This window comes from Temnothorax longispinosus, chromosome 5 (genome assembly GCF_030848805.1).
Source record: "Temnothorax longispinosus isolate EJ_2023e chromosome 5, Tlon_JGU_v1, whole genome shotgun sequence".
In the NCBI taxonomy this organism is placed as follows: domain Eukaryota; kingdom Metazoa; phylum Arthropoda; class Insecta; order Hymenoptera; family Formicidae; genus Temnothorax; species Temnothorax longispinosus.
The window spans coordinates 14,063,561-14,179,972 of record NC_092362.1 but is presented as its reverse complement, the minus strand read 5'-3'; the positions used below and the strand labels follow the sequence as shown (position 1 = coordinate 14,179,972).

Here is a 116,412-nt window from a genome sequence, read left to right as displayed (position 1 = left end):
CTACAAAGTCTCGTAATTTTTATAATGATTCGTCTATCTAATAAATGAGTAAACAATGGGGTCCATACCCGTGCTTAGTATTATATTTAACGCTGTTTATAGTTAAAATAACTACGTTAAATAATGCTAAGTTAAAATATCTATTATTGGCCCTTTTTTCATTTCTAGATTGCACTGAAACGTCAAGGAAATCGCTGAAAGCGGAGTGCTTCATTAATGTTCCTCAGGACTCATGCATGCCGCAGGGGAGAGACAGAAAGAGAGATCCACGCTGTGCGAGCACGAATTAAAGAGAGCGTCGAGAACAAGTGATGAGAGAAACCGGGCTCGAATATCGCGACGCTTCTGCGATACTAATTAGCCAGACGCCGAAAGCAATTAAGCACAAAAGCAGCAATTAGATTTCGTTATAGCAGATATATCCATTCTGTACGACTACGTGACCCTGGCCGTAAGTTGTTGAAAGTCACGGGAAAGGTAACGGTCACCCGGCGATTGTCTCGAAATCGCGACGCTCGACTCGGTTAAGTTCAAGGTGGTACCAGGTACATCTTAGCCAATGTATAAGCCAGTGAATGCATACGTAACACCATCTTATAATTGCATTGCCGGCATGTACCAAGATCGTAGACCGTCTGACCTGCCAAGTAAAAGTGCATTTTATGGATAAAATTTATCTCATGCGCGAGAATATTGTAATTAAGATTATCTAGATACGCAATGATAGAAGAAAGTAGATAAAGCGTAATAAATTTTGACTCGTAAATTTGGAAGATTGAACGATTTGACTTATAAATAAGTAGAATATGTAAATAATATATGAATATATACTTTTATTATATTTCTAACATTAAACAAGTAGAGTATAACCAATAACATAAATTATTCAAAATGTTTTAAATTGCTAAGTGTCTCGCCGACGTTGCTGAAGAGAAATGTTTGACTTGCTATGCAAAATGACAAAAAGATCGGTGTTCTATGCCAATTGACGGCGATATGCGAATCTAATAATGACCTAAGAAATCGACCTATCACTAGGAAATCTAGTAACCCAGTGACGCATGAGAAACTCTCGAAACTAATCGTGACGTGAGAACCATACCTGGATTTAGATGCGAGTAAAAGACGCGATCGACACGGAACTTTACGACTCTCTAATAATGAGACGATCAACGCTTAGCGCTATCAACGCGGAGAAATTCCGCTTTTGTGAGCTCGAAGAACGATTCTATTCATCCGTTTGCATATCCGTAACATGGGTCGCAATTTTCAGGATTTTTTTTATTCGCTCTGTGCACTGTGCATTTTACATCACATAATTGGAAGAAATACTATTTTTTACTTCTAAAATCTTTCATGTAGGTACTGCAGATATTTATAACTTCGTACAAAAAACTGAAGTAAAATTCTAATCAAATGACTGAAATAAGTTATCACGTAATAAAAATGACTAAAGATGTACAAATATGTGGTAACATAGATTTCTGTTATTGTAATTAGGAAGAATCTATGAATCTAAATAAACTAAATCCAAAACAGATATATCTCTTACATATAATGAAGAAGCTTAACTAATAATATAAATTTTTGTATTTTATTTTCACAACTGTGTATATTACTTTCTTAATTTAAAATTTGTTAGGAAAAAAGCATTTGTTCCAATCTTATATATATATATATATATATATATATATATATATATATATATATATATATATATAATGGTATTAATATAGGATACCACGTTGCGCTCGGCTGTATTATGAATGAAAGTAACTCCTCTTCCTCTCGAAGCAATTTCGCGTCTTTTTCTCCGTTGTCCTTCCCGCAGCCATGTCGTGGTCGTTGTTATTACAGAGGAGCGTAACGAAGCATGACAATCGCCTTTTTGCAACAGCCAGTGCATCGCTTCTCTTTGCGCCGTTCTTATATGCTGCTCATACAAATAATTCGTATTTTATCAATCGCACCTTTCTACATTATATTAATTATTGCTGTCCACACCGTCGTAGCGTGTCCGCATCGTATCGTTTTAGAAAAGATGATGTTATACCTGCACATATACCTATTGCCGAAGTAAAATTCTTTTTACTGCGTCCAGTGGAGTTTTAGCGCAGCGCGAGGAAGAAACGCGTCATTTTGTCTCAACCTCCTTTCCAGCTATTTATTTTTCTTCTATGTGGGACTTAAGGACATCCGTCTCGAGAGATTTAGTGTTGTATGCCTATCCTCTCGACCCGATTAGGAGTGATGTACACGTGCCGCGACCTCTCCTCGACCTCCGGCTACCACGGATCGAGGAAACAATCGCCTCTGCCCGGATGCACCTGAGACATGCACTTTCCCCTGCAATCGTACGAGAATGCCGAGAGTCAGCCGGCATTTCCATCTCGTCGGCTCGGTTTCGAGCGACCGCGGCCGCCGACCGGATGACTCGTCAAAGAAACAGAACACTCGCGATGTATTAACGATTTCGAATGTGCTCTTTATGCAACGCGGCCGCCGCGAAGAGTTTCGCTCGTGAGAAAAAAAAGAATGTTTCGGACCTTCCTGGAAGACTGGAAAGTTGCCGCTGCCGCGGTCGCGGTGATTTCTCTTTTTTGAAGCTTCTCAGCTGGCTCATGAATTTGCCGGTGATTTGCGTATTCGGCATTAAAAATAAGAGCAATTATCAACAACAAAAAGAACTTCTTTAAATTAGTCGAGTTAATTAAATCAAAATTGATTATGATTTCAAAATTGAAACACTTTCACTGTTGTATTGCAGAAAAGAATATCTTGTAGAAAAGAAGAACGAGATAATTTGAATTGTGGAAATATACAAATAAAGAAGGGATTTTAATAATTAACACATTCGAATTTTTAAAATACTATTAATGAATCACATATTACAAAGCGTACAAATTCGCATATAGCTTAATATGTTGCATGTACATCGTATTAGACTAGATGTAACTATAAATCAACTGTGATGAGTGAGTTCTATTACAGATTGTGATCGCGCTAAAACTCGCGCTAAAATCACGATGGAAAATCGTAATATATATATATATATATATATATATATATATATATATATATATATATATAATATTGCGTTTTGTAATTGACAAGAGTTACGTCATCACCAATCGTACATATTGTGACTAGTCTTTCAGTTTGATTACAGTTTATCGATCTATTTGCATACGGATATGCGAGCGAATGTTATTAAATATTTAATGTACATCACGGAAGGGCCAAATACCCTATTCACTATTTAATAATAATAATAATAAATAAGAATACATATTTCCATGATCGTGAACAATGGAGGATCAGCGTAGAGCTTGAATCATGTGACTTCCGCTGACATCCTGTTTTTCCCATCGCCCGTTGTTCAATGAAAAAAAAGAAGGAAAAAAGAGACGAGAGAAAAAATTATCAACGATGGTCACTAGTGATGGTATCCGGAGTATGCCTGGCCGTGCGCGTAATGAGGATCTTCCCAACCGGAAGAACCACCACTGGCCGGGCTGGCCCATCCACCGGATACGAGATTGGACCATCCACCACTGACAGGACCTGACCATCCACCGCCGACGGAACCTGACCAGCCATTATTATAAGCGGTGACGTCATGATGGTAAGTTTTGCCTGACCAGAATGTCTTCAAAGCGATGAAGGCAGAGATGAGAAGAGAAATGAAGGACACTTCGATCGCCTTCTTCGCTAAGAATCCGATCGCGAAGTACGCGACAGCTCCTAAAAGACCAAGCTTCACTTTTGCGGCGATCAGGAGGGGCAGGATTGCTTTCAGACCTCCCTTCTTCTTGCCTCGAGCTAGAATGTTAAGAGAGATATATTAGATTAAGACTAATAAAATTAAGTTATTCGTTTAAATAATTGTAAGATGTAAATTGTCAATTTAATTTTGTCCTAGTATATATCGATATTATAAAGATAAGTATTATATCTATCAATCTTAATTTAGAGCTACCTTCAACAATCTCGTCGACAGCCTGACGAATTTCTGCTGGAGCAGATTCGCTGATGGTACGTGCTGACTCGTGGATTTTTTGGAAAGCAGATGCAAGATTGATCTGAAAAAAATTGATAGTTTAAATTTAATGCCGTGCCTCTAAGTGTGAGAGAATGAAATGAAAAGCTTTATTAATCGTCAAAGCTATATTAATTGTCCACACCAGGCCCGGCCAACTTCAAACTGCGGATCCACGACATTTCTCCCTTTCTTCCACTCTTCGTGGATGGAAAGCTCGAAGTTGACCAGGCCTACACTCTATGTAATAGTTTTCAAGTTTCAGTAGTTTTTTTTTATGTACCCTAAGACTGCGACCGGTCAAAAACTGTCCAGCTTCATCACTAATGAAATTCTCGAGAGAGTTCTGTCTTTCCGCGATGTCATTAGCAGCTTCCATCTCTTGATCGTAAGCAAGTTCCTTGCCAGATCTGGCATCGGTATTACTCTTCACGAGACTGACTCCATTCACAAGCTCCAGTTTATCTTTAGTGAAGAATTCCTTAGCGGTCCTGTATAGGGTCTTTTGCACACAGGATATGCTATCTTGCTTCAAGCATTCGTCAATGCTTTGTCCGGCGGTGAGAACAACCGCGGTTGTCAAGATCAAGAATTTCTGCAGTAGCTTCATGACCCCTTGCAGTTTCCACAAGACGTGTTACAAAATCTGATCGCGGCACGACGCGTCCGTAGGAGATACGAGAGATTCGTAGATACCGATAGATCTACGAACTCAGGGTGAAGCCAAATTTCGTGTGGTCCATAGCACAATCCGGATAGCTTATATTCGGCGGGCCCCTCCTTTACGGTCTACATCAGAGACTGCCCCACCGGCTTCTTTTTTTCCTTATTTGGCATGCATGAATGCGTGAACGTCCTACGTGTCGTATATGTATTGGTATATATGTTCGTTTAACTGTATATGTGTTCACCCAATAGACGACAAGTGTACCTATGACCGAAGTTCGACATGCTGCCTACCACGAACCACGATGCGACCCGCGACCTACCTACGACAAAACAAATAGAGACCGGGCGTATAGGTGCGAAAGACAACGCCTCGAACGCTAGTAAAATCGCTTTCTTCCAACATTTTCTTAAGCATACTGGACTAACTTTACATTGTGATATGCATTACACAGGATATGCAATTTTTAGTTGAATGTAGTATTATAGATGTGAGATATTGAAAGTTCCGGCCAAATGAATGTAGCATAAAAAAAACAGATTACACAACACGCAATATTACATTACTGGCAATATATTACTCCAATGCTGTGATTCAACACAAGATATCATGCACTAGATATAAAGTATGCCTATTTTTATACACAAGGCGTAGTAAGTAATTTTTCTTTACTTCAATTTAAAGCTTTAATTTCACTGAGCTTTGTAATATGAATTTAATAATATTTGTGTCATAATAGAAATAATAATAATTTAATATACTATAAAACCACAAATAACTTTATATTTTTAATATCATTTATCTCTTACACTTAAATAATGTACTTTAGTAGATTTTTTAATTTTATGAAACATATACTATATATCGAAATAATTAATTTAATATATAAATATTTAATTCATGTACGTGCTGTGTAAGAAAATGATAAATTATGAGTTTCTAAAGACAGGCTATGCTCGCTCGAGTTCAACGATGTATGTTTCTAGTTTGTCCTAATTATTTTACACATTTACATATTCAAAATCGAAGAACAGATGGGACCCGAATTTCAAGAATGTGTTAAATCTCATGTAAATAAACTCTCGAGAAAGCTCTTTCAATGATCTTTTAAACTCCAGCATTAATACTAATTGATTTTGGTTAATGTCAGTTGCATTCTAATTTATTAATATTGTATTGATATTAGTCATTTTCTTCAGTGAAAGACTTAATGAGAAATAATAGCTCACAATCAGTGTATCTATTCATTTTAAGCTACGAATATAACTTCAATTGAGTAGAAAGTGTATATGAATACGTAAACGTTGACAGATCCAATTGCTAAACTCGCGTGCAAATAATGCATTCATTATGATTTCTACAAACAGCAACAAACCGTGTTTAATAAGCTTAAGTTACAGCCTATTGTGTGTATTATACTTCTAAGTAAAGAAAAAAGAAAGACGATAATAAATGGAACAGCCGGACAAATAATGCAATCTTTATGTCTGATTAAATCCTATAGTCTTACTACTAAAAACTTTATTTGTGGAAACACCACTAATTGTAAGTCGGGTACACGAGGCTCGTATAAGCTCGTGTAAGCGAATGGTAATGTAGCGAGTGATAACCCAAGTAGCTCAACTAACTTCTTAGCGGTGACAATCATCGTTGCAGTTCAAGGGGAAAAGTCTTAAGACTGCCGTACTCTCTCCTCATAGATAGGTCCTTCGTGCGTGCGTCGTTGATTTAAGGCGCGGATACAGGACACGATCAGCATGAATGAAAGAAAACTGGTATAGATCAAGTTCAAACATCCCGGATCCGACCTTCATCGCGGCGCACACGGACACCACTTTCTATTCTGACCCTGCAACTCTCACGGGCCAACGGATAATGCCGCTTGTCATTTTCATTTCATTCCTTCCTGCGGCGAGTGTAAAACGATACAATGCAACAATCAAGAAAACCTTCGCATTCAACAGGCGTATATGTGCGGCGTGGGTTTGAATTCCGAGAAAGTAAAACCGCCAATAGTCTAACACTAAGACCATCAATGCGTCGAAAACGTGTACTTTAGTAACTGGTCAAAATTTCCAATTTGCAGAAATGTAATCAGAAATGCAACAGAAATGCATGTAAAATATATAATGTTCACCTACGCTTTGGAAAGATAGAAATACATGAAAAGTAGGATACACTTTTTTACTTAGAAAATAAATACCATATTAGATCATTTCTATACAGAAAGTTCTCTCTCACTTTCTCTCTTTCTCTGTACATTTTTTCTATCTTTAAATCTGTTAAAGATATGTAACTTAGAACTTTAAAATGAGAAACACGTTCTACATATTTTTATAGTACACAACGTAGTATTATGGAAAATATAAACATCAACGGATTCTAAATTTGTAAAACTTTCCAGCAACACTTACTTTTGTCTGAGTATCAGGTTGCTTCTCTCTGATGAAGTAAACTAAAATATTCACGAAACGTCAGAATCAAATAGACAATTCACGCGGCTTTAAGCCGGAAACCAAACTCAATGTAACACTTTTTTCATCGTTTACGTATTACACGTTAAAAAATCATTACTTTTCTTTACTACTTACATATTCAATAAAATGAAATTATAAAGTAGAAAAGAGGAAATGAAAAAATTGCATGCATTACACTTTGTACATTCTGTACTATTATTAAAGATCACGCGCGCGTGCGTGCACCTCTTTGTTAATTCATGCACATAATCACATTAGAAGTAACGTACGAAGGAGCACTCTCGTCTTGAACTCGGTCAACGAATCCTATCGTCATAAGAAGGGATTCAATGAAAAGCAAGTTTAAGAACAACACAGTTCCCATCCCCAATCTTACGCCAATGCTCATTCATCCTTTCTCGGTCATTGGGTAGCACTCAGAATCCTTTCATCGATCCTTCACTCCCAGCGGAAGAGCAAGCCTTAAAAAGTAAAACCAAAGTTTCTCCTGTATATACAGCGACAGCAATGATCGCTAAACCGCAGGCACGCCCGTCGTGGTAAAATTACTATGCTTTATGCGAATACGGCGTTGTAAATCCGCCATATGATTCCGCTCAGTGAAATGTAGATTAGGAATGGGTATTTTAATTAAACAAATTACGTCAATTCTCGTTCTTATCACGTGGATTATTTTTAAGGTAATTACTATTTTTAAAAAACTACTTGCTCGACTAGCTTCTTATTAGCGTTAATTGAGTAAACAAAAGTTTCAAAGTTTCAACAAATTATGTTAAAGGCATGCTGCATGTATAAAAGAATGAATAATTTGTTCTATTTAAATCAATAATTACATTATTTTATTACAAAGACCGGGAAAATTTATATTCTAGTTTTGTCGGTATCTTTAATTTTCTCTCTGTCTCAATTTTATTTTTACAGCGATAAATTAACTTATTTTATGTTAAAATAATTATTGTTGATTAAAATAATTCTAAAGTTATAAGTTTTAGTAAAAATTAAAATATCATAAACACGGATTATTAATTTTCAAAATTTTTCTCGATAAAGTCTCATGAGAAAATTTTATCGTACATCTTTTACTTACTTTTTCCATAAAAAAAATTATCCTCTTTTCGGTTACACTACCAGTTAATACATGCAAATGTATAGAGGTCATTCACCGACTTTCAGAGGTCATGGAATTTTTCTAGACCAATATGCCAATGAGTCGAGATATTCCCACGGTATCTAGAATTCCGAGTCCAAAGACAGAGTCATTCAAAAAGCGTATCGATTTAGGACAGCAACGTCCATAAAAGCGTATCCAGCAACTGTGTTGCGTTTCCTGTCCTAAATCAGAAAGAGCCGGTGGTCTTCGATATTCTAGCCTCCGAACTTGTCGGTAACTGGTTTAATGTCTGTCAATCGACTGTGCTAGGAATTTCTGATGCAATGTTCGATTAATTCTACAATGCCTCAATGCCCATTGGCCATCGACATGCGTATGACCTGAAAAATCGATCCGGCGGTAGCCAACCAAATCGAATTTGAATTTTAAATTTCCTTACGAGGTTTGTAATGAGCGTGGAATGTAACGGGGAATGTAACGCCACTCTTCCGCGCCCAACTGGTTCTTCTCGTCTATGGACCATAACGCGGTTGCTGTGCCAGAAAACGCGGTATTAACCCTTTCAATCGATTATAAGCAATAGATCATAAATCAGTTATGTATATTTTATATTATAGATAGTAGAAGATTTTATATTAATACTGAACATTAATGGACATAGGAAACCGTCTAGGTCATATCTCTAGTTAAATATAAATTAATAAGACGGGACAAGACAGGAGTATCGAACAGAGTAAAAGATAATCCAGGTGACGATGGATACATTACCCGTTCGTTCCTTTGCACGGAGTTGTAAAACTTATCAAGAAGGATCAAAGAGAAGAAAATGAATCGTGCATTTCCATCAATCATCGCGCGTTGACAATAATTGCAATTCATTGCTGCTTTCATTCTTATTAAATATAATGAATCCGATTCGGTTATTCGTGTGTTATCTTCGTTCTTTCTAGTCATTAGGAAAGTAGCGCGATGTATTACGGATAATAAAATTAAGCATATAAGCGTGCAATTAAATTGCCAATGTTGGATTTAGTGAAGCATTCGATTTGCGTAATATATACCGCAACGAATTATGAATTGATCGATCCAGCATTCCATATTATATGAATATAAAGTTGCAGCAATCGCGGACTGCACACGCTGAGAGGCGACCAGCTCCTTTCGGGACTGCATCGCCGAATGAGCTGCTTTCAGCGTGAGCCTCCACGTTTTATGATATTCGAAACGTAAAAAAGGAAACGATCGGTATGTATGCCAGTGGGTCTTAGCCGGAGCTCTTCCTTCCCCTACTACGTGGAGAAAGAAGAAGCCAAGGACTGTAGTAGGAGGGATCCAACACAGAGAAGAAGCGGCGTAGAGACTGCAGACTGTAGAGAGATGCGTGGAGAGAAAGAGGATTCGTTCCTCTCACACCGCTACGAGCCTTTCTTCCAACGCACCTCTCCTCTACCTCTTTCTCCTTCGCTGTTTTTCCTCCCATCGAGCTCTAAAATCCGCTTCGGGCTTGGATCCACGTGCACGCACACGGGAATGCCACGGATAAAAACGAGCACCGGCATTTGTCTCTACGGACGTATTCTCACAATTCATCTTTGGATCTGAAAGACTCAAATTGATTTCCTCGAGATTCAAACCAAATTCCTCGTACAAATTGCCACAGAGTCCCGCTACATTCTAAACTCAAACGATTCTAAATTTCTTGAAATATGATCTTGAATAAGCAAATATAAAAAACGCATAATGTGATGTCAGCAGCGCGAGCGTTATTAATCAAATTCGTTGCATACTGCCGTACAGGCGCGCGCTTAACTTTCGATGCGCTATCGCCATTAGTCCACTTAGGTGGACATTCGCGCCAACTATTATTAGCTTTGCACCTTGCGCGCGTTACGACGAACGTTAGCTAAGTAAACGAGCATCCAGTAAACGCAGGTGAATATGCGGCACGGTAGGTCACTGGCACACTTTCCTCATTGGCTCGATTCGTTACCTCGTTCCTGCGATTTTCCAATGTTCCGTGTGCAAGTAAACGAGAAATATTGGCGGGCTCGATCCAGCGAACCATGTCGCTTCATTTCCAAGCCTGTTATACGAAATGTCTTATTAATTTCTACTTATAGTAAGTAATAAACGATGTTACGCTGGCTTGTCCGAAAATTACGTACTAAACGCTGCTTCTGTTTAGACTAATTTTGTGATTTATAAAAATAATCTAGCAGTTTCGTTATAATGTAATTAATATTGTAAAAACTTGAAGTCGCGTACCAATTGAGATGGTAATAAATGCAAACACGATATTTCGCATCTTCCAAATACGAATGCTTTATTAACATGTGTTGCACAATAATAAATATGTGGGTAAAAAAAAAATAAATAAATAAATAAAAAGACAAACAACGTACTTTGGTTTCTTCGGTGCGTGTCTGTGATTTTCACTGAGAGTCCTGTCAAAGTGGCAGACCAATAAAGATCAATTGCCACGTTTCTCGTGAGCAAGCATTTGTTAAATATCACTTTCTACCGTAGCTGTCGATCAGTACCTCAGTCATTGTCGTTTCGTCGATGTCACTGTCACTGATCTTGCGTCGCGTCACGTCATCAGTCATTTTCCAGCGTCCATTAACTCTCTTACCGCGACTGACGTTTGCAGTTTTACGAACTATAAAGAAACACGAAAGCCACGTTGTGAAAAAGGTGCACGTTACGTTAAATGAATGTGACGATAAGAGGACAATGATGAGGTGATTGAAATGCAAATTACATAAGCGCAATGTCAATGTGCAATGCCATTGTCAACGTTCATCTAGCCGTATCTATCTGAGAAAAGCTTTAGTAGCGATAAGAGAGTTAAAAAGGCAAAGAACCAATTAAATCTCGCGGTTGGTGCAATTAACGATCAAAAGCATCAAGACGACCCCAAGTTAGCGTAAAGATGGGCGTATCCTCTGTAAGGTAACTGTGTGGAATCGACGTCTTCGATTGATCTCTTCTTGCGATGATGATGGCCAACTTCTTGCGCGTAAACGACGTGGTGGCCGTGATCATCGCCGCCACTCGCTAGTTTCTTCACAGCTACGATCAGTGACAACATCAATGCCAATGCCGAAACCATTAACGCCTTCATGGCCAGAAGACCCAATGCGCCGAAGCCCATAGCAGCCATCATCTTGCCTAAATAAGTTTAAAAACGTGAGTTTTTTTTTAGATTAAAGTGAAATTTTAATTATGATAAAAATCGAATGTAACGTAAAAGTATATAAAAATCGTAATAATTACAAGATACGCGTATAATGACAAATAAACACAATGATACGCTTATAATTATGCATTTGCCATTAGATATAACTGAATAAATTAAATATATAATTTGGAAAATATAGTATAAATTCTTAAGCAATGTACATTTATCAAAATGAGCAAATATAATACTTAAAATCGAAAATGATATTGATGAATTATTTAACGTTTTGAATATTGTAATAAAATTTACGGAATATTTGCGGATAAAGCAAGACATTATATTTAACGTACAAATAATGTGTAACGATTACTTTCACATAATTGTCTATTTCAATTAATCATCTCTTTACGTGATAATAATTATTCACGAGTACTTACCCATCATAAGTATTAGTATCATGTACCCGCCGCCACCCTTCTTGCCGCCGCCACCGCCGCCGCCGCCGCCGCCTTTGCCACCGCCGAAACCGCCGCCGCCGCCGCCGCCGCGGCCACTGACGCCGAAATCATCGCCCCTTCCTAAAAAATGTAAATTTCACAAATTTTCGTAAATTTCTCCCGACACCATTTACATCGTCGGGAATAACCATAACGAATTACCAACCTTCAGCTTCGGAGGGCAAACTCTCCTTCAAGGCAGTTTCGATATTCGGTGGGAGTAAAGACGGTAACTTAACTCTCAGTTCTCTACCTTCCAAGAATTGTAGGAAGGGTTCGAGGCCTCCGAAGCCCTTCAAGACTCTAGCCTTTCGAGAAGACCCGCTTCCAGGCACCTCTACCAAAGATACACCGTCGAACAATTCGATGTTCCGTTCCTTGCTGGTGGTCTCCAGGAGCTGCTGTACAATCTTCCGTACGATTCGCACTCCGTGACAAGAGACCGACGCGTTCTTCGAGTCCTCCGACGTGCATGACGTCGAGAATCCGGTCCATGTGTCCTTGCTTTCGTCCGTGGCGGCGTCGATCGTGTCAACGATTAAAAACGCGCAGATCGCCAATGCCAGAGCGATGTGCAGACGCCGGCGTTCGATTCCCGGTATGCTGTTTATCCAAAGCATCGTTTCGTCGTGGAAACTTGGGTGTTTCACGAAACAAAACAATTGGGCTCCGTCGAAACCACGGCGGGCCTTAACTCTGCGTTTACGTCGTTAAACCACCGCGCGACAAAACTACAAAGGAACCGTGAAGCTGCGGAACCTACGGCGGAGGTCCGAGTGCTGCAGCCTAAGTGCTTGCAATTCCCATTTATATAGATCTACGTGAGGCTCGGTGATTGTACTAAGAAAAAAGCAAGGAGAGCATCGGGCACGATGGCTGCCGTTCTCTGCTCTTGCTGTGCATTAGCCGGTAATTTTTCGTTCACTTAGATGCCAGTCTCCTCGACGATTCGTTTAATTCTTGTTTCCGACGCGTTTCAGAGCGTTACGGCGCGGTCGGCTTGCGAGAGCGAGGTTCCATCATCGGCGCGGATGACGCCTTCACGCACCTTCCTCCGCCTATTTCCTTTACCTGCTCTGCTAGACGTAATTCGCGTCTAGCGAGATCTCACTATTCTAGATCATGTACTATCCGGCTCCCGGATCATTCGATACCGCGCCGCGCCGCGACTCTCTTCTCGCGGGCTCCGGTTCTCTTTCCTTTCTCTCTTTCCCGGGCTTTAGTAGAGCGGAAGAGAACGTACCGATTTCGAATCGTGATCGCCGGTATCGATCGTAACACAATCGTACGCATCTCCGCTAAATAATAGATGCGAGCATACCGTGTTTGAACCTAGCCCATGCGAGATACCAACATGGAATTTTGCCCCGCCAATCGCCATGGCGCGTGCCTGCGCGGCGGAGCGGATTATTGGCAATCTTATTCCGATATAGGTGCCTAGATTGTGTCAACGTACGCAGGACGACGAGGAGAGGACGACTCCTTACGTAGGTCGTAAGCGGGGAATGTGAGAAATGCGAATGTGTATGTGGAAAGGGGCAGGGTGTGAAAGAAAACGAGAAAGAGGCAAAGACGCCGGTGGCTCGCGAGGACGAGGATGGCGAACGCGTGGAAGGAAAGGAAAGAGATGACTATCCAAATCTAGTTCATCTCCACGTGCCTTTCTCTTCTGTTCCACTTCCCCTCGCATGCCCGACACCGCGGTATATACGTAGCAGAGGCTGGTAGGTATAACTACAGCCGGTTCGAAATCATTCTTCCGTTCCACGACACGACTCGATCGCATACGGACACGATCGTGATCGACTACATAAACCTTATCGAAGCTCACGAGACTTTAAAGACGGCACTATCTATTAGAATTAGATTATATTAACGTCCTCAAAAGCAGTTGCACTATATCGCGTGTACTCGCGAAATTCATACTTACGTTCATACAGAATGATAATTTTAATTAGTGCACGCTAAGCCGTGCTCTGTTTACTTTGAAGCGCGGATATTTACGACTGTATCTGTTACGTATTTGCATTGTATTTTAGTTCATTCATAAGATGGAGGTTTATTGCGAATTTATCTCACGCAGTATAGTGTTCGCATAAGTATTTAACGAACCGTAACATAATCGTGTTATCGTAACGTTGTCGCGTTACGAGATTTTCGCATTTAAACGTCGTCTTCTCTCTCGCCATATTCTTTCTGTAGTCTGTACCTCTATCTTATCCCATTTATTATACCTACTTAATTTTGTTAAAACCTGAGGAAGTATCAACTAAAATACAAGAATTTGGTAAGTCCTAAAAAATTTGAAAACTATTTTGACTAATTTAATAAATTTCTAATTAACATAATGATAAATTAACTATACAAAAAATTATTAGTTTTATTCGATTTTATGCTGCTGATTCAGTTAGATATGATAATCGCAAAAATCTGAAATAATATTAACAATTTGTAAAGTTTTACTGTTATGATAAATTAATATTCGATATAATTTTTAAAACCAAGGAATTAGGAAGACTTTCTGACATTTTAAAAGAAAACATATTAAATAAACAGGTACCGTAATAATTACGCGATAATAGATCTTTCACATTGAAATTCAAAGCAATTTTACCACTTTGCTCCGTTAATATATCTCCGATCTAGATAATTGCTTCTCGAATGAGAATTCTCGAAGAATCCAGGTTACCGGCAAAGATCGACCTACATGTAAGAAATCAATAATTAATTCCATTTCCATCCACTTGTCATAATAATTTTTCGATATCGATAGCGCTGATTACTCGCCTGGCGATAAATAGTAAATGATTCGGGCATCACCTGCAAATAGCAGATGGTAACAGTTTGTAATAACAGTAATTGAGTCAGGTTTAAAAAAAAAAAGTATTTATCAACGGACATCGGTATGTCAACGATATCCGTATACGATCGAGGTTTCGGACACACCAGACCTCAAATTCTTTCTCCGCCACGCGTGCGAACGCTTTTCGAAAAAGAAAGAGAAAGAAAAAAAGAATATAGAAATTGGGTCAAGTCCGCGATGCCCCTGTACGTCGGAAATCGAAAGTTGATTTCCTGAATGGTACGAGACGAACGGTACTCTCTTTCTGCCACATCGCGTCTGTCTTATCTCGCGAATATCTTCCTTCGGATCCTTTAAAACCGATCAGGATGGAGAAAGCGGGCATTCTCAAATGGAGGTCAACTTATTTGAATGAGAAATGCCTGACGTATCACGTGGTCCAGGTAGTTTTCCCTTCGATCCAATCCCTCTTCAAAACATAAATTCAAATTTTTTTATCCTACTTAGATAAATATTACAGATGTATATATTCTATAGATATGCATATATACATATGTGTAAATTGAAAAATAAATTATAAGAAAAGTGTACAGAAATTAATGATTATCGATATGACGGATATATTGTAAGTTGCAAAAGAAAAGATTTACGGTTTTTAAAGAATATACGACATACAACCATTTGCAATATACAACAGTATATTATAAGGATTTACAGTATCAGTTACGTCTGTATCAAACGCAGACGCACATTACGCCATACACACAATGAACTAGTAAAAATAAAGCGCCACAAACTTGACGCTAAAACCGCTCTAAAAATCGCAAACCAGAACGTTGCATTTAACATTTAATATAAAAAAATATCTTCGATGATTTAACTGCTAAGAAAAATTCGTCTTTTACATAAGAATCTCACTAGTAATGTTAATGTAATAATGTTAAATCTCTTGTTAAACTATACAAAATGGAATTCAAATATTAGCTATAAATTCTTTGAGAAAGGTACAAAATTAATTTTTTACTAATTTTACCCTTTCATAACGTTAATTTAGTAACGTTACATGTTTTAATTATTATTAAACTTCAAATTTTCTATCGCACACACTCGCAACTTTGTTTTGTTAAGCAGCTAAGCTAAACTATCGAAATGAATCGCCTGGATGTGAAATCGCGGTAACTTTTATTCTCATATCCACACGATGCGCGATGTTTTGTTCTATCCGGTCTACAAGTTATCTTAAATAGACCACAACTAACGATCGTGACTAAAATACTTGTAGTGCCCAGTATAGTTCGCAGGGATTTATGTTTAGCGTAGTCGAGCGTATCCGTCTCGATTAACTTGAAAGTTGTTTTTTCAAAGACATCAGTCATCACCATTAAAAAAGGAGGACAACCTTAAATATTAAATCTTCTCCACGATTTTATTCCAAAATAAGTAGTGTATTAAGAGATTGCAACAAATCACTAGCACTCGCTATTATCTTTACTACGTTTTACAATTGAGCAACTGTGAGCAATTATAAGCAATTATAAATAATTATAATCAAGTTTTATTGTGAGAAATAAGAAATAAAGATTGAATGTTCAGTAGTCTCTCAATTTGTACAATATGTATGCGAATCAAAGGTACTCTGAAAAATTTGATCATAGATAATAATAATTACTTCAGTATTGATGTCTTGCTTTGAATAAAAATCTTGATTTAATTTTTATTTTTATTCGTTGAGCATATTATGATATTTTTTAGCTGTAATAATTTAGTTATATATAAAAAACTATATTATTGTTATAACTAAAGTATAAAAATAAAATTCGTTTATAATATTTCCATAATTATAAATGTGACAAATAAACAAAGTTCTATAAAAATAATAAATAATTTATTTTTGTTGGTATAAAAAATAATATAAAAAGTATTACTATACATTTCACAGTCTTGTTAATCAGACAATCATAAATTAAACACATATTAATTTAAGATATTAATATTAATATAAATAAAATATACATGCACTTATGTAACTCATTGTCAGTCATTATTTTTCGTCATTCTGGCGTTGTACGTTCAAGTTATTCTTCTCTGTTAAAGAAGTGTAAACGTGTATATCTATATAAACTTGTCCGTCCGTTGTGTCAAGTGAATTACTACAGGACTCTCTGTTGAAAATGACAAATTCCAATTTAAAATACAAAGTAATCGGCAAATTAATTACACAGTGTACGTGTAATTGTTTTACTATTTACTAATTATTTACAAAAGTAGAGAGAATTTTATAACTTCTCTCTTCACGATTCATCACGCTAAAATTACACAGAAATATTCGAAAAACCGATGAAAAGAGCTTGGAGGGCTTTTTTGAGCTTTTAATATCATATCATTTTAATGATAATTCTCTTAATGTTGATCTCATTTCAACATCTTTTGCCCTAATTTCGAATAACATTTAACGTTAAAAGTGATTACCTTTGATAAATATAAAATTCTTAATTTTAAAAATAATCTTATAAATATAAATAAATTATAAATATCAAATAAACAATATCAATAAAAGATTCTCTCATATTCATTTAACCGCACATTTAACGTCAAGTATAATTATAGTATAGCCTCCAAAATTAATCGATCTAAATCTAGAATAAAATTCAATATGAAATGAGACAGTTATATCTAGCGCCAAATCTACGGCAGAAATGCGAGAATACAAACTGAAAGTAGAGTAATCACGTTTAACGTTTAATGCATGTTGTAAACGTAATCCTAAGCTCTTGAGATATCACAGATCTAAATACTGTAATGTGAGAAGCGAGAAGAATATAACGCTCGTGCATAATTTAATGTCCTAATGACGAGAGTCTCACAGTATCTGTGATTATATTCACAAGTAGAGTCGTGAAAGTAGGTAAGATTCTTGTGATGCGTATCCTTCATGCGTACGCATCCGGAGAATCTCCTGCCCACCTGCCTACGTATCCGTAAATCGTGACGTGACATCCTGATGTCGCCGTTGCGTTGTCATAAACACGTGCGTCGCTGTGTGTCATTGACGTATTATATAATATTCATGCGTCGTGCAGTCGTTCGGAGGTATATATAATAGTATCAAAGAAAAAAAAAGAGGATTAAAGAGAATTATAGCGTTGAGGATAAAAGAAACGAGAGAGGAAAAAGGACGAAGTAAAGTGGATAATTATGGATAGAAATAAATATTTTGTAAATCTAGGAATGATTCTCAAGAATAGGTTTGGTACGGATCCAAGAACGTCGCACTTCTCGTCTCAAACGTCGATCTCGGCGATTTTTGGATCCTGCTTCGAATGATAGGAATCAATCACTTTACGTGCGCCGCATAAGCCAACTCGTGGGCGTCTGGCTGTCCAGGAATCGACGTTTGTTCGTGGAAGCTTCTCGCCCAACCGCTAGAGTAACTATCACCACCATGGCCATGGTCGAACGAATGGCTCGAGCTGTGGTGAGGATGTGCTACTACCTCGTAGGTCACGTGTTTTCCCTGCGAGAAGAGTTTCTTCAGGCCTATGATAGTAGCCAATAGAAGCGCGATCTTCGACAAAAGGAGAGCTTTGCCGACCAGGAGGGCGAGAGCCTTGAACGCGAGACCACCAATGAGACCGATCTTTAAGACGGCTGCGGCGATCAACGGACCCATACTGTTACCCTTTTTTCCACGGCCTACAAAAGGTGGAACGAATTACGCTATTATCACTTTCGGCGAGTTAGTCAAAGAGAAGATGAAGAAACGATTTTACAGATACATAATTAGACTTTCCATAGAGAAAGCAATAAAGTTCGGTTATGAACGGATGAATGAGTAGATTAACGAACTAAAGGTGAAAGCTATTTGTTTAGTGTAGTCGGTGACACAACTTTACTCACTGTGAAAACAACGAAAATTGAAACCAGAGGAAAACTGACACCGGACACGTTATTTAACTATATAAGATTGTTCGATAATATTATAATTTTGATAAATATCACACTAGTTATTAAAATTATTTTGTCTAATGCTGGCATAATTTTATAATAATAAAAATGTTAACATATCTATAACTTTTGAGTAATTAAAGTAAATGGAGTTTTGCAAATTAAAAATGACGAATAGATAATAATATTTTACATGCTTAACAGAATTTTAATTCAAAGCTTAATTATCAAGTTTATTTATATCAAATCTTTAAAATTTATAAAAGCATAACGTCTGATTATATAAATTTTAATAAACTAAATTAATTAATTAGAGTGCGTTTGCTGTAGCTTATATCAAACATAAATTAACGTTTAATTAAATACTTAATTCTATTTAAAATATATTTTTAAAAATTCTTTAACAGAATAGTGTATAAAAGTTATAATTACCGTCTTGAACAGGTCTGTCGGCGCGCTCAATAGACAGACCCAAGTTTAGCGCACCGGTCTCGTCTTCCGACGCGGATGCGACAATGTCGTCTTCGGGTAGAAGTCTCCATTTGATACTTCTCGATTTGATGAAGGTGTAAACTTTATTCGCGACGAGATCAAGGACCTGAATCTCATCGTCCTTGCTTCTGCCGGCCTCGAACGTGATCACATCTTCCGACGTCTGGCTCGTCTTCCTGATCTCGATGTCGTCCGTCAGCTCGATCGAAGCCTTCTTCAGCAGCTTATTCATGTACGTCACCAACTTCAACATCACGCAACTGCTGATGTCGTTCTGGGAGCATTTCGAGTTGAGTTTACGAAGAAGTTCCTCCTCGTACTTAGCTCGATCTGTTAGCGTCACGGTCTGCTGCTCAACGACGCTTATTTTTTCCTTCTTCTCCAAAGGGTTAGCCAAACATACCCCAAGGCCAAACAATATCAATATGAAAGTCGTCTTCATGGTGCTTTTCTGCTGAAAAATTTCATGACGCAGATCAGTATAACGAAAGATCAATAACCCACGAAAAACAATCACAGAAAGCTATTATTTAAGCAAAAATACAAAAAATAAGTAAAAATTATATATCTTGTATCTTTGCTTAACTAAAAGATTTAAAATAAAATAAAATTTAAAATTTAAAAATCCAAAATAAATAAAAAATTAAAAAAATAAAGATAGATAAAAATCTTAACAATATCCACCAAATCCAGAGTGAAACTGAAAAGCAATTTAATGTATATAAATATAACAATAAATATAAGAAAAATAAGATTTGATTCACAGTTAAATTATAAGAACAAATCACAACAAGTCTGAAATAAATGCTCAACGCCCGTCAAGAACATGCCATATGTAAGGTAAGGTACAATTGTCGATGCGCGTGCCTTCGAGCGACATGCTGATGATCCGCGAATAATGAAAATGATAAATTGACCTACCTGTTGGCCCGAAGCCTTAAAAGCTACAGAAACGCGAGAAAGGGGTGACCGAGATGTGCGCGCGGAGGCAAAGTGGCAGTTCTTTTCTCAATTCGCCGATCAGCTGGTCGATGTCGCGAAGAGTTTATCTCGACGCGCTTCTCTTCCCAATCCCGGTACGTGAATCGAGGAGTAGCACAAGACTTCTGAACTCGCGTCTCGCCCCGACGCGTTTATATACGTAGATATCCGCCTTAGTAGATACTAAGGTGTGCACGATGTCGTCGCACATCGACCACCACCTCCCGCGGGTAGTATATAGGGGCCCCCTGCGCGAGACGATGATGACGCGAATGGCGAGTGGCGGGTAGCGGGTGGCGATGGCTATGGACGAATGGTAGTGGTACCCACTTTTGCCTTTAATAAGGCTTTGCGAACGGCCGCAATGGATCTGCCACAGTGTGCTCAGGCTCAGATAGTCCTTGGTGGTGGGATGAGTCGCTCATTCTGTTTTGCAAGCGCGAAGAGAGAAAATCAAACTGATATCGAAGTTAAAGCTTGTCGTCCTTTATTCACAAACTGGTATTTCCGCGATGCGCATACCTATACATACGATGCCCGGCGACGCGCAAAGGAGAACGACGCCAACGTATCTCTTCTGAAGGGGAGGAGAACGGCGTCGTCATCCTCGAGCGTGCGCGCAAAACTGGTTCCCAGCGATGCACGATGCACCGGCACCGGCACCGGCGTCGTAAACTCGCGAAAGAGTAGCGGCTCATCACTCGCGTGGCCTTGTGTGTAGGTGAAGAGCAGTACGTACGGCTCATGTATGTAAACAGCCGCAAACACGCGAGCCCCTATAGTTCTGATGGACCATTACCCGACCTGCCCGCCCGCGAGAACCGTGTCACGGATGTAGAGCACGCACGCCATCCATCCCCAGCTCGCAAATGCGTAAGCGTCTACCTTATACGCGAGCGTGCGACTCGTGCGGCACGTTAATCGCGGGCTCTAGCCGCGTCGTTTCACGACGAACCTTCTCTACGCGCTCATGGACTTTTAGGGTAGAGAGATGAGACTCGACCACAAGCGATGTTTAAGAAGGAAAGCCGAGATACTGGGAAAGCTGGGATAAACGAGTATAATTCAAGAGAATTACTGGAGCAGAGGAGTTCGGAGAAGAAGCGTTCATGCGTTTTAAATTATCTCATTTAATTTTATTATTTTTTCGAAAATCGTTTAGAATCAATATATTAGATATATATTAGATTAACATACTTCAGCGGTGGCATGCAGATATACCGGATATACGTTTGTTCCAGAATGACAAGGATGCAGGGTGTTGAAGAGAAACTCTAACTCGTATCGGTACATTCGCAATGCTGATACATGTACCTGCCTTATAGACAGCATTATATCTAATCAGTAATCACACGTTACACACGCGCGCGCGCGCGCGCGCACACATACATCACGTATGATCTGATGAACAATCGAGCGACTCGGATTCGATTAATTTTATTGCTTCCGTTGTTCCCGATGTTACATCCTTATTGAGGAGTAAGTCCTATCGGATGTGTTCACTCGTCATTCATTAATTCGCTCGTAAATCTGCCTACGTCACTTCGATTACAAAACGAAATCAAAGTGCAAACGTGTAGAAAGCAGCGATGCATTACAAAAATTCCGAGGAAAGTAAAGACAAGCAAAGAGACGAGTGAGCGAAGGTATCGTCAATTGCATATTTATCGCATTGCATGTCACATGTGACGGATATACGGAGTTGAGTGCTATTTAAACACCATTCAGAAACATTTTCCAATGAGTAAAGATCATTAATGTTTCATCGGACTTGTAATACCCGTTACAAAGCTAATCTATAATAGACGAGGTACGTGTATAAAGTTAAGAAATTATTCTAGAAGGTAATAATTTACAAACTAAGCATTGCGATGCACGTTTCACTGCCAAGAAATATGCAAGCTTATTATAAGTCAAATTTCAATATTTTGACAATTAATCAAGTCGTACACATTATATGATTTAATTAAACCAGGAGTTCTCTCTCTCTCTCTCTCTCATAAAAAAACTATTATATAGGAAACTATTTCTCTTCAAACTTGTCTGGCAAAATACATCTTTCACGAAACAAGTATGAAGTTATATAATGCATGAAGAAATATTAATACTTATTTATGTCTACTTCGTAATGAGAAGTGCACCTAGTTTTTATTAATTACAAAAAACCCCGCAGACTTCCGTCTAAAGTATTTTGTTGCAATAAATAATCACCGTAATTATGGCAAACAGAATAAGCAATGTTTTACTATCAGATCTGGTGCCAATCTTAAAACAATTATCTCAAATATTTATGTGTAATATTAAATATTAGAATAATTTTCACAATCTCTCAACATTTACATTATGTATATATACTTATGCAAATATAAAATAAAGACATAATATAGCCATTCAGTTAGATGTCTACGTGAAATAGTATTTGAGATTATAATTGAAGATATCTCTTAAATAAATCGAATACTGTTAACTGGATGGATAATGAGGCGTGGGGAAGATCGAAGAAAATGGGTATATCCGCCTCTCTCGTTCTCGAATTCAGCCCGTTTTCTCGTAAAAGCGACTTTCGCAGTACAGAGGTTAACGTCGCGATCGACCTAGCCGCGAAAGCTCGTCCGTATATACACGTTAGCCGATCTTTCCCCACGCAAACTGTACCATCGTGTGACCAAGGTACTCGCGAGAACGAACGTTCTGGTGCTCCATGAACCGTTACGTCGAATTCCGAACGGGTATTTTGTGAGGATCCTGAATGTGTGTATACGCGTCGTTCGAAATAAAGAAGTAATTACCCTATATAGCATGCAAATATAACTACATCTCATATCACACAACATCATTTTGTCATTATTTCGATTTATGCTGCGTTAAAAAGTTACTGTTTAAAATTGCTTTTTTTTTTTACTTATCTTCTTTAAATTTATTGTATCTGATTATGTATTTTTATAAATTTTATAAAATAATAGACGTTAATGCAGCAAATGGTACCGCAAGAAGATATACGTGACTCAATAAAATAAAGGCTTGCGTAAATGACTTCTTTTTAATTTGCATATACACGTAGGTAAGCACATCAGCTGTGTAGATCCCACACTTATAATATGAGATAACTCGAAACCATTGTACGATGATGAAAGAAGATAGCACGATTCAAACTAAAGAAGTGCAACATTAACGATCAGATTTAAAATAAAATAATACATTGGCAATTATTATTCAGTACGTGTAACTGTACTGTCGTACAACATTGCTTACACAGTTAAAACGAGTTATGTGCTTTATAGGAAATGAAATCGGTCATGGAAATGTAGAAAGTATAGATACAGAAAATTTTCAAGTATATTCCTCGCAAGGAAACTTAATCTCTGGCAATTTAATAGAAAACATCCGAAAGCCGAAAAGTCAGATGGCCTATTTTATTTGCGGGCATCGCTTTCGCTGTATTGCGCTTACTTACATTACGCGTGAGCATCCTAAGTGTTCTTAGTAATTCGACATAGATATGCTTGCATATCTAGGAAAATTTATGTTATTATAAATGCACTAGTTCGCACGTACTACTGGATTTTCTTTGCAGCACGACGGTCAAATAATCGTATTGTAATGTCGAGCTTGTTCTTTATTTATAATCTTTCACTCACATAATCGTCAAACACAGGAAGATTAATTACCTTCCTTGTCAGATACAAATTATTGATTTGAAGTATCATGCATTGCATTCAAAAATTTCTCATATAGCATATAAAGATATCCTTTATATATATATAGTATTCTTTTTATTTTTTACTTATTTATTTTTATCAACATAAATAAGTTATAAAAGATATAAATACGTAAGATTTGTGACTATTCCAATGTAATTTAATCGCTATTAATTGCGCCAATATTGCAGTGTATATAATTTCATTTTTCTTTGTCCGTAATTATAAAAAGAGTGATTTAACATTCTAATACAAATAATTCCAAAGGGTTAGAACTGACGTGCATTTCTATCAAATTGCTTTCCATATATCGCGGGGTGATCAGCCGCTTCCGGTCTTCTCGACAAACGGGGCCACTTGGTCAGCAGGTCCGTTCTATCCGATTCTCTGGATCGCGAGTGAGAATCGTATCAGACCGGTTTGCGTACAAGATAGTTCCTCGTTGTGCACCTGAGAAAGAACCGGTGTAATATCGCGCACAGCATTTTCACGGAATTAGAGAGACGTTTCGACAATAATGAACTATATATCTACGAGTGATTTAGATGCAATCAGACATGTAACTAATATCTTTAGGTAACGGTACATCTTTTGATTAAATTTAAAAAACCATAAATTTATATTTTATATATAAATTTTGTATGTAAATTTATATCATTATTATTATACGCATCAAGTGCGTATCAATCAAGTTCCTAAATTAAAAATCTTTGTTGCTGTTAAAATAGTGGTTTAATACAACCTAACAATTTTTAATTTTTCATTAAAGCTTTACAACTTTTAACCTTATTCAATTGTAATATAAAACTTATATATTTTTACCTACTTATACTCTTTATATAAAATTTTACATTTACATACAATAAGTGTGAAAAATTAATAAGCAGCTTAGATGCTTGTGTTATTAATGTAAATCTAAACGGTTTAAATCTAATTCAAACAGTCATCATGAAAACAAATATGAAATGTGTTGCATAAGTAAACAAGCCTATTGATGATATATGTGGAATCGACTCACGCAAGAGTCATAAACGTTGTTGATTATAGTGTGAATCTTTCTCTAGAGAGAAGAGACAGACAGACAGACAGACAGACAGAGGAAGAGAGAGAGAGAGAGAGAGAGAGAGAGAGAGAGAGAGAGAAAGAGAGAAGTTTTGCTTCTCAATAAAAATACATTTCTTAGATGTTTCAAAATCTTCGATATCAAGGAACTGAACATTAAAAATTACATAAAATATCAAATATATAATTGCAATATTTTAACGAATTTATAATTAATTTTTTAAATACAAATTAATACAAATATTGAAATAATATTTTTAAAATTGTTTATTAACTTGAATTTTGTACAAATTAAACTCCAAAGGAACAGAATATAAATAAATATCATAATTTGTTCACTTAGTTTTTATTTTATCAATTTATACACCAATATATATATTATTATACATATATTATTTAATGCTATATAATGCACAGACTGCTATAAAATCTTATATGACTTATGTTACTCTTTTAATGACAGTTTCTTGGATTAGTTTTCACCTAGAGGAAATTTTGTAGAAAGCTTGTAATACTAAAGAACGTCGTTTTCATTTTAATAGCGAATCAGAAAACAATTAAGCGCGTTCTCTCTTGCTTAATTTTATATCATAATTATTAACCCAGTTGCGATAATTCTTATAATCTCTGTGAACAAATTAATCACATCACGTAAACATGTTATACATCGATTCTTGACATTGAGAGCATACCTATATCATAAAAGTAGCGCAAGAATAATAGGTAGAAACTAAGACAATAAGAAAGCCAATTGTACTCTATTATGCATGCACATACCATATATAGAAAGATTCAATAATTTCCAACAATAAATATAAACAGAATATCTTTAAATATATGTAGATATATTTTAGATATTGACAGAAACTTAATTATACACATCTATATATATAATTAACATAATGTAACAGAAAACAGGTTGCTATATAATAAATATAAAAATCAATATTGCAGAATTTAAATAGTAAGTTTTAATTTTATTTTTATTCAAAAAAAGAATATATGAACGCACATTCACGCCTTAATTATATGCACAATATATTCATATATTTTTAGATTTGATTCAAAAACTTAATTATATACTTAATTAATATAAATTAATAAAAAACAGCTTGTCATACAATTTAAGAAATATTCAAATCGATATAGCAAAATTAAAATAATAAATTTATATTTCAATATTTTTATTCAAAAAGAGAATATATAAACTTACACATTCATGCTTTAATTATATATACAACTATATATATTTGAGGCACATATTTGAATATATATACAACTTAGTGAATAAAAAAAGTATGCTTTAAATTTTTTATTTATTATTTAACTTAGTAGTAAAATAATTTAAACATTATAATTTAAGACATCAATAATCAAAATAAACATTTCATATATAAATAATAATCTTTGTAAACTAAAAATTTACTTATTAGATCATAATCTGTTTTTTAGAAATATAATGTAATAAATAAATCGATAGATTAGGATTTATAATGCTGATATCCGCGATATGCTAAATCGTGACTATAGGAATCTACATTTCCATAATGATCACCATGATAATCAAAATTCGAATGTGATTCGTAATGAGGTTGAGCAACTCCGTTTTTAGTGTATACTGGATAATAATGTGGGTACGGTTTGTAAAGCTTAAAGAAACCTATTAGACCAGGAATGATGATGGCCAAAAATCCAAGGAACTTCTTGAATGAAGCTAGTCCCAAAATTAAAGGCAATAATAATAATAGCTTCACTTTGAAGAGCTTTACGATGAGCAAGAACGGTATAAGAAATTTTTTGAGTCGATTACGAGCTAAAACAAATTCAAAGTTTGTTTTAATACATTATAAATTTTCATTTAATAAACTTAAATAATTTAAGTAACCTAATTTTGCACTTTTAACCTTTTAAATAATTTTAGCTATTAAACAAAATTAAATAAAAACAATAGTTAATTTTTAAATTAAATTTATTTATTATTAATTAATTGGTCTATATAATAGGTCTATATAATATAATATTTATCTAGTAAAATGTTTAAAAAATAAAAATGTGTATACTTATCAAAAATAATATTTATATTCTTAATATGTATAAGTAATACTTAATAAAAATATTAAAAATCCTAATTTTGCGTATAAAATTGTTTTATATTTTATTAACATAAACAATCTGACAGAAAGAATCTTTATAAATAAATTAAATAAAAATATTATCTTTATTAACATTAAATCATGAAATTAATTGACTATAATGCGCAATGACATTCTATTAATACAAATTATACATAAACGTGTCACAAATTAATACTTAAAGATTGCTACAATAAAATTTAAAAAAATATATATATATTTTAAGATAGATTTTCATAAATAATTTAAATTGACCAGACATAAGAATGGATTTGCGAGCGTCCTCATAAACATATATCACGCTCTTGAATTTTTAAAAATATTTTCTATTATTAAAAGAATTTTCTTTTGTGTAATAATTTTAAATAAGTACTTACAAAATAGCGAATCCTTCTTGTTCTCAAGTGTATCGATTTCATCAGCAATTTCATTCAAAAATCTCGGTTTATAAACTTCGTCAAGATCAGTTTCTACTTTAGGAATAGTTAGTTCGAAGGACATTGTTTTAACAAACTTTTCCATCTTCCTTTTCATGAAATTGACCATTTGATCCCATTCTGTTTCACCGGACCTATTTAACATATTTTATTTTTAATTTAGAAGGCACAGTACTTATTATATTTTATTAATAATTCAAACAACATATTTTTCGCATTAATTATCAGAACATTTAGGAAAATTATTTGTGCATTTCATAATTGCATAAACACCTTATGTGTAAAATATACTTTCGTATCTGTAAAAATAATGACATACCTAGGTTCATTAGAATATTCGTATGGCTGCCGATATACTTCCGTTATTACTTGATCAGACATTCGCTTAATTTGGACATTATCATTTAAAGAATATTCGGCATGATCGAAAAAGTCTGAAAAATAATTTAATGCTCGTGATTTGAAACATTCAGCTAAATCACCAGTTAAGCAACGTTCATTGACTTTTGCCAAATACGGATCAACATTTCGTCCAGTTCCAAGACCAATGTAACTGAATAAATCTTCTACATGTTGAACAGGATTAAATCCTCTCTGTTGCGATGAAACTTCTTTGAGATTCTCTGAAATTATAAATTAACATATAATTCTAGTTTATAATTTTTATTATTTTAAACAAAATATTACAGTTTAAAATTAAAGAATAAATTATAATAATTTGAGATATCATAAAAATATGTATAGTACTTTCTTTATTTAAATTATGTAACGTCAAGAAATTAGACGTTTATGAAAATTTTAAATATTATGCAATGAATTAAACATATAACTGTTAAAAGTTATTATTAAAAATTTATTTATACAAATAATTTCAAAAAATAAAATATCTTACCTTGTTTATCTGCTTGGTGTTCGGTAGCCGTATCCTGAAATGTAATTTTCCCGGTAGACTGACAACATGCCAACAAAGATAATGCCAAAAGGACTCCTAGAATTACCAACAACCGCTGCAGTTGCATTCTGCTCTTCTATTTACACTACCTGGCAATCACGGATCTCTATATTAGTATTTTAAAACAAAACATGTGTATATTAGAAATTGGAAGACACAAATCATCATATCGATACAATTGATTAACATTTATCTGCCGTCCCTAAAACGACATGTGAACTACCGCAAACTACAAATTTCACCGTTATATTCAAATATTTTTGTTACATTTCTAACAACACTGTTTTATTTTGCATTAACAAAATCAACGTTGAAATATTTTGAATACACGCATCTATTTAACATAAACAGTTATATTACTATTAACACGGAATCAACCATATAATTTATGTTTTTTTTGTTTTTTATCAAAATAGGAGAAAATATATTTAAATATGATCAAATATCTCACCAAACTATCCAATTATCCCGATTCGATATTCCTTACGCGACATCCTTGTCAAAAGACGTACTCGTGGTGATTCTCAAACAGCACTCACAGGTTTTCGCGATCGACTGTTGGCAGTCGACGCGCTGGTTCACCAAGTGCCGTTAGATGAGCGTACCAATCAGAAGCGAAGAATAAAAGTAAGCGGATTTCTGATTCCAATTCTGATCACGCGCACATTCCATTTGAGTGATAATAGTAATATATATCTCAGAGTTATTTTTCTGACCACAAATCTTTCAGTTGAGTTGTGAAATTGCAAAATAAATTGTTGCTCCGTAACATATATATGTATATATATGATTAAAAATTGTAGCGATATTAGCGCGAGTTTCTTTTAGATAAAACAAAATAAGCAGCCCAAAATCTTATAACTAAACAATAAGTAAATAAAAAACTAATAAAACAAATTAAAAGAATTTAAAAGATTAAAATAAATTTTTAACTAGTTGACAAAAAAAACTGCTAAAAGGGGATAAAAAATTAAGAATAATTTGAAATTTGTTAAATTGTCTTAACTTACCTTACTAATTAGAAACTAGAGCGTAAAAGAAGAGTTAATTTATATAAATTAAAACACCGAATGTTTCAAAATCACTTCAAAATACTGATAGACTAAGAATTTGTCAATACGTACTAGGCACAGTTTAAGCCGAAAGTTATATGACGCCTTGACACGAATTATCTTTGTATTTATATGGCGTACCATCAAGTTCCGAGAGGGGATAGGATCCGTAAGTCATTCTTAGAACGGCGAACAGAAGGATTTACAAAAATTGAAAGTGAAAGTGGTATCCGGAATAAGAACCGGAACTAGGTAGACTTAAAAGACGAAGACGGAGACGGAAGGTACATCGTTGTAGGAGGGATCGAGGAAGTCAATGTACTTTCATCTCCATTTTACACAACCCAACCTACGTCATCGCCATATTAGAGGGTACGATTCTGCCTTTCGTTACTGATGCTCTTTTTTTCTCGTGCCGTAATAGCGGTTCTTGAATCATAAATCACTTTCCTTTATATGCGAGATAACATTTACTATATTAACAATAAGAAACTTATTTTTCGCTCGTTTGAAGCAAAGGCTATAATGAGAAGTAAGACCATTATACGAGCATTAATAGATGTTACGGAAAATTCATATCTAATTTTTATATGTATTATTGTAACATATATATATTCCAACTATTCACTCCGATCACAGCCGGACTTAAAACACAGTTATCATTAGAACGTTAAAAAAACCCTTCCATCCCCCCACAATTAAATCGACACGATTTAATTATTAAAAAACTGTAATTTACTATATTCTTTGCAACGCGCACTCTGTTACGTATGTAATTTCATTCGTTACAAGATTTGATTGATTTATCACACTGTTCTATGCATATGTTTTTAATAAAAAAAAAACTCCTTTTTTATTCTTATCGCTTTATGTCTTAAACAGGATTTTGATTACATAAATGATTATGTCGTATGCTGACGCATTGCACTGCCTTACTTTGGAGAAACCCGCGTGACTAACGTCATGAATCTTTTATTGGCGTACATCAATTTATAAATATAATGGAATAATCGCAAATTTTAAATAAAATTAGAGTTAATCTAAATACACATGTGCTTTGCGCAACATGTCTCTAATTCGGATTGCATAAATTAGCATCTTCATCCTCATGTCACATAAATAAATATGCAAAATCACTATTAATCATCACAAGATTAAATCTTGTGTACATGAGAGAGATTCAATAAATAAATATAAATTAAATATAATAATTTTAACATTATACATCATATTTCACACAACTCATCAAATTAATTATTTATTTATGTCTTTATAAATTATTTACCGATCATTCATTTGTGCAAATACCTATTTAAGGATATTATTGCATTAAAATTCTTCTTTAAAATTTGCAACAGATTTGAGCAAATTAAATCTGATGAAAATATTCTTTAGTATAATTCTTGAGCGTAAGCTCCACAAGATTACTCTTATAAAAAATAAATTTCTCTAATAATATTTTTATATTAAAATCATAAGCAGCTCTCATTTCTATTTTTAAATCGCTTTGTTACGTGAGAAGTAGATTAAATCACATGTACCCGTCTCGTAATCTAAAGCGAAATATTATGTAAATCAAGAGGTTCTTGATTATTTAAAACAGTTTCCACTTTCCAAGATGCTTAAAAAATAATACTAATATTGGCTTGCCCACAATTATGCCGGCATCAAATATCGCTCTGTTCTAAACGTTCCTTGTTCTCACAATGCATTTTCACTGGATGTAATAGTTGATTACCTATATGCAAGAAAGTGCGTTTGTTATTTTTAACATGTTTTAAAACAAAAATATTAATAACATAGTACGCAATGAAAAAATATATACTAAAAATTTCAATAATTTTAAAAATATGTATAAATTATTATGAACTTAATTCTGTGTTTTCGTAAAAATAAATCAATAAAAGTTCTGATAACGAATTCGGTTGGACGCATTAGTGCGCACTGATGCGTAATAAAGCCGTTGTTAAACACTGATCTAATCTAGAAGTGAAATGTAAATATCTCGACTAATAAAATGCCGAATACATATTTTACGAAACAACACATTGAGGGTTTCGCGATTTAACCCGTTTACATATTTATATTACACACATATACACATACACACAGACGCATCTTTACGCTGACTTGTATGCGACGGCTTTAATGTGCAACAGTGCGCACTGATGCGTTCAACCGAATTCGCTATGAGATTTCACAGGTTTACATGTTGCTGTAATATCGACATCGAGCCAACACTTGCTACAAACGATAATTTAGGAAACTGTGTATGGTACAAGAGCTTGTTACAGAAGTTGCAGATTCGAATAATGGCGGATTAAGACTTTCTCAGAAGCTTCAAATGCAAATCAATTTCGGATTCTCTCATCTAAAATGCTATCCCAAAATTTAAAATTGAGACTGTTTTGAAAACTTTTAAATATTATTTTTATTTTAAAAGTTCTGTCTAAAAGTTAATTAAATTTTTGAGAGAAAGAAAAATCGTAGTTTTGCATCTTGAAGCCTCTCGAGCGCCTCGCGTGCGACCGTAGTAATCCACCACTAAAAACGTCTACAAACTTTAATTATGCGCAATATCTATGAACAAATGTTCAATCATTAGAGCAAACGTTAAATCTTTTTAGCGATTGCACTAGTGCTCCCAAACAGCGAACTATAAGGCCACTGCTCCTAAAGTTCACACATTCGACATGAGATGCCATGTGTCTTCTTTTTTTATTGCGTTTGCAATTATAACTTAACAGCAGTAACAAAAGTAAGTTATGACGTTCTCAAACCTTTCTGGCCTGAACGAGCTTATTAATATCTTGGTACGTCGCGAGCATCGCCTGATTTTGCTTCAGGCTTTGATCTTCGCGAGCGTTCGCACAATTCGAATATATCTCTTCGCACTTGACGCCATCCTGGCCGTCCTTCGCAGCTTTCATATATCTGAAGAAACGTAGAACGTCGGGATTGTCGCTGCTGGGTTTCCTCAGCTCGTTCAGCTCCCTAGACAGCTGGGCAGAGACCAAGTTCGAGTATGGCGCGTAACGCGCAGGACTCCGATACATCGCGCACACCGCGTACTCCCTGCAGCCTTCCGTGTTGTGTCCAAGGCGAGAGAAAACGGCATCCAGACGTGACAGCAGGGGCGAGTAGAATGGGTCGTAGTTCGTCAAAAGCAAAGAGCTCGTCGGGATCTCGTGGAAGACCTGTCGCCAATAATCAATATGCGTGTTTACAGCTACGTACACTTATTAATGGTCACGGTATCCGTTACGCGTGCGACTAGGCCCCGAACGAGTTAAAACGAAGCAAACAAGGAAGTGGGTCGCGCGAATCTCAATGATCAATGTCAATATCCGAATAGTATCAAAAGTGGAAAGCATGTCCATCTCCGTTCGTCGATGGTTTGAAAAAGTGTCAAAGTAGGAAAAAAAGACGAATATTCTTATGGCATACTTACCCAGTTCATTATTGGATCAAACATTAACAAACACTTGTTTTGAACTGCGCGCGACTGTTAATGCGACAGCAATATGTACAAATCAACGTGCATTTCCCATCAGTTGAAATCATTCGGTAAGAATTATTACTATTACGCAATCAAAGATCCATTAAATATTAATAAGGAAAGGTAATTTATAGCTTCATTTAAACTTCCTCGTTAAATATATGGATTGCACATTATCCGAGTTCAAGAAAAAAAGAAAGTGGTGCAGCCGCTTGAAAGCCATGCGTTTATTCTGTGACGAGATAATATACGAGATTTGCAAGTAATTGCGCATTCGAAAAGCTCACCTTAAAATCCTGTTTCTTAGAAAGTCCGTGTGCAGCCACGTGTCGCGTGTAGTAACGATCCGAAAGCGCATTCGCATGAGATATTCTCGAATCAACGAATCCATAGCGCGACGCAATATCCGGAGTTTTCTGCGTCTGCATCATACTCTCGTCGTACATGGCGGATGCTGGTAACGTCCCTACCGGTTGTCGCGTCAGATAGTCATCGTTGTAAAGATCAGTATTATCCTTGAACTCGAAATTTTCTTCCGGTGCCGCCATGGGCGCGGCATGCGAAGATTGCGCAAAGGAGGAAACACCTGTAATTTGCGCGTAATATGTATTTACACTTTTAGTTCAGGATGCTTTCCTAATTAAGAATGCAAGAGACGGAGAAGCCATTTTTTCAACAAAGATCTGATTTCCACATTGTACGCTATTCTCCAATTTTTAACATTAACTTGTCCAATTTTTCAAATTTTAAGAGATTTTACGTAAACAAAATCTATTAAAAATTAATTGAAAGTAATTAATTTATATTAAAGTTATATCTCTGAAGCTACTAAAATTGCTAAAACTTATTAATTTTTAATATTAAATACTGTCATAAATATTGATGTTATTTAAGAGTTAGACACTTACCGTTTACTACAAGTATTTATGGCATACTTTTTTTATAAAGAAATAAATATGATCATGATTACTAATCAATACAAATTGTTTCAAAATATTTCTATTTTCTAGTAAGATTCACTAAACGCAAAGCACACATACCTTTTCCAACGATATTACCAATGCTGCCGATGATACTCGGTAGGAAGAGAGCGAGTAACACGCTCTTAATTATTTGTACGCCGAAGAACAAGGGTAGCAACAGTTTCTTCAGACCAAATGCTAGAAAACCAAGTCCGAATCCTGTTAAAAAGGTACTCTTTCCCTGAAAGACGGCTGAAAGCAAAAGTACCAGCTCGTTAAAGCCCTGCGGTTAGCCCTGAAAGCCATGCTGCAAGCAGCATCTTTTTCATATTCTAGCTCTCCAACTCCACGTGCCACGCGCCCGCGTTTTGCTGAAACACTCCACGTATAAATAAAAAATATTCACCGTAATTATAATTAATTTGACTGTTTGCATAATGTTACACGCCTCGTCTTTCCTCATACCCGTTTTATTGCTGGTTTAGTTCACATTTTTGCCAATTAGCATAGACCCAACCTCGTTACTTGATTTAACTCCAAAAAGCCAATTCATGAAGTTAAGCTTTCTCTCACACCTCTAATTTTATTTATGCCAGTTCGTGCTTACGAGTGTACTAGATTTGTCGCTTTTCAAGTAAAAAAATTGAATAGTTTATTCTTAAAAAGAGATAAATAATTTTCAAAAAAATATTTGAAAAGACTACTTTTCATAAAAAATATTATAAAATTATTTTGAAAATCAAGTTGAAAGGTGAAAATAGAAAAGATTGCATCATTTTATTCTATAAGAACTATTTTCCTTGCTAGTGAACTGCTCGATTACTCTCACTCCGCACAATTAGCGATTATGCAATTGCTTTACGATAAGCATCATACTATATCGATGCTATGTCGCTCAATGTATGATTGTATCGTAGTTTTCAGAAAATCTCCACCTTTCGTGTCAACAAAAGTAACGGCACTAGTACACACGCGAGAAAAATCTGTCTAGCAAGCGGTTTAGAAACTCACAACCGAAGAACGTCCTGGCTTTCCTGGCGAGACTCAGATCCTTATTCAACCGTATCTTCATCATATGTGTCCTGGCGTAACGATGAACCTTGTCCAAAAGATCCAAATTCGAATCATCATTTTTTTCTCGATCGTTGCATGCGACGTTTGGTTCAGGTTTTCTTATTATTTGCACGGATTCTGTTACATTGTACGTGTCAGCCCTTGAGAGTTGATCTAAAAATTTCAAGAAGTCCTTCCGTATACAAGAGACTGTCAACTTCCCTCTACATTCTGTCAAATTTGACAGAGACTGACTGATCGTTGAATTCATTTCAATTGGATTAGCTGTGACATTGGCCATCCTCGTCGGTTCGATCTGATAATCCCCTTTATCGTCCACGTGAAGCTCAATATCGAACTTTGTTGGTTTTCCATGCATATTGTGCGGATGATCACGTAGGAATTCGTCGGTTTTGTTTTCAGATTTATGAGAAAGTGGCACCTCGTTCTTCTCGATGTCATAATCGTGGCGCGCGGTCTCGTTCAAGGACGCAACCTCCGCGTGGATCTTGACCCCCACGACAGAATGAAGGCGAGCGATAGACAGAAGCACAATTGAGAATATCGCGGCTGCTCTCCCTTTTGCCATTGTCCGACCCATCAAAAGGCACCGAGCTCTTGTTTATTGGCTAGCTATGGTTATTACGAAAGAGGAACTGCATCTCGACCAGCGGCTTCGTTCCCTGAAATGAGACACACAAATTAAAACACATAAGAATTTAGGGGTTTTTAAATCGAATATGTAAAATAAAATAATTTTACAATATACCTAAGTGCAAAAATGTAACGCTAAATCTGTAATTGATCGATAAAGAAAAGCAGAGAATTACAAGACGTAAATTCTAAAAACTAAACTCTCATAGACATATATAAAATAATTTTATATTGCTTCTTCTTGAAAACAATTGTGATTTTATCATTTTGAAAGAATTACCATTCTATCAATTTATATTTTCAAGTTCTTTAAACTATCGATTCATAAAGAAAATACGTAACAGTACTATATGAAAAAATATTATTACTCATTATTACTCAAATTATTAAGTAAGCTAGTAATAATATAGTATTCCATGTGGTAAAGCTCGATTATGCTAGATCAGTCTTGCATGTCCTTCCTTTTTCAAGCAGTCAGCTGATTCTTTCATCCATGTGGATTGTTGACGCAAAAATCTTACTAAATATTTGTGATAAATTAACTAAATAAATTCTATTTCTAATAATCTTGTCGACATCTGTATAACTGTTTGTTATTTTTATTTTTTAAAAACTTATATTTTAATTAGATTTTTCTTTTAAGGCAATCAATAATTAATTATCGAAAATTTATTTTTTATTAACCTTAAATATTGTACATATACCGTTATGTTAAAATTAATTAAATTCTGTATTATCTTAATTACTTGCTAATACATATTTTTTAATAAAATTAAATAAAGAGAAAGATTAAATCAATTTAAAAAATCTTTATCTTATAACGTTTCACTTTGTCAACAAGTTATATGTGTATATATACATAATGCAATAAAATATAAAAATGAAAAAAAACTCAAAGAGTATGTTGTATGTGCATACATTAATCTAAGTCATCATTTAGTCTTTGAAGATCCAACTATGCGCACGTGTGCAGTTAGAATTAATAACCGGTATATAAAGTGTTACGGTTATATAAGTGTCCTTTCACCAATCTATTCTAATACAATCTCATTAACAATGAGATGTTCCATCTCTACATTTGTCCACGTGTGCATGCTGAAGATAATTTCATTCACTGATCAAACACGTCACAAAGATCTATAGAAGACTATTAGTCGGTACTTCTTGTCGCAAATAGATCTATACTCACTTTCACGGTATATCTCTGACATCAGCAACTTGCTCACATCTAGACCAAACGATTGGCGTCAATCTCAGCAACTAGATGACTTCTTTTAATATTGAAAAACGGTCGGGAAACAGTACGCGCCTGAAAGATCAAGCGGCCAGAAAGTCGGAATCGTGTACGACGTCCGATACCATACTGGCAGCCGGTCTCCGTAGGATCGGCTCGACTGACCCGATCTGGGTTACCCGGCCATCCGTCTGTCCGTCCCTCTATCCATTCCTTTCCGCCTTCCTCGCTCACCACGTTCGTTCATTCGTCCGTTCGTTCCCGCCATTTGATTTAGGATCTACCCTTCTCCTAAGGAAGAATCATCAAATATGTTAGTCGAGGGGGAAATTGCTCCATTCAAATCAATCGAATTCATCATAGGTCTATAATTACTGAAAACACACACTTCACACGGACGATTTCACTTGGCGGTATTTCGGCGAGTGTCCAGATCAGTGAGTTCAATGAGCCTGACCGGACGCCGCCCAATGACACAGAAGATGATTTTCTAAGAGATCGTTCATGAATAGATCTTAATTTAATCGAAGAGAAGGGGGAGAGAAAAAAAAGAGAACAAGAGAGTGGAGGTAAATTATATATAAGGGAATGATCAAGATAAATCTTAAGTTAATCTCTGAGAACTCCCAATTGGTTTAGTATATTTTTCTTTGAGAATACCTCTCTCTCCTCTCCCCTCCTCTCCCCCCTCTCCTCTCCCCCTCTTCTGGCTCTAGAATTAGTCCTTCCTATTATTTAAAAAAAATATGGGATAAATGCACAATACAAAAAAAAATTAAAACTTTTTCCTGGATAATTAGAAATTGTTAATGAATCTGTCCACATCCTAAATGAAACTTCTCAGAAGGAGGATACAATGCACCCTGAAGGTTTCTACAACCAAGTCTTGTAGCAAGTACGGTCTTTTATGACAGCAAGGAAATTAAATATAGATTGATTAAGCAAGATTACTCTTTCATATTCATTTAATCGTCAAGTGTAAGAAGCAGCGATTTTTACTAAATCTTTTTTGCATGATCTACTTTTCATATGGAAACTATCTTCGGTTATGACGTCAGCAAAGATCACTCGTTCAAGTCTAATCGAATTAGTCACGAGTTCAAGCACAATTGCACACCTTTACGAGCGATTTCTCTTATGTTTTCTCGGAAGTCTACCGATCCCGAATAATATCTGTGACCTCCGAAAAACTGGTTTACCTGTTTTCAGGTTTCGACATGTCGGCCAGCCTTTCTTTCGTCTTAATAGAACTGACAGATGACTCGATTACTACAAAATGATTACCATTCACATTTGACATCACGGTATACATGCCCCATGTTTCAAAGTGCTATTTACTAATGGGTTAGAAAGAACCCGTTATAACATAACGCGAAAAGAATCTTTACGAGAACGTAAAATATTATCGATATTATATCAAACAAAAACGAATTTTTCAGGACTTTATAGCCGACAAACTTTGCATCGTAAATCACGAAGAGACCGTAGAAAACGGTACATGAAATAAAACAGTATTTCAATTTTTTTATAGGAATTGGCACATGTGAGACAATGCCAGTGACAGACCGTTCTTTAAAATTTAAATACAGCTTTTATGTGAATATTTTAAGTTGCAAAGAAATAATTGATCGTAAAATGGGCAAATTTCTTTCGTCTTGGAAAATTCATAATATAATTTCATAGAAATATATGCTTTTTTACTGGGATTTTGCAGTATACTTATAATTCAAGATTGAAAATTTTTTGACCCAATTTTCTTACGCAAAAATGTGTTCTTCTTTAAAAAGAGGGTCATACCAGTATGTCACTTCTTTTGGTTTAAGTTTCACATTCAAGTCAGTGACACACCTATGGAATCGTTTGACCGTTTCTTAAAAACATAAGTCGCATAACATTCTCCATATTTTTATTTTTATTATACTATTCATAGAGAAAAAAAGAGAAATTCTTTCCGTGTATTGCAAGTATTGGTATTCATGTCTGGTTTATCATGTATTGAAATTAACCGAGAAAAAGCGAACAAGGTAATTTATCTTCAAACGCATGGAAATAATGACAAAAACTTACATTTTTACAAATATTTTTATATTAACATGTGAAATACGTAACAAATGTAATGTAATGTTACAATCTTCTATCAATTGGTCTGTTAACAAAACGTCAAAGCAAAATTCTTTAGAATATTGTAATGTGCATTTCAACTGAGGAGAGGAAAGGACACATTAACTATATTTAATTATGCTACAATTTTATTTTTCTTATATAACTATAGTCATACGCACACGCACGCACACATATATATTAAACACGCAACTCGTTTTCAATAAACGTCGAGAAATTTCGAAGAATAAAAAATTAAAATACCAATAATCGACATCTGAAACTGACTTCTCCCATTTATTCTTACTTTATTAAAAACTGTTCAAATACGTAGTATGATAGTCACAAGCGGTATTAAAATCTGACAACATAGTATTTCTTATTTTTTATGTGACATCCACAAAATTAAAGTTTTATCTAGATATCTTTTATCAGAGGGTCAATCGTTCATCATATTGTATAAAGATTGGCTTCCGCAACAACAATTTTCATTTCATCATTGAGAAAAAAAAGACTGCTTTATTAAATTTTATTAAGTTAGACCTTCAATTGTTCGTGCGGCTTTGCTTTCCGCGAACTTTATTTGTGGCACCTGGCTTCCTGAGAAGCACCTCCGGTATTTAACATACACCGCTCAGAATTGTCTACGTCATACGCGCGCATGAATCAAGCACATATGAATCGTACAATGTGCAGGAAATACGTTCGACGTAGATACGGATACGCAAGTCGAACGCCGTGACATGGACGATGGTCCGTTACATTAATGCGACTTTTTCGTTCGCGTATAACGTAAGAACGTAACGGTCGAGTTGCCGCGGACGAGTGCACGCTGTGTATCGATTGCCTATCCTGTAGCAATGCGCGATGTGTCGCTTCCGATTCACATTTCCTATCGTGCCGTAGAGCCCAAGTATCGTTGTCACTTTATCGCTCGCCATCAGACTCTCGCACGTCTTTTTATTATCATATCTATAATATATTTCTTATGACAAACAAATATCTTGCAATAGAAAATACTAAAAATTGTAACAGTACGAAAAATTAATTCTTTATGAAATAAAAAGGTTAGTCAAGGTAGCTAAGTCAAAGTAGCAGTTTCAAAGACGCGCGTTAGAAAGTCCGATGAAGAATACACGCCGGGAACTAAGATTAATCCTATCGATGAACACGTGGCGGGTCGAGAAAAAGCGTATCGAAGAAGGGAAAGGGTGAGAGCAAAATTCACCAGTTATAACCGTCATCTGGGGCCTAAAATATGTGTCGACGACAAGTACGATGACTGGCCTCTCGCCGCGCCGTGCACTGTCCGCGAGCCGATAACGGTCTTCGATCGGCTCGTGCATGGGTCATATGTGTGTATACACACGGACATATCGGTCAAGGTAGACGCACGGACGCATAACAGCGACACATGAGTTGGCTTGTGAACGCATTTGAGCCACAAACCGGGCGCTTGTCCAAATCTGTCAGTAGGTCAGTAGAGGGGCCATCGTACTCGGTCGAGTGACCTTGACCACGAATGATCCTCCTCTGCCCTGGTATAGTAATCTTTCCGATTTTCACTTAAAAATTTGAGAAAAGATAGCCTGTAAGAAACACAGCACAAGTACGCCAAATGTTCGTATTATAGTATCTAAAATCAATAGACTTTGCACTATATCGTATCAATATAGTGTACTTAATCATATATTTTATTGTCACATTTAGAAAACAAGCGAAAATTATTGGACTTGAATTACCTGAACGAATTTTATACTTGACATGCTGTAATTCAATTGCTTTGGAATAAATATTTATAATTTGATAACACCCCATTAAAAATAGTGTAACTACACTTTTTTGACATTTTGAGTTATATTCAGATGTAAGTCATGTATAAGTAATCCTCTAGAAAAATTGCAATTTTTTACAGCAGTTAAAATGTCTTTTACTAATAATGTCGAGTTATAAGGGATAGCTTGTCGGCTATCTTTTCTCATTTATGTAATAAATCTGCAGAGCTAACTGGCAACGAACATATCTCCGATATCATATCCTCATGCAAAATTAGCAATAAATAATATAAAACGAGATATAGAAGATAGAAAATTCTATAAATTAATATTCTAAAAAATTAAAAGAGACAGGTATTTTAAGCTCTTTCACGCATTCCAGTTTGTTTAATGCGAGTTTTAAGAAAAAGCCGGATGTATCATTAACACCGTGCCCTTTCTCAAAGCCCGCAAGCTGCAAAGGTTAAAATATATCGACACATTCCTCAAATAACGGTAAGCTATGTGAAAGTTATTTCGTGAGTGTTCTTTGCTAGAACGGGCCGAGATAAGCGTAGTGTTTGGCGACGTTCATTCAGCGCGTATCAATACACCATAATTGCCACGAGCAATTTTACAGGAAATTACGCGATTACTGAGATTACACGGATCACAATTAGATTAATCGTAATTGTACTACTTGTCAATTATTTCGCTCGCGTGCCTCAATATCGTTGACTCGCATCTATAGCTTCGTCTTCGGAAAATAACAAATTCTCGTCGATGATCGCGATACTAATCTGCCAAGTTTTCACCCGTAAGGATTGCGAAGTATCTGATAACTCGGATATCCCAACTGGTAATCGTTTCTGTGCCAATTACCGTCATCTTGTCCTGCAAAGAAAATTTCAAAATGCATATTACAAGTTTACGATATGTTCTTAGCAAATAGGTATAAAAATCCTTATTTAGATGTACAAATTTTGTATGGGAAAAGATTCAAGAATATTGACATCAAATATTCGTGACACGCAACATGACATAAGAGATTTTAAAGGAAATATTGAATGTAAATATGTCAAACACAAAACACTATCAGAATGTACATTGACAGCTGTTTCAAATCTAATACTTGTCGCTGTTGGCTAACATTAAATATATTTACGCCGGCATAAATACGACATGTGTATTAGTTTGCAAAGATGTATCATCTGTTACAGTTGAACGACTCTATCTTAACTTAGCCTACATAATATATAATTATGCAAACTGCCATGTGCTAGTTACTTATGTTTAAAGAGATTTTAGAAGAAAATTTATTTCATATATTAGCATATATGATTCAACGACATAAAATTAAACGCATGACAAATTTTTATTGCAAAACAAAGTAACACATTTTTTAGACATAAATATCTATAATAAATAATAAAATTATAATTTTAAAATTTTGTTATTCTTCGCATTCATTCTCTCCGTAAGATTTTATGAAAAATAATAAATATATACCTATCTACATATTATAATTTGGTATATAACTTGCTTGTAATAGCACGGTATTTTCAATCGTCAAAGAGAAACAAATATTTCTTAAATAATCTTACCAGTTGGATAATCTGCTGCTGTGTCTGCTGCAGTGGACCACAAATGGAAAGGATGCGAATGATGTGCATGATGAGAATGTTGCACTTTGCAAATCTTTAAATGTGCCAATATTGATGGTAAAATTAATGATCCAAGTACGAGAAGCTTTTTGATAAAATGGACTCCTAAGAAAATTGGTAATAGCAGTAGCTTTATTTTTATTACATTTAGTAATATAAGAATCGGGACGATTATAGACTTCTTCTTTTTAAAAATTCGCCAATCGCCTGTAAAGCGAATAATTTATTAATTTTCTCTTTCTCAAAAATCGCCAAATATTATTACAAATTATACGACTGTTGACATCCGTTGCCGTTACAAGAAATACAAGGTAGTAAACTCTGTCATTTCGCGTTCATCGCTTTTTTCAAATATATGGAACAATATCGTAGATTGCATAGCTCTTGCAGTGATAATACTTGTTACGTGTAACGTTCACCGTTACCCGAAATAAAGGGCAATAGAAGCTATAATTTCGCTCAGACACATCAGAATTTGAGTGCAGCACAATTCGAAGAATTCGAGTTCCGTTATTATATAGAACAGTAAGTATACCTTTTCTTTGTTATTGCTAAGAGATCAATATATCATTACAAGAACTTCAAGAATTTTTCAAGAAAAAAATATTCTCTGATATCCATCAGTTTATTATATTTAACGCAAATTAACGCAAGAACATTTAACCAAAATAATAAGGAATAAAATTGTAAAAAAACAATGTAAGAGAAAACATTGTCAAATATTTTATTATTCGGCAGATCTATTACAAGATTTTACCTTCCTGTTCTTTGCTATCCTTCAGCCGCTCAAGTTCATCCTCATCCACAAACATCAGATTTGAGGAGAAGTCTCTGGTAACTGCCGAGTTGTGTACCGTATATACAATGGCACGTTTTGTCAATAAATCTTCTACACTATCTCTAACGAAGTTCAGAGCTTCCGTTATGCCGCTTTTAAATGCTCGAGAACGTGGCAAATAGGGCAAAAAGGATTGCTTGTAAATCGATGGTATCCTTATTATTTGAAATGGCCCATAACTAAATTCCTAAATTATAATAATTTGCTTTAATAAAGTAATTAAACAATATATATAATTATCTCTTAAAAATTAGAAAATTTTAATTATAGAATTACATATTTACAGATATTATTGGTGTAATATATTTTATCAATTTTATGTATAGTATTTTATTCATATCTAATTAATTCTTTAGCTTTTATCATAATTCTATTAATAAATATAATACATTTAAATGCAAATAAAAACAAACTTATATAAGTAATATATATTAAAATTTGAATATTTCAATAATTTATTATAAAAATAAAAACGCATAAATTAGTAAATTTATTTAATCTCATTCATTGCAGTTAGCATTATACAATGTGAATTATTAATTCCTAATTGTTTTTAATATAATCAAATGTTACATAAGATCATAAACAGCAAACACGTACCTTTTCTCTCACTATTGTGTTTAACCACTTTACGACTTTATATTTTCCACAAGTTGTAGTATCTTTCTTTAAATTACATTCTGTTTGACATTTTTGAACAAAAAGATCCGTTGTATTATCAAAAGTTAACGTATAAGTCCGTCGAGAACAAATAATCAACAAGATAAACATCCAGCACGACATATGAGTCTCTCTTGGACACCCAATTTTGCAAAACCACTCGATAACTCCGAAGTATCCGCACTTCATGATTTAGGTTAATGATTTTAACTTTGCACTATTGATTTGGATTTTTGTTAGTTTTGATCAACCGGTTTATATTTCATTGTAAACAGTAGTGACGATCACCTGTCTCGCTTCGAATTCTTGTATAGTCATTGTTAACCGTGAAAATTGCATCGACTATACGAATCATCGAAATGCACCGCATCGAGAGAGAATTTCGAGAGAGTAATTCAATAATTAATCAAAGGAAATCATAAGTGATGTTATAAGATACGAATGATTACGCACTCTTTTCACAGAATGATGCAAGATGATGCACGTTGCAGAAAGGCGAGATTAGGTGCACACGCTCACTGACAGTGGTTAGAAGGTGTTCGGACCATTTATACGGCGTGCATTTAGGTCGGTGGGGGTAACGGTCCATGGCTTAGATAATGCTGTGCAGAGATTGCTGCTGCATTCTATACGATACGACGTCTCGAGAGACACTCGAGAACTCGCTGACGGTTACTAGCTGGTCATGGAAATTCTAATGACAATGGGACAAACTCATCGCACCATAAAATTCGTGATACATTAAACGGGATATTTTTAAACTGAGGAAAGAGTGCCAGAAAGATCATCTGATAGCTTCGCGAATATACTTTGTGGTAGATTCATTAATATTCTTCGCTAATCATTTTCATGCTTTTTTATATTTGCGGAAAATTAAAAAAGTATTTATATAATAAATATAATTTGTACATTAAAAAAATCAAACTGCCTTAAAAACCTCAATTTAATCATTTTGTCCAATCGATCCATTAGAACCAAAAGAAGAAGATTATCCTGAAAAGAATAAGTCCTTATTTTTTACTAAACAAGAATATAATTTTAACGGTATATCGCAGCTGCACGACTTGTAAGTTGTCAGCCTAATAGCCTACCAGACAATCAGAAAGATATTTCACGAAGGCTTCAGGCTTAGCTACAGAAACAGTGGTGGACCGCACTATATTAAACATTATATTAAACACTACATTTTCGTTCTATATTATGTGATTACCAAGCGGAAAGTTTCTATATCGAATTTGCAGAAAGGGAGCAAACGACGGCACATGCGGCAATGACCGTGATAACAATATCCTTCCGTTAGTCATTTTAAGATCCAGCGAAGGGTCTTCTCCGCGACATTCTGTTCCATGCGTAATTGCGACATTCCTCGCGGCCGGTGGAAACACTACATTTTCTGGTGCACCCACCCGCAACGGCCGCTCAGTTTTTTATCGTAGATAATCACAGGTAACGTTATAATTCATAAATTATCTCTTCATAAAGCGGAAATTAAGTAAAATTGGGCGTACAAATTTGTTTTTTGAGAAAATGTTATCCTGCTAGGAGAATCTGAAATCAAATCCCATACAATCCGTGTGACCTTAATATCTCGTAGATTCCTTTCTTAACAAAAAAAATATCGAAATCCCAATAATTCTTCCTGTTCTAAACTTAATTGAAAATTTAGAATTTCGCATAAATTCAGATTCAGAAATGCAATTTGAGATAATAAAACATTAATTTTAGTTTAATTTTAATTTAAAACTTCAATTTAAACATCATCAGCTGCGAAGATGTCGAGTATTAAAAAATGTGAAGAAAAATGATGTTCTCCACGTACCATAAAATCACGATTCTAAATTATTCCAAGAACAAGGAAAAGTATAAAGAAATATGTAATGTTATAAATTGAGTGTTATATAATAGCCAGCAAAACACGGCACAGGATAACAAACAAGAAGCGGATAGAAGGCAATTGATTGACCTATTAACGCCATTGCAGCATTCAGATGGAATCAGGATATAATGTATGTACACACGTGTGAGCGGCGCAGCCTCTTTTCCGTAACCGGTTTACACGACAGTCGTCAGCTTTACTTTGGCCTCGCATCGAACTGTTTAAAAATCCAGTGCGATTTTTAGAAACTGTTTTCCTGCCTTGATCAATATCTGATCTTCTCTGCTTGATTTGTTTTACAACATTTATAACATCGTTCAAGCAATATTACTATAAACGTGCAGTTGAACAAGTAGGAGTAAGTAAATAGGAATAAAAAGAAATAACTAAACATATCTATCGGTGACTTTTAAAAATCTAAATATTTGTATTATGCTTTAATTTTGTGATTTTTATAGACGGCACTCTTAACTTAAAATTATAGAAGATATGAATTAATTTAAATTGTATTTATATATCTATTTTTTATATTGCTATGGCGACATACTTGCTGTCTACCATTTTCTACTAATCCAGTCAGGTCAGGTAATTCACCAAAAACCGTTTAGATTATAAGTTCTGTAATTTAGATGGTGTGTTATATCGCATAGAAGAATTTACCTTAGAAAGTTGCAAACTGGAAAACGTACGCATCGAGCGTAAAAGCTGTAATTATTAATTTTATTTTTTTATTCATAATAATACATTTGCTAGACATATCTATGCGATTTCTGATAATTCGACGTAATGCGGAAGCTAACTCTTAAAACCGGAAACGCTCATCAAATTTATTTTTTTGGTCACAAAAGAAGCGCGATTCGTTATAACCCACTAAACCCGGGCGAAAAGTTTTTCTTTTCACACAAAGCTGGAAGACATCAACTTACTCCACTGGCCTGGTGATCTATCGCATCTGTATAAGGAACGTCACCGAAAGATCTATTTTCGCGCGCGACATACGCGGACGGGGTTGCAAGTTGCAAGACAATTAGGCGAAAAACGGATAACAAACGTGCCATTCTTCGGGTAGGTATGTCAAGCACGTATATGCGTGCGTGCTTTCACTCACGGTTACGGGGCAATGAAAAAAGGACGCATAACGAAGGCGCCTGTCGTTCATCGATGTCTCTACTGCGGATTATGAGGCAAGAAGAAGTCGCGCGATGGTCAAGCCGAGTGGGCGAAACGCGCGCTTGTTGGCTCGTAATATAACCTGTTTACCCCTTTGCCCGGCTGACCCAGTACGGGACGTCGACAGGATATGAAGTGGTAATATCGCTGCAACCGATTACCGATCTCGATATTCCTGCTTGTTACACATTCCCAGCCGGAAAAGAGATTCTTGGGGAGAGGCGCAAGAAACTGTCTGCGAGATCAGTAGCCTCTTTAAGCATTACAGATATCATCAATCACAGATTTTAAGCGCTACATATATCATCAATCACTGCAGATCGAATTCTGTTAATTGAAGTCTGGTGATTGAAAATTTATCAAAGCGTACACTATGTAGAATGTGGATTCCTAGTCGTTTATTTGAGAAAAGAGATGTGAAAGAATTTATGAATAATAAGAGATCTAAAAAAATTTTCAAACAAAAAAAGACACATTTTTAATATCTAAATATAATTCTCCAGCAAATAATTATTTCATTAAGATTAATCCTGTTATATATCTTATTGATAAAATGCAAATAGGAATTTGCAATCCGAATTATGTTGTCAATACGATTTTATAAGATATAGATAATAAGTTATATCTTTCTAAAAATGAATAATGTATTCAATTTCCTCAAATATATCTCTGTTTGTAAACGGAGTTTCTGCGGTTATAAAGTGAGTTATTTACTTTAGCGTTATCAGTAAATCACTTCGACAGCCTCGCAACTACAATAATCAAGATCTGATATCAAAAAATGAATAAAAGGTGAACACGAGCATATGAGACTTCACAGATATTAACCTTGATGCAGGTGCACGTTTACAATAATGTTACAAGCAATTTATTTTACTCTACGTTAACAGCCGCAACCAATCGTTAATATCCACCCTGGAGGCACGAGATTTATCTTAGTGGCTTAGTTACGGTTACTTTGTGACATTTACGGTCTATTTCATGAAGATTGCACTGTTGCATAACAGTGCCAGACAAATGTTGCGTGTCACGTAAATGATATTGTTCAATACTCATTTATATTCGAATTATATTTATATTCGAATAAAACGCGTTGTTTCAAATGTCTAGGAAACATTTTAATCGATGTGGAAAAATTGCGAAGATACTGATAAAACGTTAATTTATATCAAAACATAATATTTGTAAATATAAAACCGCTTTTACATATTTTCGCGAAAAAATTATTTTTATAAAACAAATTATTTCGTGACAAAGAACCCCTCCATATTTTATATCAGACAGAGTAGTTGTACGTTGCAAATATAACTGATATCTATTCATACTGTGTCACACATCGTTTCGAATGAATATTATTAATTCACATTCAACTCAGCAATTCACATAAAGACGTATTTGGTGTAACCTACAGTGGCTAGTTCGTGACTGGAGAAATGTCTCAAATTAACCCCGAAGAGCATCGATTAAGGTCTTTGACTGTCATCAACATTGCGAGATCATAAACCGCAAATTGTCGCACAGCAATCACGCACATCATAAACAAAAGATGCGCATCATTTTGTCTGAGTTCCCACGATTGAATCAAAAAATGAATAGCACCACATTAATAGTTGGAAGTAAATAGGTTCATTTTCTAATATGTTATTATATATATTTCGAAAAATGAATCTCCCCAAATAAACACACTTTTTGAACACTGTTTTCTGTGTTTATCCTATAAATTATAAAATTAATTATTAATAAAATAAACTTACAATATAAATAAAATACGTTGAGAAATAATATTATATATATAAATTCTTTATATCGTTTTTGAAATTATTTACAAATAACGAAAAAAATTACGCTCGATGAAGCAAACAGCAAAGACAATTAAAAAAGGCCAAATTTCGAGCAATAATGGGTGTATAAAATTTATATATTTAAATCACAAATTACAAACAAAATGGTTAAAAATGTGGAACGCTTCACGATTTTGCGTGTCATCCTTGCGCAGGGGCCATGCTAATCTTCTCTGTATCGTTCCAATTTTAGTATATGTACTGCCGAAGCAAGGATGACACGCAAAATCGTGAAGCGTTCCACATTTTTAACCATTTTGTTTGTAATTTGTAATTTAAATATATAAATTTTATACACCCATTATTGCTCGAAATTTGGCCTTTTTTAATTGTCTTTGAAATTATTTACTCTGGAAGATATATCCTCTTTAAATAAACAGACTAATTATAAGAGTTGACGTCTATATCTTCCATCAAACTCTTATAAATATGGAAAGAAAGTCATCTATACTTACATTTATACTTTCGATTTACGCTTATACGATCAATCCCCATTCCACAACTATCATCACTGATGAAATCAATTCAAAGATTAAATTAAAAGATTAGATCGCTCGACAAGTCAAATTCTTTAAGGGGGTAGTACCCTCTGGCGGCCGAAAATGAGGTTCAATTTCAGGATTTATTTGTGACAAAGTGGTAGGCCAATCAGGTTCATGGTGTATACGATATTGAAGTACATGTTTAGGTGCATTTACAGTATTTTTTATATGGACAAATATTAAGAAATGTAGGAGTTATGAGTCATCTCTTCGCGCGCGCGCTCGACTACGGTGTACGTAGTAGCTCCTGTACGGCGTGCCTGAAAGGAAAAACGCAAAAAGGGTATTAAATTTAAATGTATTCCCCACAAGTTGACGTTCGAAAATTGTAAAAATGTTAAAAATTGTGAAAGTTATAGCACTTAACAAAAAGAAGTTGGCAAAAAGTTCATTGGCACAAAATTGTTAAGTGCTATAACTTTTACAATTTTTAACATTTTTACAATTTTCGAACGTCAACTTGTGGGGAATACATTTAAATTTAATACCCTTTTTGCGTTTTTCCTTTCAGGCACGCCGTACAGGAGCTACTACGTACACCGTAGTCAAGCGCGCGCGCGAAGAGATGACTCATAACTCCTACATTTCTTAATATTTGTCCATATAAAAAATACTGTAAATGCACCTAAACATGTACTTCAATATCGTATACACCATGAACCTGATTGGCCTACCACTTTGTCACAAATAAATCCTGAAATTGAACCTCATTTTCGGCCGCCAGAGGGTACTACCCCCTTAATTTGCTTCAGAACAACGTCTCATGTGCAATATAACTTTAAAAGATATAGAATAAAGTGTCACATAATATTAAACTCGCCAAGTTTAATATCGTGTTTATTACGATTTTTTATATATGACACAAATAGCGTAAATATTAATTTCATAATATCTGGTCAAACTAGATCTGTTTATCAATATTCGTAATAAAATAATTGGAATTGTCCGCGTTTTAGCATCTGGTATCGCATGAAATTATTAAAATAGAAACTATGCCACTGTCATAGAAAATATCTTCAGACGCAATACGTCAATATAAAAAGAGACATAATTGCAGTCGCTTAGAAATTCTTCCTCGTAAAGAGCGCGAAATTCATGTTCGCTGCGTGTATCGATGTTCATAGTATTTAAGATGAGGCAACTAAAACCGTAAATATAACATAGTGGAATGATTGTTGTAGTGGAAAGAGAAATAATCATCGTAATAACTTTTTTTTCAAGTCTAAGCTATTGAATTTCTAACAGGGAACATAGATATAGAGCACCACATAGTACCACACCTAGTTTAATTACCAATAAAATTGCACATTCAAAGCTGTATACGATAAAGCGATAAAGCTATATTTGATTGGAAAGAGAAGGATATTACGTATTATTGTACTCTGTTTGATATTATCATTCTAAGATCATACATCATCAAATGGAGCAAACCGCTGTCAACGATCACATAGAAAATAACAATTATCCTCGACAACAGATAAAGTAATAATATGAGAAGTCAGACAGATATTGATGTCAATAATCTAAACGTGATTATTAGTACAAAAATAAAAGAAAATAAAAATAGAAATCGAAAGAGACAAAATAAAAATTAATCTTTCATACTAGTTTATATAAATAATTCACATTTTTTTCAGGTATACTATATTATAATTATTATAATGTTTTATGTTATAAATAATAATTATTTTCATATGTAGTATGCTCTTATGCCATGCCTTAATACAATTTACCGAAAGTTAAGACCAATTGAAAAGTACTATATGCTACAAAATTTTAACAGTATTGTGACTTTGATTATACAGATATCTGTATACAATGTGTTGAAAATATTCTCATCAGTAGTATTTCAACGCAATGTTGAATCTTCAATAGACTGTACACGTAGGAAAATCTGTTACGTTTCGCATGAGATGAGATACTTATCTGAAGATTGAGAATAGCGTGACGTGCATGCGTCTACAAATAAATACATCTTGACAATATATGTACTTCAATGACTATGTACTTCTGCAATCTTCCACAATCTTCCATTCTATATATTTCTTTCACCCATTCTTTCATATTTCCGTTCCCTCTTCGCACCTTTCATTTTCAGTCCCGGTTCCATACTCAAACATGTAAGTAGGCTAGTAGTACATTTCTGTTATTATCATCCTGGTATTAAACGTGACACAAAGAGAAAATAAGCATTAGTGGAATAGTTGTATCTGAAGACAATTTACTCGGTGCTAACTAAACGTTTTGCAAATTATCACCCGGTCAGTTATTGCATTAATACATCAATATTATTTCTTTCGGCAAGTATTTTCCTGGGTTTCTTGTTAATGGCGCAAGAATAAATTCTGCTGTAACAAATCACTATAGAATATAATAAATTAAGCATGTAGGGTAATTTTATGACAAATTGATTATTTATTCTCTCAGATACGTTGGCACACAACCATCTAATCGGGGATGTATATTTTATTAATATTTATGCTCCTCATAAAATATTGGTGCACAGTGGTTTTGCATTCTATTCCACAGTGAAGAGGCATGTGGCATACATACATCGGATTAATTAGAGCCCTGCAGACATTAAATTATATTTTCTTATGAGGAAATATAGTAGATTCGTCTTCTAGTCTGGAATGCGGGTTAGGCACGATTAGATGACATGCTTTGATACGTGTATTTCACACATGGACACTTCAATTAAAATTGATCATAAAAATTACATAAAAATTATTCTGGTTTGCATTAACAATATCGATAATTTAAATATAAATTGTAAAACTTATATATGTATTTTTTATTTCAAATATAAAACGCATTGATTTTGTGAGAAGTTTTTTTGGCATTTCGGCCATTGAAATTGCGATTTGATTGCGGTCACCGCATTTAATTAGCGCTGATAGGATTATATGGTTTAGCGGCACAGTCTATTTCGCAGAAATCGATTCACTAAAAAATAAAACATCGCACGCAATCATCTGACCTATTTTTTTGTACAGAAATGAGTTATTTTTTAATTACGAGATGACGCTATTATGAGATGACGCTAATAAAGTATCAACGTTAAAAACTGCATTGTTACTGCATTGTACCAAAAATTTCAACAAAAAATCCCAGTTTAATCAATACATATAGCATGCTTGACTAAAATTTATATTGGCTCACAATTATTGTGCCACAGTTGCGCGCAGATAGTTCCGGGATATTCTAAATTAAAACAAACAGAAATCGATAAACATATCAAATAATTAAACTAAAGACAGAAGGATAATAAACTTAAATTGCGCCATTAAAATTATATCAAGTCATATAATACTTAATAAGTGGTTTTAGAAAGCTCGGTGAATGATCGCGTATTCGCTGAAACGTATAGCGTCAAAATTATGCCAAACAAATAATAATATAAAGTCATATATAATTTAGCGTTTGACCTCGGCGATTGACACAGTACTCTTGCTAATAACTGAAGAAACGTAGCTCTATCGTATCAACACCAAATTTGTATAATAGTGGGATATAATTCTATATAATTTAAAAGATTACAACACATTGTACATTTGATCTTTCTATGCTTTATTCATTTTATTGTTAATCAGATTCGACATAGATTCTTCCTTCTTGTTCTTCAATGCAAAATATTGGTTTCTAAATTGGTGTCAGATATTTACATATATAGTATAGTGTTTAATTCTCGAATAACTACACTAAAAAAAAATGTTCTGAATTTTAGTAAATATTAGTTCGCATACAACTGTGACTCTATTTACTAAAATGAAGAAAATTTTCCTTTTTATTAGTATATGTGTATATTCACTGAGAAAAAAATATACTAATAAAAAGAAAATTTTTCTTTATTTTAATAAATAAAGTCACAGTTGTATGTATAAATTAATATTAACTAAAATCCAGAACATTTTTTCTCAGTGTATAATAGAAATATTTATTACTGGTCCATAATATTCATTTATTATGAAAAGAGAAAGCAAATAAAACAGAATATCATATTAACATTATATATAGATTTTTACATACAAACATATCTTTTTAAAAACTCTGATAATTTTAAAAAGTGAATAGAAAGAAAAGCAAATTTGTTTTGAGCTCTCATTTATAATGTGTTATTTGTCAAGTTATTGATATAAGTTTCATTTAGATTAGATGTCATCAATCTTATATAATTATTATATAATTAGATAATCACTATCTTTTATAATCATTAAAAGATTATGCGCCAGATGTAAGATGCTCTGATGTAAAATGCTTATAAAAGATACTCATAAAAAAAGAAAAATTATTCTTATTAAACGAATTATTATATACCATTATTATTATTATTATTATGCTACGCACTTATAAAACGTTATGAAGTTGATTTTATTAATCATTTATATGTTATATGGCCGATTAAATTAGAAGAAAGGAACGTTAATATAGTCTTATAACGTACAAAATATTCATATATTTGATAGAAACGTGATCCTATTATTGTAAAAAAATGCCCAGCAGTAAAAAGTTTCTTTATTATCACAACTATGCGAATTAGTAAGGTCACTTATAGCGATATTATCACCTTAAAAGTGAGTCTTCTGTCCCATAAAAACTCATTTGGCAATCAGATGCGCAATTTAAAAATTTAAGCACATCGAATAGAAAATTTAATCACACTATAACAATGCTCATTCATCTGTGCGATACCCACTTGAGAAAATAAAAATGTTATAATCTTGTAATAATATTTATAAAAAATATCGATAGATGTATGCGCATGTGGTATGTAATAAAATTATAAGTTCATATAAATAAATTCTATCCAAAATGTAGAGAAATTATATTTTCATTATAAAAAAGTTAACATTTTATTATATATAAATGCTTGCCAACTTATAAGCGTTATATTTGTAAATCAGAAATATTAGACATACATTATTTTGCTTGCATTCTCTTTTCATAATCAATGAATATTATGGACCACTAATAAATATTTCTATTATAGCTATTCGAGAATTGGCAATTACGGTTAAATAATAAGATACTAAGTCGTGAACTTGACCTGTGTAAATATCGCTTACTAATTAACCAATATTAATATCTTCAGTTATTATTGATAAATTTTCATCATTTTACACGAAGAATCTTTCTGTGTGCCACCATCTCGTGGTAAATCCGCCAAACGCAGATACTGCTGGGACGGTTTGTGCGCACGCACCAAGCCTTATCGATGAGAGTCGGCAAAGGCAAAGCCACCAACGATATAGTCGATGGATCGAAAAAGGGAAGGGGAGAGGAGGACAAAACGGCGCTGTGCGTGTGGAAGCGGAGCGTGGTAGAGAGAGAGAGAGGAGAATCAGTGGCTGGACTCTGGAGCGAGTCAGTCGGCTGGGAGCTGGGTGATCAGCCTGTCTTGTGAACGGTCGTGAGCTACATCACGTATGCCGTTTCTCTAAAGGCTGACAGACTCCCAGCAGGTGTGTAGGTGCAACGAAAAGGCGACGACGATTCGCTGTCACGTCGTTGTGACGGTGAAGTGGGGAAGAGCACGTGAACGTGGTGAAGAAGAGAAGGTACAGGACTGAAGGTCGTTAGAAGGGACATCCCAAGAAATGTCGGGAAGAAAGGAAATCGGAGCACAAGATAGCGCGCCGAAAGAGATAGACATTGATAAACCATACTGGGATCAGAGCACTTACCGAGGAAGGGCATTGCACTTCCTGACAGTAACGAATCCGCTCAATGTCTTCGCCACGAGTCAACAGCTTGAGCACGCGCGTGATGTCGTCACGAAATACAGGTAGTCGTCGCTATAATTAGTATTTCTTTTCCTTTCTCTCAGTTGGAATACGTAATCAACACGGTGACGTTATATATCCATCATACATACATAAAGAGGTATGTGTTGTATGTGTTAGCATTATATGTATATAAATGTTACCACATTCTGTTATACATTTGTTTACGTCTTGAGTTGGAGTAATTTCCGATTACTACTGATTTACTTATCACGCGTTAACTTTATCGAAGAAAAGATTGCAACAAACAATTGTCTAACACACGCCGTAATATCTTTATTATATATTTTTTACGTTTTCTAAATCCTTATCTCTTCTAAATTATCTTTTCTACTTGTATGTTAATGTGACCTGTGTATTTTTATTTATTTATTTGTATAAGTATGAAATAATAATCCGTATACAATTATACAACTTTGATGTCGTCGCAGACAGGGCGAGGCCTTGGAAAAACAAGGAATCACTGAATACGAATTATGGAGATGCAAATATCTATACGACAGTGCCTACCACCCTGATACTGGCGAGAAAATGCTGCTAATAGGGCGTATGAGCGCGCAAGTTCCCATGAACATGATGATAACCGGCTGTATGATGACATTTTACAAGTACGTAATTGAAATTGTTGACACACAAAAACTTAACGATAACGTAACGATAAGAACACTCACAAATACTATGACTTTCAATGCTTTATAAGATATCTTAAATATTATTAGTCTTACAGTAATATTTCGATAATTGGCTTTTACATTTTTCGAAACGGGGTCAAAATTTTGAACAAAAGTAAATAAAAAAAGATTACTTAAATTATTTCTCAATTATCACGATTATCTCCTCGATTATCTCTCAATCTCGAGTAAACGTTTAGAATAATTGAAACGTTGCAAGAAACCAGTTTAGAAAATTGATGACATTTAAGAAGTCGTTGAAAAGATTGCTGATTATTCTCTCCGTAATAGTTGTTAGAAGTCCGCGATTATATCGCGATGCATTATTTATAAATCTCTTAGATCAACGCCGGCTGTAATTTTCTGGCAATGGGTCAATCAGTCGTTCAACGCCATAGTGAATTACACGAACCGTAGCGGTTCGAGTCCGATTCCAACGGAAACGTTGGCGCAGAGTTACATCGGCGCTACAGGAGGCGCGGTGATAACGGCGCTGACCCTGAACCGTCTCGCTCAACGTGGACCACCACTGGCAGGCCGATTAGTGCCATTGGCGGCAGTTGCCGCAGCTAATTGTGTGAACATCCCTCTCATGAGGGTCACCGAACTTCAAAATGGTATTGAATTACAAACCGAGGACGGCACGAAAGTCGGGCACAGTAAACGGGCGGCTAAACAGGCGATCGCGACTGTAACGTTATCGCGAATACTTATGGCCTCTCCGAGCATGGGTAGGTTTCATTACACTTATTTCATTAATCAAGTCTCTTAATGAATTTGACACTGAGAGTCGATTACGCTAACTTTAATGAAATAAAGTTTTTTTTTACTGCAGTCATATCACTATATGCGGCATACTATTCATAAGAAAAAGTTGCATAAATAACTATATTATTATTATATTAACTATTTAAATAATTCTAAATTTGTTCTAAATAAATTTCATCTCTTTTAAAACAATCAATTAAGCTCGGTGTAAAGATCATTTATGAAGATATATTTAAAAATGGTTTTATTTTATTTTATTTCATTGTTGCAGTATTGGCGCCGATAGTAATGAATTACCTAGATCGAAGGCAGCTATTGCGTAATGCGAAATGGGCTGCTGGACCAATTCAAGTTTTAATTTGCGGAGTGTGTCTCACTTTCGCAACGCCGCTTTGCTGCGCACTTTTCGCCCAACGCGTTCCTATCTCGATAAATCAACTGGAACCCGACATACGAGAGCAAATACGATCACACGATGCCGGTCTGGAAACTGTGTACTACAATAAGGGCCTTTAAACGATATAGAGCAGACCATCGTGCGGCATATTTTTACCCGCATATTTTTACCGATCCGAGAACATGGCCTATTCTTGAAACTCAGGTATACACGAGACATTTCCAAACACAATACTCGAAAGCACATATTATTATCGCGGACTTCCAACGATTGCGTAAGCGATTCGTTCTTGTTGGTACTTAGCGCAGACAGACGAGACACGGTCCTATTCAAGTATCGCTATCACTGAGTGCGCGTAGCTTTGTGTAATAAAAAATCGGCAGGGGATTATAAATTATAAAAATATAAAAATAACTTACCGGCCGATGCGCAACAGCGGAGTTATAAGTTGTGACCCTGCGTTGATCTGTAACAGAGAAATATTTTTACATTAAAGCAGGGTTAGATATCCAAGATATAATCGACGCTTGAAACGCTTGAAATAAATAATTATATCGCGCCCGTTAAACTGTTGAAACATTATTTTATTTAATAGATATATCATCCAAATTCTAATGCAAGAAGCAATCGCGGCCGCCGGCGCCGCGGCCGTAAGCAGTTACATACTTCCACATTAACTAATTCGCATAATTAATCCGCGAAAATCCGCAAATCGTGCGCAAGTAATATTACGACCGTGCCAATAAGAGAGACGCGACGTTCGCGACGTAATAATATGCGGAGATCGGAGATCGAACTCCGAAATTGCGAAATTGCGCCGGAGTTAAACCTCGAACGAATAATGAGTATCACGTAATATAATCAAGTCGCGCCGCGTTTGAGAAACTGAATCCACCACAGGACTGACAGGATAGCAAAATAATAAACAAATAATTACTCACCCCACGGTTGCTCCGCTGTCGCCCGATGCCTCCCAGGCCCCCTCCTCCTCTCTTTGGTCCTCCTTCGTTGTCGCATCTCTGTCGGCGCGCACTCACTCACTCACTCACTCACGACGTTCACGATTTTCACGAAAATCGACGACGATATCGACGCTCATGATCGCGCGATACTTTTGACACTTTCGACACTACCGGTATTAATCTCGCGACGCGGCACGTACTTGTTACACGGCGACGGAACAATTACAAACAAAACTGTACGATAATACGATTCACTTGACGCTCGTGACGCTTATTCACGTCTCGCAGTCCCCGCAGGTAGACACGGCGCGGCGGAGAGAATTTCATTAATCCATTAAGAGAATTTCATTAATCGCGCGGCCAACTTCAACTCGCCAGCAGCAACTGTCGCGAGGACGTTACACTTGTCGCTTGTAAAGCGATTTTAGTTAACCGCAATTAAATCATCGATTTATGAACACGATGTCTATCCTCCACGATATCCAAATATCACACGAGGTTAAACGACGCGACGTTAACAGAGACTATGTGATTAAACACGTCGCGGAGTTACTCGATTTAGATTTTAAAGAGCCACTCGTATCCTTTATCTGTGTTCCAAAAACGACGGCAACTTCATTCTGAAGCCGTGCGACACGACGCGAGACGCGAGTCAAGTCCACGGTTGAGAAAAGCGAAACCGATTATTCGAAAGAATGTAATTGAATCTCGGTATCCGTATAAATTCCGCGTAGCACATTAAATGTACACTCGATATATCACAGTTTTTCACAATCTAAACAATCCGACCCGGCGATTCATGTATTTACTCCGCGATACGATACGGGAGCGGGAGCGCGGGAGCAACGACGTCACAACGAGTTACGAGCCACGGCCGCGCCGGCTGCGAGCGCCTCGAACGCCGCGGTAACATGAGTAGTGGGGATAGAGTGGGGGTAGAGTGATTACACACGATGCGCGTTCCTGCGTGTGCGTAGTCAAGTCAGCCTATCCCGCTCTATCCCTACTGCTCCATGTTACCGCGGGCCCGCAGCCCGCGGCCCGTTTCGACGTTGCTCTCGGATCGCATCGCGGAATAATATACGAATGGTCTCTCAGGGCGGATTGTTCAGATTACAAAAAACTGTGATATATCGAATGCTAATTTAGGCCGTTTCTACGATCAATCGTATGTCAAAGTCGATCAATGTCGGAACGTAACCGATGGTCCAATGAGAAAAATTCGTTTTCTAAAAAGAAATCCTCTCATTGGACGATTGAACCATCGGCTGCGCGACATACGATTAATTGTAGAACCAGCCTTAATACAATATGCTTCGCGGAATTTATACGGATACCGACTACCGAGGTATATCGCATTCGATAATAGTGACTTTCGATTATATTTCTTCGGGTGATCGCGGTCTCGCTTCTCTCAACCGTCAACTTGACTCGCCTCTCGCGTCGCGTCTCTCGCGCGGCTTTAGAATGAACTCAGAATAAAGTTTTCGGAACACAGATACGAGTGGACCCTAATGGCCTCGATGGACCATCGCGCAGCGCGATTACGTAGCGCGCGACAAAATCGCGCTGGTCTGCCGACTGCCGAGGTCATAAATCGAGTAACTCATCGACGTGTTTAATCACAGACTTTGTTAACGTCGCGTCGTTTGATACACCTCGTGTGATATTTGGATATCGTGGAGGGTAGGCATCGTGTTTATAAATCATTGATTTAATTGCGGTTAACCAAAATCGCGTCACAAGCAGCAAGCGTAGCGTCCTCGCGACAGTTCGGGCAGTTTCGGACAGTTACGCCTGACGAGTTGAAGTTGGCCGCGCGACTTACGAAATTCTCTCCGCCATATTAGCGTCTACCTGCGGGTTGCGGGACGTGAAGCGTCACGGGCGTCAAGCGGATCGCATTGTCATATAGCTCCGTTCGTAATTCTTCCGTCGTCGTGTAATTAAGTACGCGCCGCGTCGCGAGATTAATACCGGGAGTGCCGTGCAAAGTGTCGAAAGTGTCGCGCGATCATGAACGACGATATCGTGGATTTTCGTGAAAATCGTGAACGTCGTGAGTGAGTGAGTGAGTGCACGCCAACGGAGATGCGACAACGAAGGAGGACCGAGGAGAGGAGGAGGGGGCCTGGGAGGCATCGGGCGACAGCGGAGCAACCGTGGGGTGAGTAATTATTTGTTTATTATTTTGCTATCTTGTCAGTCCTGTAACGGATTCAATTTCTCAAACGCGACTCGATTCACCTATTACGTGATACTCATTTATAAGCTGGCGCTAGACTATGCGCGATTCACGGTTCGCCATTCGCGCCGATTCGCCAGCGGGGCGGTTTTCTTCACGAAATCAAAGAGATGAAATTCATCTCATTCGAGTCTAGCGCCAGCTTTTAACTCCGTTCAAGGTTTAACTCCGGCGCAATTTCGCAATTTCGGAGTTCGATCTCCGATTTCCGCATATTACATCGCGAACGTCGCGTCTCTCTCTTATTCGCACGGTCGTAATATTACTTATACGATTCGCGGATTTTCGCGGATTAATTACTCGCGGAACGAATTAATACGGAAGTACGCAGCCGGTTGCCAGTGCGATATAATTATTTATTTCAAGCGTTGATTATCTTGGATATCTAACCCCGCTTTAATGTAAAAATATTTCTATGTTACAGATCAACGCAGGGTTACAAGTTATAACTCCGCTGTTGCGCATCGGCCGGTAAGTTATTTTCTTATTTCAATGTCGAAATGGATTTATCAAATTACATTACAAAACGTAAATATAGGATAAGAAAAATGAGATATAAAAGAATCACGAACAGTCTAACAATTATTAAACATGATGTTAAAATTTTTATTTACAATGTTTAATGTAGCGGTAAAATGTTCTAAATTTCTTAATCATGAAATATTTTTATTGAATATTATTTTCCATTTATTACAAAAAAATTAAAACATTAAAGATAATATAAAGGTATATTAAATGAATTAATATATTATAATATATTAGTATGTATCCATAAATAATCGACGTTCATGGTTGTGAGATGGAGATTTACAAAAACTATCGTATCAGGGTGTCTATTCAAATCCTGAAAAAAAAGTTTACTAAAAATTCCCTGATTTTCCTCGTATTTTCGTTCAAATCTTCATATAAAAAGTTTTAAATTCCAGTGAAATATCCTAATCTTTTCAGACAAAAACAAATTACTGAGAATTTTTTAAATTTCTTAGGCTTTTCTAGATAGTAGACAGTAGACACCCTGCTTACGAAACGAGTCTCTTATTATTAATTATATACGTCCAAACAAATACATACATATCTCTTCTTTTGCGGCCTGCGTACGTATGACGAACATTTTAAAAAACTTAAGAGATCTCTAAATGTTCTTTCTTGTCAAATGAGAAAGGGTAACGAAGACAATAAAACACTTCAAAGTTGAATGTTTCAAACGAGCGTTTATTATAAACCTTAACTGCATATATCTACAACCGCAATTTATCCGTGGGATAGCTTAAGCATTGTGACAACTATTCAAAACAAGAACATTGGGAGGTGCCGATTTTTCATCGCCAACGCGTTGTACGCGAGGAGGCGGTTTGATTTTACGGCCGAATCTACCAGTTTTGCGTTGCCAGAGACCGCTCCTCGGTCGATTTCCCAATTCCCGATTTTTTCCCGCGCTACCAATTGGCGTGGAATCGTGCTCGATATTCGATAGTCGACCAACCGTAGCCATGCACGCCTCGTGCAAGCTAAAAAGTTTCTTACTGGGCATTTGTACTACCACGCGATCGCCGTCTCGCTTCATAATTGTTCCGACGGTACCGGCACCGTGGATGAGGAACCCACCCAGTCCGGGATATTTCTCTACGCAATGAACAGGGGTTCCCGTGGGTAAAGCACCGAGAGGATAGGCGTCTCCCTCCGAGGGTCTCACAGGATTACGCGGTATTCCCTGATGGGTACGTATTATATCGCCCGGCTTCATGTTCTCCGTAGCTAAAATGTACTTGAGTTCCCGACCGGTACCGACTAACGCGACAAAAGACGTTCTACAACCGTCTTTAAAGACCTCTAGGACTTTCTCTTCCTTTGGCGGCTCATTAAGGTCCTTCGGTCCATCCCTGATCCACTTGATCCAATGAAACTTGTGCTTTATGCCACCCCCGATACCCTTGGCTACTAGTCTACCTGTTTTAGTAACACAAAAGCGATTTATTTTCCTAGCGGTTACAGTTAACTTTGAATAAGATGCTTCAGCACAAAATATTCATAAGTCACATATTTTTGAAGGAAATATTTATCTCGATTAAAGGTATCGATATTAGATGAAGATTGAATTAACTTTAATTCACAAAAATTGTCTTTTCTAACGTTGCGATTATCTGTCATACGAATGACTATTTTATTTATAAATCTTATAAAACAAATTATATCTATACGATACGTAATACTATACGATATAAAAATTATATTGTATAAATATGTGTACACATATCGATATGCCCGTAATAGAAAAAAAACCTTCCTCAACGAAATAACGTGTGCTTGTGCCTAATCTAAGTCGATACGTTAGTTATCTGCATTATCTTCCAGTAGTTTTCTATTTTATATCAGCACTCAGCACTATCAGCAGAGGTTACTTGCTTTTAACGAGTAACAATCGATCTATATATACACGGCAAGTTGCCGTCGGCAACGCACATATCACGCACATGTACAGCGTTCGGTTGAATAAGTTTCATTCTCATTAATTTGTAAAAAAAACTACTAGTAAAAGTAAGATACTACGTATATACAATCTAAAAAGGAAGATAACGTTGGAATAACGATTTTATCTCACGTACCTGTGACAGGATCTCTGCCTGCTAGATTCGTAACTTCTAAAGGCTCCACCGTATACTCGTCCTTGTAATGGACAATTCTTCGGAAGGCTATGCCGGTGCCCGGTTCCGGTAGCTTCACGAGTTTCCATTTGTACCTTCTTGGCGCCTGGGACAACACCGAGACCGTTAAACCGACGAAATTAGATATTTGTTGACCGAAAACGCGACGTGTCAATGCCACGGCAGACATCTTGGATCAGATTGAACCACATGTTATGTATACATTCGGTATTTCAGCTAGTGGTGCCATCTTTTCGAATTCAGCTCTCGTCGTAGCTCCAACAGATCTCGCATCTTGCCTCACCGTCGGAAAGTAAAGTAGATATTAGCTGATGTTGTTTAATATCAAGCGTATTAGCTGTAAGCTTCAAGAATGATCAAGAGAGTTCACCGCTGGTTTAAAGTTTATTTTCGTAATGCACGATGCAATATAATCGTTTAAGATTTTTATGATACAATTTTTGGACAAAGATTATTATAGTATTTTATATTTTCGTATACATATATTATACTGATATACTCGTATTTCATATTCATGCTAAACCGAATGTGGCAACACTGCATTTTTGAGAGAAAGAACAGATGTTAATTATATAAATTAAGCAACCGATTTGAAAAAAATTCTATTTTTTTTTACTTATCATGACTTGCGAAAAATTAATATATCTTCAAAAATATTTATAAAACTAAAGAGACAACTCTCTATCCATATATTTTACAAAAATTTACTACACAGACTTTTATTAAATAAATTTAGTAATTCTTACACACAATACGCGATTTAATCTTATCAAAATTTTTGTCGCACCGTCGAAATCGACGCAAAACCGCATGATCAAAAAAGCGTGTCTATAACTGCGACGATAATAACGCTGAAGTTTAGTCGCGCGAACGCGCATAGATATAACGTGCCAATTAGTCGACATCTCTTAAGATTTTGGTCACGCAGAGCGATAACGAATAAACGCTGAAATAACGTGCCGCATTATTATATCGGCAAAGGCCGCGCATCGTCCATGGAGAACGCGCACGGGGTCCCACATAAAGGAACGAGCGAACGGCGTAGAGGGGAACGCTTAATTGGCCCGGGGTAATTATTTTATTAAGTGAGAAGATGGCGGATGGAATGCTAAGAGAGAGCACGCTGGTGCGGTCTGCCGACTAGGGGACGCCGACGGAAACGGTTCGGGGCTCAGGGGACGGACGGGAAGAAGGGGTGAAAGTGAGGAGGTGGCAGAGTCGGGTAGCGCGACAGCGGTGCGGCGCGGCGCGGCACGGCGCGACGCGGCGGGTGACTGTGTGGAGAACGTTTAAATACCTACGTACCCACCGACGATTGTACTCCGTCAGAGCGACAGTTTTCCGTGTAGGTGAAACGCGGCCGCAACTCTCGGTCGTGTACGTATACATATATACATGCCTTACGTGCACGCGCAATTCTCACCGTCACGCACGTTCATGCGCCTGCCTCCCCCGGGCCCTCGTTCCCTTGTCTCCCTTTGTCTTGCTACAGAGAGAGAGAGAGAGAGAGAGAGAGAGAGAGAGAGAGAAAGACGACAGCAAGGGAAGAGGCCGCGAGATAAAGGAGGATAGGGTACGCTTTTGCGCGCGCGTTCAGCGTCTCCGCGTTGGTCGTGAAGGAGGAACATCTATTACCCGGTACATAGACCGGAAGGGGGGTCGGAGGAGGTGGAGGTTGGAATCGTCCAGGGAGGGGTGCGGGCAAGAGTAGTCGAGCGGCAAATTGTCCGCCATCTTACCCACCTTATACCTTATCTCACACCCTCGCCCGTAACCACCCTTATCCACTCCTTCCTCCGCTATGCTTTCCTCCAACCAGACCCTCTCACCCTACACATTCCGTTCTCTCCCGCCCTCCCGCTTAGCCTACCTCTTCATCGTCCTCTTCCTCCTTCTCTCCTTCTCTCCTTCTCTCCTCTCTCCCTCTTACCTCTCCGTCTCCCCCCCCCCCGCCCGCCCTTTCTCTCGACAGCCCCCGCTGCGCCGCCGCCTCCAAAGCTTTAGATTACCTACCCCTTATAAGCGCTCGTGTTGCCCATTTATTACCACGACTCCCGCGACTACCACGACCGAAAGACCAACCGCCCCCACTTCCTTCCCCCGAGCTCCCTTTCATCCTTCACCGTTTTCCACCGTTCATCTCTCCTTCCTACCTCCTACCACCTTCCTAGCACCCCGCATCTCGCGTATTTCCTTCGTTTCTTCGTTCTGTTCTCAAGCACCGCCGCGATCCTTATTAACGCTTTAACGCTACCATTACATAACTACGCGTGCCCGCTCCCCGACTCGGGTGGCTCGAATAACACGATTAGTCGAGTTTACAGAGAATTACTCATACTAGGAACTATGTCTCCCTGCAGCGCGTCGCTATACGCTCTATTCGTCTAGATTTAACAGCGATCGAGCGGCTCCCGAAACAAGCGGCAGTTAACTAACCAACACTCTCGTATTGTGTTTATGTGTTACCGCTATCACGACCAACGCGACAACTCCATTATACTTTGTTTTCAGAGTCTTCTTCTTAATCTTTCTTTATCTTAATCGCTATCTTTTCGTTTTTCATTATTCTCGCACTTTCCCCTCGATGTTGTTCCTCGATACTTATCTTCCAACAGTTTTTTCATCTCTTTTCTTTCGTTTTCCAACATTGCCCCACAGTCTCTATTATTCTACGAATTATACATGTCAGAGGTACATCTGTTTGAAACGTAGCGCTGCTTCCTATCTACTTCTCAACCACGAATAATATTAATCATATTTGCAGAGAATTACGAATACGAGAGCCGCAATTGTTCAGGGTGTACTATTATTCCCTATTCGCTTAAAATTTAAAAGAACGTACGATTTTCTAAAGAAAATTATGCTTGTATTTATGTTGTTCACGCATTAATCAGCAAGTTCGAAATTCTTTCTGAATAATTTTTGTGAGTGAAATAGATTGCCAAAATTTCCTCGCACATTCCTTTCTCTATTCTCTTTTTTATTTTGTTGTTTTATGGTTTATTTTCACTTAATTTTCAACCACATCTAACATTTCCTTTGTTTCATACTATTCCCGAGCACCTTATTATCTTCAACGCGTACTATTATATACCTACGCTCGCGGTTTACGGCGAGAGACTCAAATAACACGATTAAACGAGTTTACGACGAATTACGTGTATTAGAGCTATACGTCTCTTCAAAGTGACTACCGCTTTTATTCATTTAGATACACAAACTATCGAGCTCTTCTTCACAATGAGAAACTACAAAGCGATATTGAAAGGTCACGCTTTGGAAACGTATGCAACAATCCTTGTCAAACATACTAATTTCTCCTGAAAATTATGGCTCTAAGCTCTTCCATTATCTCGTACATTTAACACTAAATGTGTCAGATTCCATGTGCTTTATGTGCTTAATATGAAAATCGCATACGCGCAATGTAAATAGATGAAATGGGACAACGCAATGAGAATTAGACAGCTACATTTACCGCTAAATGTGCGTTTAAAATTCAAATGTGTTGTATACTTCTGACGTAACTCGCGCTAAAGCTAAAGCTCGTATATTTATTTTGCAACAGTGCGATAATTAACTTGTACATGCCTGCATCACGAAAAGTCACGGTATTGTTCGCAAGGTGAGCAGCACACTCACTTTTCGCGACGCGTGCTATTTAAAATTAACATACTACTTTATTCTAAAGAGTTAAAAGTTGCAATTGCTACGTTATAAGACAATATTTTTTATATATAATATAATGAGAAATAAGGTTTGACGTGTTGTGCTAAAGCATAATATAGCATACAATTATCGTGCTTTAAAATTTTTATTCTTAAACAAGGTGTAACTGCAACGTTGTTAAATACGGTCGGTCTCGCGATAATGGCACGCAAGTTATCCTATATTGATCACAAGCAGCGGTATTTAATGCGTACCGCACGGTAATTTTCACGCGGGATTTTCGCCGGCTGAAAAATAACCCTGATATTAGACACGCGAAAAAAGTTTGAGGAGGCGAGAAAAAGCCCGAAGGAAAAAAGCCGAGAATGGCGGTCGATGAAACGTTTCCGCTGGGACGAGTTGGAATAAACCGCGCGCGGAAAGCTGCTGCGGGGGAGGAGCAATGAGCGAAAGAGGAAACGAGAACAAGGGTGGGAGAGCGGAAAAAAATTGGGCCCGCGCGCAACCACGAGGAAGATAAAGAGAGAAAAGTAGGAAGGGAGGTAAAAAGACAGATAGAGAAAGAGTGAGCCGAAAAGTACGACGCAGGGATGGCATTTCGCATTGTAAAGTTTTCCGGGCGACCGCAGGAAAAGGGGAGGACAACAGGAATAAGGACGGCAGAGAGAATGACGCGGATACACGAAAGACGAAAGACGAAAGGAACGAGAGAGGAAAGTGGTCTCGGTTGACGGGCGGTTGCGCTTCGGCCCTGTTCTCGTTCGTTTCCTCTCAATTCGTCGGCCAGCGGCAGCAGAGAGAGATCTACACACGGAGGACGGGGGGAGGGGCGGGAGAATGGAGTCGCAGGATGACGCGAATCGAGAGAGTCGGCGGTGGGAGAGGGAAAGAGATCCGCGTGACGAGAAGGGGAGTACAGGAGAGAGCTGCGAAGCATTACGCAGGATGGCACGACTACGGGGATGCTGCGCGAGAGGAATAAAGAGCAAAAGAGAAAAGGGGGGAATGGAGAAAGAGAGAAAGAGAGAACGGAGGCAGCCACGCCGCGCCGGTAGGATGACGGGACTGTTACGAAGAGGTGAGGAGTCAGGAGGATACGACCGAAGGAGGGTGCAAATAATAACAATAATCATATTTCCCGGCAACATGGCCGCTGAAAGAGGGTGGCCGCCTGGTATACGCGCAGGAGGGAAACGAGAGGGAGAGCGAGAGCGAGAGAGAGAGAGAGAGAGTAGGAGAGAGGAAGGCAGCCAGGCGCAGGCAGGGAGGGTTATCATAATATTACAAACCACCGCCGCAGGGACGTATCTATACAACCCCTCACCCTCGTTCGCATTCGAGCCCTCCTCGCGCTCATTTCTACCACCGCTCGTTCTCCCATCATTCCATCCTCCTTCCCCCGCCCCCTGCCCGCTACTTGCATCCTTCTCGCGGAGATTCGCGTACACGGTACCTAAGTTCCCCGCGCGCAATTCGCACGAACGGTCGCATCCGGCAATTGTCGCGTTATATACCCCCAACCCTTCGCTCTCCATCGCCTCTCCTCCTCGCCGCCTTCTCCTCGTCCTCCTATGATCCGCGATCCTGCGCGACCGCCAGTGGCTCTTCCTCGTCCTTCTCCCTCGCGCTCTGTCTCGGTCTCCGCTGTGTTCTCCGTGTACACGATCCCGTAGAAAATGTACGCCCGCGTCCGCGACACGATCTGGCTTTAGTTTCCACGCCCAATGGCAGTCGCCGTTCGACGCGGATTCTCGCTTGACGAGGTTCATTCGCAGCCCCATTACACACCTTTCCCCGCGCTACCGTCTCTTCCTCGTCCTCGTCCTCGTCCTCGATACTGGCGAACGGGCCGTACGCTTGAGAAAAATAATTACCTATAAATTCTATGCTGGCGAGGTTGATGCTTTCGAACGTCCGCGCGTTTCGCTCCAATCGACTCTCTCCTCCTCCTCCTCCTTCTCTCTCTCTCTCTCTCTCTCTTTCTCTCTCTCTCCTGTTTGTTCTTTTTTTCTACTTATTTTTTTTCGTATTTGCTCCCGGCGAACAGCGCATTGTTCACCATTGGCGTAATATCCGGACGCGAAACGGCGGACTTCCCTATCGACGATTGTCTTCAGGCACAGCAGTGTTAACGGCCGATTCTCTTTTGTTTTCTCTTTTCCTTTTTTTTTGTACGGTAGCCGCGAATATGTCGAAGCACCTCGAATACTCGTCGCCGCTGCCGCGCTTTGCCGTTGCCGGGCGTATTTGTCCGGCGCTCGCTTTTAATTGTACAGCGCGCGCTCGAAACGCACGGGAAAAAATCCCGCTGGAAATGCTGCGCACTGGCAAACGAGCGAGAATATCAAAACTACGGATAACTCGATGGAATTTTAATGCCGCTCCGCTCACGCTTATACGGTAAAAAAACCGTGTATTTATAATCCCGATTTTATTAAGACATTATGGAATCATATTTCTGTATTTGATCATTTTTTAGGTGAATTATATTATTTGAGTTCTCTCGTTAATAGGAAATTACTATTTGCGGCGCTCCAATGGGATTGCCAACGAGGTGTAGATCGTTAGTCGACGCGATTGTGAGAACACCCGTGTCACAAATTTCACTACCTATTCCAACGTTTGTACGTTCTTAAACGCTACGTACACTAATGCCGTTTAATTTATGCCTCATTAATTAAGTAGCTTGGTGAAATCTGAAGCTAATCTGAGGATTTATATTCCTAATTCTTAGATTTTTCTCTAATTGTAAGTCCACGTTCCTAATCATAATATATGCATTGTGCTCTATGATTAAATCGGTTAAAATAATTTTAAACATTATTATTATTATAATCAAAATGTTTATACTTTCAATTGTATTGGAAAATTCAAATAATTTCTGTCAGTGACAAAGACACATGTCCGAAATTTTCTTTATTTCTGCATTTTTCATCGAAGACGATCACATTTAGCACCAATAATTTCAATTTAGAAACGTTGATACAAATTGTGTTACAATGTTATGTGATTAAGAGACTATTAATGTCATATCAACGGGATATCCTCCCTTTTCATATCTTTGCTACTTTTTCCGTTCGGAATAGGAAACCGATGCGGATTTTAAATAAATAGCGATGGGGACAAAGAAATACGAAACTGTCGAAACGCACCGGAGACAGCATGTCTGCGGAAGAGAGCCGCTCGACTTAATTTCATCCAGATGTTCGTGGGCATCTTCGAACGGTTCGTTGACTTTCCTGCGGCAGCGTCCCGGCATCACCCCTTTTAATGGCTTCCCGAGATGTCCTTGCCGACAAACTTGGCGCTATATCGGGTACACGCGCGAACACAATTCCGGCATGTAAATAGGGTACTTGGCGGGATTATTTTGTGCATCGCGCGAGAGCAGGCAAACACGGAAAACTAGCTGCCATGCAAGTAATTTTGCTCATTCGCGGGGGTTACATCGGGTCGATCCGCGCGCGTACTCATTCAGGGATAATTATGTCATTTACCGGGCACACAGCGTGCCGCTACTGCCGCTTCGCGCGACTCCGACCAGTTGCGGAAGTTACGAGCCTCGCGTGTAGTAATATCATTGCAATTATGAAACTCGGCGTTTCAAATTTGCGGTAGTAATGCTCTATTTATGATGTAACACGCGCGTTATGTGACGCGCAGGGATCGACAAATTAACGGAAACGCCATGGATGCTGGAAAATTCAAGCGGAAATCAAGTCAAACGTTACATCGTGCCATTTACCGTACCTAGATTCTAACTATTTGTTAAACTGCTTACGACATTTTGATTAAACAATTACATTTTTTAACATAATTGTTGTCGCGAACAAAAGCTTTAATTATAAAATTGCTGATTGGACGTAAAATTGCTGTAGACGTCATAGTTTCAATAATTATTAATCGTTAAAAATTGTAATTTGTAGCCGTTTATGAGAAAAATTATGGTGTATAAAAAACTATTAAGTATACGATGTCTGTAAAGCTTTTAAACGAATAAGTGATATTTAATACATTAACTTCTTTTCTAAAATTGTCACTTTGGGCACAATTGTCAATTTGAACGTTTACAGCTCTTTTCAAGATTAAATCTCAAGTTTAATGTACATAGCACAGCGTAATTCCCTTCTGATATCAGAACACTGTTCTCGTGTACTCATTACAGCGCATTCAATCTGAAGCCACTTAACTTTCGCATCGCTAAGGAGATTAACGGCATTACGTTAAGGCGTCCCTCCCCCTTTTTTCTCTTTCTCTCCCCTCTTTCTATTCATCTATCTCTGTCTCTCCCTCGTAGAAGCGGGGATTAGTAGGTGCATACGGAAAATTGCTAAAAGCTACTCGGCAATATCCTGGCACCGAGGACGACAAAGAAGAGAGGAAAAGAGAGCGAGTCGTATATAGATCCTGAAGTGGCACCGCGAGCACGTCGGTCTGATGGGTAGCCGGGGGTAGAGGTCGAGACCGAGGATCGGCCCCCGGGTAAGAGCGGCGGAGTCGTGGGTGGCGGCGACGCGAGCGGGGGGGAAAGGAAGCACTTAAAGAATTATCCGAACTCGCAGGAGGGATGGGATTCCTCGCCAGCACGTGCAATCGTTCCCAGGCCAACACCTAATACCTACTAATACCGTGCCGTGTATCTATCTACCCTTTTACCGCTCTGACGCGAGTCCTACGAGGCCAGGACTACGGAAAGAGTAAGTAGGGTCGTGTTTATAAGTGGATACCTACGTAGTGGCTGGCTGCGGACGCGACCCCGACGACCGAAAGGTTGATCGGATCCTCGAATCTGGACCGCCAGAAAAAAAAGAAGGAAGGTGCACTTACAACTCGCCGACTCGGCCTAGGATATATCCGTCTAATTGTCTTCTCATTCGTCACTGTGTCTCAAAGAAAATCGATAATCATCAAAAGCTATTTTTGGAATATTTAAATTTTAAACGAAACATTTTATGTGAAACGTTCTATATTTAAAAAAAATTGAAACAGAAAGTATTCTCAAGGATCTTCATGACACCACACGGTCTTTAACTCGATCTTACCTACCGTTGTTCTATGCAATAGATAGTGGCCGTGAATTGATAAACCAGAGCAATATATTATGGTCTAATAATGCGAATAAACGTTCAGCTCTACCAATAGATTCTAGAATTTCAATCCGCGCGTGAATGAGAATTTCTCAAAAAGATAAAGCGAAATAAGCATAATCACTCATCCATAAAGAGATCTATTTGATTCTGGTAATTCATAGCAGAAGAAATTCGCGCAATATTTAATTGATATTCATATTTAAAGAATATATAAAATAAAATCTACGATATGTGATCTACGATAACGCATTATAAAAAAATACTACAGTGATATAGTAAGCTTACATAGAGATGTATCATAATATGAGATAATGATTCAGAAATATCATACGTGAATTGTTTTTAGAAACTGCTTTATTTAGCTACACTTGCATAGAAGGTTTATCTAATTTATTGCTATGCTGATATATAAGTTTTTAGCAAAAAATATATATAGTAGATAGATCGTGGTTAGGACGAAAAGTTTCTACGAATTCAGGATTACTCATCTCCCTCGCATTCAATTCGGGGTTCTCGTCTCCCAGAGCAGACTGCGAGCCTGCTTTTTCGACGAAATTCCCGATTACTCCGACTAATTATCTATTCTTCGAAATAAGATCTAAAATAGGATCTACTTCTACTCGTCTGTATTAAAAGAAATTTGTGTTAAATAAAAAAGTTTCAAGCATAACTTTTGACAAGAACGGGAGTCCAAAATATACATCTTCGATTGTGATGTGATAGTTAAGCTACTATAAAAGTAGAACGTTAACACGTATATTAGTTTTACTGTATAATTACTCTGATCGGATCAAGATTCAATTTTTTTCTTTATATTATTAAATCGATGCTATATATACATTTATAAAATATGAGATTTGCGTGAAGTTATCCTTCAGCAAACTTTTATCTTCATTAAAAATAGAAGGTTTTCATTAAAACGACTCACGTCTTCCAACCAAGCTCACTTACCAAAAAATATGTATCTTTTGACAAGGGTCAAAACGTTGAACGCATCATCGAGAAACATCTACGGATCACTTCACTCTATGATCGAAAAAGGAACTCTCTTCCCTCCAGAGGAGACTGCGAGTCTGGCCCGATCGTTCTTCTCGCCGAACGCCTAATTGCCTTTTTCGGGGTACTCCATACGATGGCCCTCTGCGTCCCGCCTAGATTTCATGGAGGTTTTTCAGAATATTAATCGTTGGACGCACGAGACCGAGAGGGACAGAGGGGGAGGTCTTACGAGTGCCACACGTGTTGCCCCAACGCATTCCCCGACAAATTGACTTCAGACCTCGACGCGCTCCGCGGTCGTGCATTCGACGTTCCTCCTCCCACTCTTGTCCTCTGAAAACGATCCTCTCCTCTCTTGTTCTCCCTCTTCTCTCTCTCTCTCTCCCCCTCCTCTCTCTCTCACTCACTCATCCTCCCTCTACCACAGACTCGACAAACCGCCAGGCGATGCTCAACGTACGACGACTCCTTTATTATTAGCCGCGGCGAAGCTAGTTAACCGAGTTAGTTAAGTGAGAATTATTATTTAGCTGCCACCCTCGGCCCCTGACGTCCCCAACCGACAACGTCGTGTGTCTTCGTGTCTCGCTTTCTCTCTCTTTCTCTTACCGTTTCTGATTCGCTTGTCCTCGTCTCTCTTGTTCCCCCAAGCTGAATGGAAAACGACCGAATCTCGGAGCTCTCGTCGACTCCAACATGTCTCACGTCGTCCAACGACGCGCCACTCGCTCGCGTCGTTCCCGTCGTCGTCATCGCCGTCGTCCTCGCCTCATCCTCTTGCGCGCTGTCTTATTTGTCCAGGAGGACTGAGGTGTCGAGCACTTTACGATTTCCGACTACTTTTCCATGCCGTTTCGTTTCTTTCGTGCGCCGCGAAGCGTTCAAGCTACAACTTACCTCTCCACTAGCGCGAAAAGCAAAACAAACGAGAAGTAGTTATCCGATGATTTCGTTGATGACATTTCGTATGGGTATTGGCTCTCATGTTTATTCTTGCATAAAATGTTTTATACAAACAAATTTGCGAGGAACTTCTTAAGTGTATCATCTGCTAAATCCAGGGATAGCTTGTAGCAAAAATTTATGCATTAACAAATATTTCAGTGAAGTGATCTTTCGTAAATTATCCCTTTATATTTTTATAACATTGAACATTTCAGTAACTTCAGATTTAGCTTAAGATTCTTTGAAAAAGCTCATGTAAGAGCATTGAAAACGCTTCTGATTTAACAGTGTTATTTGAAGCTATCACAGTAAATAACCGAGAAGAAATTTTCAGAAAAAGAAACAAGATAGCGTATTTCCGCGAAAGTGTGTCTGTCTAAAATTCAAGTCCGGTAAATATCACGTACACATTCGGTGAATCGAATTCGCCATCCCCCGCTATCCAATACGAAGATCCGCCGAATCCTGAGCGGTCACGGTTCATCGAGGATCGTCCGCCGCTTTAGGAATCTACTCCAGATATCTGAGTCGACTCCAAGGAGAGAGAATCCAGTAGAACTGTATGCTTTTTGGAGTTACGGATAAGGGAAACGAAGGGACACGATGGCGAAGAGAAGGAAGAGGGAATCGAGGCGGAAGCAGCCGATGCTCTTATCTGTCTACGGTACGTCGTAACGATTACTCGAGGTTGGTCTTGGTGTATATATAGATATCGCAGAACGACGGAGGGTTCGCCATCCTCGCGTCTCGAATCCTGGGGTCAGGACACGTTGCTAGGTCGGTGGAATTTTGTTTCCGCTAGAGTTGCTCCCCGACGAGCCGCCGAATGGAACCATTTCTTAATTAGCTCTTAGGCGAAAGGTAATTCGTGCTTGGGTATAAGCCCAAGTGCAAACTTCTCGCTACGCTATTTTAAACGTTTACGCAAACTTTGAATCCTAGCCGCATCTCAATGAGATCGCCACGGGTGCAAACTCCGTTTTCTATCTCTTTCTATTTCTTTCTCTTTCTTTTTACTTCTGTTTGAAAGCGCATCTCAAAATAATTTGAAAAAAAATCTGAATAATTTGAAACTATTAATGACAAACAGCTATTGCAGAATTGTGATTATACCGACATTAACAAGAACATGCAACTTAAGTAATTAACTGAACCAAATTCAAAAGGCAAGATTAAAATAAAATAATGACAATCTTGAATTTTTGATATACAGTTAAATTGTTATTCTGCATTACATCGCATTTATAAAATATTGCAAAAAATTATGTAATTTTTTTAAACCAATTATACTAGCGCAAGCACTGACAAGAATGAAAAATAACGATAACGCAAATCACTATCGAAATATTAAAATACTTTATGAATCCTAGCGATTCATAAGCAAGCGATTTCAGATTACAGTGCTGTGTCGAATTAAGCTTTACGGCTAGGAGAGGATAACCTCTCGCATTTGCCCTACTCGCAGCCGATTAATTAAACGCGACACGGTTCATGGCAGAGCCAATTTACGCAATTGCCACTTTTTGAAACGCGGCGTGGTTCATCGCCGAGCGACGTGTGTCTGTAATTTGATCCGTCGACAATACGGGCGAGCTATTTCACCCTATCAACCCGGCCGAACTATCGCAAAATACTCGATTGCAATTTAAATGACGCGTATGCTTATAATTAACTGATCCGCGCCGGTATACGGTTGGGTGGACGGGCGAACGCCGGAGCGTGATACGTCCCCGGAATATGAATTAGCAAGCGGACGATAGCTAATTCACGCTTTCCAGTTCGAGTACAGGCATGTCGGCTTCTTCGACGTTGAGAAACATCAGGGGGAGGGAGGGGGGGTGAGAAGCACGATGACGATTCGTGCTCGTGGTCGGGCGCCGAGCAAGGAACCGACGCGCAGAGAAATGTGGCAGAGGCGACGGAGGCGGTGGCGGTAGCAGCAAGAGGTGGGAATAGGGATTCCATTATTTAACCGAGGTAGTTTAGGCGAGTATTAGGGGGTTGAGTTTATGACACCCCTCGGCTGTCCGGATTGCCTATTAATACGATATGAGCCCCGCGCTCTACGGGCGCGCATCCGCGCGCGCGCGCCATCGCATTCGCATTTCCTGGCCAAGCTTGTGTCGCTCGATTTTTTGCTGTTACGTTTTTTAGGGTTGTTTCTTTTTTTTTTAGAATGCGCAATGTCTGTGAATCGCAAGTGTTCGTAGTTTCACGCGCGTCAAACCGACGATGTTCGGCTATGAAATCTTTGGTGATACTATGATTTCGGTTGAATTTCGCACCTTTCCTTTACCTCTTCGTTACTCCACATGCCGCAGAACAAAGCCGGCTCTCGATTAACTTGGCCTTTTGTAGCGAGTTTTAAACTTGTATCGAATCGCTGGGTTTCGCGCACTATTATCTGACGTAATCTTACGGCTTGGCGCGAGAGATTATAGTGATTTTATAGTACTCCATTAAATTACCGTGTCTTTTTACATAGAACCAAACATTTGACATACCTACTCTTTTTTAGCACTGTAATTGGTATTTTTAAATGGCAAACATCTCATTTAAGTAGTAGAGGTCGAGAATAATGATCCGGTAAAGAATTGATGCATATTTTGACAAATAAAAGAAACTTAAATTATAATCTTAATTTGACTTTAAAAACTAACAATAAAGTAATACGCACTAATAAAATAGTAAAGACTTTTGAAGATAAATTTCATCCGTGAACTACGAAATTATGAGCTTATGAAATAAAGGGGTACATCGCCAAGATAAATACATGGTAGGATACATTGCCAAGTTTAAAGAGTTAACTATAGCATTCCGTTAATAAGAGGCTATATCGACGCCTGGCTTTATACGCTTTGGCTTTATACACCGGATCCCTCGTGTTATTTCAAGCAGAACGGTGGTCGGGACTGACTGCGACCACTTGCTTGATATGGGCTCCAGCCTGAGCGCGTACAACTTCCCTTCGGCGGGTCGCTCGTCGATGGTTTTCTAATTTGGCGAGCAAACACTCGCTTTACGGCGAGCAAGCATCGATGGCGAATAGTTTGGCTGAGCGCAATCCGCAGCGGGTCCCGCGACGGGGGTCCGAGCGAGAGCGTTTTAAGTAAGTAGCGGCAAACGATCATCCTCTTATTCCGTCCTTCCCTTCGTCCCCTTTCTCGCTGATTTACACGCGTTACGTCGACGCGACGAGACACGTACCCCGGGGCACGTGCGTATATGATGCGCGTAAACGATCGCCGCACGGTCCCCCATGCCCCGTGCGTCGCGCCGGGTCCGGGTATAGCTCTTGCTCCTCTCTCTCTGCCCTTTCGGGAGTTGCGCGCCCTACGCCGCCCGGGTTGCAACGGCAACCACGAATGACGGTAGCCTCCGATGGCGCGGCGCGGCGCGGCTTTCGTCGACGTGTCTCGTGTCGGTGTGCAATGCGCGTGTATCGGGCCCCCGCTGCACGCCGGCTAACAGAAGGCAGATCTCTCCCGGGAGACTCGACGCTTGTTTGCGCTGCTTATCATCAGTTCCCATTAATATTAAACCGCATTCAACGAACGAAGCCCGCGCCCGGCCACCCCACGGCGGCCGCCCCGATGTGTACATAGGTATAGAGGCGCGCCGTATACCGGGTGTCCTGCGTTAGCCACAGATTTCCTTGCGTCTATAAGTTTTCTACATTAATATGAAATCGAGCTTTTCCTAGCGAAAAGACTTTATTTGGCGCCAACGTTTTCAATGGTCTTGTAACGTTCAGTTTTGAATACCGACTTTGTAATCTACCTCCAAGTCAAAATCCTGTTAAAATTTGTTTAAAATTTTAGGTAATTTAGGTGAAAGATGAGATTCCATTTTGTCTTATTCTTGAATAATGATTAATAAAACATTAATGGCATTTTTGTTAACTTATTTTAAATTGGATCCAAGGAAAGGTAGATCAAGTAAAATGCAAATAGTCCAGGGTACCCCGTATATGTACGATATGCGCTTCTATCGAACGCACATACATGCGTACTCGCGCACATACACACTTTTCGTTCACGTGTACACACGCAGTGGTTACTCGAGCGTGAGACCGCTATGTGTGTCGATATACAAGAGCTCGTGCGTATACGTGTACGCGCAAATCGGCATTTTACGCAGGCACGGTCGATTGTGTTGCGCGGGATGCGTACCGAGATGTGTGAATACTCACGTGTGCACGTGTATGTCGAGCCATAGTGTGTGCGTGCCACCCGTCGACGGGTTCACCGTCGGCACTGAGTTGAGGAGGGGGAGGGGAGGTTTTGCTCAATTTTCACCCTTTGTTTAATCGCCGGCTACGGAGTCGACTACATTAATTTAATACCCACGCGTGCGCGCCGGCGCGCACTCGATTCTAAAAGGGAAAGATTTCGGGGAGGGCGGACACAATCCCCCCTCCCCGCGTCTTACAATCAACGAGTGACGCGAATGGAGCGAGCGAGAAGGTATAAAATGACGGTCTTTAATAAGAAAGCTTTTTCGTAACACCTGTGCAAATTGGGATTCTCAGTCAATTAGTCGAGTGTGAGCAAGCATCGATTGAGATTACGTGATAAACGAATAATTTCAACCTCTAGCCAACCAATGACTGCATCTTCAATAAAATTTGCATATTTCTGTGTAAATATTTCAGTATGCGATCAGCCAAAAAAGCGAATTTTTTTACGAAATTCTTTTCTCAGGCATAAAGTCATACATAATGCGATGAACGTGAGAGGATGTTTACATATTCAAGCAACGAAAATTTAAGAAAATATCTGTAGCTTAATATATGCATTTTCGAAGTGCATTTGATGATATATTACATTATATATGTTTTAAAAATAAATATATTACACTCTCTTAAATATATTAAGATATAAACTCTTAAAGAGAGGAAAAAAAGGAGAGCATATTTATATAGTCGAAAATGAAAAGTTGTAAATTTACAATTCTAAAAGTAATGGAAAGTAATTCTTGCAATTTCTTGAGGGTATGAGCCGCTCAATCGTAAACTAGCGTTAAAAGTTCAAGCTCTACTTACTCCAAAATTCCTGTGATTTCGTCTAGATTTCGGTCGTTAAAAGCGCAATGTAGTCGTGAATTCTACTTTCCCGTTACGGAGAAAGATCGAATCGATTGCGTTTAAAATAAGACTAGTCGTTTGCCCGGAGGTCTTCACCGGGTGCGCATAATAGAAGCCTGGGAGGGTGAAACGTCTCGCTCGTCAGCAACACAGTGGGCGGGCAGGTCTGCGATCGCTTAGAGGCCAAAGGACGATTCAATTAGTATCAACCAGAGCAATCCTGTACTTCAACCGGTCCCATTGACCGTCCTCTCGACCCATACCGTGTAACTGTACGCGATCGATCTGCTGAAATCTCTTCCTACGATTAAAAGCGCATCCCTAAGTTTGTTTCTACCCGAGAGGTGAGGCGTATCGCCGAAAACGCGCTACTCTATTGCGTTTAATAAATTTTACTGAACGATATTTTTATAAAAGAGAAATTTATCGCACCGCTAATAATTACTATGGTGGTAATAACGGCGAATTGACCATCCATCGGCCATAATAGTAGATAAAAAACACGATGTAAACAGAGACCGTTCTTTTGTGTGGCAATAATGCTCGTCGATCTAAATTTTTCAACGATATTTATGTTTTCATTCTCGCGAACAATTTGTGCTCTTTCGTTCATTGCTCATTATTTGAATATTTCATACACGTTTTATATTTTATACCGGCGAACGTTTTGAAACGCACAGTCATACTGATTAGAAAATAAATACGAGGAATGTTTTACACATTATCCGCGCCATTGTACCTTTATTCGTATGTTTTTAACTCACTCGAGTACGATGTTTTATAATTATTATTACATCAAATTCTAATTTGAGATTGATCGTTTTCTAAATAGATAGACTGTTTTTTTCGCTAACTGTTAGTTACCTATATTTTCAATTTAAATATCTTTATACAATAGTTTTGGAAACTTTATTTATACAGATAATATTTGAAATATGACAAGGGTGTATTTATCGTAAATAATTACTTGCATCCAAGAATTATTTCGTGCTACAAGTTGTGTATCACTTTTCATTTTATATTACTTATCTCACATACACGAAATGAAGAACTATATAAGTAGAGAAAGAATTTCTATTGACTAGAATTTTGATTGATTAAAATATTCGTCGGAATACTTGGTCAGAAATATGTCGGCACGAACTGAATTCTCAAGAGACATTCCTAAGTGATCCGCCAAAACGATAATATATCCATATAAGATTCTCATAAAAGAGAGGATTCGGGAGAATGAGTGGGACAGGCAATATCTGCTCGATCGGTTTCAGGGATGATCGTTCGCCTCCTTACTGGCCACATCTCAACGCGCACGGACGGGGTGACATCTCATTAAGGAGACAAATTGCTTCACCTCTCGACTCTATGCGCTCTCCCCCTGCTGCCCTTTCCCCCATCTTGTCGCGCGTGTTCCCTATCACGGGAGCGCGTGTGAGCAGTCTCTATAGAGATAGACGTCAACCGCCTCCGAGTAGCCTCCCTTCGCCCGTCCGGCCCCCACATAGCTCCACGTGTACGTGGCGCGCGCGTTCAGCATGTGCGTACATGTAAACGCAAAGACACAATTTGAGCACGGCCGCAATCACATGATCGCCGTTGTCATAGTCGTTGATGACGACGACGACGGAGTCCTTTATAAGTACTGCATCCAGACCACGTTGCCACTATAACCGCCTAATATCGAGCAGCGGTTGAGATGCGCAACGAAAGCCGAGAAGAGAGAGAGACGGAAACGCGATGATCGAACGGAGGGAGGACAGAGCGAACGAGAATCGCAAGAGAGTGGATGAGAGAGCGAGAGGGGTGGAGAAGAGAGGGTTGACAGGCGGACCGAGGGAGAAACGCCTGCGGCTGGTAGTCGCCGCCGGCGTGGAAATGTATTAGGGCTCGCATAGCTAAACTAATTGGTTAAATCTGTTGGGCCGCATAACTGGGAGGCTAATTGGGTGATTTCCTGACAAATTATATCCACCCCGACGACTACGCCTACTCGGTAGCGGGACCGTTTGTCACTTGACACTTTGAAGAGGCAAACGTCCAAGAAGCGCGAGAAAAAGGGGAGGAGAAGGGTGGCTGGGAGGATGAGGGGAGGGAGAGAGCAGAAGAGAACAGACCCGAGAGAGTGAAATAGAGAAAAAGCTGATTTCGGCTGTGTGCCAGAAACGTCCGAGTTTATTCGCGCGGCGGAACCGACGCGGACTTATAGACTCGTTCGTTTACATTGCGCCGCGTCTTCTCCTCGTCAAGACGCATCGTGTCGCAACGAGCGGTCGTATGAGACGTGTTGCAGCCGAAAAAATCTAACCAAGAATACAGAACATGTACTACGTACGTGAAAACTAATTAAACTTAAGTTTCTGGCTCTCTCTCTCTCTCTCTTTAGGGGTATTTCAGTTTTATAATTATACATTCCTTTTGTAAAATAGAAGAAAAGACAAATTTTTTTCTTTTATCCTTAACTGACATCTGCAAATTATTTGTTTTACTTTTTATAAAACTTTATCAAATCTTATCGTATATGAAGAGAGAGAGAGAGAGAGAGAGAGAGAGAGAGAGAGAGATTAACAGCTCTCTCTTTGTCTTTATGCCCCTTCGGCGATCTTCAAACATTATCTTCTTCTACTCCGAAAGTTCAGTATCCGTCCCTGGATACAGCGAGCCATCTGTACGGTCTCTCCGCCCTTCTATCCTTCTTCGCCGCGGCGTCGCGGAAATTATTTTTGCTAACGAGCCGCGATCGGACACGGCCGTAAGTTTTGCGCGAAATTGCGACCGACCGCGCCGTTAATATGCGCGCGGCCGTTTAGAATTCAGCCACCGAGCGTCGCAACGCTGAAACGACAAACGGAATCGTGTGCGGATCGAAACTTATGAGGTTGCCTTTGCGTGAACAAGCGCGGCTCAGCAACGACAAGCTAGCTCTTTTCGACGCGACGGGACGAGACTTTTCCGACGTTGCCGCAAACGAGCTACTGGAGCGTGAATGGGATAACGAAATCTTATTTTTCGGTCGATTTCAAGTGGGTCGTACTCTAACAGGATTTTAATCACCGAGCGAGTTAAGGCTGGAGATCGAAAAATCGTGACCTATGGTAAACGCAATTAATCTTTTTATGTGGCAGATGTATGAAAAAGTAGAGTCTAAATTTATCTCAAGAGGGAACTGTAATAAAAAAAAATTTTTTTTCTTCTGCCTTTGTAAATTTAATATATAAAAAATCCTGGATTTTTTAATTGTTTCTTTTAGAATACGATTTATGTTGACTCATATGTGAATATATGAGAAATAAGATATATAGATTAAATTAATTTAGAACTAAACTGCTAAAATTTATAATGTAAAATTAAATATATACTATTACTTGTATTTTTGTTTGACAATCTAATCTAGAATGTCAGTCTCCTAAGAATATTCCACAAGGCCCGTACATATGTTAGATGTCTGAAAAGGGTTAATGCACCCCGGGATTCGCGCCAAAGTCTTAAAGCACTGTTAATTAGTTAGTGTAAACACTTGACAAATGTGAAGTATGAATTAGCATCATATATATATATATATATATTACACACGTATTAATACATATACATATATGTTCCTATCGAGCGGAACTCCTTTTCAACAAATTTCGCAATAGCTTGAACTATTAGTCGTCTATTCGCTATCACGACAAGACTCCGCCCGACGTGTATTTCACAGTCGAGCTCAGCCACTTTGCGGCGTTTCCGTCAGAAAGACGTCTGGCACGACGTAACGTTTGGCAAAGTCATATACATTTCACGTACAAGTTCTTCGCGCGAGCTGCATGCGATGTCGTTAAGTATGCGGACAGCCGTGAATTTCAGTACGATGCACCGCACCACTCGTATCTGCTATTAGATGTGTCACTAATCGCAAATTAAACGGGACAAATTTGCTCGATGGATACCATGAGATATTACTAATATTACGCGAAACAATTTTTATCTCATACATCTATAATGTTTATATTATATTCTCTAATGAAAAGAAATTAAATTATTACAATGAAAGATATAAAGAAAGTATGATAGAATTAGCAGATATGCTAAAATGTTCAGAATTAACGAGAATTAATTTCTTTAGGTACATTTATTTAACAGAAAACTCAATGATTTATTTTGCAATGATAGTCTAATAGTATATTCTATAAACTCCTCTCATTGAAACTTGTATCGGATCAGTTCGTAGCATAAAGATTACGATGATTTAAAAACTAATCTTGGAAAATCATATGCTGACAATTTAAATTAAAACGTTTATGAAAAACCAGATGATCCAGTCCATTTATCGTGAACATCGCGTTCTAGATTTCACGGTTACCATTAAACGTGCCATTAGTCGCAAATTAAAGCCGCTCCTATGGCGGCGCACGTCGCTCGATATTATTAAGCGTTACGTACGGGATATTCGCATATAGTAAAGACGCGTGTACGAACTCGACGATGTAAATGGATCCATACGCGGAATACATATATATGTCGCTCAAGTGGATCAGATCGCAGTTAGGGAACGCAAAGGAGGGAATCTTTTAATTTGACGCACCATAAAGCACGCCTAGCCGGTTTCCCGGGGATCCCCGGTTTCGGCGACGGTGTGACAGTTGGTACCTACATTGTATATGATATCGCGCGGAGCCCCCATGGGAGGTCACGGCTGACACCATGGCGTGTCGTATCGCTGCAATAATAACGCGTAAGCGATACCCGGACTGCGACCCCCGTGTCTAATGCGACATAATATATATACATGTATGTATATATGCGCGCCCCTTTACTCTTTTCGCGTGTCTGTACATAATGCATGTATACATATACGATTCAACGATATGTATTTGTCGTATATAACGAATTAGTTCAAGAAATACGTATACGAAAGGATGCCTAGGGTACTTCGTATGTACGTAATCGTGTATTGGAGTTCGATATAACCGTATATAATCACCTCCTTTGGGCCCGATTCGCACTTTCGTACGCACGACCCATCCCCGACATGTCTTCACAGTCGTTTGGAAATCGTCCCCCTCAATGTCGGATTATCCGGAAAGTAGCCCCACTATTATCCTCATTATATCGCAATATTATCGCGAAATATCTTTCGATTTTTATCGACGTCAGTCTATCTATATCTATCGTAACAGAACGTCAGAATTTTGCTAATTGAATTTATGTCGGCTACATTCGTATTTCTTTTTGTCCTTTTTTTTATACGAACCATATAATAATTGCGATAGTTTGGCAACAGCATTAAACAAATATCTTTTGTGGGCTATGAATCGAACATATCGAGCCGAATACATAATGCGACTATTTTTTTCGAGCGATGCATAATATATATTTTTTCTCCATTGTATGTTATGCGCTCGTTTTTGTCACCGTAGGAGAATGACGTATTTCACATTTCCACGCGCCAAAGTCGTAACACATGTGCTTTTGCACGTCGGCCGGTGCCGCGCCGTCTGTTCGAAACGTTCGACGGTTTAAACGAAATTGCACTTAATAATTTACATTAATCGATGCTCAATAGCCTATAGGAAATGCTAATTGCGGGCGGGGTAATCGCTAACAATTAACGTTCACGCGATTACACAGCCGACGTCATTGTGTTGTTCCGAGTGCGTACACTCGGCGGCGGCGCGGCAACCAGGAGGAAAACTGCGACGTAAATGGGAATTAGTAACATATTCGCACGCAACAAACAGAATTGAAACACACATCGTAATGCGCGGCGCTTTCACAGTGCATGTACACGGCCGTAACGGCATGTCGCACTGTATCTGCGAGTTCCTGGAAAATCCACAAATTTTACGGAAAATAAGTTTGCTGATTTCTAATCATTTATTTACCGGTACACGCAGGATGTCACCCAAATATCTTTCTTAATTTTAACGAATTTTATTAATGAATCTGATGTTGATTTTTTGTTAAACGAATTTTGAAAGAGGCAATTTTTACTTGATTTAATGTTTTGGTAAATAAATATTAAATTAATACTTGAAAAAAAAATGAAGCCAATTTGAATGCAAACAAAAATAAAGTTTACTTTTTAGTTGTACCCTAAAACACATTTCATCATTGAAAGAAAAATCGTAATAAACTTTTTCATATTCGATCAAGCTGGATCGTTATCGATGTCTCGCTGTTTTATCATTACAAAATTAAACATAAAATCTATGCGACACTCTGTAGGGTCTCATTTAAAATAGTTTATTCCATTTAGTGCCGCTAGTAAGCTCGTTCGTACCGCAATTTCGCAGGTACTATATTTTTCACCATGAAATACAGATCGAAAAGGATAACGCCGCAATACCAACTACCGTCGTAATTAATGTCATTACAACGAGATAAGGGCATTAAGATTTTCTGAAATAGAGTTGTCACTGGATATAGTTATCTCTACACCGTCGTCGCTAACGTTACTGAAGTATAACGGCCATATATCATTCTGCTCTCCATGAACCTAATTTCCGCTCGTGTCACGCGTAATTTCGTCTACTTTTTCAAGAGCTCCCCGATCTCTAATTAGGGGTAAACGATCAATCATTCGGTCGCGAAGTAAATCAGAGGAGGAGTTTCCTAATGAGACGTGTATTATAGACGTGAAACTTATTTCTCTGCGCTTAAACGTCCATTAAATTAACTTTCGCGATAATTATTACACACTTCGGATTATGCTTTTTAATTAATTCTGTTTCGATAACGGTAGAACTACGTAGGAATTCTTATTATATAAATTCTGAATTAACGATTCATTAATAACCTTAATATTGCATTAGGAAGAACATAACAACATCGCAATAATCAAATATCTTTAGCATGTAATTAATATTTTAACAATATTAATACTGAGAAATTATGTTTATTATTTGATATTTCACGTGAGAGCAGTGAATCGATTTACCCTTCATTAAGTAAGTGTTTAACTTATGAGATACATAATCAAATTTCTGCATTTCTTACTTTTTTACTTGTTACTATTTTCGATTGATACGGAAGATTGAATATATCCGTTTCACGATACAAAGGCTTTCCCCGAAACCCGTTACTAATGTCCGCCATTGTTGATGCTGCAGTTAATCGGAGTATCTCGGTAAACGTCGCCTATCGCGACTAAACGCGGCATCAAGGAGTACTCCAGTCATGCGTCGCGGGGTTAAGGAAAGGGCGTGCTGTCCGCATTGATTTACGCGGAGGAGGATGTAAGCGAGAGAACGAGAGGAGAGTCGCGCCGCGGGGTTGCGAGACGGAAGCGGGAGCGGGGTGGCCTCGGGGAGAGGGAGGTCAGAGAGAGAGAGAGAGAGAGACCGAGAGGACCACCGTAGTTGTAGAATCCGAAGCCACGTGATCGGAATAGTCGATTCCGTCCTCCGCCTTTCGGCCCTCCGGAGGAACCTTTCCTCCCGCGTCCGTCCTGCGATTTGAGTCCCACCCCTGTCCCCCAACCCCTGTTCCTCTCCTGCCCTCTCTCTCTCTCTCTCTCTCTCTCTTCATTGCTATTCGTCTCCACCACCCACGCCCGGTCGCGTGGATACGTGGTCGAACCGCCGCGAGGACACCGTATAATTATCGGATGGCAGGTAACTCGAACGCTCTCGCCCGGTTTTAATTGGCCAATTATCGTGGCGCGAATAGATGGTGCCGCCGGTCCAGATAGGCGTGAAACTTTTGGGGTGGCCTGCTCACCGAGCGACACAACGCGACTTTCTGTGACGAATATCTCTTGGCAGGAGGGTGCCAACGCGCGCGCGGATCGGGGGATACAGGGAAAGGAGGCGGGGATGGGAAAAGAGTGGGCGGAAGGGAAGAGACAGGGGGTGCATGGGCATCGAGAAGGGAAGATCGAGGGGGTCGCGCGTCGATATGTGTGCGAACAGCGCGCGCACGGTACTCGTACGTGTATTTGTGTGCGGCGAACGGATAGAATCGGGATCAGAATCGGGAGCACGAACGGGCGCAAATTGGTCACGGCTGGTCTGTCCGATCTCCGTGCCGAGCACCCCGCCACCCTTCGTCCCTCGCCCCGCTCGGCCGCTCGATCGCTCTATCAACCCCTCTCACCGTCGCATCCCACCTTCGTGCTCCATGTCTATCTCGCCAACTAGCTAACCTCCCGACTCGCGTACCGTTTCAGAACTATTAGGGATCCCCGCCTAAACCCACATCACTTTGGCAGGTGGAGTAATCCACCGGCTCCGACGCTCACCTGAGCCATAATGACGCGAGGGATGCTCTCTAGCGTTCGATGATCGACAATAGAATCGCGCTACGATTCTCATCGGACGCGTAATCAATGTGCACGATTATTCATGAAGGTTTTTTAAGTTACGTTTAACTGCCTTTCGGAGACGGAGCAACGCGGTGCTTAAGGCACCTGGATGGCGTGCGTTGGTATGCGTTACATTAGCGTCCTGAATTATTAATTAAGTTTTGGCGTACTACAAATCGAGTGGCAAACAGTGCATGCATACGGAATGCATCGCCAATGACCTCGATCCATCGTACGTGACGCTTACCAAGTACATTAATTTTTTATCTCTTGCAGCAATTAAAATATTGATTTGCAAAATGTCCATGAAGCACAAACGGCGCAGCAAATTTTTGTAAAAATTTACGACGCCATACCTTTATCGCAAAAATTAGGAAAATTAAAATTCATTTATATATATATTAACTGCGCCGATTGTAGTTCGTTAGATATTTTTTTCGATCGTAATTGTGCAATCGTGATTATTATTCGTACAAATTATAGCTCGCTACAGCTTGAAGAGAGAAGAGGTATATAACGAACAAAGATTAGTGTCGCGACTGTCGCGACGTCGACTAAATCGGCCCTAAGTGACGCGAGTAAAACCGCGCTCATTTGTTCGCGGATAATTGACATTAAGTTTAGAATGACATTTTCAAGAAAGGCGTCGTGAAAGCGATATTTTTGTAGACAGGAACGCGCAGTGAATTATTACGTTCGTCCGTTTACGTGACAAGATGGAATGAGAAGAGCGTATTTCTATCTTTTTCTGAAGCCGAGAACGCAAAGGGTGTTCCAAAATCGTCTCCGGTTTTTTTAGCTGCGGATTTTTCCATTAATTTGAAGCCACCGGTACGTAGCTTGACGAGTTTAACACGCTCGAATGAATAATGCTTCAAGCGTGCAAATGAGAACAGCGACTCTTTGAATTTTACTTTAATGGAATCATCATTAGAAAATAATCTATGAAAATATTTAATATTAAAGCACTGAAGAAACGACGATGAAAATTTTTCTTAAAAAGAAAATTACTTCAAACCTCGGAGAATATATAAATGAAAAGAATAGTGTGCTGGTTTTCTGGGGTGTCCGTATGTGCAGAACAAGCTGCGATGTATATATAATGTACGTGGCTAACAAAACGGTCGGACTTGATGAATAAAAGGTCTATTATCGCATTAACTACGGCACCCGCGATAATTAGTTTTCGCGGAACATGATAACACCGCGATACCTTCTCGCGCGGCTCAACTACTGCACCGTTACTTCACTCGAGCGCTAACCAAATAATGAGACGGTACAATTGAGAATTAGTCGAGGCACCCTTAATCCAATTTGTCATCCAATGTGATCACCATCATGGTCATAATTTTATAGGATGGAATATTCACGTTCGCAAACGTATATATGCGACGTACGGATCATCTATAAAACTATTTTAAGCTCAATCATATTTTCAATTTCGCGTCAACAACCGATCGCGTATGAAACGCTTAGAGCTTGCTGCATTATATTAGTCGAACATTTATCACCGAATACAGCATCGAAACAATAAAACAGCAATCATTAAAACTGTCAAAACGCTTCACTGTCACAATCTTTCGGTAAAGCGTATGTATCTTTCCAATCTCGCCAATTTCCTGGAAAGAATCGATCACCGTGACAATAACGGTGTTAATCTCGCCGAACAATTGGTCCCGAGCTAATTTGATGATGATTGAGGGATCGGCGGGGTAGCGAAGAGTAAACGAGAGAGATAGAAGAGAAAAGAAAAGGAGAGAGAGAGGGAGAGAGAGACAAGGAATTAGAGTGAGACGAGAAGAGCTGAAGATCACCAGAGCGACGGAGTTGACAGAGGGCGAGAGAAGGAAATCGGTATTGCAGACACATCCGCCGGTTACGTTCGATTGGCTGGCAGGGCGGTAGGCCAGCAATTACCTAAATGGTCGGGTAAACAATATCCGTGCACCGAGTTAAGAGCGGAGCGGCATCAGCACCAAGCTCTCACATCAATCCGTCCGCTTGTCCGTCCGTTCGTCGGTCGGTCGGTTGGACGGTCGGTCGTTCGGCCGTTGTGTGTTAGTCCTGATTTGATCGCTAGTACCATCCACACCCGCTCCCCGCAATCGCAGAAGGATGGAAGAAAGAGAGAGAGAGAGAGAGAGATAGAGAGAGAAAGATACCTGCGCCCCGTGTACATACCTACCACGATTATACTCTCCACCCTATACACAGGGAGATCGCTATACACAACCGTTGAAGAGGCCGCGATGCGCCGCCCCCACCGCCGACAACACACCGATGATCATCGCCAAACCCACCGAGCGTTTCGCGTTTCGCGAACGCGTATACACGCGGCGAGCACGCAATTCCTCCACACGTTCTGTCTTCCTTCCTTCCTTCCCGAGCGCAACGAATGATGCCCCGATGCCGCTCGCGTGTGCTCGGAGGGAAAAGGTGTTCCTTCATCGGCGCCGCTCGACGGAGTCGCTGTGGTGGTTAAATCAAAGACAAACCACTTTAGAGAGAACCGGTCCGATCGCGGAAAGGGGCGGAGAGACGCGCAAACGAGAAGGGGGTAAGGAGGAGAGGGAGGGTGGAAGTGGTACCTGTGTGTACACAGCCGAGTATCTGACGAAAGCTCACCGCGAGACGTCTGCACGCGACTCGTCCTCGTGTTCGTGCCTCGTCCATTCAGGGCTGCGACGCGCTCATGTAGCATATTACAGTCTCGTTTGTGTGCGTATATATATATATATATATATATATATATGTGTGTGTGTGTGTGTGTGTGTGTGTGTGGTTGAGTAAATGTGTGCAACGATGCACACGCGACCAACACAGAGGCACGCCGGTCCTCGCGGTGCGGTTCTCGGTTACGAGCGTGTTAAAGCACGTGTGTGCGCGCAACCCCTAGCGGAAAACCGTCCGGCACGCCCATTGGCAGCTTTTTGGGTAGTACGAGCGGGGTTAACCACGCCCTGTTGAGGCGGAACAAACCCCCGCTTTCGCCGTTCTACTTGGACCCACGGTGCCACCGCTCTTCGTGCGACGGCTCTCTCCTCGGCGCTAATAATACGCCGATATACCACCAATTCTGCCACCATGGCTCTACGCGGGACTCTCGCGTAGAATAGCTGCCACGGTACGCGCGCCGCGTCGAGCCACCAAAGACATTGCTAATCGCGCGTCCATGCCGCGAGGGATATCCTAAATCCACGATTTGCCTGACATCGCGAAGCTTCGACAATTCGTCACATCTGGTCTCGGAAAGTGCAATTTAATTTATATCCAATCGGTCTCGCGTTCGTCAATTGTTCCACTGTTGCGACGAATGTAACAAATTAGTGACGAGATTGATCGTGTCAGGATTAGTGACGTTCAAGGAAGGAAAGTGGAGTTCAAGGAGTTGCGTTGGATTTAACGTTGACGTGGTCGATCACAATCGGTAAGAGTGAAGTTCGCCGATAAAAGGAATATACAAACGGTTCTGAGAGTGATTGTAATTTTCGGAAGCGAGGATGAAGGGTCGCGAGACTAGATAAAAGAAGATCGTCTTCTTACTAGCGGGTAATGTGGAGGATGCAGGAAGGCAGGACCGTGTCGCCTTTAGGACCGGTCGTCCTGCAACGAGAGGAAACCGACATGCGTGCCAGTCTATCGTTACCATCGCAGGAAAGGAGACCTGTATTACTCGTACGCACCGGCGAATCCTTTCCGAGATTCGATAGCGTACGGCAGCAACAGTCGCCGTCGAGCCCACCGATCCTGCGATCCGTCACTGCCGTCGAGAAGGATCAGTACCACGAAACGGATCCGCAGGTCAGAGAGAAAAGGCCGAATGACGAAGAGGAGGAAGAGCAGGATGATGAGGAAGAGGATGAAGTCGAAGACGAGCGAAACAGGAGGAATGTCGTTGTGGACGAGGAAGACGACGAGGAACAGGAAGAAGAAGAGGAAGAGGAAGAAGGCCAGCCTGAAGGACATCGAAACGGCGGCTACCACGAGGACGGGGATATCGAGGTTGATGTGTGTCGGGAGGACGCCGACGAGAGTAATCCCAGCAGCCCGGTGGATCTCACGGCTCCCTCGTCGAGAGGCGTCGCGTCGGAGCAATTCGTTCATCCGTTCGCCAACCGCGTGCATTCTTTTACCTGTGTGCAAAGTGGTGGCCACGGACCTGCCAGCCATGGGACACCATTGTATATATCCGGACACGGCGCTACCGGCTCGGCTGTTATGACAGTGTGCACTTCCGGTGGTGTGGCGCGCACCACCACCGGCACGTCGACAGGTAGCATTACTACGACCGCCACAAGCACGGTGCAGACGAACAACAAGCGGTGCCTCGCATTTTCCGTCGAAAATATCCTCGATCCGAACAAATTTACCGGTGGTCGCGTCGTCCATAATCGTGTGCAGCATCGCCGACACCGGCGCGCCGGCAGCGTGCACGAAGGTGAATAATAAGCTTTCTGCTTTCGTCTTTTGTTATCTTCACGCAGCTTCCTAGAGCGCCTGATTGGCGTTCTCGATTAGGGAGCGCTGACATATCCGCGTCACACGGCCGAAACATATCGCCGCTATCTCAGCAAATGAACTAAGAATAACCGAACACGTGATGTCTTAAGCGGTGCGTTTTAGTCAGAATTTAATTGGTTGAAACAGAGACAGGGAGAGAGTCGGCCAGTAAACTTGAGTCATCATTTTTTTTTTAATAAACTTAATTTCTTTGATTTTGACTTGAAAGTAAACCTACCTAAAAATTGCAGAATAATACTTATTGCAAAATGATGGTGTATATAATAGTTCTTCATATATGTATAAATCAATATATTCGCAAATTCGTCTTTCATATAATCGTAAAAAAATACACAAACAAATACACAGACCATTCTCAAAATAAGCATTTGGATAATCAATACATAAAAGAAATGTTTCATTTATGAGCATTGCTTTTAATACGAAAATGGAGTAATTGGATTAATTTATTACCTCGAAAACAAGAAAAATCTTCACAGGATCCCACGCTACACGGTATTATTTGCAGTTGTTTGTAACTGAAAAAAAATGGTACTTTTCACATCGCTGTCTTCTTTAGAGTTTCGCGCGATCTCTCGAGCAATCTTTTTTCGCGTCCGGCGACTGCGTCTTAGCCCCCTTGATGCTTCACTGGTCCTCTCTCGCTTCTTCCTCGTTCTAACTTTAGACGCTAGAAGGAGGACTTCTTCTCCGACGATCGTGCAATTTTGGGAGCTGTCGGGCTATTTGCGTGTACGACGATACACGAAGATTCCGGCAAAAGTGACGACGTAGGGATATTTCACTCGAAACGTGAGAATGAAACTCTTCCAGCGTCTCATTAACGTCGTTCTTGATAATGTTAATACAGCCGCGGTCCAACCGCATAAGCGATATGTATAAGCTACACAGGGTTCAGGTAACGTGATAGGCGCTAATTTATATGAGGGAATATGATGCTAAAATAATTTACAGTGTTAAATAGTCTACACGAGTAGATGCTATTACAAGATATATGTATATTGTCCAAAGGTTACATTAAAATTTTTTTTATATTTTGCCTGATATAGAATAATTAATATTGAAAGCACATTATTTTACAGAGAATTCATATTTCTTTAAAAAAAAAGTCTCATCGCTAACTTAATTATAGGATAATTGCAACGTCACGACTGACGAAGAACTTAATTTATACCCCGATTTATATATATTTCATTCCAATTCTATGCTAAATACATCAATCGCCTGCGTTATTTTATTATAGGAATCGCAAAAGCCTCGTATTACATATGTAAACGATTAAGTCGATCCCAATTTCATCGATGTTACATACATAGTTTTTTGTCGCCCCTTCGTATCCTAACTTTGCAACGATGAGGGAAATTTATCGTTGGTGGATTGGACGAGTTCGGTGACCGTTTGCCGCGGAGGATCCCAATTTCACAGTTGACTTTCGAATTTAATGGAGTCTGGCGGGCAGACGAGAGAAGTGGTTCTGCAGGCTGATAAGGGACGGAAGAAGCGTCCCGAAGAAGGGGTGAAGCGAGGCAGAAGCAGCGACGACGGAGGTGGGCAGGGGTAGCGACCGGGCGACGGCGGCGGCGGCAGCCTGTCGGAGCGTGACAAATTGCTCCGCTAATCTGCGTTAACCAGTCCTTGAACCCCGTCATCGTCGTTCCTTTATCCCGGTACGGGACACCGGATGCTTGCGAAATCGGCATCTCGATGGACGGTCCAGGCCGCCCGCCGTGGCGTCGCGTCGCGTCGGCACAGGGCTAAGGGTATTTTTATCATCGGGTGAAGAAGGAGCGTAAGCCAGGAAAAAAAGAAAAAAGGAGAGAGAAGGATGAGAAAAGGACGCACGGATCGATCGCAGCCGTCGAAATCGAGATTACACGATTGTCGGCTCATCCATCTTACCGGGATGGTCGCCGCTTCCCATTAAAAGTGCATCAGACCCAAGCCAATCCGTTTCGACTGCCGCCACCGGGATCTCCGTTCCACCCCCGTCGCCCGGATCCGCCGCATGGAATAATATCGCCGGTTGTTATGATAATCGCGCAGCATCGCGCCGTATCGCACCGCATCGCGTCAAGCCGCCCAGAAAATTGGCTCTTCTGCATCACAATGACTTCTCTCTCTCTCTCTTTCCCGCTTATGTTCTCCCTCTCCTTACCCCTCCTAGTTGTCGCAGCATCCACGAAAGTCACCCCTCCGAGCATTGCGTTCATGATCCGAGATCCGGGATCTTCCGCTAGATTTCGACGAAATTTATAATTATCTTACGTACGCTTCGGAAACCCTGAGAGATCGCGCCGATCCGCATATCGCTTCTCGCAGCTGCTACATTCGTTATTACAAATGAAAGAATCCCTGTGTGATTCAATACGCGAGTGGGGTTAATTTTCTGCTTTTCAATGTAATAAATTTTAATCGATCCTATTTTAAGGATCTTGTAAAAATTATATGTATTTCACAGAGGATTTACTATTACGTATTCGTATTATTATACACGATATTAGAGTAATTACGTTAGAGTATTTAAATATCAATTACATGTTATTATTAGAATTATGTTATACATACATATATATCGCAAATTTATTGCCACAAGCAATGTAGGACCGTTAGGGATCTTGTTTATTGCGTATTTCCCAATCGTGCCACTTGTCGTTAAACACTGTCATTGTGTTTAATGAGGAAAACCGAAATGAGATAAGTATTCCCGTGTCTGCTGCTTTGTCGCAGCAGCACGCTGCGATCGACTCTCCCCCTTGTGTACCCTTAACGTATCCCTTAGGGACTCGGCATACATCCCCGATCGCTTCGCTCGCACATAACCCGCTTGATCGTGGTTAATGAAGAAGATCTAAACGATATGAATGGTCTTCCATTCGGCGATTCTACCGCCATAAAAACGCAATGACAGAAACACGCAGTGACAGAATCTGCAGTCGTTAATTTCCTAATGAACTCAATTAATTTTATATCGTCGCAGCTGTCATACTATTAGGCGACGAAACGACGTTGATAATACTGCTCTCAAGAAAATAGTTTCATTATTCTTTCAGATTTGCATTAACAAATATACATTACATTTTTTAGGACAAATGCGTAATTCAGGACAGCATTTTGCAATAAGTACTAATATTTTTATTAAATCTAATTTCTGTGGAAATTAAGCCTAAATTATACTCAAAGTAGCCCAAAGCCACGACAATTGATTAATTAATCAATTTCCATTTTGGATATGTATTTCCAATCTCATCATATATTTTTCAATTTATAAATTTAACAATTTTAAGTTGCGTTACATTTAAATTGTTAATAGTTTGAAAAAAATTACATCACAATAATTGAAATTTTATCGCGCTAGATATAGAACGTACTGACATTAGAAATGAAAGAAAAAGAGAGAGCGAGAGGGAGAAAATTCGAAAAGAGATACACTTGGCACACCTGACATTGTCAAAGACCGCGAAATGCTCCGGCTGACAAAACAAAACGCAATCCTCGGTGAAGCGGACGAGTGATGAAGTGAGAAGAAGGAGAAACAATATAAATTACGCAATTCAATTAGACGCAATCAATCGGCGCCGACCAGGTATATCTCGATGTGGGGACCACCGAGTTATACGAGAACGGTATATAGTCAGTGGGAAGAAGGCCAAAGAGAGAATCGAAGAGAGAGATGGGGAGATGGGAAAAGGTAGCCGCTTGGCGGCCTGTACGACGGGGCAAGAACGATCGCGCGTTAACGAGATACAAATCCCATTACGGCGTAAACCTTCTCGATCCGTCGCCCCCTACGGACTTCCAACCCCCAGGCACTGTGCTAGGCTGTAGGCTATGGGCCACGAGCCACGCCAATTCGGATAAAGTCCCACTGTCTCCCTCTTGCTTTCTCTCTCGGTCTGCCTTGCTTACTCCATCTTTCTCTGTCTCTTTTACTGCCTTCAACGTACTGCCGACGTACCGTCCTCGTCACTTTCCGCCTATCCTCTCTATGTCATTCTCTTTCTATCTCTTCCTCTCTGTCTCTCTGGTTTTGTTCGGTAGGCTATCCCCACTCGCGGCATCCCAGGGGCACCCCAACCCCTACAGACCAGAGCCAGGGAATATCTGTCCCCGGGACATCTGCGTGCTGATTGAATCTCCAATCTCCTCTCTCATTGAGCGAACGATTGGCCGTTTCTCTCTTCCTCCGTCCCCGCTTTTCTCTGTTCTTCTCTGATTCGCGCTCAAATCGTTCCGTTCTCGCAGGCTCGATCGGCGACTCGGCTACGCAATGCGGCTTTTTCGCGAGATGCAAGAAGCGATACTTCCTCGTGACGAATCGTCTCAGTCACGAATAAGAATTCGAATTAAACATTGCTCGGTAAGCGACACGAACGCATACAGGTCATTAATTGATTACTAATAGCTAAAATTTCTGTTATAGTTAAAAGATGATACAAAATTATATGCCAATCTATCAGCATATTATGTATATAGAATGTACACTGAAAAGCTAATAATAGAAGTCTTCAATTTGAAAATATGTAACGTGCTTTGTTATCATATTTTTTCACAATTATATCTTTCGAGAATTTGAAGTCAATTTTCTTTTGGTATAAATCAAATTTCAGCAAATTAAATTAAAGAAACGTAGTACGTGTGCTGAGTGAAGTGAATTTCCGTTAAATCTGTAAGAATCACCTCGTACAATGCGACGTCTACGCCGCAATTTTGTCCCTCGTATAATCAATCCTCGTCATCCGACACCGATCCCGTATCATCGCTTCTCCCTTCGTGATTACCTCTCATCCACGTAACACAAAAGTGATCCCGCAGTTATTATTTTCAGATGGCGACTCGCGGGGCGAGTTCGCCTGCGGCAGCGGCCAGGAAGATGAGGAAGGTACACCGGACACCATTATGGAGGAAATGGAGGAAGACGTTGAGGAGGAAGAGGAAGACGAGGAAATTGAAATGCGAGTCGTGGATCAGGATTCGGGCAGTGTCGGACGGGAAAATTCAACTAGCGGCGGTACCAACACGACTACAACGAACTGCAAGAAACGGCAATCATCGTCGTCGTCGTCTACATCGTCGAGTGGCGTTCAGGTACAAAACTGTCAGGGTCAAGGTCAAAACGGACAGAACGGCACTAGCGGCAGTGGTGGTGGTGGTGGTGGTGGTGGTGGTAGTGGTGGTGGTGGAGGCGGCGGCGGAAGTAATAGTAATACCAGCGGCAAACCCAGAAGAGCGCGGACGGCCTTCACATATGAACAGCTGGTCAGGCTAGAGAACAAGTTCAAGACGACCAGATACCTGTCCGTGTGCGAGCGTCTGAATCTGGCGCTCGAGTTACAGCTGACTGAGACCCAGGTGAAGATCTGGTTCCAGAACCGGCGGACCAAATGGAAGAAGCAGAACCCGGGGCTAGATGTGAACAGCCCCACCGTGCCGACGACGCCACCGCATCCGTCGCCGTACGCGCCCGCCTTCCTCTTCGCCGCGCATCCTCACCAGCACCCATTGCCACACTCGCACGCGCACCCACACCCGCATGCCCACGTACACCACCCGCCGCCGCCGGTGCCGCCGCCGCCGCCCGGATACTACCACCCGGCGGCCCCACCTTATCCGCCGACCGGACCGACCTTCTTCGGCCATCATCTGTCGGCGACTTCTGCTGCGACTGCGTCAGGACCACCACCAACCTCTACACCTTCCTCCACCGGCCTGGCTCTCTCGTCTCATCCGCATCCGCATCCGCATACGCATCCGCACGCGTAGCGAATTCGGCGATGATACTCTATGTCAACGTCCTCGCCTTTGTAGTCCTCGGCAAGGAAACGGTAGGCTCGTGTGAGTACTTCCGGCCGTGGCAAGAAAAGTACCAGGATATGAAGAAACGCAGATGTACACGTTCGTAGGAAAAAAAAATTATAAGCTCTTATTGGTATCATCCGGACGAGCTCGCCAACAATTCGTCATTTCTTTTGGTGATCATTTCTCTTGGTCATCGAAATTGTTTTTTACCAAAGAGTACGTATCTTTTTTACATTATAAAGAAATAAATTGGCCATTTTGAAAATAGCATAAGTTCGTAATTTTTGCAGAAATAGGCAATAGGATATATTATATACACAACAAAAAGACAAAAAAATTAATTTTTATTCTTATTCCGCTTAAAAGCAATTTATAATTAAAAGAAAACATTTAGCGTTTGTTTATTTCAATAATTTTAATTCCTGGACTTATGTTGTTTTCAAAATACAGATACTACTGAACAATATTTTGGTGTCGGAACCGATTTTTGTTTTATATATACATGTCTAAAAAGAAAATTGTTGGAACCTAATTAAGTATTGAATTGGATGATGGGTGTAATGTTTTCGTTTGTTGGATCGGGGCGCGTAAGCGCCCCCAATGTTATATTTTGCCTTCCCGTTGCGCACGTGGAACGACTCGATAGCATAATCGGTTTACGTAGGGTGACGTTCAAAAAACGTATCATTCCAACGCGACACAAACATTTAAATTCCATGAGTATTTTCCTCTAAACGTCGAGCTTTGGACTAGTAGTGAAGAGAACAACGTCTTTTTTAAAACGTACGCACTCGTCTCTCAAAAGGTAACCTGACATTTGACAGAAGATGGAATGGTAGAAGGCGGAACTTCGTTAAAAAGTTTTGATTGCTTTTGCTTCTCCAATTTGCACTTATCGCCTCTCACTTTTGAGCTTTGCGTAGTAAAAATTAAACAGAGTCGTAAATTATTGTCCGGAACTGGCGCGCGAGTAATTCTTCATCCAATAAAAAAGACTTCGGTACTTTTCTCCAAGTAAAGTAGAATAACACGAACACCCGAGTCCTTGTCGTTTTCTCACCTTTGTAATATACTCCGTTCGTCGCCGCGGTTAAGCGACGGAAGAAACTTTTGTCTTAAAGGGAAGTAGATTTTATCAGAAACGCTCTTATATATATAGCAGTAAGGTGCGTGCGTGTAAATGAATACGCGAGAATGCATGTGAGAGTGCAGCGATTGCAATTGTCGAAAAAAAAATTAGTGAGCAATGTTTCGTGCTGATCGCAAAAACGAGGCACATTCGGAACGTAGCGATCGTTCCTGTGTAAAATAAAAATCATACGTTACGCTCGTAAAAACCTTCATCCAGTGTGTATAGATACAAATAATCCCTGGTACGTGCGACAAGGATAAAGATCGATTTTGCTTACCACACTCGAACCGTCGTGTTATAACAACAATATCTCGTATCGTTCACGGTCCGCGTTTGCCATGGGACAATTCCGCGCTGCCGGGTGAAGTTACAAATTTTATCTTATCCGCTGTCTAATGCCATAATGCCGCTACAACGATTATAAAGTATTGAATGCGATATCAGCATGAGTTCAATTTAAAAATACAATAGAGTATATTTTATTTTTACAATTTATTAATTTTTCTTTGCTACGAATAGATACAAAGAACAAGTATAGAGACATTTTTCTCGTTTAAATAAAATCGAGAATCAAACTTAATTCCGGTTTTTCACGATACACTAATCGGCACATCGAAATCAAAATCAATTTATCGTTACCCAACAATTTTTAACTTTGCGACACTTTGATTTTTACAGCGTCTGCAGAAACGTTTCTGCAGAAAAAGGGCCATAAGTTCAATTAAGGCGGCGCTGAAAGTCAATTGTTCCGTATCTCTCTGAATCTTAGGGTCGTAATTGCTTTCCTACCTTCTCTCTCGCAGCTCGCCGATTACGTTTTTTTTCTTTATCAGCTCTTAACGAGCGGCGATCGCTCGTCTGACGTTCTCGATAGCGCGGCCCATCTGATTTCGAGCACGAGAGAAAAGTGGTTCTCGTTTTTGCGGAAAATTAAAGGCGAAACGCTACGAAGGGAGCCTCCGAGAGGAGGCGAGCGGGAAGACGCGCTAAGTGAAGTGAACCATTAGACGGCCGGATGTTAGTTCTGCGTTATTCGTTCTTTGAAAGACACAGATCTTCGCAAAACCCGCACCGCGGTCTTTTACGCATAATTCCGATCATATAACGCCGCCTTGTTCGCGGTTTTCAGAGGCAGCCACGTTCAATTGACGGAAAATTGCTCGCGCCTTGCTTTGATGCTCAAATTAGAAACTACCCGGTCGGGCTGCGCGACACGCGTCGTCGGCGAGCTGGCCACGCGCTTATGTACATCTTAATTATGAATTGAAGATAAAAGCATCTCTGTACATCAACAGAGGACAAAGTGACTCCTACGCTTGTTGTTAAATGTTATTTAAATACTGAAGCTAATCAGCTGTGAGAGTCCTTTGCTACTGGACCGACTGAAGGATGACTGAGTCTTTTTAGAAGAATAATTTTTTGTTTTATACGTAAATAAAGGTAAGTTCGTTTTGTAAGCTGCGAGGAACGTGGATGTATACACTTTTCCATTATTGATATAAATTATAAATTTAAAAAAGGATATTTAAACGGGCATTAGTCAAAATAATTTCTCACGTTTATTCTGGTTTGGTAAAGAAGCTTAATATAATATATTAATAATATTTTATAACAACGATCAATTTTGAACAAAAAAGCAATTTGAACGAACTTTGAAACTTACTCATTCTTTCACTATTATATTCTTATTTTGACTCTTTCGTCGGATCTTCTGTCGAAACGACGGTGTTGTCGAAGCAGGAGTCAAAAGGAAGTTAAATCGACGCGAACGGGAATACGAAAGGAGCGACGGGGATGGGAAAGAAGACGGATCCGAGAGAAGGGAGAGATGATCCGAGGGCGCTCGAAAAGGTAGGAGTGGCTGTCGGTCGGTCGCCGGACGATTCTCTCGAATTAATTCTTAGGGGTGGATTTGGGAAAGGGGCTGCTGTGTGCCGCCGCCACCGCCTCTGTGGGGTGTGAGTAGAACGAGTGGACCGTGAAATAACCAACCCCCGCGCGACACTCGCACTCCCCGAACGTTTCGAACATCGACAGTGGCGTAACTTCGTTATACGTTTCTACGTGTCGCGAAAGATTTTTTTTCTAGAGAACTTTTCCGCCCCCCCCTTTCTCCCCCGGTTTCCCTCATCTTGCCTCTGCAGTCGCAGACGACGTAAGAAGCATTTAATTAATGATAAACACCGCGCTCGTTACACTCGTCGAGCGTTATGCTCTTAAGTAGCTACGTCTGGGAAATTTATTTCCTCTGCTTGAACGTTGTCGCGGAAATTATCTTAATCGGTCTTAATCTAGCTATTAATTAGCTCTATGTTCAGTTTACAGAAATCTCTTAATTGTTGCTGTAATTATTCTGAAATATTTATGGAATACTGCATGGAGCGCTCCAGTCTCAAATATATCTCAAATATATATATAACGTGTCAATATCTCTACCAACTTCTATTTAGTTTGATTGCTTCGATACGCTGAATATCGTGAAATTACATGACAAAAATAAATCTTTGAAACATTCAGTAATGATTGAATTACAATTCTATCAAAGTATATAAAAACGATTTAAAAAATAATAGAACGAAATCTTTTTATTCCTTCGTGCTATGAAGACTTGTATTACGGATTATTCTAGAGAGAATATATTTTATAGTGAATCGGATGTGTTAATTCGCGCGATATCGTCGCGCGGAAGAGAAATAACTCTAATCTGAGCCGAGCTGCGCTCTCGTAGCGTGAACGTTGACGGGTTAAACAGAGTTGTACCGCTCTGTGTTCTCGGATTCGTATGGGGATTACTCGCTTGAGGTCGTGACACCACACGCACCGAGAGCAGCAAGGCACGCCACTGCAGTCAGTCCATTCCAGTTAAGCGTGTAATAGTTCAATAGCTGTCGCAGCCGTGTCTGCGAATACGCCGAGACTCACTACTGCGTACCCTACGCGCATAAACGCGTATTTATACGAGCGTTTAATCGCGCATTACGCCCTGCGGTATTTCTCTATACTTCTCCTTCCTCCCCATCGCTAGCGAAGGAGGAAAATATCGTGATGGGATTAATTTCGATTTTTTTAAACGTTGAATTGCTGACGTTCGCGTGCAACGATAGATATTTATTAAATTTTTAGTCAGTCACATTTACAGTATAAATCATCTTGTGAATCAGATTTTCTCTTACTCAATTGTTTTTAACATTCTAACGGTTCTTATTTTAATGAATCACGTTAAAAGATATCTTGCAGTGCACCCTCTTTCTTAAAAACTTCAAGTTTTACAGTTACATTTATATTTTATACTTTTTCTAAAGTATAAAAATGTTTGAATATTCACCTCTTTTTACAATCATTGTATTCCTGAATAATCTGAAGCAAATTTCTCTCTAGAAAAATATATATACTTGCACTGATTTTTTTATGTAATACTTACGAGCGCGTACGTCATGTTCAAGATCTCCCTCCCCCAACTTTCGCGCGGCGCTTTCATGCACTTTAGCTTAACCGGGAGATAAAAGCCGCTTCTTACCGGAACGCCTCGATACGCCTCCTTCCATCAAGTATTCGTAGTTAAATCGGATAGCAGGCCGCGTAGACGAACAAAAGCCTCGACGGATCGATCGATCGGCGGTGAGCCGTTATCTTTCACGTCCGCGCTTCTCTCTTTCCTTGTTCAGCCTCTGTCACTCTGTTTTCTGCCATCACCACTGGAACGTCTCTCGATTGTCCTAGGTATCACGGTTACAACGTACGTACGCGCGTCAGGGGAGATCAACGATTATGAGCTTGCCAATTCGCTTTTTCGCGCGCCGTTAGTTTCTCATCAGTTCGCCTTCGCGTCACGCTTGTTATAGCTAAATAGAGCCTATATACAGCTAAGCTGTGCTCTCTGTCTCTTTTTAATCATATTTTTATTTATTTTTATTTAAATACTAATAATACGAATAAACAAGAAAATATATAGAATGCATTACATTTTTGCTAGAAAGAATTGATTTCAAGTTCTCTAAAAAATCTATAGAAATAAATATGCTTACAAGCGCGTAGAATACTCTTTAAATAATGTATATATTAACAAAATTGCAATCTCCTTACAGTTTTCGATAATTGTACCTTATTTAAAGGATTAACTTTTAATAAAAAAAGAGAAGGATATTAACACCTGTTTAAATCTCTATGAAAGGCGTCGGTTAATTATCTAGCTGTTTTGATAATTTACTTACTTTTAGCGTTAACGAGATCAATATTAATTAGAGCAAATTATTATCTAAATTCTTGTTCGTTATTTGCATTATATCTACGATACTGTGCGACATGGAAAGAAACAGAAAATCATTATACAATTGCTTGACTAGCTGTCAACATCATGAACTCTTTAGGAACACTAATCCAGACAAAATCCAATAAGTGATTATGATAATTAACGTCGCATACGTTCGAATACACCGACAATAATGTACATATACATTAGTCCGCTTTATTTGACAGAGAGTAGACGAGAGAGAGTTGCGCGCGTACTCGTGAGCACGTGCGACGTGTACGGGTAAGTGTATAGGTGCAGGCAGGAACGGAATTCGGTTCGACCTCAACAGTGCAAACAGAGGCATTGATTTCACCGCTTTCAAACACCCCCTAGCAAAGCGTCAGTCGCTCGGGGTGGTCCCTGGTTCCGTAGGTGTAGATGTACGTGTATTTGTGTGTGCTTGTGCGTGTGAGAGACCTGCGCGTTCAGACGAACTTGTGGATGGACGAGCGAAGGACGACAAGGACGGCGGCGACGATGATGACGACGACGTCGACAACATCCAACGTTCCTTGTCCTCGACGACGCGGCCCTAATAATAATGCTAATTGAAATCAGCACCGCCACGAAAATCGGTAGCGCAACCCTCCGGGCTTCCACGCTCGAGTGGATTGCGCTTCAAATCGGATACCGACCTTCTCGTGTCTCCACGAGCGATTAAATTTCAACGATTCGTGCGACGGTTAAAATATAAAATAATATTCACCAGAGTGCTTAATAACTCCGCTCGCGTTATCGACGTCGCTCGATTATGCGCAAATGCGTCAAGTGCATCAAGTCTGTGAAAAAATATAATCTTGCAATCTGATTGAAAACTACAATTTGTGCGCGATAAATAAGGAAGAAAAATTATTACATTAAATCTAGAGACATTATAAAAATTTCTCTTTATTTCTTTCACGCGCGTTGAAAAAGATTCTATACCCCAACAACAGAGACCTCTTTACAAACAAGAGATACATTTAGTAAAAATAATTAATCCTTTAATATTCTTATTTTTTATGTAAATAGAGCAAACTTTATTTGAAAATTTGTCTTATTCGACACGTGGAAATTAAATGAATATAACTGCAGGCTATTGAGCCTTGCTTGATCCATCTTATTCATCCAGATCGGTTTTTATCGTGACATATAATTATTTTGCAGCTATACATATATTATTAAAAAAAGCTTGCACGATGTTTACTGAAAAATCATACATGACAGTTAATTAAGCACCAATGGACGGTCTCTTTTGTAACAACTTGACTTTGAAAAACGAAGAATAACAAGTTTAGCGTAGCAGCCGTAGCAGGCCCAGAATATGTCGGTGTACGTCATGGTCCCCGAGAGAAACATCGTTGACGGTCTCGATGAAACTCGCTCCGTGAAACAATGAGGTATGGCGCGGATTGCACGGTCGGTCAACCCCCGTCCCTATTCCGAATCCGCCAAGAAGAGAGCAGTCAGGGTGGCAGTAACCCGACTGTGCCGGGGTGCAGGTTCAGGGCGGGATATAGGTGGGTGGCACGCGGAGAGTAGGACGGTGTTGAAACGGGGTACGGGGAGAAGGCGCTCGATGGGCACGCGGGGGTGCACGGGGCGGGAGGATGGCGAAGCGAACGTTTAATAAAAGATGCGCAGAGATAGCGCCATTACCCCGGCTTGCATTATTTACCGGCAAGGCAACTCTCTGGCCGCGTTCCGCCGCAGTCGCCCGCCGCTATACGTGCGCGTGTATACGAGTATGTCACGTGTGGCCGCGTGTGCGTGCACGTATACGTGCGTCCGCGTAAAGTAATACACGTGTAAAGACGGCACACGACGTTACTCGTGTGACCGCCCCTTCTAACATCACCCACAGGAAAACCCTCCTCGTCTCGGCTCGAGGAAGAATGAGCAGCCTACGAAATCGGGCAAATCTTCAGCTGCGTAAGAGCATCGCTGACAATTTGCTCCACACAGACGGACACGTTAATCTCGTTGCGGTCGAAATTAGGAACAGATTTAGACAATTCCTTAGTTAACCGAAAAGAAGCTCGTTGATTTACAATTTGATATTACAAAATAAAGTATGAACAAGAATAATATATAATAATAGATGCATAGATTTTTTCCTCTTACATATTTCCTATAAATAAATTTATCAAAAACTTTTGAAACAAAATACTTTTTTATTTAATTTATTTGTCTCCGATATGTGTATCTTTTCTGCAATTTCCAACACGATTTCCTTAATATATAATAATAATGTCATAAAATTTTTTCATGTACGGAATAAAAATTAAAATTACTTCATTATTACTTCTTTATTCATTGTTATTTTTGTGATAAACATGTTGTGTTGTATTATCTTCTGTTATATATGACAACTAATCCTGAATGGCCGAGCGATTTGCGCCATCATAACCCAAGACGCCCTCGAGATCCGCGGTTGCTTTCATCGCGATCAAACGTTGGGAACTGAGCCCTGCGCGCGAATAAACCTTTATTCATCCTCAGACATACTTTAGATAAGGTACATTCGAAGACAAAAGGACGAAGGGCGCGCCGCACCGTTTCTGTAATGTAATGTTGGCGATACTTTTACGATTGTATTAAAGCAATGAGAAAAGCAATGTGAAATCTTAATATCAAGACATTTTTTATATATACTATAGAGAGACATGCTTGTGCAAACAAAATGCATAAAGCTTAGAGACATAAAGTTCACTTCTCTTACTCTTTCATGTCAAGTCTGACACTTGAGAAACTATAACTGCTTTTTGGAGCCCTTAATTCTTGTTGAGGACTCAATCTGTTAATCCTAAATTTATTATATTCGTTCAAACTTAAGTAATGCTAAAATCACAGAAATAACAGATCTAGCTATTTTAATCGTAAAGTATTTTTTATCGACTTCTTGCCTCTAAACCTTAAAGAAAAGATCGATTTTGTTATTGACATAAATATAATATTTATTTGCTCTGATACATAAGATAAAAGGCTATTCTAAATAGAAGTCAGCTCTCGATTATTTCGCTATTTTACATGATTAAGCAATATTTTATTATTCGCGTTAAGAAAATGCGTTTGTTTCGATCGTTGCCGTCGGACTCGTCGTGCGCGCGATCGAAGAAAGCCTGCCCTTTCCTTGCTACAAAGTTCTCTCCTTTCTCTGACCGTCCTGTGTGCTCTACGAGCGGGAACCGTCGTAACGAGGAACATTACTCCGGGGGATGGAAAACACCGTTAATTACCTCCCGTAGGGCCGTTCGTTATCCGCCGGACCTTCCCCTCCCTTGGCCGGTGGTGTGCGGTTCGCCCAAATTGCCTTCTCACTTCCTGGGCGAAGATCGGCGCGATTACGCCCGAGCCGGGGCGCTGTTACTCCTCTTGTACTTCGTTTGTTGTTTCGCACTGGTGTGAAATGGGCAGGACCCGGAAGAAGGAGGGAAGGAAGGTCAAAGGGAGACGGACAACAACACGAGGGAGAGAAAGATCAAGCGGGGAACTTTAGAACGATGGAAATGGATATAGGTATGCGCTCGAAAGAGACCGAGAGGAGTTGAAATTTCGTGGCAGCGGGAGGACGGAGGAAAACAGGAGAGGGTAGTTGAGAGACAAGAGGAGATCTGAAAATACGAGACAAGGGAGGGATGAGGGTAGAGAGGAAAGGAATAGAACGGGGAGATATAGTCACGTCGAGGGATAGCGAAAGAGACAGTTTCTCCCTCGGTGACGAAAGGCGAGAGGGGCAGAGAATGCGCGAGAACAGGGAGGGGGTGGAAAGCCGAAAGGCGAACTTGACATTTATATCGGGGATTCTCGGCTTTGCACCGTGAGGAACCCTTTCAAGAGAAGGATCTCGCGCACGCGACCGCTTGTTGTAGAAGAAGAGGGTGACTCGCGTTTGCTGAGAGTGTGTACATAAACTTCTTCGAATTCTTCTTCAGTAGTCTGAAATCCTTTCGTTCCCCTTTTCCCGACGTTTTCTTGCGTTTAACACGAAAAATTATATCCGGATATCTTGCGCTAGAAGGGCCTTCTATCAAAAGACGCTAATCGCGATGTTCTGCAATTCTCAATGTTTTAGAAATTTCGATTATACTTGTGTGAATATGAAGATATTTATACGTGAAATGAGATAAATCTTTTATTTTTCCTGCTTTTCAGTATGAACTAACATTTTAATTTTAATTAAATAATTCTTTTTCTTTTCTTTAGGATTATAACTACAAAAGAACCTACTAACTGAAACTTCAATTACGAAATAACTGTCGATCTTGTAGGTGTACAATATTAGCTTTTATTATCTCCATTGTCAAAATTTTTTATTCCATAACCTCGTAATTAAGTATCCTTATTTATTAATGTACAAGTTGAATAATTGTTTTCTAGCAAATAATAAGGCACGTAATTAATAATTTCAAAATTAACAATTTCAAAATAAATTATAATATTTCGTTATATTTAGTATCGCACAATTAAATTAATATGCTCTGTTAATGTCACATCAATCGTTTCAAATAACATCTGTTTGCACAGTAACATCAAATCGATAAACATATCAAGATAAAGTTAAAGATACAAACTAGCGGATGTATACTACTTATCGCATGATAAATTCAGCTTTCTGTATTATCGGATAGTTCGACCAAGCGAAAATCACAATTGGAAATGGCAATTATCACAGATAGTGATAAAAATGTTGCCTATAGTGGGTGAAATAGGAAATGTATTTAGTTACGGACGATTAAGAGAAACGATATTTACTATAAACGGTAAAGTTTTTCGCAAATTTATCATTTAGGGGTACAAACTTTATGATGGTAAGGCGAAGTTATTGCCTGTAGTTATTCACTCTCAGGAACACAGGGCTGTGGTTGGTGCTGCCTCCACTCCAAGGGTATCATCCCTTGCGAACAGTTCGCTCCCCGGATATTCCATGTATTTTTCGTTGGTCGGCAAGTGCCACTAAACTCAAACGGTAAACGGAAACTTACGATTATTTTCTTGATTAAGTGTTGCGATTTATTAAAATATACCATATACATTGTTATAATTTTTCTAAGTAATATACAAAAGATTTATGTCTATTCATTTTATGCTTAATTTAGATTGATATTTAGCATGAATCTAAAGTTTAGTTAACACTATAACTTGACGCTAAAAAAATTTTATTTACAAATGCTTATTTAATAAAACTAATGAAGCAAATGTATATGTATAAATTTTCATTGTGATCGTTTTTAATGTAATACAAGTATAGAGTATATTCACAAAAATGTGCGATAAAAAATTGTGAGTATATCCCACAATTCATCTCATGAATAGAATGAATAAACGTTACATATATCTATATAAATCCTGAAATATTTTTTAACGTTTTTTCATCATACACAAATAAAAATCAGTCATCGTGCATCAAAAGAATCAAAGGAACATCAGATACACTCTATACGAACTATTGATATAAACACAAAATAGATTTTCATTGATTGGATAGCGTTTTTATTTGTCTTCAATATCTTTAAATGAAATAGAATTTTTGAATAAAATAGATAAAAAATAGAATTTTTAAATAAAATAGATAAAAAATAGAATTTTTCGACTTTTCGTTTTATATAAATTTTTTCTTCTCTTGTCGTGTAGTCTTGTTATATTCCCGACGTTTTATTACTTGATTTTATCGTTAATTAAATTAATTGTGGAAGGAATATTTTAATCCTCAAAAAAATTAAAATCTATGTTCTTAATTCACAATTTAGTGTTTAATTGCTAGATATATTACTTTTAATCTTTCAAATAAATAGAGAATATTTCTAACAATCGCGATTAATTAACCCCGATATTATACCGATTTTCACGAAAGTTTACATCTGTTATGTGATGAGATATCTTGAGGTACGGTCGTGTCTTTGACGATCGGAGAACAACCAGAGAGTTTCATAGAGTTGCCAAGTAACAAGGGCTCACTATCACGGAAAATCGCGGATGAAGTAGCAAACGCATTTGCCGCGCCTGCTAATGAGGTCGTTTAGCACGGCTCCTCACTAGTCTCTGGAGATCCGCGTTAATGAATCGGAGCTGAAATTGGTGCACCGTGCCGCTAACAGTGCATCGCGCCAAAGCGGAATGTGCATTGAGGTTTCGATGTCTGAACGTACAATTAGCCGTCGTATCGATGACAAATTGATACGCTTGCGAGAAAAGAGAACAATTTTCTTCCCAATGTCACAGCCAATATAAAAAAGAAATAATGTAATGGCACACGCACTCATTGCACGGTTTGATCATTGAACATTGATAAATTTCTTCAAAGACTTTAATTTTCGAAAGCGCACCGTATAATTATTACCATCTTTATCCACGTATCTGCAATGATAAGAATAATTAATAACACACAGCTTTTGCCAATTTTATCTCGGATTAAATATCAAATATATTTTTGACATTCTCATATATTAACCTTATTTTATTAATAAAGAAAAAAAGGATGCTAGTAATTGCGGACAAGACAAAAGTTTTATAGTTGCGAGATGTCTGCTTTTATTATTCAAATATAAATTTAGTAGAAACGATGGTACAGGAGTACCATTATAGAAGGAGATATCATTCGTCTCTTCGACCAATAGAATATTTATGAATTATTACGGATACCAGCCAACGGGCCGTCAGCGAGCAACGTCGGATAATCCGACAACTATTTCCTGCCGGGAATTCAATGTAAATGCTGATGTGCGCGTGGAGGTCGCGTTATTTCAAAGTTCGATAAGGAGACGCGGCCCAACGGCGCGGCGGTGGCGAGCGTGATCCCGGCAAGATGGCGGGGACCCGGAAATTCATAAGAATCCCGGTAAGCCGGGGGGATACACCCACGGAGCGGTAGACGAAACCTCGTCGCGCGATTTGCCCCCTTCGTCTTTCATCCCTGTCCCCGCCCGTCCCACGGCCACCCCATCCCCTTCTCCATCTCCGCGCGGTAACAGGAATAGGAGTCCTTCTGGAGCGAATCCGTCGCGGGAGCCATATCGGCGGTAAACCGACAGATTGGAGCTTGCCGCCTTAATGCGCGCGTGGTTGGCGGGGGGTTCGGAGGCAACGGGGTGGGTGACAAGGCAAACAAATTTATAGGTCTCTTATCCGAAAGATACACGGGATTATCCCCCGGGTCGCGCGCGCCGTCGCGGGTCGCAAGGGACAGAAAAAGACACGAAGCAAGAGTGAGAGAGGGAGAGAAGGGGAAAGAAGGTGAATCTCGAAAGGTAAAGCTCGAAAAATCGTAAAAACTTTATATAAGTCGACTGAAGGAAGATATTCAGGGCATCCGGACGAGGAAGGAGGGAGAAAGAGAGAAAGAGAGAAAGAGAGAGAGAGAAGGAGAGGCAGAGAGAAGCGCCGGCAGGGGTTAGCGCCGGCAAGATTCAATGAAGGGCGGTGAAACGGCGACCCGAGGGGGGAAAGCGGGAGAAGGAGCACAGTCTCGAAGGAAGCACGGGGTTTTGTGCATGGGCGACGGCGAAGCGTTTCAGCAACTACGGAAAGGAAGAATCGAGGGGCATCCGGCGCGCGAGAGGAACATCTCGAGGAAAGAGAAAGGCGCGGAGGATAGAAGGAAAATCTGAGAGTGGAAAAAGGATAAAAGGTAAACGTGGAGAGAGCGAGAGAAGAATGTGGAAGAAAGAAGGAGGAGAAAGAGAGAATACGAGGGAGCTGGAAAAGCGCGAGAAGAGTATAAACAAGAAGACAGGAGGGAGAAGGAGTAGAAGGAGACGAAAGGGCGGGCGAGGGTCGATTCATTCTAATTCGGTTGTGAAGGCTACAGCTTGTCCAACAGCTCGGCGGTATCTGTGGGGTGGCTTCTGGGTTGCTAGTGTCGCTGCCGATGTGACTGCGGACCGCGTACCTCCGCCTCCTCGTTGTCCTCTTTTCTGCTCCCGCTCCTCCTCCTCCTCTTCCCTACGTAGATCCGTTCGGCCGATCCGACACCATGGCTCTACCTCCTCCGAGGAAAAGGGCATTTTTCAAGCGCGCGATTCCTCTTGGACACACACGTTGTCAGGATGACAAGTCGAGTCCGCATTGGAATAGGACGGGTGCGCGAGCTTAGGACGGAGACGAGACGATGGCCGTTGGTTCCAGACTGTTGTTGCTTGAAATGAAATGAACCGGGCCGTTGTCCCCGACGTTATTAAGCCGACAAAAGTAATGAAATATTAATATAGATGAATTATCGCGTTAAAAAAACAGCTCAGATATTTTTGCTATCAAGGATCTAAGAAATATCCAAATAGTTAAAAAAATCTAGATTCCGTATTACTTTTTAATTTTCGCTATATTAAATAATGTCTATGATTAACCTTTAAATTAAATTTCGGTTAACATAAGCGTCGCTAACGTTATTCGAAGTTTGCGTATCTTCGGTGAGATCGCGCACACCATACAGTTCTCGAAATTAGTTGATTTGAATCTATTTTCGAGATAATTATGTAACGGGATATCGAAATAAACGGGATATCGAAATGCGATTTCGAAACGATAATCCAAACGATTGTGATGAAAAGCGAAACGTAAATAGAGATAGCACTGAAATCCATCGCGTCCCTACTGTAATTCCGTACAGTCGCACAGAGGTGTAATATTTTCATCGCGAATTTCTTCTAGATGTTGACCTCTTTATCCGTCGCATCAATTTTTTGCGCTTCCTTCTATCCGGATTTCAGACCAAATGTAGCGAGGATACACTGTCTCTCTCTCTTTTTCGCAGTGATCTCTCGCACGGAACCATAGTCGGCGAAATTTCACAGCGACGAAAGCCACCGCGGTGACAAGTAGCGCCATAAATAGGCCCGATACGACAGATACGTCGCATTCTCGTTCGTTCTGCCGCGCCTTTAGCCGCCACCTCGATACCTTCTCGTACTTTATTCCGATCCCGTTTCTTGGAGGAAGATCCGGGACCATCAACGAGCGGATTCTACCACCCCTGTGTATGCTCGAATCAGGCACGAAGTTATATCGCCGTAGCCGAAAAATAAAATGCGTTCCTTCGTGTATTTTTCCAGATACACGATACGCGAACAGAATTTTATCTTAATTATTGTTAGAAGTATTCGTGACTTATTTCTCTTTATTATTTGACATCTTATTGATATATTCTCAGTATAATTTTTATTTTAATATTATTTAAAATTAAATATCGATTCAAAAAATGCTGTAAAAATTATATTTCTATGCCATGTTATATTAAGATGCGAAATTTAATCGAAACTTGTATATGAAAACGGAAGGAATTATTTATCGGCTGAAACCATAATACAATATCTGCTTTCAAGAATACATAAAATTTATTGCGATTATTTTTCTGATGACAGTTATTTGTAATAGATCACTATTACTTCATGATGACCAATGATCAATGGGCTAAAGTATGATGTATAATCAATGCGTGTAGCTTATATACTGTCAAGTGTTTGATGATACAACACTCGAATAGTATTTTTTGCCGTGAAATACTGTATGGCGATTTTATTATCGACGATTGGTTTCAGGCGTTAAACTGGCCAACATCCAACAATTATTGTACAGCATTGCGTAGTGAAAAATCTCACACCAGTTACGCGGGATAGACCGGGACTGCGCGCGCCCACACAAGATATTTTACGCTTTTTATTATTGCCCGGTTCCTCTTCGGCCGCTTATTTATCCAGTAATTACCCACCTTACTAATTACCTATTCCGTGTATTTCTATAAAATCCTCTAGTTAAATTGAGATACAAATCGAATTTTAAAGTTAATTACTCGAACGAAGGATCGGCATGCTATAAATTAAATTAAACAATATTCGCGAATATCGTATAATACATGATAACTAATTCAATAAAACGGGTAAAAAGGAATAAAATTCCGCATTGCGTAGAATATTTGGAAATACTGCGTAATTCTGATCGACGTTTAAACTAATGAAAATAATATAAACTCCAGTTGTAAAGAAAAAATTTGTTATAGTAGAACGGAAAGAGATACCTATATTTACACATTTTCGAAAATTCTATAATAATTTATTGTTAGGTAACTCGTGCATCGATTTGTTTATTGTAATATCGCGTATTGAAAGATCACTATACTATTTTTACAGCGGCTAAAAATAAACTTTACCGTGTATAAATCCCTTGCCATTTTAGAAACGCGACGTTTTTATCGCGTTTGTGTTTATCCGCATTACAGTCGATATGAATTTTATATTGCTGCGCTGCGCGCGAAAATTAACAAGATCTGCCGCGTTAGGAAATCTCGGAATGATTTATCTCCGTCCCACGTGTTTCAGAGATAAGTTTCCGCGCACACAGATAAAGATAGCCCGCGCGTTTACAAGTTAATCGATGATAAATGCCGACAGATACTGCTCGATTCGTCCCCGGGCGAGAATCCACTCTCTAACGGGCGCTGCTCTATTAGGGAGATACATTTGCCAGCGTGGGCCGATCAGGGCGCGAGTCCCGTTTCCACTCTCGCCTCTTCGACATTAACGACGACATGTGGGCTCACCGAAGCAAAACCACCGAGAGAGCCGCGGGTGTCGTAGGTGAGACAGCCTCCATCCATCTATCCGGCGCGGTCGCGACCTATTCGGAGAGCGAAGCCCGGGCGCGCGCTATATATCCCTTTTGGGACATCTTTCGCCCTTTTAATGGCCCGGGCCACCGAGGAGGGTGAAGAGACCCAGTGGTAGAGAAGACCCGTCATTCGTATTCGTCGCTCATCATCGAGAATAATGCCATCGCTGATGCCCATCGTGGCGTTATCGATCAAGCCCACCCCCGACCGACAGTCCAAGTCGGCGATGACGCCCCTCTCGGGACGTGTTTTGACTTCTTCGTGAATGGGTTGTCAAAATCGGAGCCGCGTGCGAACGCGACGCAACGTGACGCGCGGAAATTAAAGAGCGCTCGACGGACGTTTCGCCTGCGGTGTCCGATTGGTTTCGCGGCGATCATCGTCGCGTATGATGGGGTCGATGCGCCGGCGATCGCATTCTCTCGCGACTATAACAATATTACGCTCCATTTTAACCGCCCGCGTTCGAAACACCATTCGCCCGAACGAATGTCATGCAATTCGGAACGCGGAATTTCAACGAAATGGTACGCAGTGAGTTAAAAGGGATTTTTTACTTCCACCGCTATATCATCTTTGGTATTTGCGAGATTAATTAAATACATCGCGGTTGCACGTATACGTATCTCTTTTGATTGAAAATGACCGAATATTCGCGCATCGCGATTTCCATCGGTATCGTTAATTAAAAATTTTACAAGAATGAAAATCAGATTTTATCATCAAAAAACTGATCGAAAGATAGATGAAGCGTTTCTGTGTTAAAGACTAAAATTAACTGCCAATGAAACCGGCCTTGATTCTCGTTGACGTGGCGAAGGAAACAATCGCCCGAAAATAGAAGACTTCTCTGCTGTTAAACGTCGACTAAAAGCGGCGCGCGAGGAAGAAAACAAAAGCTTCTATTGGTTACAACGTACATTCGCGATTCACCGTTTCTTCGAGGAATCTTCAACGTAAACATTCAGAAACGACGGTTGAATAGAGTCATGCCCGATCCATGATCCGCGACGGTAAATACGTACATTTTTCAGAGTGCAAGAGGTTAAATTAACATTCGAAACGTACACCCGGGGGTATAATTCGCGTCCTGTTTGTTGTTTTGTAAGTTGGACGATTACATTAACGGAGAAAAGTCAACAAACCTATTAGACGAGGTCGTCCAGCGAATTTTATGATAACGCCGAAGTGGCTTACAAATTATCGGTTAAGTGATACTAACTGCTGCCGCGCGCTGCTCTACAGATGTTTCATAATGACGTTAAATGTTTTAAGAGCTTACAGGATTTCGCTTCAATATCGGTTAAGCCGTTCTGCCAGTACTAAAGTGCAGTTTACCGCGCCGGTCTACTATGTACGTGGAGAGGTCAGTTTCACGCTAAAGCGAACCGCGCACCGCACACCATCGTACTCCTCTAATAGTCCGCGTGTACGTTAGTTTTAGAGGCCGCTCGTATTTTGCGCAACCTCGGCGAAATAATGCGTGTTTTATCATTCGGTAAACGACGCGTATTTAACGTTCGCTTAATGCCACATCTTTTGCCGCGAAACCGTTCGCGCGTTTCAATTTCCGGGAGAACTTCGGGTTTACCTGCTCTGAAAATGCTCCGAAAAAATTGCTCCGAAGGGACGGGACTTGGCGCCATCGCGATGCGATCCAGCACCGCTCGTCGTTCGTCACCGAAATAAAATAATCGTCGATGAGACGAACCGCGGGAATTCGCTCGAACGAATCACGAACGGGAAAATGCGGCGAACCGTATTTGCGGAACGTCGAGATTACCGCTGTTCCGTCGAATAGTGAAAAAAAAGAGAGTTTAAGTTACACGAACGCGAATTTGAAACAGAATTAATTTTACGCAATTCTGCCCGACCGTTGTAAAAATTAATGCGGCGTTCGGGGATGTCCGTTATTACCCCGATTTACGTGTAACGATATACGCATAATCCGGGAGTAATATTAGCGTCGACCAAATTACCATCTCCTCGTGAAAACTAAAATCGGTATGCATAATATCGTATGTACGCGCAGAGAGAGAGAGAGAGAGAGAGAGTACGCGGGGACGCCGTGTTCTGTTTTACGTGAACTTTGCCGAGATATAACGCACTAGTCTCAATGAGCTTTGCAGAAGCGCATAGGGTTTCTAATATCAACCACGAATAGAGACGATGTACGGGTCCGATGTTATTGCGTAAACACCGGGCGGTTGTCGCGAAGTCTCGGCATCAGATATCCCGGAGTTGCCGCGCTACGTTGGGCACAACGCGTTTTAATAAAATATTTCCGACGCAAATAAATTTTTCCATTAAAACGCATAAAAACATTTTCGCCGCCGTCTCCTTCCGATAATCGGCTTACAACCACTCGATGCTGTTACAGCTCTCTTCGGTTGCGATTGCATACATTTTTTTTCCTTCATCTCCGTATCCCGCCGCGACGAAAGAGTAGCGGTCGCTTTGGCATCTACATGTGTATACCTCGCGTAGAAAATGTATTACTGATGAGATCGTTCTATAATTGAAGCTAAGCGATTTTAACGATTTACGAGGAATATTTTTCTGCTATTGATTTCATATAAATTTTACACAAACAAAAATTTAGGAATTATTTTACCATTATATTTGTTTTCAATTATAATGTATATAAGAAAATTTATGAAAACGGTATCTGATTAAATTTTGAATAAAAAAATGCTCTTCTAAATTATCTGGAAGCGATATACAAAGACAACATCGTGGCATGGCAGCAATCGAATCTATGCTTGATATTCAAAAAATGGGATAAAGTATTAAATTAGCCGTGGTTTTGGTCCCCTAATCGCAGAAGCTTTCAACCTCTTCAGTAATCACACCGCGCAGATCGGTCAAAGTCACGATTCAGAAAATGCATCGCATCGTCGCGAGCTGCTTTGCGAGGGTACACAATACGCCCGATATCGCGAAGCAAGCGTAATTTATTCGCTAACAAACGGAACGATTGTTTCGCTATCAGCATCCCCGCCGGCGCGGCGGTATCGGCGGCAGCGATGCCTGTCGAGGCGATCGGAGTGGTTTACGGGAACGGTCGATAGCAATCTCGAGTGACGCGCAAAGTAACAAATGAGGACGAAAAATAGTTCGCACAAGAGTCGTGTGCGCGTGTGTGTTTCCAATCTCTTCTCCTC

At 39.2% G+C, this 116,412-nt stretch overlaps 9 protein-coding genes, 1 long non-coding RNA gene and 1 other non-coding gene across 17 annotated transcripts; 2 read left to right on the top strand and 9 right to left on the bottom strand.

Moving 5' to 3' along the window:
• Nucleotides 1–3,106: 3,106 nt before the first annotated feature.
• Nucleotides 3,107–5,276, bottom strand: Osi6 (DUF1676 domain-containing protein Osi6). The gene is made up of 3 exons (XM_071777461.1): nt 4,323–5,276; nt 3,980–4,082; nt 3,107–3,822 (listed from the first exon to the last, which is right to left on the bottom strand). Exons 1-3 carry the CDS (start codon nt 4,647–4,649, stop codon nt 3,437–3,439), a joined length of 816 nt encoding a protein of 271 aa, XP_071633562.1. The 5' UTR covers nt 4,650–5,276; the 3' UTR covers nt 3,107–3,436.
• Nucleotides 5,277–10,625: 5,349 nt separating this feature from the next.
• On the bottom strand, nt 10,626–13,661 carry LOC139813564 (uncharacterized). The gene is made up of 3 exons (XM_071779136.1): nt 12,139–13,661; nt 11,913–12,053; nt 10,626–11,465 (listed from the first exon to the last, which is right to left on the bottom strand). Exons 1-3 carry the CDS (start codon nt 12,590–12,592, stop codon nt 11,200–11,202), a joined length of 861 nt encoding a protein of 286 aa, XP_071635237.1. The 5' UTR covers nt 12,593–13,661; the 3' UTR covers nt 10,626–11,199.
• A 1,794-nt stretch (nt 13,662–15,455) lies between these two features.
• On the bottom strand, nt 15,456–22,968 carry LOC139813398 (uncharacterized). 2 transcript variants are annotated; one of them, XM_071778896.1, is made up of 3 exons: nt 20,134–22,968; nt 19,153–19,666; nt 15,456–18,468 (listed from the first exon to the last, which is right to left on the bottom strand). In XM_071778896.1, exons 2-3 carry the CDS (start codon nt 19,652–19,654, stop codon nt 18,110–18,112), a joined length of 861 nt encoding a protein of 286 aa, XP_071634997.1. In that variant the 5' UTR covers nt 19,655–19,666; nt 20,134–22,968; the 3' UTR covers nt 15,456–18,109. The 2 variants fall into 2 exon arrangements, with proteins under 2 accessions (XP_071634997.1, XP_071634998.1); XM_071778897.1 differs by having other exon boundaries at nt 19,153–19,663.
• A 3,219-nt stretch (nt 22,969–26,187) lies between these two features.
• Nucleotides 26,188–29,379, bottom strand: Osi2 (DUF1676 domain-containing protein Osi2). Of its 3 annotated transcripts, XM_071777458.1 has the most exons (6): nt 28,926–29,379; nt 28,521–28,580; nt 28,415–28,448; nt 27,842–28,145; nt 27,463–27,656; nt 26,188–26,766 (listed from the first exon to the last, which is right to left on the bottom strand). In XM_071777458.1, exons 2-6 carry the CDS (start codon nt 28,539–28,541, stop codon nt 26,435–26,437), a joined length of 885 nt encoding a protein of 294 aa, XP_071633559.1. In that variant the 5' UTR covers nt 28,542–28,580; nt 28,926–29,379; the 3' UTR covers nt 26,188–26,434. The 3 variants fall into 3 exon arrangements, with proteins under 3 accessions (XP_071633559.1, XP_071633557.1, XP_071633558.1); XM_071777456.1 differs by having other exon boundaries at nt 26,189–26,766; nt 28,415–28,580; nt 28,926–29,372; XM_071777457.1 differs by having other exon boundaries at nt 26,189–26,766; nt 28,415–28,563; nt 28,926–29,372.
• Nucleotides 29,380–30,351: 972 nt separating this feature from the next.
• Nucleotides 30,352–62,894, bottom strand: Osi24 (Protein). 3 transcript variants are annotated; one of them, XM_071777451.1, is made up of 7 exons: nt 62,803–62,894; nt 57,412–57,458; nt 36,884–37,219; nt 34,999–35,723; nt 34,066–34,239; nt 33,313–33,611; nt 30,352–32,723 (listed from the first exon to the last, which is right to left on the bottom strand). In XM_071777451.1, the coding sequence occupies exons 4-7, from the start codon at nt 35,639–35,641 to the stop codon at nt 32,301–32,303; spliced, it is 1,539 nt and encodes a 512-aa protein (XP_071633552.1). In that variant the 5' UTR covers nt 35,642–35,723; nt 36,884–37,219; nt 57,412–57,458; nt 62,803–62,894; the 3' UTR covers nt 30,352–32,300. The 3 variants fall into 3 exon arrangements, with proteins under 3 accessions (XP_071633552.1, XP_071633555.1, XP_071633554.1); XM_071777454.1 differs by having other exon boundaries at nt 34,066–34,185; XM_071777453.1 differs by lacking the exon at nt 62,803–62,894 and adding an exon at nt 57,934–58,020.
• On the bottom strand, nt 37,229–49,055 carry LOC139812569 (uncharacterized). Its single transcript, XM_071777459.1, has 4 exons — nt 43,885–49,055; nt 43,204–43,471; nt 42,387–42,653; nt 37,229–41,676 (listed from the first exon to the last, which is right to left on the bottom strand). The coding sequence occupies exons 1-4, from the start codon at nt 44,131–44,133 to the stop codon at nt 41,594–41,596; spliced, it is 867 nt and encodes a 288-aa protein (XP_071633560.1). The 5' UTR covers nt 44,134–49,055; the 3' UTR covers nt 37,229–41,593.
• LOC139814012 (U6 spliceosomal RNA) lies at nt 48,942–49,044 on the bottom strand. The gene has a single exon (XR_011732311.1). It is a non-coding gene; the product is annotated as a U6 spliceosomal RNA (small nuclear RNA).
• On the top strand, nt 54,460–61,395 carry Sfxn1-3 (Sideroflexin-1-3). 2 transcript variants are annotated; one of them, XR_011731892.1, is made up of 5 exons: nt 54,460–55,158; nt 55,588–55,764; nt 56,170–56,558; nt 56,867–57,196; nt 60,624–61,395. XR_011731892.1 is itself a non-coding variant. In XM_071777455.1 (4 exons), the coding sequence occupies exons 1-4, from the start codon at nt 54,971–54,973 to the stop codon at nt 57,109–57,111; spliced, it is 999 nt and encodes a 332-aa protein (XP_071633556.1). In that variant the 5' UTR covers nt 54,460–54,970; the 3' UTR covers nt 57,112–57,655. The 2 variants fall into 2 exon arrangements, 1 of the variants encoding a protein (XP_071633556.1); XM_071777455.1 differs by lacking the exon at nt 60,624–61,395 and having other exon boundaries at nt 56,867–57,655.
• Mrpl2 (mitochondrial ribosomal protein L2) lies at nt 61,467–63,031 on the bottom strand. The gene is made up of 2 exons (XM_071778997.1): nt 62,803–63,031; nt 61,467–62,146 (listed from the first exon to the last, which is right to left on the bottom strand). Exons 1-2 carry the CDS (start codon nt 63,029–63,031, stop codon nt 61,467–61,469), a joined length of 909 nt encoding a protein of 302 aa, XP_071635098.1.
• Nucleotides 63,032–69,378: 6,347 nt separating this feature from the next.
• LOC139813248 (uncharacterized) lies at nt 69,379–94,196 on the bottom strand. The gene is made up of 3 exons (XR_011732092.1): nt 91,904–94,196; nt 89,111–89,398; nt 69,379–69,838 (listed from the first exon to the last, which is right to left on the bottom strand). It is a non-coding gene; the product is annotated as an uncharacterized lncRNA (long non-coding RNA).
• On the top strand, nt 89,958–98,970 carry LOC139813247 (uncharacterized). The gene is made up of 2 exons (XM_071778631.1): nt 89,958–91,367; nt 96,276–98,970. Exons 1-2 carry the CDS (start codon nt 90,482–90,484, stop codon nt 97,208–97,210), a joined length of 1,821 nt encoding a protein of 606 aa, XP_071634732.1. The 5' UTR covers nt 89,958–90,481; the 3' UTR covers nt 97,211–98,970.
• Nucleotides 98,971–116,412: the final 17,442 nt, after the last annotated feature.

Coding starts and splice junctions, on each gene's coding strand:
- LOC139812569 (XM_071777459.1), bottom strand. CDS start 44,133: ATGAAGTGCGGATACTTCGGAGTTATCGAGTGGTTTTGCAAAATTGGG. Junction 42,654..43,203: donor GGATAGCAAAGAACAGGAAG/GTAAAATCTTGT, acceptor TTCGCTTTACAG/GCGATTGGCGAATTTTTAAA. Junction 41,677..42,386: donor AGCAGCAGATTATCCAACTG/GTAAGATTATTT, acceptor TTTTCTTTGCAG/GACAAGATGACGGTAATTGG.
- Osi24 (XM_071777451.1), bottom strand. CDS start 35,641: ATGGGTCGGACAATGGCAAAAGGGAGAGCAGCCGCGATATTCTCAATT. Junction 33,612..34,065: donor TGGTAATATCGTTGGAAAAG/GTATGTGTGCTT, acceptor CGCAAATTACAG/GTGTTTCCTCCTTTGCGCAA. Junction 32,724..33,312: donor CTAAGAAACAGGATTTTAAG/GTGAGCTTTTCG, acceptor TATTGGCGACAG/GTCTTCCACGAGATCCCGAC.
- LOC139813564 (XM_071779136.1), bottom strand. CDS start 12,592: ATGCTTTGGATAAACAGCATACCGGGAATCGAACGCCGGCGTCTGCAC. Junction 12,054..12,138: donor TTTGCCCTCCGAAGCTGAAG/GTTGGTAATTCG, acceptor TACATTTTTTAG/GAAGGGGCGATGATTTCGGC. Junction 11,466..11,912: donor GATACTAATACTTATGATGG/GTAAGTACTCGT, acceptor AAACTTATTTAG/GCAAGATGATGGCTGCTATG.
- Sfxn1-3 (XM_071777455.1), top strand. CDS start 54,971: ATGTCGGGAAGAAAGGAAATCGGAGCACAAGATAGCGCGCCGAAAGAG. Junction 55,159..55,587: donor GATGTCGTCACGAAATACAG/GTAGTCGTCGCT, acceptor ATGTCGTCGCAG/ACAGGGCGAGGCCTTGGAAA. Junction 56,559..56,866: donor TATGGCCTCTCCGAGCATGG/GTAGGTTTCATT, acceptor TCATTGTTGCAG/TATTGGCGCCGATAGTAATG.
- LOC139813247 (XM_071778631.1), top strand. CDS start 90,482: ATGTGGAGGATGCAGGAAGGCAGGACCGTGTCGCCTTTAGGACCGGTC. Junction 91,368..96,275: donor CGCCGGCAGCGTGCACGAAG/GTGAATAATAAG, acceptor TATTATTTTCAG/ATGGCGACTCGCGGGGCGAG.
- Osi6 (XM_071777461.1), bottom strand. CDS start 4,649: ATGAAGCTACTGCAGAAATTCTTGATCTTGACAACCGCGGTTGTTCTC. Junction 4,083..4,322: donor TGACCGGTCGCAGTCTTAGG/GTACATAAAAAA, acceptor AATTTTTTTCAG/ATCAATCTTGCATCTGCTTT. Junction 3,823..3,979: donor TGTCGACGAGATTGTTGAAG/GTAGCTCTAAAT, acceptor TTAACATTCTAG/CTCGAGGCAAGAAGAAGGGA.
- Osi2 (XM_071777456.1), bottom strand. CDS start 28,541: ATGCAACTGCAGCGGTTGTTGGTAATTCTAGGAGTCCTTTTGGCATTA. Junction 27,657..27,841: donor GAATATTCTAATGAACCTAG/GTATGTCATTAT, acceptor TATGTTAAATAG/GTCCGGTGAAACAGAATGGG. Junction 26,767..27,462: donor CAAGAAGGATTCGCTATTTT/GTAAGTACTTAT, acceptor AATTTGTTTTAG/CTCGTAATCGACTCAAAAAA.
- LOC139813398 (XM_071778896.1), bottom strand. CDS start 19,654: ATGAAGACGACTTTCATATTGATATTGTTTGGCCTTGGGGTATGTTTG. Junction 18,469..19,152: donor CGACAGACCTGTTCAAGACG/GTAATTATAACT, acceptor CACCTTTTGTAG/GCCGTGGAAAAAAGGGTAAC.
- Mrpl2 (XM_071778997.1), bottom strand. CDS start 63,031: ATGTCTGCCGTGGCATTGACACGTCGCGTTTTCGGTCAACAAATATCT. Junction 62,147..62,802: donor AGGCAGAGATCCTGTCACAG/GTACGTGAGATA, acceptor TTACTAAAACAG/GTAGACTAGTAGCCAAGGGT.